This window comes from Alosa alosa, chromosome 18 (assembly GCF_017589495.1).
Source record: "Alosa alosa isolate M-15738 ecotype Scorff River chromosome 18, AALO_Geno_1.1, whole genome shotgun sequence".
Lineage (NCBI taxonomy): Eukaryota > Metazoa > Chordata > Actinopteri > Clupeiformes > Clupeidae > Alosa > Alosa alosa.
The window spans coordinates 26097304-26241482 of record NC_063206.1 but is presented as its reverse complement, the minus strand read 5'-3'; the positions used below and the strand labels follow the sequence as shown (position 1 = coordinate 26241482).

The 144179-nt window shown below is 41.0% G+C and overlaps 3 protein-coding genes and 1 long non-coding RNA gene across 27 annotated transcripts in view; 2 read left to right on the top strand and 2 right to left on the bottom strand.

Annotated features, from left to right (window-relative positions):
* Positions 1 to 9872, bottom strand: part of phf3 (PHD finger protein 3) — a 24086-nt gene extending 14214 nt beyond the window's left edge. The window contains exons 1-7 of one of the 4 annotated variants that reach the window (XM_048269102.1): positions 9727 to 9872; positions 7559 to 7752; positions 7068 to 7217; positions 3939 to 5313; positions 2921 to 3185; positions 1916 to 1976; positions 1649 to 1769 (exon numbers count right to left, since the gene is read on the bottom strand). In XM_048269102.1, coding sequence (XP_048125059.1) covers positions 1649 to 1769; positions 1916 to 1976; positions 2921 to 3185; positions 3939 to 5313; positions 7068 to 7217; positions 7559 to 7649 — 2063 coding nt within the window. In that variant the 5' untranslated portion in view covers positions 7650 to 7752; positions 9727 to 9872. Of the gene's footprint in view, positions 1 to 1648; positions 1770 to 1915; positions 1977 to 2920; positions 3186 to 3938; positions 5314 to 7067; positions 7218 to 7558; positions 7816 to 8217; positions 9684 to 9726 lie in introns of those variants that run through there. The other 3 variants (XM_048269100.1, XM_048269101.1, XM_048269103.1) reach the window with 3 other exon arrangements.
* A 3086-nt stretch (positions 9873 to 12958) lies between these two features.
* Positions 12959 to 41140, bottom strand: si:dkey-103j14.5 (isoaspartyl peptidase/L-asparaginase). 2 transcript variants are annotated; one of them, XM_048269896.1, is made up of 7 exons: positions 41058 to 41140; positions 35641 to 35844; positions 33011 to 33153; positions 24487 to 24650; positions 18000 to 18118; positions 17650 to 17760; positions 12959 to 14974 (listed from the first exon to the last, which is right to left on the bottom strand). In XM_048269896.1, exons 2-7 carry the CDS (start codon positions 35825 to 35827, stop codon positions 14772 to 14774), a joined length of 927 nt encoding a protein of 308 aa, XP_048125853.1. In that variant the 5' UTR covers positions 35828 to 35844; positions 41058 to 41140; the 3' UTR covers positions 12959 to 14771. The 2 variants fall into 2 exon arrangements, with proteins under 2 accessions (XP_048125853.1, XP_048125852.1); XM_048269895.1 differs by having other exon boundaries at positions 35641 to 35838; positions 41058 to 41112.
* Positions 33090 to 34906, top strand: LOC125311641. The gene is made up of 3 exons (XR_007196498.1): positions 33090 to 33175; positions 33271 to 33419; positions 34768 to 34906. It is a non-coding gene; the product is annotated as an uncharacterized LOC125311641 (long non-coding RNA).
* A 10362-nt stretch (positions 41141 to 51502) lies between the features above and the next one.
* khdrbs2 (KH domain containing, RNA binding, signal transduction associated 2) lies at positions 51503 to 140050 on the top strand. Of its 20 annotated transcripts, none has more exons than XM_048269865.1 (19): positions 51503 to 51861; positions 68929 to 69056; positions 88776 to 88892; positions 98728 to 98874; positions 106453 to 106580; positions 108904 to 109105; positions 120605 to 120687; positions 122140 to 122198; positions 124286 to 124375; positions 124506 to 125623; positions 125734 to 125790; positions 126282 to 126315; positions 128867 to 129045; positions 129221 to 129616; positions 129924 to 130022; positions 131413 to 131460; positions 135584 to 135746; positions 138345 to 138414; positions 139750 to 140050. In XM_048269865.1, exons 1-10 carry the CDS (start codon positions 51771 to 51773, stop codon positions 124538 to 124540), a joined length of 1080 nt encoding a protein of 359 aa, XP_048125822.1. In that variant the 5' UTR covers positions 51503 to 51770; the 3' UTR covers positions 124541 to 125623; positions 125734 to 125790; positions 126282 to 126315; positions 128867 to 129045; positions 129221 to 129616; positions 129924 to 130022; positions 131413 to 131460; positions 135584 to 135746; positions 138345 to 138414; positions 139750 to 140050. The 20 variants fall into 20 exon arrangements, with proteins under 20 accessions (XP_048125822.1, XP_048125829.1, XP_048125824.1 ...); XM_048269872.1 differs by having other exon boundaries at positions 124506 to 125790; positions 129221 to 129380; positions 129510 to 129616; XM_048269867.1 differs by having other exon boundaries at positions 124506 to 125790; positions 129221 to 129380; positions 129473 to 129616.
* Positions 140051 to 144179: the final 4129 nt, after the last annotated feature.

Below are 144179 nucleotides of genomic sequence, written 5' to 3'. Positions count from 1 at the left end.
TCAACAACTTTCAGGCTATTGCACAATAGCCCAGCTCATTTATACACACACGCATGCTACTGTACTAGTGTTAATTTTGTCACCTATTTTTAATTTAGTCTTAGTCTTAGTCTTGTAACGAAATGTCCTTTTTAGTCTTTGTCATATTTAGTCATTCAAATATAATTTTTGTTAGTCAAGTTTTAGTTGACTAAAAGTCTCGTCATTTTAGTCTAGTTTTAGTCAAAAGAAAACTAAAGGTATCTTAGTCTTAGTCAGTTTTAGTCAACACATTTTAGTCTTTTTTTTTATAACAAATTATTTCTGATTACCATTTGAGTCAAATAGTGTTTCACACATCTCAATTTTCCAAGAATATTGTGTGTCCACAGGGCTACTCGTCTGTTATAATTACTCATTCTGATTTTTTGTCAGTCAGTATGTTTACATGCACAGGTAAGTCGAGCTACAGTTATAGCTCGGCTGGGATTTGACCATAGACAGTAAAGATTTGACTGGACCACTGTCATATTCGTAGACCAGTGTTTCTCAAAGTGTGGTCCGGGGATCACTGGTGGTCCGCAAGGTATCCCAAGTAGTCCGCGAGCAGACATGGTAAAATATAATATAGATGAGTTGTTTGCAATATTGAACCAACTTGTATGTAAAAACAGTTCTGCAACTAAGATATGCCAGTTTAAATCATACAGTATGAATCCACACAATAAGCAAAGTGCAAAGACAATAAGCAAGGTGGTTCAGTAGGCCTATTGTGTAGACTAATTATAGGCTACTGTTGAAGTAGGTCTAATCTTTTTTTTTTTTTTTAGATAGGGTTAGTTAAGTGGTCCTGAAACTGAAAAGGTTTGAGAAACACTGTCATAGGCCAAAGTATTAATGTTTTACTCCGCCTCGCTAGATGGCGATATGCGCCCAAACACAACACATTCCCCAAACAGACTCTCCATCTTAGCCATAGCTAACTTGCTAGCGAACTTTCCATATTAGCTTACTTGCTAGCAAACTTTGCATCATCAGTCTAACTAGTAAAATAGTTGACATTACATGATGAACATTTTCGTATGGACATTCTGGGGGATGTTAATTTGTATGAGAGAAGCTTCAACTTCTGGGTATGTAGCATTGTGGCATAAAGCTTAGGTAGTTAGCTTGCTAACTCTGGCAGAAATCTCCAGTGTTCTTGTTCCATGTAGTTTCGTGTTGCAGCCACAGGGTTGCAGCAACAGCACGTAGACTAGCCTACAGGAAAACTGTTGCATATGAACTCATTTGCAATATTTTGAAAACGTAACAGCTAGATATTCTGTCTTCTCATTTTGTAGATGAAAATGAAGAGAGATTTTATCTTAGTTTTTATTTCATGCAAAACATTTTAGTCTCGTCTTTTTTTTTTTTTTTCGTCAAAAATAATGCATCTTAAGATAGTCTTAGTCAGTGTTTCAGGACATTACTGCCGTCTCGTCATCGTCTCGTCTTAGTCATGAAAAAAAAGGTTGTTGACGAACATATTTCCTCTCGTCTCCTCTGACGAAATTAACACTATACTGTACATCCATATACAGAATAGTTCCATACAAACACATACTCAGATATATTTGTAATTGATAAACAGCTTTGTCAGGGCATAGACAAATGACTCATGAGGTACCTGCTCAAAAGGATATCCTTCAGAGTGTGCCGGACATTCCGTCGGATTTGGTCTGTGGATGGTTGCTTCATGCTTACAGATGAAATTTTAGCTTTATGTTTCTCTGTCTTTACAGTTGATCCTGATGGGACAAAAATGAGATGTGATTTCTGTAAGTACAGCCTTTCTTAGGTATTCCTTGAACAGATTAAATATATTCTTTACTATGCTTTAAGACTGAAAAAGCTATTCTTAAATTCTGAAAATTATCAAAAAAGCAAGTTTTACCACTTTTGTGTGTATAATCTTTTGATTCTGATGACTGCCTCCTTTCTGAATGAGTGGAATCCTGAAGAAAAACACAAAGCATGTTTCGAAAAAAAGCTTTAAGAAAAGTGTTGTGCGAGAAACCCCCTGTGCACCAATCTCCACAAATAAAACTGGTGTGTCCTTTGAAAAGAGTGTACTGCAGCTTTGCAGTGCAGTGAGATTGAGTACAATGTCATTCACCAATATGCAAGTGACACTGTAACATGCAATAAACATTTGGAAAGACATCTTTTTAAAAGACTATAGAACAAACAGCCAACTATAAAAGATGTCTGTTACTCATAAAGTGTATGTATTAAGGCAGAACACCAGTCACCCAGGACCCCAAAAACGATATGGTTTCCTATTCTAAATGAAAACTAAAAGGAAAACGAACCCTTTAACAGACTGCTGACCATGTGTACACTCTTAAATGGTGCATAGCTAAAAGAAATACAACAGCAGTTTGATTGATGATCATGAAAAATAACAAATATTATAACAAAAATAACATGTTAGACATTTATATGTCACTTTACACACACTATGTTACTTACAGATAATGTTAAGGTTGTTAAACAAATAAAAGGACAGCTACTCGTGGCTTAGTTTACCATCACCATTAACATCAACATAAACTGTGATTGGAGATGCTGTGCTCCAAAGGCAGTACTACAGTCAGGCGGGGATCACATTAGCCAGCGGCAAGCGGCCTATTGTTCTCTATGGTTCGGCAGCGGAACCGTGGCGTAACACTAGCGTTGAACAAGCTGAGCGTTGAACTTGGTTCAACTTTCAAAGCGCGACGCGAGCGTTTTCAATTGTCAGTTAAGGCAAACTGTTTGTGTTACCATAGGAACGAGATAGAACATATTATGGTCTGTGCGTTGCGTTACACTTGCCGCTGCCGCTTGCCGCTGGCTAATGTGATCCCCGCCTTAGTGTCCCTGCTCTGTTTACTGGGGAGGTTTGTGATGGGCTTACCTTTCTGAATGGTCTGACTCCCCCCGTGGTGACCCCTTGGCCCTGCTTGTGTTTGGAGGGCTGCTGGGCGTCGTTCTTGGGCGCGTGGTCTTTGGCGACGGAGTCCGAGGCACTGGGCTCGGCGCGGGTGGCATCCTCATCTTCACAGCAACGCAGGCATACATACTCTTGGTCCTCCTGCTCCATCTGCTGGACTTTGTCCAGGTCCAGGCCCACGCAGTCGCCATGGAACCAGTCGTCACAGCGCCCACAACCGACCATGAACCTGAAATGAAAAACAAGAGTTTGCTATAATTAAGTATGAATGGGTGGAGCCGTTGCCAAGGCGAAGCCGAAGCGGGGTTTGAAATTAACTTTGGTTCAGCTACCTTGTTGCCATAGTCACCCAATAACAACACTGGTGGAACAGATGTACCAGAGGGCAGGCATCTGTGATCTGATGCCACCCACTAAGAATACAGATTCTATTTAATGAAATGATCCCATATCCCATAGCCTAACCTGAAAATGAACACAAACAAACAATGCATTCTCCATATATCTGTGGACAACAGCAAAGCCTTTGTGCCATTTTTAGTTGACATTGCAGACTTCTGTTTTTTACACAGCCACGGGCACAGCACTAGGAATGCAGGCGTAGGAGTGCAGGGATATAAATTAACTGAGAAATATGAAGCTGCACAGCTAGGTGAAGACAGGCCCGAATTAACATGGTCGCTTGCATTACTCTGGAGGAAAACATCTGGAAATATTGTGCTTGCCAAGTCCTTGGCTTGCTGGCTCAATCTACAGACTGCTGTTACATGAAGTGTAATCCCAGAGATCCATCTACCAATTGAAAACTGAAATGTCATCCCTACTACCAAACGCACACACACACACACACACTTTACATATGAGTGTAAAATTATATATGAGTGTATCAGATTAATGAAAGTCTTGACAGTATCTTAAACTATAATGTGGGCAGCTCAATCTCAACCTGCTGAGGCGTTATGAATGGCGAGTAGGCTCCTACCTGTTGCTGTGGGCTTTCTTGCAGAGGCCGCAGTGCTTGCTGGGATCCCACTGGGCCTCGTCAGCGGGCTCTTCCTCCACGGTTTCCTTCTTGGCGGAGGGCGGGGCATTGTCGGGGATGAAGAGCTCGGGCTCCTCCACGGAGACGCTGCGCGCGCTGCGACTGCGCTGCTTCTGCAGGACCTTCTCCTTGCGTAGCCGGTGGCGCTCCTGCTCCTCGTTCTCAGCCAGCTCCTTCAGGGCTCCCTGCTCCAGCTTTTTGACCAGCGAGGGGCTCTGTGGAGGCTTCCTCTGGGGGAGGCCGGCCTGCTTGTGGGGGCTCTGCTGGGCGCTGGGGTGAGGAGGAAGAGAGGGAGGATGAGGCGGAGGGGGCTGCGGCCTTGGTCCCTGTGGCCTTGGCGCCTGCTGCAGCTTGTTGATTTCAGGCCTGGGTGCACCTGGCTTGACCGGTTGCTTGGTGGAAGTTTCCTGCCTGATCTTCTGCACTTTAGGCACAGATCCAGCCTTAATCGGCTCTCCAGGCCGTTTCAATGCTACATTGTTCTGCAACTTTCTTTTCAAGTCCGCAGGGTTCTTCAGCATGCCTCGGGGTGGTACCTTCTTCAGGTGGGGATGGTTTAGGCTCTTTCTGGCAGTACCGGGTTTCTCAGGTACTGTCGGCTTGGGTTTGGGGGAGGACAAGGCCTCCTTTGATTTGAAATGCTTGGTGGGCGAGTCCGGCAGCGCCATGTTGTTCTTCCCCTGCATCTTGCTGGCCTTGGGCTTTGGAGGGTCATTTTGGTCACTGGCTGCTTTAGGGACCAACGAAGCAGAAACCTTGGCAGCAGGTTTCGGCAATAGAGCACCATTGGTGTTTTGGACTTCATTAGGGTTCACATACGGTCCGAGGTCCATTGCTGCATCACCAGCGGAGACCACCGTCACCTTCTTCTGCTGGGCAGCTGTGCGTGGGTCCCGGGCGGCTTCCACTACTGCTGAGCTGTCCGCAGTCATGATGTCCTCTGCGTTCACACTGACGCCCATGCCGTCCACACACACTAGTCCCTCGTGTGTGCCCTGATCCACGGTGAGGCTCGCTACGCCAGCCAGGTGGGACGGTCCCGGGAGCAGCTCAATGCGGAAGCCGCCGACGGTAACGGTCAGGCGCCTCAGCACCACAACAGGGTTCATGGAGGGGGGGACGTCGTTTGCGCTGTACCGTCTGCTCAGAAGCAGCTCGCGCTTCCGCCGCCGGGGGGAATCGTCGGAGGAGCTGGAACCTGGCGGGCTGCTGTCCGCTGCTCTGCGGCCTCTTCCTGCCCTCCTGATGCTAACCCCTCTCCTGCCCGGGCCCGTGCGTCTTCCCCGCACGCCTCTCCCTGAACCTCTGCCGCCACCTGAGAGTGAAACAAACAAAAAAGCAACAACAAAAAAACAGTCATCAAAAAGTGAATGATATAATTATTTTATCAGTTTTGCAGTTTTATGTGTCAATCAAATGGCTTCACTGTGAAGTCAATCGGGAGTACAACACAGAACACCAGAAGAGAACTGCTTCATCAGGGAAGGGAAGTGTGCAGACCTCATGCCCTTGCTTTCAGGAACCACATCTTCCTACAAAGTTACTTTTTTTTCTCCATTCACTTTTGTGTTTAGACATATTGTTGGAAAAAGACAAATGATCTTTGCAACCATGCTGGATGAGACCTTTCCAACTCATTACTTTAAAGGTGTCATGTGTAATGTCCGCCAAAAAGTCAATTCATACTCCACATTCCATAAAAGATGGGGGCAGTATACCTCCAGAAAGTGAGTTGGTAACAACCGAGAAACGTGTATTGCAGTTTGGCTGGCGGTTATGTTGCCCGCATACCGCCTCCCATGGCCGAAACTGGTATTATGACACCTGTCAGGCTGTGGCTAGTAATTTAGCATGCTAATTCAGGTTGATATCTTCGCAGCACGATACCTTGTAATTTTTTACATCATCGCCCTTATTTCTTCTCATTCTTTTGATGCGTGTAGCTAATTTTTTGGATATTTTTACCTCAATTCTTACACATGGCACCTTTAACATATACTAGTGCAGTGCCCATTCAAACATGCTATTCCTGTAGCCCAATGCCTGCAGGTAGGCCTGCTTTAAAAATAGGATGATGGGGAAAAACATAATTCCAGGTAAGCATTCAATAATGAATACAGATAATATAATAATATAATAAATGTGAAGTGAGCAGAATTTAAGCATGGCTGCATGTGACATTTTTTACAAATCAAAATGACATAATCCTAACACCTGTTTTGAGTCAAGGCTATATATGCTTAGCCTATTGAATAACTTGATGATAGAGAAAACAAACCATTTTGTGGATCATCATATGAAATTTGCAACGGTGTGACTCAAAAACAGTGTCTGGTGGCCTATAAGAGACATCACACTCTGTCTGCCACTCGTTGCTTGTCGCTGGTTATGCTTTGCATGTGTGGCATTCTGAGACGTTCTTTAATTCGTAACATTATCGCTCGTTTTAATTTAGGACCTTGCAGTTGGAATTGTCGTTTGCTTATTCAAAGTCTAAAGACAGTCCAAAGTCTATTCGAAGTGTCTGTTTATTGCACATCATTATTTACGTCATTTTGAAAAGCCACTGCATACCTGTGTGTGATGGCGTGTTGTTGCAAAATCCGGAGTTGTTTTATGCAAGCAAACCGCATACAGGGGGTCTTTATTGTTGAGGTCAGACATGTTAACACTCGCTTAACTTTTTACCCGTGTAACCTACACTGATCCAGTTCTGCCAAAGCCCTGCTTCTATCCTCACTTGTAGCTTACAGTACAGTGATGTGTGGGAGGGGGAGTGGCTAGCGGCAAAAGCCAATGTGTGCTTCTTTTACCGATATATTTAACGATATCTTTTGCATTTCTTATTCAAACAACGTCAAATTTGGCACTGCACTTACTCATGCCCGTAGCAAGACACCTGCCAAGTTTGAAATCAGTCTGACAAACGGTCAGCGAGATATGCATGCCACAGACATTAGGACACACAGACATTAGGACACACAGACACAGACGCTTCTTGCTTTATAGATCGATAAATGAATATTACCATCAGCAAAGCACAAATGGAAGAATTGTGTATGTTTCTACCTTGCTCTGCTGGGCTCGAAGCATTCCTGGGTGCACCACTCGCTCCCCTCCCACCCCTTGAGCCTCTCCTGCCACCCCTTAGCATCCTGCCGCCAGCCGACTGACCCCTGGAGACACCACGGCCGCGTCCTGATGCACTCATGCTGTGACCTGTAGAGCACAAAGATGTATACGGTCACGCTCAATACGCCCCGGGCCATGCACATTCATCATATGAGCAACATCACACAGCAAGCAAGACAATCACACTCTCTATTTTCCTGTAGAGAAGGGGGCCATGGCACTAGCAATAATGCCAAGGTCCGAATCTGGTGAGCTGATAAAAAAAAGTCCAAGAAAATAATAGGCTAGTTTGGGGTGGAAAGTGGAGAGGTAAGTGACTTAATGGCCAACAGCCTTTTGTTCACATCAATATTTAAAGTTGGCTATTTACAACTTGTAAGGACATAAGGATGCATTGCTCAAAAGGGCAATATCCTTCATCAACACACCTGTTATGTTGGCAAAGTTAGACTCATCATTGTCCAGCAGATGGAACTGTGTGCTGGCAGACCCGAACATAGGATCTTTGTCACTGAGCATGTTCTTTAACGAGTCGTCTGGTCTTTTGTGACCTGATCCAAACTCATCACTTGCTTCACATTCCAAGTTCTGGCCAAGCAACAAGGAGTCATCCAACTGATCACTGGGAATTAAACGGGTAAAGGAGTCAACTACATCCATGAATGCCTCTGCCTGTCTGAAAGCTCTGCAGGAATAAGAAAATAGCCATTAATATAAATTATGACCAGGAGAGCATACTCCTCCTCAGTTAGTGAGTCACCACGTAGGGGCTGAGAAGTTACTGCTTACTGAATTTAATCTTAAAAACACATTAAAGTTAACAGTGTGTTACAATTTAACACTTCAGTGTTGTCAGAAACTGTCAGTGCAGCACGACATAAATGGACAAAGTAGTACTTAAAGTCTGGCTAAGCCTACATTTTACTGACAGGACCTTATGTAGCTGCGTTCTTGAACACAAATCTTTACGTCCATTGACACTGATAAAGGAAGACATTTTGAAACATGTCTGCATGTGGAACTGGTGATAGGTTTGCAGTGCAAACGTCCAGGTTTTACTAACGTTATATAGACAAATGTTACGTACATTGTGGCGGTCACCGTAGAACTATCTTGGCGCATCAGGGATTACTATCAATCTTAAGAATGTCCTCACGTCATGAAGTGTTGCACAGAATTAATAACTTGGCTTCAGACATGTTATGAAAACATTCATTCAACAATGAAGCCATCTGATGTGGGTGAACCTAATGTTAACACGTCGTTGGCTGCAATAAGTTAGCCTAACGTTATTGACAGCGCACACACCTGCGGATGAGGGAAAACCCAAAAGCGTTTTGCATATTTAGAGGAATTAGTCCAACACGCATTCCATTCTTAAACAGCAAGCCGTTATGCACACAGCATCCAAAGTTAGTCTCTCACACGTGCAATCTCATTTGCCATTCATTAAAAAAAAAAAACATTCAGATTAAAACACTTTGCTAAAGTAAACGTTGCCATCTCAGCAGGACTTGTAACTTGGCTAACTTTAGTTAGCCAACTAAAGATAACGTTATCTTAGACTGATTTCTCCGAAAGTTCGAAAGACCCGAGTTAACATGCTGACATATTCGACAAGCATGAATTTCCGTCAACATAACGCAATTGTCGCTAATGTATACACAACCAGTCGCTCACATGCAAACGGCACCCTGTCACTAGAAATTCTCTGTAGTACATGCATGGCGGCGTTGGCTAGCTCGCTAATGTTATGTTGGACACATTATGCTGTGCTACACGGTCAACATGTCGAGAGCTAGTCACTTGTTAGCCAGCATAGCTATCCACGAAGGCCTTGGAAGGCAAACTTCAGTGGAAAAGTAATGACTACTTGGTTAGGTAGGAATCAAGAGTGTTAATTGTGCACGGTACCGCAACGTTGCAACCAATGACTGAACAATGCACCTGCAAGGTAGCTAGCTGGCCAACTGTTGTAATGTCAGTGTACAAACTCAGTTGACATCAATGGCAAAACAAGAGGACTAACTGCTGAGCTAGCCAGCTAGCGTAGAACCTCAGCTCGTCCTCGGGGCAAAGTTCTGGCTGGCGCGTCGTTCAGACAGTAAATATATATGATTGCCAAACAGACTAATGCATAGTTAATATTGTATCGTGAAAAGCTCGATATCGTTAGTTGCCATTTGTGTTGAATTTGCTCCAAATCTATTAACGTAAATTGGCAGACTTAAGGTTAGCCTGTGCATACCTAACTAAAATGTTGACGTGCAGCTTTAACGTTGATATTGACTTTATCTAAGCTAGCGGTCTCTCTAACGTTACAAAAAAGGGGTCACATCAAAGAACCAAAGTGACACTACAGACTAAATAAACATGGCGTATACACTGCAAGCCCCGAGAGACATGTCAACGAATGGTTAGAGGCCAGTGAGCTAATGTTGGCTAGCTTCTAGCTAGCAAGGCCTCAGAATCGCAAAACATAGGCTAACGTTAGGCTTGCTAGCTACGTATGTTCACGCCCCCTTAACGGCTAGCTGGTAGAAAGACTAACCACTACAGTCAAATTTACACACGGAAAGAAAATAATTCAACTCACCTCGCAACTCTTATCTATAGACTTGACCATTACTTCCAGATTAAAGTTGCAGTGAATCTTGTAGGCTAGTTCAGGCTACCGGTTCTCCCTTAGCTACGCCGCCATTACTGCCTTCTGCAAAATCCCCACACACACACTTCGAGCGCACTGTATCACGTGGTACGTGTTTACAGTGGTGTTGTTCGTAGTGTAGATAACTTGCCAATTGTATTTAAATGCACTGGAATATCTTCTTACATGAACAGTTAGGCTACTGTATTTTGTTGATGCATTGTATATTATGAACAAATTTAGGACATAAAATGGATTATGACTGACACTGATTACCTTTATACAGTCCCTAATCTAATGACAGAAATGCTTTGTAAAACGATTGTAATTAACTGGATTGTGATTTAAGCAAAAAGGCTAACATGGGTAAACTCAGTCATTTGTAAGATACATATTTCCCTTAAGTGATGTACAGTTTAATATTGCGAAAAATGTAATGCCCAAAAGTAGCCACCGGGAGGCAATATAAACAAGGAAATGGGCCTAAACGTGTAGAAAGAACCAGAGAAGCTAGATTAATGAGTTCTGCTGGGGGTATTCCATGTACATGGTTTAGTGGGACATTCCAGAATTAAGAGGACATTTGGTGTCCCCCCATTATTTTAAATACTCAAGTCTAAAATAACAAAAATGTAAACATAACCTGCAAGTGAAACAGTCATAAAGCAAAACATAATAATCTGCTGGGGAAAAGTGGTTCCTTACATGATTAAAAATACCGATTAGTTCTGGAACACCACTTAAAATGGGGTTTTTATCCTGTTCCCGGCTCCTGATGGCCAACTTTTAAACCAAATTGAACAGCTAAAATAAGTCTTTAATTGCAGTATTTTGTGGATACGCATCTATTGTATCTGTAAAAAAGAATTTCTTTGATTATATTATAACATAATTTGAATACTATTTATTGTGCCATGAAGTTGTGTCCCCGAATGTGCACGCAACCCTGTTACCAATACCATTTTTGCCTGGCTGATAAAGGGTTAAAATATTATGTCATATTACAAACAAGAAATTACATCATCCAATCATTTTCAAAAAACATGGGTAGACCAAAGGTGTCCTTTTCCAATTTTAATATATTTTCAAACTTTTCTGGGATAATTGAGTACGTAAAGCTTAACCACGCAACCCTGTTACTCATGTTTTAAGATTAATGTTGAATAATTTCAATTTTTATTTTCTGTATTTGTATAACCACATTGGTCCTTGATCTCGGTAAAATAGCTCAATTTCACAGCTAGCTTCTGTTCATAAGGTAGATGCTATATTAGCATTAATTCGCAACCCTGTTACTCACAACCCTGTTACTCTAATTAAAGTAACATGGTTATTATTATAGTTTAGCCTGGGTGCCATTCCGAACTTAGTCCCACCCCACGGGAAGTTCGGTCTGGCATTGCTCCATTGTGGGGCAAGTATGCTCGCCCTAAATCAGGCGGACCAATCAAATCAGGCTTTACGATGATGGACAGGTGAGCAACAGCGCTTGGTCTATCACGTCATCTGAGCACGCTTAGATTAGGCTTATGTTTGAAACAAAAACGCTGTGGCTAGGATACATGGCTTTTAAGACCCCATATGGAAAATTCATATTATTTAATGAGTTTGTATCACTGAAAACGATTATTTCTGAAAACTTTGGCCAAAGTTGAGATGTGGGAAAACTGGTGGTTTCACTTTCATCAAGGGAAAACAGCGCTGTTGTATTGCGACATGTTCCCTCGTTCATTTGAAATCTCTGATTGACCACCTGTTCGAGGGATTTGCGACAGCTTTTCCCTGCTGTTTAACATGTTTGTAGCATATCACTGTTCAACAGAATTATTTTAAAAACGGAGGGGATATAGGAGCAGAAGGATGGTTCGTGTGTTTTCTTCCCTCACGGTAAGCTATTTTGTTGCTCTGATTGGTTAGGTCTATCCAATTGAGTGCAGAGGCATTCCCCCCCTGTATCGGTTGAAGCACGCCCCATAATTACGTCCCAATGGAGCAGTATCAGACTCATATTCTGACTAGAATTTGAGTATGACAACATCAGGCTAATTATAGTTATCAGGGTATTTTTTGTTAACTATGATATATTTATGATTAAATATGCTGAGTTAAATGCTAAAAATGAATTTATTTGTATAATTAAACATTATTTACATATTTTAAATAAATTGCCAGATTTTCTTCTGTTAGTACAGCGTCATTGCAGCATAGTGTACTACAATACATGTTGAGATTCAAATACAGCTGAAAATAAACACATTTTGGTTAGATATTTGTGAATATTTGCAATAGATAGGCCTAATATCAGAATTTCTAATGGATTTCTACAGATTTATGATGTTATGACTCAATTTGCAACCCTGTTACAAAAACATTTAGGATAAAATAAGGATAAGTAATGGTAAGTAATTTCGCTATCACACAAAAAATTACATCTATAGTCCTTAGAACAGCTTATATGATTATATGCACAATGTATCTGAGCATATTTGAGAATAGATACTGGAATTATAAAAAAAAAAAAAAACTGTATGTCACTGTTCAAATGGAAGATAATTAAGCCTTTGATAGTTAGTCTAATTAACATATATAATATATTTAACAATCTTACCTGAAATCATATGACTATATCATCATCATATGACTTCCTTTATTGAATGAAAAAGGATTTACTGAAAAATATTTCAAATATATACTTTTTTCATGCTATTTTGTATTTATAACAGGGTTGCGTAACTACATGTACACAGCAAATAAAACATATGAGGTAGAAAAAGTACCGTTGATGCCTGAGCTTGACAAATCATATAATTTAGTAGTTTATGACCTATATTTCTTGAATATTCAACATAAAATGTTAAAATAGAAAATAATTATTTAAGAAGTGTAAATGCCAAAATGTCCTCTAATTCTGGAATGTCCCTAGTGACAAACTTGGGTAAGTTAACTCAGAGTAAGTGGTAAACCTCCTACAACAAGAACACTATGGCATTGTTTTGTTAGGAGAATAAAGTCATACAGCTCTTAAGAGACTGACCACTTACTCTGAGTTAACTCAGGTTTGTCACTAAACCACATAGCCTACTTGGAATACCCCCGATCTCTCCTATGAAACACAACGCCAAGTTAATATTGACATTAAGATACACCTCCAGTTTGAATATGCATTGTACAAACAGCTTAGTAGATGTATCATATTCAATTATATTTGCATGTCAACATTATTATGCAAAACAACAAGCTCTATGACAAACTCAATACAGCAAATCATTCAGGAGCTAACTTTTGTTGATGATCAATGCTCATTCCATTATTTGACTTCAATACAGTGCATTCTTTCATGTAAAATTAGGTCATACAATTGTTTTGTGAGAGCGGTTTTACTTTGATTTTCAACAGAACCTTCTCATCAGATTTGCAATGGATTCTGTTTATTATAGGCTAGCTGTTTGATCCAAAAGATTTAAAAAATGTATCTGACTGTATCTGAAGTTTATATAATAATTGAAGGTTTGAATTAAAAGAAGACAAAATGTTGTTGTAAGACCAGTTACGTTCCCTAATGCAAGCAACAAAAGCCACTTATCCTGGCACTTTAACAAACTGTACCATTTGATCTGCTGGCCTTCAGATGCGAGAACACCATATATTGTGTAATCTGAAATGAAATAAAACAAATAAAGCTTTTGGTGGGCTCTGTAATATGAGCATTAAATCTGTTTTCCTTTAAGGTGCAGTCACTGATTGCCTAGGAAGTCACATTTGTTTATGTTTATATTTAATTTTACAGATGCTTTTTTTCCAACAACGTACATTATATTTTAACCAAGGACCACACAAAATACACCAGGGAGGTAGCACCCCTCCCTTCTGTATTTCCAGAGAAACTCCACACAGGGTTTTGTTTTTGTTTGGGGGACAGGCTGCACCCACTTTGTTTCCAGTTTTCAGAGCCTGGGTTGCCTACAGAGACCTTTGTTTTTACAGTGTATTCACGGAATGGGCAGCTAGTGGGTCGTGAGGAGATAATTGCTGAATGTGAGAAAAAAAAGTTATGGGGTTGAAATTGCGTACAATTGCCGCCTGCACCTTTAACTATTATTATCTGTCCAGCAGGAATGTAAGTGAACATCATCTGAACATATGATCTACTACTGTATAGGAGCCTTTAACCTTTGACCCTGATGAAACCTCTTGTTTTTTATCTTGAAAAAAAAAATCTATCTAAATCCTATTTTGATAAGGTGGAGAGTGAATCGTTAATTCGTTTAATGGTTAATTCAAAGCTGGCAATTTGTGAATGCTTAGTCGCTTTGGACAAAAGCATCTGCTAAATACCATAAACTTAAACATAACCTTAGAAGTCATCATTTAAGAAACCCTTTTTCTTTTTATCAAAGAGCAACTAACTATAAAAAACAATGAGTAGGCTATGCACTATACAAACATACAATAGTTATTTTTGCTCTGTTTTGGATAACTTCACAAATACTTTGTTCAGAAAAGCAGCTCAATAAGTTGTTTTCAGTTTTACCCACATTCTCAGCTTTGCTTTATCACTGACAGAAGTAAAATACATTTTCCACAGAAACACTTGCTCAGTAATATGCTGATAATATGTCCAGTTACAGTGATGCTTGAAAAATATTATATTTCATTGGAACAGAGAAGCCAAATTCATGATCAATTCACCATCAATTCATTTAAGTGCATTTGGATAACTTTGTTATCAAAAGAAATCTATTCATGTTAGGCTACATACCTCATACGCGATCAGTTAATCAGAAATGTAAATAAAATGAAATAATGAAAAAAATACATGCAAATCATCCAGCAGGGGTCCCTTATACCTTTGTTTTGCAAAGTCAATGCAAAACTCACAATCACAAAACACAATGCAGTATAGTATCTCCACAATCTCTTAACATTCCAAGAGGCAGTTTAGTAGCTTTAGGTCCAGCGGTGTTAGGATGACCAGGGGCCTCCACTGATGTCCTTCAGACGGTCTCCTTGAACTCCTCCCGTGGATTCAGGCCGTAGTGCAAAGCCTCCGCGTCCACACACGCCCAGGCCATCCGCTCTGTGGTGAACTTCGCTGCCCATTTCCCAGAGGGACACAAAGCGATGGCACCCCCTCCACCTTGGACTCGCTCGCCCATGTACTGAAGAGCCTTCTCCACTGCCTCAGACACCGCCTTGCCTGTGTCAATCAAAATACAAAAGCACAGCGGCATCATTGGCATGAATCAGATATTTGATGAAATCTGACACCTTTGAAATATTGGACCCACAATGCGTCATTCATTCAACAGTGTGCTTTGTATAGCAACATGAGAAGTTTTCCAGTAAATGTGTTATAACCTCACACCCTCTCCCTCCAGCTAAATTCCGCCTGTTTTTGCTTTCCTTGTGAAAACCACACTTCTTAAGGTGAACTCTTAGCACTCTTCTGACAGACTCTGACTTTCAATTTCAAGACGGGTAACTAGCCTGCTTTGTCAAAGCCCGTTTTGTGAAGGCCTGTTTGGTGAAAACCTGTTTGTTTCTTGTTTTTTGTTTCTTGTTTCTCCACATTTGCCTCCAGCTTTTTGTCAACTTTCTGACAAAATGGCACCACTCACTGACAAATGACTGGCCAATGTAGTGCGTCATGTGGACCAATTAAACAGTCCCATTCAGTACAAGCCAAACATCTACTTCTCTCAGTTCTGTGTGCAGAGTATCAGCACTTATTCAGTCAGGACATCTCTCAGACTGTTTTCAAATTACATGGAAATATTTATGGTGATGTAGTTTGTTTGGACAGTTTGAGGTAAACATTTCCTGAACTAACATGACAGTGGTGCATGGTGCTGCCTTAAATGCACAGCAGATCTAGTGAGGTGGAGTTGGAGCAGTAAGAGCGAGCAAACTGATTAACACAGTGCAATAAACCATAACATCTAAGCATGGTTTTGCTATACAATTCATGGACTTTTAATTTCCTGTCTTTTTTGAGTTGATAAAACATTCATTCATTCATTCATTCTTTCATTCATTTACTCATGAAAAATATTTTGTTTGTGCAGATAAAAGTATGCCAAACACTGTCGCAAAAAAATGCATGGCAACAGCACCGTGTGGAACAAAACATCCAATTACACAACGACGACTAAATAAATTCTGACATTGTCCGTAATGGGAGTCATACTGTTGGGTGCAGACGTCTAGCTATTAAAACAAGTCTGGAGTCCTACTGGGCCCTGGTGTGTCCATACTGTGTCCACATTAACAAGATGATAAAGGTGACCTTGTGTGTGAAAACAGACTATTCGCTTGTGTCATTTCCTCCCCCAATAGCACCAGAGAGGATCTCTCGGCAAACAATGGCCTGTGCTGACCTTCCTCGACTCGGAGCCTCATTATCAGTCGGATACAGGGGCCGCTTGCACAAACACCTCCCCCTCGCGCACCCCAATTAAAATGATTGGCAACAGCCATGTCAGCGTTTCAGTGCCTTTGCATGAAGGCGAATCTCAGACACCCACAGAATGATGCTTGTCAGCGTGCGTGTGTGTGTGTGTGTGTGTGTGTGTGTGTGTGTGTGTGTGTGTGTGTGCTGCTGACATCATGAAATTAATGATGAACTGCCAAAGTTTTGAAAAATAAATAAATCGGTAAACAACAATGTTTTGCACTTCACAGCAAGAACAGCAGGTCCATTGGAAATGGCCGATCAAGGACAGGGCGCAGGGCAGACTTGAGTAAAGAAACACAGAGATACCTTGGTTGACTAATTTGTTGTTCATCCATCTGATCTTAAAGGAGTTTCCCTCACTAACAAGGCTTTAGTACTGCTACCATACAGTTCAAACCGAAGTGGGTCAGAAAGTAGACTTATGCATCTGTGGAGTCTGAAGAAGGCAAATGATGTATGAAGGGTTTTCAGGCCAGTCTGATTATGCATGAGAAACACCCTGTGGTATATTTAAATGTGTCCTTAGTTGAAGAATTTCCATTCAATTTTCCCTCTGGAAAACCGCAAGAACAGCTAGCATTTTATCAAAATAAAGACAACCTTGTTTACTGTTAAAAGCACAGGAAACACATTATTATGGATGAAATAATTGCACTGTGCTCAAAGTATCAGCGTTCATTAATAAGGCTCCCGCTTGCTCTGATTTGAACAAAGATCTAAGGGCAAAAATAAAATCAGTGGTTAAAGGAACAGGTGTGTAGTTTTAAACACTTTGGCATCTGTTTATTTGTGCTATTGTTTGCCTCTGTTTCAGGAACAAAGAAAAAATTAAATTATTTGATGTTTGAACGTTCAATTTGCTTCTGTTGGATGTGTATGTTGAGCTTTAAAGGAGTTTGGTAACACTAACATCTTCCAATGCTAATCTTTTAATTGTGCCCAAAGTGTTCCACAAGCAAAGCAGAGAAGCTGCATTGTATCCATTATGCACCGAATTTATGGAACACCCTGCTCTGTACATCAAACAGAAATACAGAATTACAAATTATTATAAATTCTGTAAACATCTTTTAAAAAGATCTGAAACCAACTTTTTTTACATTCTACTTCTGCTATTTACAGGTCTTCCTATTTTCACTGTATTAATTGTATTTTATATGTTATTGTATCTATCTCCTTAACATCTTGTGAAATCTCAATTTTACTTCATTCTAAATCTCTGATGTTTTATTTATTGTTTTGTTTTTTGTTTGTTTGTATTATTAAATTTTTTCTTTCTATTATTGTGTAAAATGTGTATTACCAAATGGATGTGACTTGCTATAGGACAATCACCTGATTTCACTGATGAAACAATGAAGGCACTGTAGTTTTGTATAGCCTAGTTCCATACAGGAACACATTAAGATGAACAGTACCTTGTTCAATGTGGAAGAGAACGAGTCTGGCCAACGTGACTTTCAAAATGGACTCTCCATGGCCAGTGCACGATACTGCACCACTCTGGTTGTCAGCGTAGGCCCCTGACCCTTGGATGGAAATAGTCACATTAGAGCAGCCTAGTTTTAACAAAATACTTGTGATAATATGTTTAAATTAATTTGTCTTTGCTGCTTATTAAAGTCAAACTAGATAAAACTGTAATAGAAGAAAAAAATATGCCACACTTTTCCACTGACTGATTAGTCAAAAATTAATCATGAAGCCTAAGCTTTAAAGATATTTAATGTTATGAAACTTTATTAATCTTTTAATAAGTGATACACACCTATAATGGGAGAATCTCCAACTCTGCCCACCATTTTGTGTCTAATTCCACCAGTTGATGTCGCACAGGCAACATTACCATTGGAATCCAAAGCCACTGCACCAACCGTATCATGGGCCCTGAAAGGAAGAGCAGACAGGGGAAGGTGAGGAGCTCAAATAAAAGAAATGTTTTAATAATAGGACTGACATAGAACTGGCAGCATGATGTAACTAGACCTGTTCTCATACGTTCTAGTGATTCCAATATATTGTATGGTCATGAGAGTCTGTTTAGCTCTGATACAGGCTTGTAGCTGCCAACCTTGAAACGCAGCGTTTCCTAAGCTGATTACAAAGCTAAAGGCGTAGTAAATAAACAACATGTTCAGAAATCTTTATGCTAATTGTTTGTGTGTGTGTATGTGTGTGTGTGTGCGTGTGTGTGTTTTCAACTATAATTCCTCATCATAATTACCTCTTATCTTCAATCTCAAATTGCTCTTGCAATTAGGTTTAAAAGATACAGCAATTAGGGTACACAAGAATCAGAATAATCATACAGATCATATTGAAAAATATAACCTAATAACAAATTAAAAGCTGATGGTGCCAAAATATATCTTGCAAAACAGGAATGTGGAAGGCTCACACAATTCACATACTACTTAAGTGGCATCTCTTTGGTCCTTTACAATTTTACCTTAAATGCAAATAAGGTGAATGTATGTATTGGTAAATTATATGTTGGTAAAAGTGAATAGGAAATAGGCTATGTGGTCCTATACTGAGGTCTATTTCCAAACACAGAGCAGTTCTCTCAATTCCAACTGAGAAAGTAAGAATTGGAGGCACAAAGAAATGCTCAAGAAACTGTTTTCTAACCCAAGGTAGCCCCTGGGAGCCTTCTGACATGTGAACGACTTTCTTCTGGGCAGCGAATGGACGAGGAGAGAGATATATGCAGCAGCAACACCAATAAGATACTCTAACCCATAGAGACACCGCCAAGCAAGCTCCAAGCACAACAGCTTGCTCTCTGGAGTCTGGAAAAATCTACCAAATCTATCAGAGGCCGGGGAGCACGGTAAATGGGTGAAAGAGTGATTCAAGGTTAACTGTGAAACACTGTTGAAGGTGATATATCAGGGAGCAGCAGCAGCAGACTCGGCCAAACAGACTTCTCATGGCGAGTATTTGTCTGCTGCGGTTGGTAGGACAATCACACGCCGAGCTGGCGAAGGAGGCCATCAATCAGTTTTGACAAGGCGTTGATTGCTCTATTAAATCACCGCGATGGCTGGATTTGGTGTATCGGCTTAGCCTAGGACACAATGCGAGGGGTGGACTGTATTTCACACCCGTAATTGAAGTTTGGGGCGATGCCGTAAATCTTTAAATATCAATAAACTCCTTAATGAAGCGTGTAAACACCAGAATAGAGATCATTCTCTCCTTTATCATTGCTATGTCAGAGGCATTATTATACATTAATAATTCAATATAAAGTGTGTCACACATCAGGAGAAATTGTAAACACTGAGTGAGAGTCGGAGCATTTGCAGTCAGAAGGTCAGTTACCATTTCCCTCCAAGCTCATCTCCTCCTCTAAGAAGCTCCTGAGAAGCTGTGACACAGCCAAAGCTCAGAGTGACCTTCATTGTTCGAAAAAAGAAAAGACAAAGCAGAGGAAATGACAGCCAGCTAGTCTAATTAAAAACAGTAAAGCGATTGGCTCGAGTCCGGATGTCCGGGAGGCCTAATTGAGGAGGATTCTGGATATGGTGCATTTCAGAGCTGCCTCCTCGCTCAGCCTGGGCCACATCCAGCAGCCCACCATCTCCTCCCTGCGATAGCTTAATGGACCGTAAGGCCCAGGGCTAATTACTTGTGGTAGTTTGATACGACTCGAGTGTCTTTTAATGGGCCCCCTGTCCTCTGTGAGGGAATCATACTGAGTTGTGTCACACACACACACATCCCAACACACACACACACACATGCACACACACACACACACACACACACACACACACACACACACACACACACACACACACACACACACACACACACAAACACACACAGTCCAATAGTTATGTATGGTCAGGGTCAGCCTCAGTGAGCAAAAGGGTGGCCTCGTAATCATCCCGAATGAAGGGAAGGGGTAATTAAGTTCTGAGGAATTTGCTTAGAAGAAAAAAAGGAAAGAAGAAAAAACTCCTTCTCTCTCAGACACACACACACACACACACACACACACACACACACACACACACACACACACACACACACGGTGTGACGGACCAAGCGGTAGGGGCACCATCGATAATGAACCTGAGACACTACTGGGAGGAGAAGAGACTGCGGCTCAGCCAATTGTCACTTAGCACCTCCAGTAAAGGGCCTATTTTCACAGCCTCCCACTGGGCAGGCTGAGGTTACCCCCTGCCCCCCACACACACACACACACCACAACCACCAGCACACCCTCACAACACCCCCCCCCCACACACACACACACACACCACAACCACCAGCACACCACTCACAACCCCACCCTGATCTCTCTCACTCTTTGGCTTTTTTATCACCTGAAACTGAAGGTGGCTAGCACGTTTACTCCACCCAGCCACCCTGAGGGCTATAGTTCTGGGCCCCCTCCCACACACTTCCCTGTAATAACACAGAGGTGGGCAGAGGAGCTTTTCTAATGACTGTCAGAGCAGTGGGGTCCCGGAGGACTCGCCCACTGAGCACCAGGTCATAAGTGTCTGACAAAGGCACCTTCCCCATTGTCAGCATCACAAGCAGCATGAACACTACTAACCTATAGCTGAGAAGAAAATGCACCGTTGATTGAAAAGGACCAACGGCAAAAACTGCATAAAATGTCAAAATGAAATGAAACCATTTATTGCATTTACATTTGGACATTACATCGCATGCAGTGCTCAAATTGTAGCACTGTAAAGTAAATGGTTCACAGCGTGTAGGTGTCTTTTTTATAACCCATATTCAGAAATGACTGGCTCAGTTGTCTTTCCTATAATTATTTTTATTTCTTGGACTCTAACACCAGACTGAGAGGCTGCTCCAAAATTAACAGGTATGAAAATAACTCCTCTGAATGAACGTCCACTGAAAATGTGATCTTCTGAATGAGCTTTTTTGATGTGTGCTTTAGCATACACTCACTGCTTTGAACTCTTGTGCTTCTTTTCATTAAAGCTTGGTCTATTGGGCATAAATTCACTTCATATTTCCCTAGTTATAGACCCTTTTCAATCTGTTTCTAGATGGTTTCCGGTTGAAACGTTCAAATCCAATGCCAATACTTTGAAATGAAAAATGAACCAGAATTTGCGTAATGCTCTACAAAATGTAGACTTTAAAACTTGTTATTTAAATTATCATTTAAGTCACCATTAACACATTTTCTGTGCCACCGGAAATGTACATGTTTATTTATGCAGTAAAAAAGTTTCTATACTTCATAAATACACCTCGTACGTCACTAAGTATACTTCATAAATACACTTCACTATGTTTAGTTTGCCTCATGCAGCATGATGTGAGATGTAACAATACTTGCAGAACAAAAAGCACTATCATTACAAATTACCTCCACCTTGTCCTTAACCAAAACACTATAGGAATTGAGTTGACACCAACCAAACACCAAATCAGCCTTGTTGAGTTTCATAAGGTATAATCTTATGGGACTTGTTCACCATACGGAAATTATGTGTATAGGCTACATAACACACGTTTCATCTCCCCAGTTAATGCTACATTCAGCACATACTATTAGCCGCATTGTGTATAAGCCGCAGGACAGTGTTTTATGCAAGTTAAAAGAAACATATTAATACCATATTAACTGCCCCCATGTATTAACCTCATAGCTGAAGAAATTTTGCAAAATCAATGTATAAGCCGCGGCTAATAGTTGGAAAGGGAAATGACGGTACCTTTTAAGCTGATTTGAACCACACATACAGTACATGCACAAATATCTAATGATACCTAATGGTGCATATTCCATATGCCAAACTGATTCCACTGCAGGTGCATGACAGGTTCAGCTTTAATGACCAAAGGGAATATTGTTATGGTAATAATCTATTTCTGGAGCGAGCGTCTCTCCTCCAGTAATATGTTGTTTTACTTGCCCAGTCTGTGGAGACGACTCATGTGCAATACCATGTCTATAACAATCATGTCATTTATCAACAATTATTACAGTACTTCTCAACAATATGGACAACACTAAAGTGTATGGTTTTTTAACACCACAATATTCAGGACAAGATGGCATAAACAAAACTAGGCTTAAACAGCATTGAGACTAAAATGTATACTTCTCTGCAGTCTTTGGGGGGGAAAATGCATTCTTGGTCTGATAAAATAAAAAGAACCGTTTTGAAATTATTTATCCTCTTTCCACCTGACTTTAATCAATGTCAGTGACTAGGCAATATCTGTCTAATCAAATGATAATTTGGCCAAACGTAGAGGTGAAAATGTGAGGTTTATAAACCTGATTGCCTTCCCATTATTGTGTGTCAGCAATCAGGATTTCCTGATTAGCGCAATTCTTTAATCAGGTGACACAATAGGTATCAGGACCAGTGACATTTGCTCGATATACTGAGCACCATTTCAGCATCATTTTTCAAATGTGCAGGGCAGTGTGATAGTCTTTTGTGGAACCCTGCACAAGCACAATGCACATTACAAGATAATGCTACAGGGCCACGTGAAAAGAGCCACGTTTCATGCACAGTGCACCAAACTGTCATGGTACAATACCAGGAGTCCCAGGTGCACAGTGGAAATAACAGAGACCATTCAACCTGTTATGAGTCAGTGTACCATCAAAATGAGTCTGAAGCCATTATTGTTAGGTAAAAAACTACACACAGCACCCTCCACATTTATTGGCTCCCTACACAGGTAGACAAAGGCACAATAATAGATAGTCAGCTCTCATGGGCAGAACACATCGATACCACAGTGAAGAAGATGTCCCTACACACATCGTGGGACAGGTGGCTAAATCTTTCATTTTATGTCACCTGGATTATTGTGCACCTGTATGGTCATCTGCATCTAAAGGTCAACTAAAGAAATTACAAACTCTACAGAACAGAGCGGCCAGGTTAGTATTACATTGTCCCATAAGAATAAACACTATTAGTATGCACCGTCGACTCTCATGGTTAATGGTTACGACTGCCCTATCATCGCCTATTACTGTCCCCCCTACCTGGATTCCTGGCCCGTGCAGCCTAGCGACCCACCACTTGCCCTATGACAACTCTGCCCGGATTCCTGGCCTGTACTGCCTAGCGACCAACCACTTGCCCAATGACAACTCCTAATCTCCCTGGACAATTCCATTTCCTACACTGGACTATTTGAACTTTCTGACACTAAATAGGATCAATGCATTATCATACCAGATATGTAACCATCCCATCTCTTGTAACATACACCTCAGGTGGCTTTAAACACCATGTTCTATTCTCTACATCTGACTAACTTATGCATTTATCATGTATACAGACCTGACTATTCTGTAACTGACCCAGATGGGTCAGGCCTTTGAGTCGTGGATCTGCTCGAAGTTTCTTCCTATATGTATCTCCGATTCTAGGGAGTTTTTCCTTGCCCCTGTTACCCATGGGCCTTCTTTTCTTTTCTCTGATTGTCTAACACTCTGTAAAGCGCCATGAGACCTGTGTAATGTTTTGGCGCTCTATAAGTAAAATTAAATTGAAATTTAAATGAATGGTAGAGAATAGGCTGGTTTTCAATACAATTACATTTTTCAGAAACACTGTCTTTTCTTCTCAACCTGTTTTCTTATATAACCAAATTGTTAGGTGTGATCAGGCTCATTCTCATTTGACTAAGTCCGCTGATGATGGCTAGTTGATGTTACCACACCCAAAATCAAATGCTTTAAAGAGAACAGTTATTTGTCGTGATTCATGCCATCAATCATTGGAATAACTGCCCACTGAATATACGTAAAATGAATAGCAAAGTATCTTTTAAGTACCATCTGAGAATACATTATCTAAATTTGTGAGTAGGGAATGGACATATTTACTGTATGAATGTAATAAAGAATGGAATACTGTAATTTATTTTGAAAAATTTGTAATGATGTTTATAATGATGTCTACATTGTTTTACTGCTTTTAAATTATCATTGTTACATTAAGTGATCTTTGCTTGCTGTGGACCCCAGGAAGACTAGCTCGTCCCATTTTGGTGACAGCTAATGGGGATCCTTTTCACAATAAACCCACTGGTGAAAAGAGGTACACAAAATCACTTTTTGGCCATTCATCTTTTTTCACTCAACTTCATGAGGGGTGCCAGTAAATTTGGAAGGCCCAGTAGTAGTTATTTAGTATCTTGCTAAATATCTGATGTTATTGTTGTGAACTTCTGAATATAGTCTCTAGGGAAAAGAATTTCCGCTAATTCCTTACCATTGCTTGTTGAAAAGTTCCTTCACTCCAACAGCATAGTTCTTTTGCCTCTCCCACTCTCTTCTCTCTGTCTCGGTCACCAAAGTGTCGGTGGGGACGGTCAGGAGGCCTATCCTCTCAGCAAACAGGTTAGCACCCCGGTCCGTCAGCATGGCATGGTCTGTCTGGGTCATGCCCATGGGATGACGTGTCCACCAGTGGAAAAACAAAAACAGAACAACAAAATGGACATTAGTCGATATGCAAAATACACCAAAATATTTGGTTTTAAAGTGCTCCTGGTGGTTAACTGTCCCAGCAACTAGTAGAGAAAGGTGACAGTAATGAGAAAGTTCTGGTTTGTTACCCAGAACACACATATAAACATGAATATCTGTTCTATAAATTGCTTGGGATGAAAACATCTGTTTAATGAATAATTGTAGTGACTACATTTCATGTACCACCAATAGAGGTATTTTGATGTATTTTTCTCCTTTATTCTAAGTGGCTTAGGATGCTATGTTTAATCATTAATTCACAATACTGTCCATAAGTATGGGCAGCCGTGGCTTACTGGTTAGCGCTTCGGACTTGTAACCGGAGGGTTGCCAGTTCGTACCCCGACCAGTAGGCACAGCTGAAGTGCCCTTGAGCAAGGCACCTAACCCCTCACTGCTCCCCGAGCGCCGCTGTTGTTGCAGGCAGCAACAACAGCTTCACCTCACTGTGTGCTGAGTGTGTTTCACTATATCACGGATTGAGATAAATGCAGAGACTAAATTTCCCTCACGGGATCAAAAGAGTATACTGTATACTTATACTTATACAGTGCAGTGCAGGCCATTACATGATATGAGGGGAAGCACATTGTAGATTTTGTAGAGACAAACTTTATAGATTGACATATTAATTACACATCTAAAGGCCTTTGATAGCTCTGAGATGGAAAACAGTTCACCTTGAGCATGGGTTCTCAACCTTTTGCAAGCTGTGCAATGTCAATGTCTGATAAACATAGCCTCAAATCATCCTCGATTTGTGCACGATTGCGGTATTTCGTTTTGAGTGCACTCATATTTTTGAGAATCCTGCCTCACACAAATACAGTAGGTTGACGCGAAGGACGAGGAGAAATAGGTAAAGAATTCCTTTTGTCACTTATCAGCTCAATAAACTGTTCCTGCATATCAATTGACAGTTTGTTTGCTGTGCACAAAAATGGATCTCGAACTCACGCAAAAGAGCGATAATCCTCTTTGAAGTAGCCTACATCGCAAATTGTTTTCTCATTGCTGACAGGTGCTCAGACTCTGATTGAAATAGAGAGGAGAAACCGTGTGACGTGCCTGCATCAGTGATAGGGCCTAATGTCAGAGACTTTCTAATGAGGAGACACAGCACTCAAAAAATCCTCCATAGAAATGCATGGGGTTAGTTTGTAATGGCAATATGGCCGTTGTCTACACATATCCCACCCCTTCTGCGGCAAAACGTCGACATGTGAATACATTGAGCCAATCATGTAGTGTGTTGTGAAGACATTGTGCCAATCATGTGTTGTGATCTCGCCGCTGGAGCAAGGTTGGTGTTGTGAAGCCTTGCGCACGCGCATTTCTGCCAAAATAAAATAGATGCCCAATAAATGCCCAGAAAAGTGTTGCAATATGGCGGCCGAGTGGAAGGACTTGCCTAAAAGGACTTTGCTAAACTGATGCTAGACTTTGCCTCGACTGATGCGGCCATGCCATAGGTCAAGTTTTTGTGTGAAGGCGTCCACTCTGTCTGCAAGGAACAAAATATGAGTTTTGCAGCCTGGCAGACAGGTTTAGGCCATTCAAGCGGTCAAATATATCGACCAAACGGGACAGAGACGAGACAAACTTTCATCCAGGTCAGGATCACTAATAGGCCCTACATGACAATAAATTATACATACTCAAAATAAAGAGTACACTACACAAAGACCACTTGATCTATGTTGCACAAGTTGACTTTTGTCAAGGGTAATTGCAGCTGATAAACTGATAAAAAAAAACAGGACAAGAACCTGCACAAGGAATCTCTGTCAAGGGTCCTTTAAAGAAAGTGTGTTGCATAAACAGCCTTTATGGCTATGATAAAGACCATTCTGCAATAACGCATGTGTGGACATAACTGTGGTCACAGCAATGGGCAGGGCTAGAGAATGTTTTTGGGGTCAAGCTACAGTGTTCACTTAACATGTACCATGGTTAGGGTTATATGATTTAGCAGACGCTTTTGTCCAAAGCGACTTAAAAATGAACAGTGAACAGTTTTAAAATGTTGGTAAGACTACATTAAGGAAAACAGCGATAATAAACAATAATGTCAATGCAATATCAATGATAAAGCCTAATGAAAATAAACAAATTCCATACCATAATCCAAATTCCAAACCATAACTCATAAGAACCACTTAATTAATGAAGTGTATGCTAAACAGATATATCTTTTAGACCCCTCTTGAAAGACCGAATACTATCACAAGAACGTATAGCACTTGACAACTCATTCCACCAACGAGGAACCACAGAGGAAAAGAGTGACCTAGCTAGTTTATGGCTGGTCGACACAACAGACACTCATCAGAAGACCGCAGTGGGCGGTTGGGGAGGTAAAGCTGGATCATAGAATTGAAATAACAGGAAGCAGATCCAGTAAGTGTCCTATAGGCCAAGGTGAGAGATTTTAATGTTATTCTGGCCACTATAGGGAGCCAATGGAGAGTAACTAGGAGAGGAGTTACATGTGTCCTCTTTGGCTGATTGAAGACCAGGCGTGCTGCAGCATTATGAATCAGTTGTAACGATTTTACTACACAAGCAGGAAGGCCATAGCCTAGAAATCTAGATGCAAATGTAATTTGTTACAATTGTAAAATGTAGTCTACAGTAGCAACACTCCATTGGCTTGCAAGCTGGAAAAATTAAACTTCGATAAGGCCAATCACGTCGTGTATAGAGTCGGTAGACGGTGATGAGACTCATGAGTTGTAGCGCTATCCTATTGCGTGCAGAGGGAATTTGAAAGACAACCGATTATCCCGCCCCTCGGACTGAGCTCTGTGAATGGTAAGTCCCCAGACCCTACATCTTGATGTGTGTCTGGCTCGTCAGGCTAGGCAGGCCAGTGAATTACAGTAAAATTATTGTCTTTTTGTTTACCGGTATGTGTCAGGCAGTCAGGTGATGGTTAACCTGAGCAAGGGTGTCAACTCCAGATTGTGGTCAGTTATCAATATGTAACCAATATGTAATCAATATGGAACACTGAGGTCCAGGCCTGGTTATCCTGGCCTGAAACTGATTATCATTTACAGCCTCATGGCATGTGGCGTCACTACAACAACTAGATGACCGTGATATGTTATGCATCCAAACTTCCCAAGCCTCTTACAAATATGAGTCAGTAAAAAATACTGCCCCCCCCAAAAAAAAAAACAACAACAAACAAAACAATGATTATTCCATTTCTGCCACATGCGGCACCAATCATATCATCAGAATGAAAAGGCAATTTTCTTGTTATCTCTGATTATTTCTCTCTCTCTCTCTCTCTCTCTCTCTCTCTCTCTCTCTATTTCTCTCACTTCCTTTGTCTTAAAATAAGCCTTTCCTGTTTGTCAATATACTGTTTCAGGCAATAGCAGATGAAAAATGTACATCACTGCAGCAACTTTGCAGAGCTTTAAATATTAAAGTGGTTAATCATGTCATTTTTCTCTGTCAAACATACAGAGGAGCATGAGATCAGTGGGGCTGGGTGGCTGCATTGATCTTAGCCTAATGAATTTTTAATACCAAGCTGTTACACAGATCTGCCAGTCTGAAGAAAGACCCAAGGTCTTTTGGGGCAGTCAAGACAGGTGCTCAAGGTAATCAATTTTCGGACATTTGGCCTTTTTGTCATTGTGTACAGTATGAAATATTAATATTAATATCCCCTATGACCAGTTAAATTCAGTGTGTGTGTAGCTTTGAAAATGTACATTTAAGATGTTTACACTGTACTGCATGACATGTATAAACAAACGGGAAATGGCAGGGATGTTGCTGACATCTGAATAAACTGGATAAAATTGTAAAGCCATTATGCCAGAAAGCAATCACTGTCAGCTTTAGCAGTGAAAATTGGAAGGCCTACTACACTTTTGTGTATGTGTATTGTGTACTCATGCAAAAGCAATTTTGCCACTGAATGTTATGGAAAATGATCAAACACCACCAATGCACACTATCAATCCACAAACAGAACTTATGCTGATAACTTGGAATTCATGGTTATTTCCCCATGTGTGCTGTTTAAAAATGCATGAGATGTTAAAAAAGCAAACGCACTGGGAATTAAATTTCCCTGAACTCTTATTAATCTCACCTACAACTGTGACAAACAATTCAATTGAATACAAAGAAAAAAATTAACACTAACCTCAACAAACATAACGCTACCGGATCATTTAAATGCCTTTAATAAGGACTCTAACTAAATTAGTTAGAAATGACCGACAGTTCAGATGCATGTTCAAAATTCCATCAAAACTCCAGTTTCTCCACCCTCTATAATAGGCAGCTAAGAAGTCAACAATAACATGATAAAATGTAAACAAATGAAATATTGTCAGCCATGCTAAGCCCAGTCTTTATGGTTATTTATGGCAGCAAAGACTATAGGGGCTCTCTTATCTTCTATAATAGGCCCAGAAAAAAAGACAAAGTTGTAGAAATCACAGCAGGCAACTGACTGATTATGCTGGTGCACAATGCTTTTGCAGAGTAGCCTACTACAGGAAGACCATGCTGTTTTTCACTGTGGCCAACTTAATAGCCTGCCTGTCTATAGTGGATGAAACAAACAAATGTCAGGAAATGTCTTTTTAAAGTTTAGAGTTATTAAGTAATCCAATGTAATTCAAACATTACAGCCAGATAACTTTTCATCCAGTTTAACTCATAAAATGTAGATAAAGTGTTTATGAATGGAGTACTTTTCATCTCAATGGGGACTGGGAACAGAGCTACAGCACATCAATTCATAGAGCTGTTTTAACCACTAGCTGTTATTGGGTACCAAGGAATACTTTCCTTTGCTCATAAACATTACAGGCATCTTGTTATGACAGTTCTGCAACATTGCCAGCACACGTCCTATGAAACAACTCAGCCTTTGTCAGGTACTACGTCAGTCTCATCGGAATCCATGGCATCATCTCTTCTTGTCAGCAATAAAAAGTGACGGCGTAACTTGCTAATGTCTGTTCTGAGACCACAGAATGTCTGTCTGTATTGCTAGCAACTCTCAGGAAATTCATTACCCAAGAGAGGCTGCACTGGTGAGAGGGAAGGCTATCTATTAATACAGAGCTAAGTCATCATACACTCTTTATGAGAGACAAGAGGAAGTACAGCTCCAACTACGGTAAGTGTGACTGAATTGAAAAGGTGTTTCTACATCATTTGCTAAAAGTATCATACCTCAGGGTAAAACATAATGTACAGTACACATTCTGGGCCTAACATAACTTTATGAAATGTCTGAAATTTAATTCATTTTTTAATATACTGCACTTTAAAAGCTACCTTAATACTCCTTAATATAGGGCCTACCTTAATCAACACTGTGGTAGGTTTATAGTTGCACACTTAAAACTAGAGGGAAACTACATAATAATGTATTAATAATGTAGTATTACCCTCTGGCCTAAATGGAACTTACTGTATGGTTATCTTCCAATGTGTGCTGTTTAAGAATGCATGAAATGTTAAAATGTTAAATGTTAAACAATGTGATTATGAGACTGTAGGCCTTTTCACACAGAGATCACGCTAAATTTGCGGGAAGAGGGGACGTCTTTTTGCCGTCTTTTTGTGTCTGAAAGCGAGGTAAAAATTTGCCGGCCTGCTGATCTGTTCACATGATGCAGCATTTTGGGGAGCCAGGATCAGCTAGTAAATTAAATTGTGACGCAACAGGGGGCGTGTAGAGTGATAGTCGTAGGCCTTATGTACATGGGCCTTTAGATACAGCAGGTGTGTGATTTCAAAAACCATGGCGGGAGAACCGACTGCACTTTGGTTAGCTTGCATTTGCTTTGCTGTTGCTGTTGATGTTAAATTCTTGCGATAGATGTCTTCAGACAATAAAACGTAATTTGGAAGGGAAATTGAAGAGAAGAGTTGCCCCTTGCCTTGGCCGTACAATGTACTGTGCGTACAATTTATTAATGAAATCGTTCAATATTACAACAATAAACATAGCTTGTGTACTGTCTTAATTGAAACATGCTTCGCGCACAAATGATAGCCTAGGGCAAAGAGAATGGACATCTCAACATAAGGATACATTAGAAGATGATGATTAGTGTAAACTTTGTCACACGATGTGAAGCAGTTTCATTCAAACGCAACGTTTCATTCAGTCATAAATCATTTAAGCGTAGGCCTAGTGCTCATCATGAAAAGAAAACAGCAGCTTAATATTTTTCAGGTGTTTAACAGTAGGCCTAGGCGCACTGTTAGCAGTTATGCCGAAGGCAGTGAGATTATTAGGCATTACATCCTATCACTCAACATCGCAGTTCGGGTTGATAAGATTCAGTTAATGCGAGTATGGATCGTCTCAAAGTTTGGGACAACCAAACAGCAGTGTAGGCAAAGCAAATCCTAATTGTTAGGTTACCATAGCTGTCTTTTCTCTAGGCCTGGGCCTATCGGAAATCGCGACATAAGCACATTGGTTTCTTTTTTTCTTTTCTTTCTTGTTCGCGTGTTGGGTAGTGAAGCGATAATGCATTTAAAGCAGTAATGTGAGCCAGAGCCGATATGGCCAGAACTGCTGCTCTGTAAAGGTATTTCTGTCCCACCCAAATTTGCTCAACTAGGCCTACTTGCGAAGTAGCCTATTTATCACAGACATCACATGTATCACACGAAAGAGCTTTTTCCTCAGCCTTTAAACGATGTTAGTGGTTAGTTGTTGTGGTAAACGCGAGAATAGTAACTTTAATTTAATCATATTTTTTTGCGCCGTCTCCCTACCCATTCATCTTGGTGGAATACTTCGCGAACTTTCCCTCAACACATGACAAACCATATATCAGAATAAACATCAGACCTTACCGAACATAAAGGTGTAAAGCATTCCCCTGCACAGTTAACCATATAATCCGGTTTTAAATTTGCAGCAATGTCTTTATGCATGTCTCCAACTTTGGTTCCTAATGTGTTTCAATTGTTCATTAAGTCTACATGATTTTATAACAGGCCAAATACAAAATAAATGTTACAAATATCGCCTAGATAAGCATTACAATCAGAGGATATACATATAGGGCAGACAGACGCTCATGAGTTCATGCTTTGTTTTATCGCTGGATTTTAAAGGAATTATCCGGAGTAAAATGCACTTTAGATCAATTTATGGATGATTGGGAGTACATACGTTGAGTTGACATCAAAATCATGTCATTCGGATGTGTTTTGAGAAAGTTCGATTTTACCGTTTTTAGTCAAAACTCGTTAGCCTGTTAGTGACCAGGGCATGTCATTTAGCCGCTACAAAACGCTATTTTTGAAGTATCCCGAGGTCTTTATGTGGTCGTATAGACTTTCGCCCAAAGATGCTAGCTGCAGCAGCAACATTTCCGGAAAGGTACTGGCTTGATGAAATTCATTCTGGACTCTCTATCCGACCACATAAAGACCTCGGGATACTTCAGTTTGGCTTTAGGGACCCTCTACTCACTACCACGTAAGTTTAATGTTGTTTGGAACTGTAGAAGAGGTATAAAAATAGTGTTTTGTAGCGGCGAAATGACATGCCCTGGTCACTAACAGGCTAACGAGTTTTGACTAAAAACGGTAAACTCGAACTTTATCAAAACACATCCGAATGACATGATTTTGATGTCAACTCAACGTATGTACTCCCAATCATCCGTAAATTGATCTAAAGTGCATTTTACTCCGGATAATTCCTTTAAGATAGCCTATTATGGCAACATATTGCATTCCAAGCTACAGTCAACTAGCAGAAATTGAATGACTGGAGACTTTGTGAATTTATAGATTGACATAATGTGCTGTCTCTGCGATTGCTGCTTTTGATCAGTTAGATTTATTTGCAATGTCCTGTGGTGGGCTGGACATAGCATTGAAATGCCCGCCCAGATTCCCCTTTCCGCCTTGACCCATTCACACTGGTGGCGGAACGAAAAAACTCTGCAAAATGTCTAGGGGGCTTGGTAGTAAATTTGGCGAGACACTTTGTCCCGCCGTTCCGCCTCGGTCTATGTGAAAGGGACAGTCGTTCCGCGATTCTGGTACATAAAATCGTGGCGATTTTGCCAGTGTGAAAGGGCCTTGTGTGTGTGTGTGTGTGTGTGTGTGTACACAATACAATATGTAGGCCTATGCACTGTGTGTGCTTTTAACACCAAGAAGAATATGTTAAATAAAATACTGTAATACCAATGAAGCACTGAATCAATACGACAGTGTTCACGGCGGTTAAGAGAAGAAGAGACCTGTTCCATCACGGCGCGGGCCAGCGTGACGGGGTTGGCGATGTTTCTCACAGAGGACACGGCGCCAGAGGCCAGGGTGCTTCCGTCCATTATTATGGCGTCCAGCTCCACCTCTCCCGCTGTATTCTGCACGGCTCCGTGACCTGGTGAAGACATTGCATTCAGGTAACAGATGTTCACACGTCATCCATTCATTCTCGGGCTATTTTGTTCCACAACCTCACACTGCCCTTAACCTCTCTGTCTCTCTCTCCCTCTAGTTATGCCAGCTCCATCAAAGGATGATGTCTCCTTCAGAAATAGAAAGATCCCGAAACATCAGACATCCAGACCTCTTTCCTTATTCAAACAGAGGGTCATCGACCCAGGACTTGAACTACTTTTTCCAGACTTCACTTTGTGCAACCAGGTAGCAAAAATGAATACCTGCAATGTCAACCCTATACCTTGCCAACATCTCCTTTGAGGCACTCCAGGCAGGCCAGGAAAATACTGATACATTCTGGGACCTTGGATATCCTTGTGTAAACCATACTGTGTTCAATATCGTCCTTTTAGAATTATAAGGTTCTATCTTACATTTTTGTCAAAATTGAGTTATTGACATATTCTTATTCTGTGACACCTTAAGAAGGTGAGGTGATGTGATTCTTGTAGTTGTATGCATTTTTGGACATTATATCTTAAGAGATTTATTCCGCTTAGTATAACTCTATGGAATTCTAAAACTTTGAAGCTCAGTATCTCAGAACGTAGATAGAACCCTATAATTCCAAGAGAACGAATGTGTTTAATGAGTGAAGCATTAAACACATGTGTGACTGCCGGTAGAACAGCAGGTGCGATAGACTGTAGAAGAGTGGACGGGACAGGATCCAAAGGGCAAGTTGTTGGATGAAGCATTGAGAGACTGCCTCCACATCAAGAGGAGAGAAAGAGTCCAATGATGCTGTCATGCTAACACAAGGCAAAGCCCTCCTTATAGGTTCAACAAATTGAACACTTATTTTACTATTACAACTATTTCAGTGAAAAATGTTTCAAAGTCGTCTGCTGACAGTGAAGTAGCTGATGGCGGTGGTGGAGGTTTGAGAAGAGACTTGAAGGTGGAAAATTAATCTAAACTAAAAACTAAACTAAACTAAAATCGTAAAGGACTCCACCCATCCCAGTAACTGTCTGTTCAGTTTGTTGAAGTCAGGCAAGAGCTTCTGCAGTTTGAAGGCCAAAACTGAGAGACTAAGGAAAAGCTATTTCCCTCAGGCCATTAGACTCCTCAACATGGACATGCCAACTCTTATGAACACCATGGACTCCATCCCATTTTAATAACATTATTATAATTATAATTATTATTATTATTATTCATGCCACTTTATTATTCTATTATTTTGAATCATAAATTGACACAAACAATACATTTTGACATTACACCAATACACTTTTAAAACCACACCGATATTCACAATCACGCAGTGGCTCCAAAGTCATCGAAACTCCACTCCTACCTCTTACTTTGTCCCTAAACAGAATTGCATTAGTTGCATATTGATCAGTCTCAGCCCCTAGCTAGCCCCACACACACACACACACACCTCCACCATCACCACTTTGCCCCCCTTGATGAAGTGCTGATTCCACCCCTCAACATTAAAGAGGATATGCTGTTTCAACTATTGTGGCAGTTGGCCATCACAAATGAGATGGAGCTTGACAGTCGACTCCGGCTAATGAAGTGTCTTGTTTTGTCCTTGCAGCTTTGATGCAATCTGATGATTACCTGGAGACCTCTCACCTCTATTTGGGCCCGATCGTTAAAGCAGAGTGTCAAGGGTGTCAAATAAGATACAGTCCTTTCCCAGACAAAACACGCTGTCAAGGAAAACCTGCCAGTTTTTGAATGTACTGCTATTAGTATGAAGACTTTTTTTTATTGTCTTTTTTAACAATAAAATGACTGTACTGTCACTTTCATTAAACAGCAAGATTTGACTACATGATTCTGTCAATGTTTATATTTCACAGCTAGTTTCAGCATTTGGATGGAGCTTGAGACATTCCAATTGTGGTTATACTTGACATACAAGCACTGCAGTGGTTTACCACTTTTAAGCTAAATGTACTTTTTTTCAAACCTTCTGTCAATGCCTGTCTGCTTGACTGGGGACAGTTTTGTTGTAATCGTGTGGAAAAAAAAAACAGCAAAAGAGATCACTGTCTCAAATCACTGTTTTAAGAAATAACACCTTTTTTCTGAACTGGTACTCTATAACCCATTCAAGGTCATGCTACTCTGACAAACATCAGCAGTGTTTCTCACTATGCTGTGTTGTTAATTATTTACTACAACCCCACCAACAAAGTGAAAAGAGGCTAGGGTCCCCTTATTGTGTATCCAGACACTGATAACACTCTTCTTCCTGTTCAAGTCCATTATAGTTAATTATTCATAACAGGTCTCCAATAGAAACAACCAACTGGCACTTAATCGGCCTTTACAATATTCACTAGGACCATGGTTATATTATTATGCAGGTGTGTGTGTGTGTGTGTGTGTGTGTGTGTGTGTGTGTGTGTGTGTGTATGTGTATGTGTGTGTGCACAGGTGTGCACTCTCACGTAACTCTCACCTGCATCAAACACTGGGTTATCCTCTAAAGCCCTCACTGCTGTCTCCACTGCGTCCAGGGCCGAGGCCCCCGTCTGCAGGAGCACAAAGCCAGCCCTAGCTGCGCTCTTCACCCCATCCACGCTTCCTTTGGACAGCTCATCTGGAATAGCCCAGGCGCCACCGTGCACTACAATGACTGGCTTCATTTCCAAGTATTCTGGTCCTTCACAGACAACAACAACAACAGAAAGGAAAGAGAAGTAAACAAAAGACACTCTGGCAAATGAAGACTTCAATTCTTCAAAGACCAGTAAGCCCTCAGTAAATTAAATCTGGGAATGCAAATATAACACAAACAAACAAAATACAAACACACACACAACACACATAAAGTAACACACACACACACACACACACACACACAACACACACACACACACACACACACACACACACACACACACACACACACACACACACACACACACACACACACACACACACACACACACACACACACACACACACACACACATACAGTACACAGTGGGCAGCCTCCTCTGCTCATCTCCACTGCCAGGATGAAAGGCTCTGTTTACAAGAGGTGTGTTGACAGGTTGATGTGATATTCTCTACTGCTCCATCAAGGTGAAAGGAACAAGACAGGAAAATATACACACACACACACAAGTCTCCCCCTCCTACAAGTCTTCACTAGGCTTTCCTTGATCTGAACGCACACTCACCAGCCTACATTTGTACTGGAGCTAAGCTGTAAAAATCATCCATACGACTCCAAAATATTACAATACAATCATGGACCAGCTGGCTGTGGTGCTAGCTAGTACTTACTTTCCTTCTGCCCACGGCTGTTCCTACACAGAGAATTTTAAACGTGGCTCCAGCACTCAAATTATGCACCGTCTCTCAGTGTTTAGAGTGTAGGAATGTACGTGCACACCTATACAAAATTCAAAAAGTACTAGCCAATATGAAGGAAAAAGAAAAGATTTCTCTTCCCAGTTTAATAGTACAACGTTTCGACCACTCAGGTCTTCGTCAGGTACACAACAGGTCGTTGACTATGACACCACGGTGAAGTTAGTTTCACTTTGCCTATGAGTTCAAACAATAGATGAGTGCAGATGCGTGTAGCATATACTCTGCTAGTCACAAACAGGTTTTAGTTAAACATGGTTTAGTGGAATACCTGTTCCATACGGTCTGAAGTTAAAGTTTGAAGTTGCGCTACTTGCTGTTAAAGGGAATGACAGATGTAATTTTAATTGGTTTAAAGGATGTTACGCCCAAAACACACCCATGATTCATTAAGAAACATATGAACCGTCTTTTTGCGCCAAGCGCCCGACATTTGATAACAAAACCACCCCGAATGTGGACTGGACAAACCCCTAAATGTACAACTCTATTTAAACTATTCGCCAGTGACCATGCTTTTTAGATTGCCAAGATAAGGCCCCATGCCACACATCCACTGCATAGAGTAAATGACAATAAAAAGGTTTTGATATCAAACTCCTCATTGATCAACGCCACTCAGTGTTACCAATATGATCTGAGTCCACAGACAGCACAAAATTGACATCTGTTCCATTTGATTGAATTGTACACTTAATAACTTCAGAACCAATTCCATATCATGGGTGAGCTGTGTGCCTTATTCAAACACAGGCCTGTAGGCTCTAAAAGTAAGCCAAGTCATCTAAGAGGCGTAAAAACAGGAGACCAAACCAGTATTCGCATTCTCACTTTAAATCTCATAATTTTGACTTTATCTCATAATTATGACTTAGTATCTCATAATTTTGATTTAGTATCTCATAATTATGATTTTATATCTCATAATTTTAGTAATGTGAGGAGAAAATTACAAAGATGGACTTCTTCAACCTTGTGTTGTTTTTGCTTTGATGGGTATAAATGTGTGTGTGAGAAACAACTGATTGTCTTTTTGGTGCACAGATGCATATGTGACCTCTCTGCAGAGATTAATAAACTACTAACGAAAAAGACAAAACTTTATCTCAGACTCTCAGTATTTATAAATCTTTAAAGCTGCAGTTGACACGTCTGACAGATTCAGGGGACTTAGCCAAAATTCTGAATGTTTACAACTCTCATGCCCCTCCCTCACTACCACCGAGCACCCTTTCATCGAGTTTGTGCTCCTCAGTGCGCACCAGACTGTGATTGACAGTCAGATCTCACACAGCCCTGCTCTGATTGGACCAGAAGAACCAGGAGCTGTGGATTTTTGCAAAACAAATAACAGGCTCTAGGTGGACGTAGAAGTGCGGATTTTTTTTCTAAAACCGGCTGATTTATGTTGTTCTGTCGGAGCATAGTGTCGGTTTCTGTGAATATGATCAAAAAAATCTTGCCAACTGCAGCTTTAAGCTAAATGTCTTCTGCACTTTGTATCTCATAATTATGACTTATCTATCAATTTGTTTTCCAAGTGGCGGAACGGGCATCCATAAAACGGTGTCCTCCAGGCCAATTTAAAAGGAAAATAACTTGTTACAACTGTTGTGAACTCAGACTAGTGTAAAGCTCTACTTCAAGTTATCAAATAAAGTCTATGCACATTTTCATGCCTGCCTTATCATGTCTTAACCTGGAAGTTGCCTTTGATTTTATTTTTTCATGAAGTGGCTAGATCTTGGCAGCTGTCTGATTGCAGGTGTCTTTCATTGATTTATGTCACTCTGACGGTGAGGAACAGTAAATAAACAGTCTCACATAATATTTGCGTTTTACACACTTTGCCAGCTTCAGCCTTATTTAGGTAGCTTATCTGTATGTGCACTCTGAAATCAAATAGACTATATGAAAACACCTCAAACAATGCAAATAAACAGTGGAACAAATGCCAGCTAGTGTCATTGAGATATGGGTCATTCTACGAAAACGTGCCATTTTATGTCCCTCAAACAAAAGTGTCTTGCAAAGCTGAATTGACAATATTTTTTTGATAATTATTTTATATTTTAGTAAATATAATAATGGTAAAAATAAATTATTTACTTTTTAAGAATTCATCATTTTTTTTAAAGGATTTTAAGCACTTTTCGTATTAGGAATATTGCAAAAGCTGTAAAAATTGCTTGTCCCTCGGTATGACTTGTCTAGTATCACTGGCTATTTAGGATAAAAAAAGTCAAATTATCATAAAAATAAATACATGTACAAAAAGCCTCAAGTGTTTGTTCATGGATCATTAAACAATTTTATTTGGAATGTTTTTAAAATTATGAAAAAATCAACATTTTACATATGTCCCCATGTTGTCGTCAACCCTGTTACTTTTGGATAAAACCCCACTTGGAGAAAATGAACTGTGCCAAAAGTTACATCATTTTCAGGAAGTGATATCCCCTGCCTTCCAGGAAGTTAATAGAGTGGTGAAGTCCCGCCCCTTCTACATCCGGTCCATGGGACCTATCTTTCAAAAAATTATGAACGGGAATGAGTTAATGGAGAGATAACAATTATTTTTTGGTCCAGTTTGAATTGTGCCACGAATTTCACATATGATGTGTGTGAATTTAAAAGATAATTTTTCACGTCAAGAAAGTACTGTTGTTTGATAGACTTCAAAAGTTATGTTGGTTTTGTGCGAATCCACTCAGTGGACTACATCTCTCGTCTCGAACGATGTACGTCACCAACGTAATGAAACGATAAGAGCTGTTATGCTAGTTAATGGTTGCATCTTGCTGCCTGCTATGTCACTTAACAGTATGTAATGTACAGTCTATGGACTAATACAACTTACCTGATGTGTTTAATCCTCTGACTCATGGTATTTTCTTCGGCAAGGAAAGCCCAATTAAGACCTGTTGCTGGTATGCTTGTACAATCTAGTGTGGCTGTGAATGAGCTAACGTCACTAGCGCGACTGATGGGTTTGTAATCATTGGAATTACGATCTTTCACAATGTTGTAATTCAATAGTTACGAAACAAACTGCAAATGTCTTTACATGAAAAATCTTTACATTTTTAAAAAAAATTTTTTTTAAATTGACAAACATCATATGGGTAATTCAAGGCACAAGTCAACCGGGACCAGAAAATAATTTCTTTTTCGCCATAGACTGCCGTTCAATTTTAGGATAGGTCCCATGGAGGCAAACGGAAGGGGCGGGACTTCGCCACTCTATGGTGAAAACACCAGAAAAGTGTTGTTCTCTTTTAATGTCTTTTATTACGGTTTTGCTCTGTCTGACAGTAGGGGACAAGCTAGTTTGGTCAACCCTGTTACCACAAAATCATGCATTAAAAATTATTTGATTAAAAAAAATAAATGTAAATATTTAACAGCATTTTAACCTCTCTTGAATGCACACCATGTGGTGTCATGGTGTCCACCACATGGCTAGTAATGGTTGTCAATAACAATATTTCATCAACTCTGTTACTGTCAACTCTGTTACTGTCAATCCTAAAATCGAATAATTCATGTGTTCAACACCAGAATTATTTATGTAACACATAATTATTTGTATAATATTCACGAATAGTTACAAGAGCACTCATATTATCTTATAATAATATATGATTTTTTTTGGTAACAGGGTTGACATAGCACACATACCTCCATTGACTATTTGTTAAAGTAAATAAATAAATAAATAAATAAATAAGATAGCCTGAGATGGCACCGCATGTTTTTTTGAGAGGTAAGAATCTACTTCATCCAAATAGGTGCTTCAAGATTTTAAAAACAGTACTTTGAAAATTAGAATAGAATGACCCATATTTGTCAAAATTGTGGGTCTAAAAGCATTTCAGTTTTCACAGCAAAAAACACTGACGGCGCCTTTAAGATGTAGCCTAATAGTTAAGAATAGCCTGGTGCAATAAACGCGATCAAGGAAATGTTAGTAGAAGGCAAAGAAACTGGGAGAACGCATTTGGGGGGAAAAAAACATTTCGAACTAAAATACAAATTAAAAAAAAAATCTAACCATTTTTCAGTTTGGGAATCACTTATTCCAGCCCCAGATCAGATGAAATATTAAAATAAGGCTGCCTAACATCATCAGACAGACCGGCAGCTATCAGCACATCTTGAATGGCAACTCTCAAACTAAGAGGAAGGTATGCTTCAAAACTGAATTTCCTTAATTAAGTGAAGAAGTAGTCTACGCGTGGTCTTCTAATTAAACTAAAAAAATAAAGATGTCTATTAAGTTTAGACATGTTGAACGTGCCGTTTCCGCGGATGCATCCCATTCGTGTCTTCCACATGAGTTAAGTTAGGTTACGACAACCAGAGCCTACGACACCTAAAATGTCAGTAGGCTAAGCTTGTGCAGCGAAGACAAATATCTCGTAGGCAACTCAAATGCAGCATATTTAAGGTTGAGAACTGCAGCCGTGAATAAAGTGAAGACAATGGGTCACTTACCGTACACTTTTTAATCGTGTTACACCAAGTTCTTATGAGACAGTGTCAGCTCGACTATGCTGTACTAAGAAACACAATCTTACGTCAGCCACTGGAACTAGAAACGTGCCTTGGCCTATATGCCTTCTACGTGACATGATGCAACTCCCATTGTCACCAAAAATAGTTTACAGTGGTACCCAGACCTTTTGACAAGGTTGCTAAATATGATGTGGCCGATTTGAACACATTTCATTGTAGTATGACCGTAGCCTGCCCTTGGCAAAACGAGAGAATTTAGCTGGTGTGTGTTGGGGAGTAAATTATGAACTTATTATAAAAACATACTTTGCTTGCAGTAAATTGCAGGTTCAGCCATATGTTATTTACAGTAATGATTCAAATAGGCTATGCTAGCTACATTTCTTAGGCCTGTTTTTGAAAATGCACACAAGTTTGCACCTCTCAAGGAAAATATGATTAAAGATTTTATTTTTTAATAAGTCGGATATGAATGGTGTAGGCTAACACAGAGGATTTGTAGGGGGTCAATTAGTCATGTTTTGATTCATTTATTATTGTTAGTTATTAACACATTTTAGAGACTGTTTCATGTTGTTACCTGGCTAGTCCTGCTTGGTGTAAAACCCCCATGATGAACTCTGGTTTTCTGTAAGGCAGGTGTCTGATACCCTGAAAATCCAGAGTTCTCGGGAGAGCACAATGATGCACGTTACTTTCATCCGAAATCATTCAGAGGAAACATGGTCTAGTGTTATCCAATTGCGTGCAGTGAGATTTTTTAAATGCATGCTTGTTGCCGCCCCTCGAGTTGGGCCATTAGGCCTACATTGTTCGTGGCCAGACCCTTAATCTTTCTAGATGGGTCTGGATTTTCCAGGCTAGGTGTCTGATGGACACTGTAGCCTATAGAAAACCAAAACTGACATTCTTTCCACTTTCTCATTCAATTCACTTCAAATCAGTTTTATTTACACAGTTAATTATCCGCCACAATGTGACGTTATCTCGAGGGAGTTTGCAGGGCCAAGCTTGAATGTGAACCTTGTTCAAACTAGATGTACCGCATAGCGGTACAAAATATGACCGCCGCTCAGTCCTGTACATCCATTCCGCGAAAATAAATCATATTAATGTTTTATTTGTCTCCATCTTCTACTCCATCCCCCACTCTTGAAACTTTTGTGTATGCTTGTTTGGAATGTGTGTTTGCACACATTCCGCACACAAAGTTGCCAACTGGCGCTGCAAAGGTGAATAGATTTGTAGCACTTGCCAAAAAAATGTGTAGCATTGTTATAAAACCTTTAAAATCTCTAAACAATCACAAGTAGGGCAGTTCATCACAGTCCATCCATTGCAACTGGAGTGATGAAAGGTACACATTGTATTTGGGAAAAGCAGAAGGTAGCAGCATAATGTATTTATTTATTTATTATTAAACAAAACAATCCCTGTCAGTTCCATGCAGTTTTCAACAGCTATCAAGAAGAGAGGTCATGTCATGGATTTTTGTGAATGTTTCTTCTTCTATATATTCATAAGTTTAATTATCTAGTTCATATGACATTCAGCTTTATTGTCAATGCACAAATTAAATACCAGTAGTCTAAAACAAAATGCCGTTTTACCCAGTAGTGCAAATAACTGACATGTCCAAAAGGGCCTTCATGAAATGCGTTGTGAGACTGTTCATACACATTTTAACGGGCCAAGTTGAAGAGCTACTGTCCGTTATTGTTTGTGCAAATAATATGCTGATTTATGTTCCCTTGCATTTTGCAACTATTTGGTCCATGGTCCAAGCTCAATCTTTTGATGCAATCGTTTGATTTTCACCCAGCCTAGTCCATGGTAGGCGCCCGATAGAAATACTGTATTGTTTAATTTAGCGATTGAGATATCCACGCACTGGCGCCCCCCCTGCGACGTGTTCGCCCCCCGGTTTCAGAGCTATTCTAAATGCAAAAATGCATAGAGGGACAAAACCGTGGCTGTTAACAAACTATAAGCTATATAAGGTAGGCCCTATGCTAGGCCTATTAGGCCTACACAACACAAATTGTCACTAGGCTATGCTGGCGACCCAAATAAAATCTCCTTTGGGAACCAATGGCTTACAGTATCAAGCGGACTTAAGCTGCATATCAGTAGTAGGCTAGGCTAATACATTCACGTAGCTGTGTGAATCACGGAAAGGGTGAATGAAGTGGACACTTCTACATGGAACCCAACCCACTGTAGAGTAGCTCAAGGTCTGTGGCTAAAGCAGCCATAATTAAAGCGTTATCATTGTTTAGATTAGACTTCACACACACGTGTTTTTAATCGCATAGACTACAACTACCAAGCTGGAATCAAAGCACATCGACTCCCCTCTCATACCCTAAACACCACTTCGAACAAACAAAAAACGCCTCAGTCTCACGGTATAGCCATAGGCAAAACTGTATCTGACCGTAACGTTGGTTCTAAATCATCCATCGCAAAAAATGATTTTTGTAGCACGTGCAACAAATATGTGTAGGTACAGCCCTGGGCCCACTTCCCCGATAACGACGGAGACACGCTCTTAAGAGGGTTTTCTACGATTCATCTTACGATCGTTCGTTTGGTTTTTCCGACTGTTTCCCGAACATGCTTTCGTGGCGTGAGCCAAGATGCACTGCTCTTAAGATGCTCTTAAGGGGAGCTGTCCACGTTAATAGTTCTGAAATATCCTCTGATTTGACGGTGATGTCAGGTGACTGCACGTCACAGCTATAGGCCTACCATTTAAACTTCGGATCTACACATTAATTCACATCAATACGAAAATAGAAACACTTTGACATCTGCATGTAAGCATCCCAAGTAGGTTATATACCACACAGAGACATAAATAATTGTAATTATTTTAAGATTAGATTGTTGCACCATGCAATAATTTTTCAGCGGTGTCACTTAAGAACACGTTTGAAGATAAGAAAAAGAAAAGGCTTAGATTTTTATGAATACACTCTCATGTTTCGTTCTCGCTTTTTTACCTCATAGGCCTAAAAAATATGGTTTAAATGTACATTACATTAGGCTGTTTTCATACTTGATTGCATTTTTTTGAGATGTAGATGTAGGCTATTTTAATAAAAATCTACATTAGGCTAAAACAGTTGACATAAATTATTAACTTTGGTGACCTCAATTTATGTAGTTTCAGTTACTTTTACTTTGAGCCATGCTCTTTACTTAAGGCGTTAAGTAAGAGGGACTTTGAATCACCTTTGAAAATGTATTTTGGCTTCAAGAGGAAATGGGAATTACATGTCATGCAGAAAGCATCCTGAATCCCTTATTAGTCATGCGCATACTCTTATTAGACGTTCTCTGCGGTAAACTACTAGCCTGATGAGCCAGGGCCCACTTCCCCGAAAGCATCTTAAGCCTAAGAGCGTCGTAAAGTCCCTCTTACGAACGTCTTAAGATTTGCCGACTGTTTCCCGAAACCATCGTGAGCTTAAGAGCATCATTGAAAACACTCGTAGATCTACGAGTGCTCCAGAGTACTCGTTACCGGCTAAGAGCGTCTTAACAGTACTTCTCACTGAGGTCACCAACAGGACATACAGAGGAATTACAACTTAGAATACATAATCCAATTTACGTTCCCATTCTTTTTTGTGTTTACCTCTGATGAATCAGATTTTAGCGTGCAAAATAGCCTACATTTAATGGTCATAATAATGTGATGAAAAGCGGACAAAAATGCAATCAAGTTATGAAACGAGACGTTGCCAGAATAGTTTGACATTATCTTTGCTAAGTGAATATTTTATTAGGCCTATGAGGTAAAAAGCAGAGAAAGCAACATGTGGTTTAGTCTGTAGCCTACTGCATCAAAATCTAAGCCTATCATTTCCTCTCTTTCTTACTCGACTTCTTTCTTATCTTCAAACGTGTTCTTAAGTGGCACCGCGAAAAATTATTGCATGGTGCAACAATCTAATCTTAAAATAGCCTAATTAGAATTATTTATGTCTCTGTGTGGTATATAACCTACTTGGGATGCTTACATGCAGATGTCAAAGTGTTTCTATTTTCGTATTGATGTGAATTAATGTGTAGATCCGAAGTTTAAATGGTAGGCCTATAGCTGTGATGTGCAGTCACCTGACATCACCGTCAAATCAGAGGATATTTCAGAACTATTAACGTGGACAGCTCCCCTTAAGAGCATCTTAAGAGCAGTGCATGCGCGTTCACGCTACGAGCATGTTCGGGAAACAGTCGGAAAAACCAAACGAACGATCGTAAGATGAATCGTAGAAAATCCTCTTAAGAGCGTGTCTCCGTCGTTATCGGGGAAGTGGGCCCAGTCGTAAAGTCCCTCTTACGAACGTCTTAAGATTTGCCGGAGATCGTACCTTAAGAGCATCGTGAAAACACTCGTAGATCTACGAGTGCTCCAGAGTACTCGTTACCGGCTAAGAGCGTCTTAACAGTACTTCTCACTGAGGTCACCAACAGGACATACAGAGGAATTACAACTTAGAATACATAATCCAATTTACGTTCCCATTCTTTATTGTGTTTACCTGTGATGAATCAGATTTTAGAAAAAATATACATATAACCAATATGACCGCCACTCCGCTGCGCAGCAGTCATAAATAATGAAACGCTACCGTGCTGTATAGCCTACATGTAAGCCAGTGTGTTCTTCCAGGGAAACTGAGTTTTTCCCCTCTGTCCCTGTGTGTGAGACAAACAGAGTGAGAGAAGAGTACATTTTTTAAGAGCCAATTGTCCTGAGGCTTCACAGCACACCCTCCCAGTGGCATAATGATGTATTAAGGCCTCATATTTCTCCTGGTAGGCTGTCCGTATCGATCGGGCCCTTCTTATGTGTTTAAGCAGATGGGTGGAGGTCAGAGACTTAAGATAGTGATTCTTTATTTAGATGTGGTCTTGACTAATGGCTTAAGTCACAAGAACCCCAGTGTGTGAGCAAGACTGATGTATGTTCATGGTAAAGTTTGTAGCCGTCCCATGGCAATGTGTTTTAACACATTGTGATGTATGTGTAGTTCGGGCTGATGTATTTTTTTCAGTCCCCGCCAGCTTGTTTAGACCTCTCGGCCATTTACTGTGGCGGATGGTACACAATGTCAACGAGCAATTTCAGTGTTCTGAGAGTTTTTAGGAAGTAATTCATCTTATTAGATTTTTTCTTCTTTATTTTGTAGTACTGAGAACAAAAGAAGCACCATAACAGAGAAGCTGTTGTTGCTTGGGTCATTGATCTCTCCATAGTGTTGACCGTCACACAGCAAAGTTTTTTATCTTTTTATCGGATTTTATTTTTTTGCTTCAGTAATTTTGTGTCAATGATTCCCAGGACACTGAAAGACCGGGATGCACGGAACTTGGTGGGCATGTAGCCCCACAAGGATGACACCGAACCATTGTTTTTCCATTGTTTATCATCCGTCAACCATAAAAATATAAAAGCAATATAAAAACAAACGCACACATGCACACATTCAATTACATGCACAAAAGTTGCAAGAGTAGGAGATGGAGACAAATTGACAAGCGTGATTTATTTTTGTGGAGAGAATGTGTGGGACTTAGCGGCGGTTGAGTGAGAGTAATTCTCACTCTCGGTTCGCAAACGTTCTAATCACATATTTCTGACCGTAGGCTACTCCTCAACGGGTTAAGGACAGATGTAAATCACGCTACTTGGCATGTTGTGTTCTCCATCTCTGTAATGGGTCTATACTGTATTTGCCTCAGCTTGAAATATTGTGTGCAGCATAATGGTTATGTTTTAACTTTACTATTATGATTATAACATCAACAATAATTCGGAAAAAATATATGTTTCATGGAACTTATTAAAACTAGCAACTTATTTGCTTGTATGAAAATACTGTGTTGTTATATAGAGTTTCTCCTTAACCAAGGACTTGTTTTTCCCCTCACAGTGTAGATGTCTGTGGGGTGAAAGAATGACATTTATTATATGGTTTGTACTCGTGGTGGTTTGATACATTTCCAGCTTTCATTCAGCAGACACCATGCACACCAAGAGAGAAAAAAAGACTGTGATTATGATGACAAGTGATGAATGCTCTGAGACAGAGAGTCTGAAGACAGTTGTGCTGTGAAAGCAACAAAAGAAATTAGAACCCAAGTGAGTGGGTGAGCGAGAGAGAGAGAGAGTGGGAGGGGCAGTTTCACCAATAGAATCCAAGCCTCATTGTAATCAAAATAAGCACTTAAAGTGACGTACAGTATAATTAATTATGCATAACATGCATGGTTTACTTCATCTGTCATCTAAATGCAAGTTTAGATACATTTTCATCTTTGGGAATGAAAACTAGCCCACTACCCCTTTAATATATATATGGTGAGATTAATCTTTGATTGTCTGTCTATAGACTAAAAGAGAGACTATGAAATGCCCTCTGAAATATTTCTCAGAAATACTAAAGGGGATATACATGGGGCAATTTTTTGAGCAATGTTGCTGTGCAACCACACCAGTTCCATTTATTCTGATTGAATGATCATGATGATTTGCCAACTGATGATTAAAGTTCTCCAAAAAAGAAATTGTTGCCCAGTATCAATGGGAACATGCCAGAACCACAATAATGAGGAACATTGCCCAGCAACATTGCTCAAAAAGTTGCCCCGTGTATCATCAGCTTTAGATTTAGCATGGGCAATTCTTATGTGCACACAAAAAAGCTTCTGGAAAGAAAATTTCCTGGTGCAAACGTCACAAGAAACTATCTGTGGTACATTCTTTCTAGTGGGATATCTATTGGCTTTTGAGTTCAAATATCAAAAATATTTTGCTAGAATAAGGGCCTGCACCTTTATGGCATGAATGTTGCCTTGGATAAAGGCAAAGAAAGTAAGGAGACGGATTCTTTTCCATTTTGTTTTTGCATGGGCAATTGAATTTTGAGAGCTAATGTTGGGTAATTATATGCATTGTGTGTAATTAATAGAGAGGCAGTAAATTGATTAAGTGTGATTGACTGATGTTGTTGAGTAATCTGCAGCACCGAAGGGCCATTGAGAGAATCCAGTATGAAAATAATTGGAAATGAATGTTGTTTCTCTGAAGTGCCTGATTAATTCATTCTGTGGGCCCATCACCATCTCTGCACATCACAATGCCATCCAGATTTTAGCCAGAAGGAAATGAGCTTTTCATGAAACACTGTTGTTTTTTGTTGTTTTGTTTTTTTTGTATTTATTTATTTTAAAGAGATTTCCCAATCTCACTGTTATTGTAATGAATGTTCTGCGGCACCACAGCAGTCATTTACAGGCAGAAACATAGACCCGTAATGAGCGTTAGCCCCTTGTTGAAAAAGGCCCAGATTTCAGTCATTTACACACACACACACACACACACACACACACCCACGTGTGGCCCGTCTCCACTGTGTGTGGCATCCACACCACCTGGCTCCAGAGGACCAAGGGTATTGTTTCGCCACTTAAAAAAGAAAGAAAAAAACAATGAGGTAAAGGAAAAGGATTTTCCAAAGCACGCCAGAAGGTTAAACAGACTCAGACCCTTTGAGGAGGACGGATATGGAAAGTAATGAAAGCCATTTGCTGCTCCCTGAATCACCAAAGTCTTACTATTCCCTTTCTGTCCCTAAACAAGCCTGCTTAATAATTGATGCAGTGGGGCTTGTTGCCATTTTGCACAGCAGGTCTATGCTGAAATAACAAGCTCTAAAGACTATAGGGAGGTGTGCTTTCAGTACAGCAGCGCTGCTGGCACTTTGAGAGAGAATATCTGACAAGTTCAATGACAAGTTCATCAACTTGGCTTATGAAATACCAGTCTGACCCAATATCTCTGCATCTCACCTGCCTTGTATATCTGTCTCTTTTGTTTGCAAATGACCTTTTACTGACTACTATTACTTCACATCAATTAGCATTGATTGATTGTAATTTGTGGAAGGAAAAAGTAACTGTGATGCATAATGAATTGGAAGGAAGAGATCAAGATCAAGTTTAAGATCAAGACTATAGGCCTATTTGTAACCTGACAGGCTTCAGAAATGTAATTCTTGATGGCCCAATTGCATCTTGACTGCAAAAAGTAATACTACCAGAGACAAATTGAATGGGTATTTAACTTAATATATAATTAGCAGACAGATAGTATTTTGTTTGTTTTAATTTCCTTTAATTATACATGTATTGCAAAAAGCAATTATTATTATTATTATATTTAAATTCCATACAATTTAAACTAGCTGTATGAAACAAAGTAATATGTGATTACTACTAGTATAAACTATAAACCCTAGCCTAATACCAATTGTGCTTCTCAGGTAGAATAGCCCATCAAATAGAAGGCAACTACAGACTGAGGCAGGGCAGGCCTTCAACATCAAAATTGGCGAACACAGCATAATTTATAGCCTACAACACGTAAAAGGTAGGGAACTTTTACAAACTTTACTTAGCATCTTACATTGTAGATCCCAAAAGATATCTGCTCAATGTATATCAAGGGTAGCCTGTGCAGTCTATTTCGAGAAGCAGTGCAGTTGCCATGGCCATGAGGACAAGTGCATGAGTGTGTGGACAAGCATCACTTGCAGTTTTAATGTTGACCACTAGAGTGCTGTAAAAATCCATTACATTTTCCACCAGGCTTTATAGCAAAGTTATGACATGTTGCACAAATCATTTTGATGTAATGTTTTCCAACAACTGACAACTACTCAGCAGCTCTTTCTTAAAATAAACAAATCTCTATTGTCACTTAACCTGTCAGATGACCAGACTTAAAACTTTATTAACATGGTGAACATGTAAATAGGTGGAATATTTACCTTGAGCTTTGAAATGAATATAGTAGCATATAAAATACTTATAATAAGAATATAGCCTATTAATTGCAGTTCAATCATTCAACCCCCCTGTAAGCTATTACTGGAATTCACAGGTATTTTTTTGGTTGATGCGAAGTTTGGTCATAATTGGCGAATGTTATATTATTTTGATGGGTTGTTGCAGTTGTAAACAGTTATGTAGTACAGAGACTGTGTATCAAACTATTACAGAGACTATGCATCAAGCACTACTAGATAGGTGGTACATTGTCACAGTCAATATTTTTTAGCTATAACATAACAAGTAGCCCCATGGTCATGTTAGAATGAATAACACTGAATGAATGAATGACGAATTAATTAATTAATCTATGAATGAGTCTAATGAAACTTATTGTGACATTTCCTGTGCCTAAAAAACAATGATTTTAAAACTGATTATACCGGTACAAGACATGTGCAAGGATGATGCCAGTTGAAACATTTTGTTCTCTGTAAAGATGTTTTGGACCAAGAGACTAAATGTAAATTGCCTTTGATTTGTATGCTTTTCAATTAAGTCAGAAAAATCTATGTGGTCCTTGTGCAGAAACTTTATTTCTCGGGAGAAAAGTCATTGAGGAAATCACCTTGCCCACTTAAAATAAATAGGCTATTTTCAAGCCTTTCCAGAAGTGACTAGTGTCTGGCCCTTGAATGGAAGCCACTCATCCGTTGTGTGTAGGGAAAAGCTTTTGAAGGTGCATGCGTTCCATGCTGTGTGTGACTGTGAGTGACTATGCTATGTGCTTGCTTTTAAAGCACCAAATGCACTAAATGACGTATGTGATGCAGTTCCAAAGCCAAATAGCATATGATTACATTCCAGTCATGAGGAGTCATGTAATGTTGACATCCCCATGCAGATGTTTGCCCACAATTCCCTAATCCATTCAAGTCATTAATTAGACAGGCCTGTTGTCTCTCTCTCTCTCCTCTCTCTCTCTCTCTCTCTCTCTCTCTGTGTGCTTTAGCATGTATTCCTTGTAAGTGCGTTCTATCACACCAGTCTAATGCATCCTGACAAATCGAAGCTTGAAACAAATCCATTCATTGGTATTCCTCACCACACCAAACAGAGTTGTGACTCTTTTTGCAAAGAAAGAAAGACATGACAATTGCTTTGCCTTTTGACTGGTGCATTATAACTGTACACTAATACTGTACCCTTACAGGTTGTAAGTATGTTTGGTGTGCTGTAGTGTAGTGAAGTGTTGTGAAATGTTAAGCATTGTTTTATGTAAATAAAAAATATTATAGTCTTCTCAGTGTTGAAATTCCTTCAGCTACACCCCAGGCATATGCTGGCACTGAATCTGAAAAAAAAATGTTCAGTTAGCTCGCAAAGCCAATTTGACAAAATGACAGTGAATGACAACAGCTGATCCACTGTAAAAGAAGAGGTTCTCATAGCCATGTTAATTTCATGGCGGATACAATTAACAGGCACCATGAACAGCGGTGATCATCTGCGAGGGGAACCCGGTGTAAAGCGTTATATTGAGCATATGTCGTGAACAGCTTGTTCTATGATAGGACCAGTGGAGGTACGGAGGGGCGGGCTGCAGACTTGCATTCTGTAGCTAAGGTCGGGGAGAGTTACGATAGAGTCCTTCCAGGGGAGATGGGTACACAGCTCTGAATTCTTCTGCGTTCTGATTTTCCTATCTGGTGTTATCTATCATAGGTTTTTTTCTTTCACCTTTTTTCTGCGTACGTATTTACAAAGCGGGACCCACAAACACATCTCGACCACAAGCACTTTTGTCTTCTCACCTGCACTTGCGGTGGTCAGGAGAGGTACCGTAAAATGGATCAGGACAAATACTTACCAGAGCTGATGGCCGAAAAAGATACCTTGGACCCATCGTTTGTTCATGCAATTCGCCTTCTGGCAGAGGGTAAGATACAACACTTTTGGTTTATAGATAACATCCATTCACCGAGTGGTGCTTGTCTATGTTAGGCACCTTGTGTGCCTTTACTGGTAGGCTATTCACCGATTCGAATTTAGAATTAGATACTGTATTAATAACTATTTTCATGTTTTTTGACCTTTTATTTGCGTAATTTGACGGATTAGAGCACTACTTTCTAGTAACGAAAACATTAAATCTGTATGATACAGAAATAATTCGCTAACGCACGATTATCTTTCATATCTGTGCCATGAATGTGGCTGACCAAAGCTTTATTAGTGTGTTGTGGATCCATGCGGTGTTCCATGCGCTTCCGAAGTTCCTCCACAATACAGACTTATTCATGTTATGCAAACAATTTGAAACTTAATCAGTATTTTCAGAATGCCACAAGGAAGACCATGCATTTACCACATAATTAAAAAAATGTTTTTGTAATATCAATTCCATTCACTCAATATAATATGGCTACACCCGCTTGAATGGTAATTTGCATGAACGGACTCTTTCTTACGATACCACGGAGTCATACTAGGTTATGACTTGAGTTGAGGTAATAAACTCGAAGTTGAGGTAATGTGCAGCAGCGTGCAAGCTGCCTGTCCTATCACATTTCGCGTAGCCTAGCCTATACACTATATTTTCCAAACGTCTTCTAATCAAGACACCGATTCACAGTTAAGGTAAATCCACAAATCGCTATGCAGGGCCTTTTCCATCGCTGCACCACCTAAAGGGCATTGTAACATTTACCTTTTCCCTCTGCGTCCAATATCACTCCGAGACAGCACTTTGTAGCATACTCTGGTACATGGGTAAGTCCCTGCATTTGTTAACACTTACATATATTAACATTAGCAAAACTATTTCTCATGTGTTTATCCGACTGTAGCTCAACTAAGCAAGGTGTCTTTTGTCTTCTTGCTAAACAAACGCGGTAGTCATGCAGGTGCACAATGCATTGATCACAGGTCCTGCGTTGGTCATAGACATCACTTCAGTTAAGCTATTTATGACTAGTAGTCATGACTGTTTTAGTGAAATAAAGCATGGCAACTTTACTCGTGTGCTATTTGTGCACAGATAACAGTTTTCATAGCCTAGGCTACTTGTGCATGGAAGGCACATGGCAAAGGTATTTATGTTGCTCATGCTCTTGTAGACTGGGTAGCTTCTCAACCAGATGTAAGTGATGTGGTTTCTAGCTAAACACCTGGATGAACCTCCTTTGCATATAAACAAAACAAATAAAAAAGACAAACATGAGGTCTATGAGCAAACTACAGCCTAATAAATAAATGTGTAGATTGCTAATTAAACAATCCATGGAAATAATTTTGCAAACTGCAGTCACAAGAGTGCTCCATGATTGTATCTTATACCCTTCAGAAAAGGTAATTAGTCATTCTCTGGTGATAACATTTATATCCGTGACATTTGCTATGAACTGGTTAGGCATACTGTGTCAGACTAAGCCCTAGAAAGAAGAAATTGACTCAAAACACACAGTCATGTGTGGCACAGAGCAAAGAGGGTACCAAGAGGAATATAGATAATGTGTTATTCCATTTGCAATATTTTTGATAATTTCCATGATGTTATTGGCACAGATTTCCCAGTTTGATTCATTGACTCCCTAATTTAATAGGAACGAGATATTAAATACTACAAAGCAGCTTTTCATATATTGGGAGTTGTTTAAAAAACTCTACATGTTGGCAATGGGTTTTATTATCTGGCTAACCATTGTGGAAACGAACCTAGAAAACAAGCGGGAAATGCATAGCCTTAAAGATTGGTAGTTTTTACAGATCAATATTGAATTGGACAAAAACAAAGATTAATCTATTAATCCACTCCTCTCCCCTCTTCTCAAGATATCTATAGTAGGCTACTATACATTCAATCTACCAAATAAACCAAATAACCAATTAAAATCATTGTTAATGCCGTATAAGGTATCTGTCATTCAGATGTATTGTACATTTGTGTCTGACCCACTGTTTTTAGTCACAACAGCATACTGAATAGCCTTCTCTCTCTTCTTCACACTGTGAATGAGTCATATCCTTCACAGCTAACTGGCTTATGTTTTTAGGCTGTCCATCTTTGGATTGTTAGAATTCATAGAAGGTTGAGTTGGAAAACAGGTGTGTCAGCCACTGTGTGTGTGTGTGTGTGTTTGTGTGCATGTGTTTGCATAGTCTATGCTTAAACATACAGTTTAGTTTAGTGGATATAATTTTTAGAATTCAATTTGTGGCTTGACATATGCAAAGCAGTACAACAATAGAACTGTCAGGATGTAACTAAGCAATAGTATGTGTTAAGTACCTCAGTGAATCTGTACATTTGTGTTTTCTATGCAGTAATCTAAACTTACACACTACACTTAGTGACAATTGCAGCAAATTGCTAAAAGTGCGCTCGAAAGGAAACCCAGGTGTACATATACAGCCCGGATGCTGTAAACAGGGCACAGACATAGTGGTTTGGCCCAAGCCACCAATTTCATTTGCTGTTGAACTCGGCCTTTCACAAGAAGTTAATAGAATTATTAACACCATATCCTTTATATTGAAACTTTATGAGGAGAAATGTGCTGCCAAAACTTTGTTACATTACAGCATGTATTGGGCTTTGAACCACCAGGTAGTTCAGTTACAGTAATGGGCTGTTTGAAAGCATTTTACTGTATGTTTTTTTTCCCTGACCTCGTGGAGACTACTTACAATTTACAATTCACACCATATTCCTACAAAACACCATCTTTCCAGCTGCAGCTATATCTGAGGTAATATCTCAGTATAAGCTTCTGAATCTTAAAGGCTTTATTCTATAACTCCATTTTATTTCCCCAGGCATTGCCTTCTTTGTTGTGAAAGCATTAACCCAGGAAGTTATTTCTCCTCGGTTCTGTCTGTGGGTTCAAGTCAGTGTTTACATCTAGCCATACATGGAAACTCTCTCTCAACTCAATGTGTAGCTGTATTTGCTCTGTTCAATTGCATGAATTTGTCTATAAAATGTGCTGTTGAGATTCCTTGTACGGCATACTAGAATCCTCCGAGAGAGTGATTTACCTTATCAGCTTATTTACGTGACAATTTACCTACCAATTTCATCCTCTGGGAGAGAGATTTACCTTATTTAGCATTTACAATTTGTTACTGCAGGTATATGGTGTAGAGTCCCAAACCATTGGTACTGTGTGTAGCTGTGCCATTTATGTGGGCTACAAAAGTTCTTGTTCATCATTCTGTAGTACCGAGCCCAGGGGAAGGCTGCATGCACAAGTACTTTTTTAACTCTGTCCCCGGTTGCAGGTAGATCAACCCTGTGAAATGGTGAATTCAGGCATATAGGATCCTCTTGAGTTCTGAGTTGATGTGGCTGTTTCGTGGAGTTTAATTGCACTGAGGAGAATACCCACTGCAGTAGGTTGTCAATTTACAGAGACAGGGGTAGTGGAAGCACTGCTGAACGAGCCAGTCAGTGAGTGCTCGAAAAAGAAGTGTGAATAAAAATATGTTCCTCCCCAGGGGCAGCTGAAATAGAATAAGGCCCAGAAAATGACAAAAAATTCACAGGAACCGGATGACTGCTGGTAAAACTGCAAAAATCTAAAATTGTTGCTCAGGATCCATGTCAGTAATGTCACAGAACTCTGCTGGCAGATGTCATGAAGTGTGGGGGAGTGACACATTCTCTCCAGTTTCTGCCTGATTTTCACCTGTTAGCACAACTCTCCACTCTTCTCAGGGAAACTTGGCCTTCATAAGTATTTCACACCGAAGAGCCTCAAGAGGCAATAGTCCAGTGCTACCCTAGTGATGATTACAGTCTAGGCCCACTTAACAATTATATGCATTTACCATTTCAACAGCTTTCCACTGTATAAATATAGAAAACAACAGCCCTGGGCAATATGGTAGCCACACATTTTTGTCCCTACTGTATGTTGCCTCATCTTCAGTTTAGCTACTGATTTAGATCAGCAATATCCAGCTTTAGGAAATGTGATCACCATTGTTAAGAGTTTCCCCTGTAATCTCATTGGATCAAATTCATTGGGACAGTACAAGTAAATGTGACAGTATTCTTGTTGACTCAGTATACCAGAACAAATTTCCATCACCATTTATTGTCTACGAATTAGAGATGCACCAATTGCAATTTTCTGGGCCGATACCGATTTCCGATTTTTCATAGAGTTTGACCTGCCGATACCGATTTTAGCCGATTCCGATTTCATTTCTTCTAACCAATTTACAGCACACACACAAATAGTTATTTTCTATCTTTTTTTTTGTTTTCTATCTTTTTATCTTTTTTATAGAACATGTTAATATAGACATGTAATCAACTTATCAATAATGAAATGGCTGTTAAAAAAAATGGAACCGGTGAGCAGACAGATTCTTCTTCAAGTCTAACTTCAGCTGCAGTATCAAATTATGGATTAAGTTAAGTTATGGAACACCCATTTTATTCTTCTCACATCCAATATCCAACTAAAGATATAAGAACAATTTTCATGATACATTTGAACATGCTACCATGATACATTTGAACATGCTACCATGTAACATTTTCATATGCATTGATGAATTTATGTAGCCTGGCTAGCGCCACCACTTCTCAATGAGACGTGGTCTGGGAACCAAACGTTTATTTTCTCGTATTTGAAAAAAATGCCCAGATCCGTTTATTGGGTGCCACGGATGTCTATCAAATGCGTCTGTGCATAGCTCATCATCGTCTTGCTTTCCCCCCTTTTCTGTGATTGGTTCCCTATCTCAGGCGAAAATTTGCTCCATGGTCTCCAGGCTGCCCTAGCAGCGTGAATCAAATCGCGCGCAAGGCAGCATGGGAACACCCAGGCTAGAATTTATGGGAGGGCGAGGGAAAAGTGGTAGTGGCCTAGGCTATCACGCAAACACAGGGGAGAAGTGCTAATAGCGATTAGGTGCTCCACCATATATGAAAACAGTGCACGTCTGTTTTGGCGGTGAAAAAAAATTAAATCCAAATTCGGTTAAATGCATCAATTAGGCTATAGAAACTTTCAGAGACGGCTGATTCAGTATTCAGAGCATCAGTTTTCTTCATTGTAGGCTACTATGTCAAAAGCAACTTTAACGTTTGTTTGCCTTTGTAATAGGCTATCGTTTGTTCACTTTCACAACATCCACTTCTCAATCTGCTAGACTATACTAGGGTATTTTAAGGCATAGCCCTAGTCTACGTGCAGTAAATAGTTCAGCAGCGCTTGTGGTTCAGCTGCGGGCACGCAATTAGCGGCAGTGACGGGCGGTGATGAGCGATGTTTACGTAGCCTAATGAAGTGACAGCGTAGTAAATTCCACGCAGTAGGCCAATTGCTGCATAGAAAAACTCAGTAGCCTATTAGCGCTTTGTTTGTAGCCCTACATCCAGCCCTGAGTGTTGGCCTGGTTGCTAGCTTCTTCAAACTTTGCAAACTCAGCTAGGTGTTGTTACAATTGCGGCGCACAAGTGCATTTGACCGGCATAAAATCGGCATGTCTCAGACTGACCGGCCGGTCGCCGGTCATGGCCGATCACGTGAAAATCCGGCGATTCCGGTCACCAGCCGATCTATCGGTGCATCTCTACTACGAATGAATAGCCAAGGCATTTCCTGAACAGCAATGAGTTTTCTAATGTCATGAAACACATCTGTTATGTTCATCTATGCATTCAATACCTCATGATTATCCTCCTTATGCATTATGTTGGCTTCTTAACAGGTACACATTTGCCAACTGTTTTTTGATCTGGAGGTATTTTCATAGATTGGTGATGCTTGCTTGACATAAGACTTGCATTTTTCCAACATTCAAATGAGATTATGTGTCACTTAAGAAAATATGTCCTTTTCAATGCTCAAGAGATTCTGAGACATTGAGACAGTTGGCTTCTCGTCTCTCCTTTCACTAAAGGACATGGACACAGTTGTGTAATTTGATAATGACTGTAGCTTTCCAAATGAAATAATGCCCTCTCTGCATGACCTGGTAATAGGTTTTGGAAAACAAACTGTGATTACTTTCAAAGTGCTACTAGAAGTTTTATTAGGATTGCAATATATGCCAGCCTTCAAACAGCACAGCTCCTGTCCTCTTTGACCTTTCACCTGTTTTTGAAATAGTCTGACAGTGTCAGAATCCAAAAAGATCAAAGGTTGTTGCGTGGATTTTATGAATAAGGCCCGGGCCTGCAACTGAAGTGCTCCGATTGTAAAAATGTGTGTAAAAATATGTCTGAGTGTAAAAATATTTTTAGAAGACTGGTCTAATTTTTTTCAAGTGTACGCATATCACGTCTGGTGAAGCCAGTTACGTAGATTGATTATAGTGGAAGCTGATTGGTGCAGCAGACACCACGGGAATGAAACGCTTCAGTTAAGTTCAGTTATGGTGTAGCCTCCGTAAGTCTTATGCATATCTCACAGTTGTGGTGAGGTGGAAGAAGGGTTCACATTGGCCAAAAATAGGATGGACAAAATGGTGCTTATACAGTAGCTGGGATTATTCAGAGGGCGTAGAGAAGTCCAAGGCACCAAAACTAATGGTAACACAGAAACATGTCTTACAAAAAGCAGAAAAAGACTGAATATAGAGAGATGTGGATCTATACCCAATGTAATCTACCAGCACAGGATCAACTGGTATTATACATTATACAAAAGGAGGCAAAGCTCTAGAACAAGTTCCTCTATCCTAACCCTGGATCTCTCACAAACTTGAAGGCATCTCACTCTGAGTAGGCGAACCTGCATCACCTAGAGCTACTGTAGTATTCACTCCCTTAATCTGTCTCAGCCTCTCATGGGAAGATCCCATCAATTTACCCATCATTTTATGCAGACTGACCTTTTGCTTTAAACAGTGCCTCACCCCAAGTCATCCCAACATCATTCAACAGAGGGGAGGCAGATCAGGCAAGACCATACAAACATCAGAGCTGTGTTCATCTCACAGATATGGTCAAATTTTACAGTTGCATTGCATGCAGCCATTAATACCATTAACCTGACTCTGCCAGATGGATTGCTTCGCATTTGCTCAGCATATCCATCTGGGAACTTCCTGTTGGAGAAGGGGCGAAAATACTGGTTAGCTGATTGGATAAACCATCTGTCTATCACCATCTATGTTGGTGATAGACGGGCCAAATCAACCAATCAGATCAACGAAGCGTATGACGTCCTAACAGAGCGTCCACGAGGATGGTCTCACGAGGCTATAATACCATATCCACAGTGGTGAAATGGAATTGAAATGGAGAATTTGGCTTCCCTTGTGCATGACCAAGGCAGAAGAGAAATGCTCATGCGCTGATAGATCTCTTCCCAGTCCCCGCACTTGAATGATTGAGCACTTGGTGTGTGTATTTGTGTGCTTTGCTTAAGTATCCATGTGTGCCTTGTTTCTCAAATAGGTCCAGAGTGCAGGCTGCACTTCGGGCATTTTTTCTCTCTCTGCGCTCACCTCCAAACCCCCAGGGTGCGGCCTTTGGCTAAGTACGCTGACCCACAAAGCACTGCATTAAGTATGCCACCCAGGTGTGAAAGGACCTCAGTGCCCTTACCCAAAGAGTGGATAATGGCACAGACCCTCAATATGCTCTTTCCTTTTGGAGTGCTGGCATGTGTCTTTTTTCCTTCCTCCCAGCCATTTTAACAAAATCTTGCATCTATTTGTAAGGGTGTATGCAAGTGTCTTCCATTTGAACATCTGAAAGATTTCCTGTTTTTCAAGCATTAAAACATCTGATGGTTCACAATGTTAGCAATCTTGTTCACAAAATGTTCCTTCTTCCTTATGGTTGATTATTTTGAAAGGCTAAAAGAACTCAAAAGCTTTAGTTTCAAAAGCTATATGGGAAAGTACTATAAACAGAACCTTCCGGAAATATCAATAACTTATCTTAAGAAGACAACCCAGGTGTTGCTTTTTATACAGTCATAACCAGTGCAGAATTGTTGACTAGCACAGCCACAGCAACGACAAAAGAAATGCTAAGTTGACTGTCTTACATTAGTTTTGTGAAGACGTGACTAGGCATGTGCTCCAGAAGTGTAGGAATGCTAGGGGAGCTTGCACGCACCGTCTCACTCATCCCCTCTCTCTCTCTCTCTCTTTTGGCTTTTGCTCTTCCATCTGGTTTGTCTCACCTCCAACACACCTGAAAAAAGTCCAGGGAACACAGCCAGCCTACAAAAATAGATAACAAGATGCTTTGCCAGAATCCTATCAAGCCGTTTGCTGTTCCCCCCCCCTCCACTGAATAATTAGAAACTGACTATTGTCTGTGTATCAATTTACTGTTTTTCCCCCTGCATGCTTTCCCGTTTTTATGAAACAACAGAGAATTTAAGATACCCAGATGGCCTTTGCTGTGGAGGGAGCATTCTCTCAGCTGCTTAGTGTGTGTAGGGACTGGAAGCATCACTGAGAACACCCTGTCTTCAGTCTTTAAAACTCTTCCTTACTCTCTGTATCTTTGTTGTACACTTTTATTGGCTGTTTTCCTTACACTCACATATACAGTACTATTCCCCCTGATTCTCTCTCACACACACACACACACACACACACACACACACACACACACACACACACACATACACATACAGTATACACACACGTGCATACACACTACACACTAACACAAACATTACAGGTAGTCACTATGTGATTACATCATTTGCCCGTGCACAGCAGGAGTAAATAAATGTGTGTGTGTGTGTGTCCATGTGTTTGTGTGTGTGTGTCCGTGTGTGTACCTGAGGTGTATTTAATGGCCTCTTTCGCTGCAGAGACAATATGCCAAGACGGATCACATCCTTAACTTGACTTTGACTCAATCTCCACCCAATTTGTTACTGTTTATTACCGTGATGGAATGTGCCCATAAAGTCTACATATAGGCTGAGTCTACATGGTGTCGCTATGCCATATATTTCTCAACTCATATGCAGTGAGCAAATGTACAGTCAGATTAATCCAAAGCCTTGAACGTTGCTTTTCCCTCAATCTGTTTCCTGAATTTATGCAGCCATACAAACATGTGTGTGCAAGCACAGTATGTAAGTGTGTTGTGTATGTTTGAGATAGCCGTACTTACCTAACACGTCAACTCGCCCATATAATAAGCACAGATATGTGTATGAAAGCACGGTATGTGTAAGTGGTTTGGGAATGCTATTTGTAAGGCATTTCTCTGTATGTTGGAGATAGCCATACCTCCTTAACACCTCAAGTCTTCCACCCTCTTGCAACTGAGTTTATTGCCATGGGTGCCCTCTGGTAATGCCGAGTCATGAGAGAGTCCGGCTACCTTCATTCCAATAAAATGACTCGGTGTCTTTCACAGGCTCCCTGAATTGCACTTGATCAGCCCTCAATGTGGGACCTTGCCTTGGCAGTGCAATACCCATAGTTCATCTCTAGGGCCCTTCCATTTCATTCCACTGCAAACAGCAGGGCTTCCCCACACACACACACACACACACACATACGCACATACACACTGTGACGCTCCGGCAAATGGAGATGTGCGACTTGCGACTTTGCCAAACGTCCCTTGTTTAAGACACACCTCCCTTAATTAGGCCTATAAGTTTCCGCGTCTCATAAAGCGTGAGTGCAGGAAAGGAGTAAGACGTGACCAAAACAGTGCTGCAGACAGGTCGTTTAATCCCTGGATTACAGTCCTAGTTAGTTAAAAACGTTAGCTTTTTAGCTGCCAATAAGCCTTCCCCTCAGGAATCCCTGCCCTGACTGACTGAACTGGAGAGACGTAGGCCACGGGTTGAATTCCTTGTTTGCTGTTGTGGGGTATCCGCTGAGAGCCCACACGTAAACTGACTGTTTAAGAGTTTCCATACTGGTGTTTGACGCTAAACTGTCGAAGAGTTTCCACACTGGTGTTCGATACTAAATTGTCTGTTTAATAGTTTCCATACTGGTGTTTGACGTTAAACTGTTTAATAGTTTCCATACTGGAGTGTGACGAACATCGTCTACACTAAATTACATTAACGTGTCTGTTTAAGAGTTTCCATACTGGTGTTTGACGCTAAACTGTTGAAGAGTTTCCATACTGGTGTTCGATACTAAATTGTCTGTTTAATAGTTTCCATACTGGTGTTTCGACGTTAAACTGTTTAAGAGTTTCCACACTGGAGTGTGACGAACATCGTTTACACTAAATTACGTTAACGTGTCTGTTTAAGAGTTTTCATACTGGAGTGTTTAATACACTAAATTGTCGGCTTCACTGCTTTATGGAGAACGTGTCTATCTGGACCGTGGACTGTCGTTACACACACCGCACATTTACACACCCCGCACATTTCCATACTGGCCATATACATCCGATCTGCACCCTGGAGATTTTGTGAACAATGTATGTTTGTTTGTGAACCAATGTGAAACGAACCCTTGTAATTTCACTGATTATGCTCATTAATGAAATGTCACCTTACTAATTCAAAGGGTTTAGTAAATGAGCATTTATGCATTTCTAAGTCCTGTATGCCTGACTTTACCTACTTTCCTCTTTCCCTTATAATTTGAGCACAAGACGGACCAGATACATCGATCTGCAAATGGATATTTTGTGAACAACTTTTATGTTTGTTTGTGAACCATTGACAATGAAGTGACAAAATGACATACTGATTATGACGTTAACGTGTTCGTTTAAGAGTTTTCATACTGGAGTGTTTAACACTAAATTGTCGCTTCACTGCTTTATGGAGAACGGGACTATCTGGACTGTCGTTACACAATACCCCATTACTTACACCACCCCCGCGACATTTCCATACTGGCCATATACATCCGGATCTGCACCCCTGGAGAAACCTTGTAATTTCACTGATTATGCTCATTAATGAAATGTCACCTTACTAATTCAAAGGGTTTAGTAAATGAGCATTTATGCATTTCTAAGTCCTGTGTAATGTGCCTGACTTTACCTACTTTCCTTTCCCTTATAATTTGAGCTAAGAAAGACAGACCGTTACGTAAAAATGGCGACCACGAAGGGACTTTAAGGTGAACATTGACAATGAGTGACAAAATGACATAAACTTATCAACACCATACCTCTCCCTTGTTAAATGAGACAGCATTGACTCAGACTGAGACAAGTATGGACCCACAACATATCCCAAATGCCCCTCAATCTATTTTCACAGTTTTTGCCTAGTTTCAAGCCTACCCTACACACACTCACACATGCACATACACACACACACACACACACACACACACCTAACCCCAGGCCCCCTTCATTCAAACCCAGTGTTCATTTCATTCTGTTGTCTCACAGGCAGTGTTTAAGCTCAAATGAGACTCTGTACCACAAACACATGCGCATGTGCACACACACACACAGACACACACACGCAGAGGTGTCTGCAGTGAGGCACAGCAGGGCATGAGCTCAGATGCAGTTTGCCCCTGCCGTATTAGTGCCTGCGCTTGGCAGAGGCACATTTTACTCATTTCCCCCACGCTGGGCTATGCTAGCCAAAGGCAAAGGTTCAATTAAGCGACCTCACTGCAATTAACGGCACTTTTACTCCTTTGTTGAAGACAGAGATAGAGAGAGAGAGAGAGAGGCGATTATGTGTATGTTTGAAAGCAGCTTGTATCCTCTACCAGCATGTACTGTATCCTCCACCTGGTTTAGAAACATAGACATCCAGGTTTAGAATAACATGTTGTTATTCTAAACCTGCATGTCTATGTTTTCTTTTGTGTGAAATCTGTGTATGTTGCTTTCTGTGAAAGAGCAGCTCACCACTACTGTAAAGGAGATACAGGAGCATATACATCAAACAATGTAGTAAACAAATGAAAACCTGACGATGTACCCTATCAATATGAGCAAAACAAACCATCTGGCTTACTGCATGGTGTACATGCTATGTGTGGCCAAAGCTCTGGAAACAGCCAACGTGTTTGCCCTTAGTTTCCCGAGTTAATTAGTGTGAGTCTTTTTCCCGATGTATTTTCGGGAACCCCCTGATAACTCCGGGTACCCGCTGTGCTGACATCTGTCGACCAGCACACTTGAAGAATCCGTGCCACCCTCTCCTGGTTTTCATGTCAAAGTGGCGAGAGAGAGAGAGAGAGAGAGAGAGAGAGAGAGAGAAACAGCAGGAGTCAAGTGGGAGGCGTGATCAGTCGGATAGTCAGAGTTGTCCTTCACAAAACTCTAAGGTGATTTGAGAAAAATGATATCACTTACACAGCCTCTGGACATGTCCGTCTACATCTGTATATGAAATAACTCAACAAATTCACAGGCTCTGCACATACCCTCAAACAACCATGCATGGAAACAAGCATACAGAAGTGCTGAAACTGAAAATGGTGATGCACACAAATATTTAAGGTCATCTAGTACAACAGAAGCAACTTATTGTAATGTGCATCACATAAATCATCGGTCCCATCTGGTAACCTTGAGATTCTCCGGAGAAGGTCATCTCATCTTTTAAGCACCAAGCAGGTCGGATTCTCTGATAAGATCTGAGGTTGTAAATTTGGCGAAGCAGCATGACTGTTTCTCGCTGTAGGTGATATATTGAGGCTCGTATAACACTAAGCCCCACGAATCGATTACATTGATTCAGTAATGTGCCTCAAAAATGATACGCTGTAATAAAAAGAATACCTTGAATAGGTGTCTGAGATTCAGAGAAGATAGAGCAGTTTAATATCCAGGACCAGGGATGGGTGCTCACAAACACCATGCAAGATATCAGGAATACATATTTATAACTGTGGAACAGAAAGTTCTGAGTCAAGCACTCCAACAATGATTTCTTATTGTTTTGTTTTTGCTTCTGAGAACATCCACCATCTTCAGTGCAGTAGCTGTAAGAAGTGTCGCTGGTTTTACCTATGCTTAGGTGTCCATATGGCAAGGCAGGCAACACTGGGGCCTTTGATGCTTTGAGGGAGTGTGTGTGTGTGTGTGTGTGTGTGTGTCTGTGTGTGTGTGTGTGTTTTCTCCTCATCCAGACATTAGCTGTGTACTCGAGGCTCAGAAAGTAAATCTCCTCCCCAGTATTTTGCCTTCACCACCTGGCTGTGCTAATTGCAGTGATTGTTAAAGCAGGAGGAGGCACTGCGCCGATAAAGCTGGAGTCGGTTAGAGTCGGAAGACGGAGGAGCTCACTGATCACTGGCATTCTGCCGAAGGGGTGTGAAGGAATGGTCCGAGCTCAAAATGCACTCTACAGGATGTCCTGTCATTCATTGGTCTAGCGCTAGGAAAAGTACTATTGCATGACACACAACCATTGTATGAATATATCAGAAGACAGCCCAAATTGCTTGTTTCAGTGGGGTTTTTTTTTACTCTTTAATGCTGCAAACACGGTCTCGATCAGGAGGTCTTACTTCTTGTGCTGTTTGCTGTTTGGTTTAGTCTCTCTAGTGGGCCTCCAGTTGCCACGCCTTGAAGCACCGCTGCTCAATAATAAAAAAGCATGATGTGCCTTTCGGGCTGCATTTGTGTTGCAACTCGCCGCCAGCTGGCCACATTTGTTTACTGGGCAGAGAACGAGTCAGTGGCCCCGACTCATCAGGGCTCCCTGCCAGTCAATTGTAACAGCAGGCCAAACCGCTGCTGAAACAGAGCAAATAAATAGTTTCCTTGGAAATGTTCTCTTTTGTGGCTGGACATGGGAGTGGGAGTGTGCTCTGGCAAACACTTTTTTAATGGGACCATCTGGCACCTTTCTCTCTATCTTTCGCTCTCTGTCCTTTCTCTCTCTCTGTTTCTCTTTCTCTCTCTGTGTCACACTCTCAGTCTCTATCTCTCTCTCTCGGCCCTCTCTTCTCTTTCCCTCTCTCTCTCTCTCTTTCTCTCTCTGTCTCACTCTCTCGGTCTCTATCTCTCTCTCATTCGGTCCTCTATCAGGAGGAGGAGGGGGAGGAGAAAGCTGTGTCCACATCCAGTTGTGTGCCGGAAACAATCAGCCCAATAAATCACACGCTGTTCATTCCTCACTGCTGAGACCTGCGTGTGGAGTGTCTCTCACTTTAGGTTGAGTTTGTCCCCTTCTGTGAGATGCAGTTGAAGTGAATTAAGCAGAGACCGGGAGAGTGCAAAAAGGAGAGAGAGTTACAGAGAGAAAGAGAGAAGTGACAATTGTGTAGCACTTCAAAGGTCTTTGCAGCCCAAGTGAGAGAAAGTGCATGTCAGTAAGGACAGTGATGATACTCAGAACACAGTCTCAAATGGAAACTATGAATATTATGAACTTTATAAATTCAAACAATAAATACACTGAAAATACATGCTTTACTATGTACATAACATTAGCAGTGCAATGAAAGGCAAACAGAAGGGCAAACAGAATAAATAAATGTTTTTGTGTTGTTGTTTTTTGCAGGATATTGGAATAAACATATTACTATTTCAGTGTGGTCTTTCATCTATTTTTAGGCCAGTGTCTCAGTTACTATAAGTCACATACAGTATGCTGATGGATGCCAAGAAAACATTGCCGTGCTTCACTAAGCTAAATTGTAGCCACTAAGTGAAACCCAAACACACTGCTCACTCACACGGAGGCGAGGCTGTAAAGAGGCCTTGCATGGTTGCACTTCTTGCTCTTCTCTCCTACTCAGCTCGCAGCTGGAAGATAGCCCATACAGCTTGTTTATGTCTTCTGTAGCTAAAAAACAACAACAAATGTTTTTTTATGAAAATTGGTGCTCTGGTGCTCTACGCATGCTTTTAACTTGGCATGGCATTCCAATATTTCTTTTCTATCTCTACAACAGTTGAGATGTTAAGAAGTCAGTGATGGGAACCATTTATATTCATCGATGCAACTGTTACTGTGGCAGGTTTCATTCACTGACATCATCATCATTAATCTTTGTAGCTGTGCAAGTAACAGGTACTGCATTTTCACTTTTTGGGCACTCATTTAAATCCGCAATGCGCACCACATACAGTTACTGTGCTGCGGAAACCATGAGCTGAGCGATGAGAACAAGCGGTTATACCAATAAGTAGTTTTATTTAACATCCAGAGAAACACGATAGAGGTCGACTTTAAATGACAGTTTTGTCATCTATGGCTTTTAGAACTTTCATGGAAACGAAAGGAATTCATGAAGTGAAAGCTTCATCCTCTGTGTGCTGACCTACTGGTGCTTGCGTGTAGGGAGGTTTATGTCAGTATTAATGCATTGCATTGTTATAACAAATTGCATTATTTGAGTTGAGACAGCCATTTCCACATTGAGACACTGACCACATGCATTATGTGGTTAGTGTCTACTCTGACATTACTATGCAAATACTTTCAAGTTTCGGCCCACGGCTTTGCAGTCAAGAAGACTTTTGCGGTCAGCTTTTTTCTGTCTGATTTGGGGGGAAAATATAATTATAGTTGTTCTAGCCCCTTAGAGACCAAACTGTCCCTCCCAGATATGGTTAGTCTACGAGAGGCAACATTATTCCAGTTGGAGTCCCAGAGTGCAAGGAGAGGACACCGAACCACTCCTCTGATAACTGAGGCGTGCACGGCACAGTGGCTGCACACGGGGCGCTCTCGCGCTCGCCCGGCTGCCAAAACTTTCCAGCTGCATGGAGCATGGAGATGGCCCCACAGGCTGCACCCCCACCCACCCTCCCTCTCCGCTGCCCCTGAAGACCGGATCCTGTCGCGTGCATGTAAAAATAGACCTGGCTGATTTGCCACAGATAGGGGTGACGTTTAGAACAATTGACTCCAGTGGGAAGATAATCTAGCAGCTTCTCTCTCTCTCTCTCTCTCTCTCTCTCTCTCTCTCTCCTCTCTCCATTTTGTTCCGCTGTCATCCTCCTCTCTCTCCTTTCTTCCCCCACTTCTAACAGTGTAGCATAGAGTGTTCCCCTATTGCTTAACTGTGAGTGGTGCTGGACCAGGGTTTAACTCAGCAGAGCTTGAACCCGCTTCTGATAGAGGGCCAGATATGGGTTGATGTGGGATTGGGTGAAGGCTTCCCTCGTTGTGCCCTTGAACAAGGCGCTTAACAAATTGATCCAGGGACAATGGCCTTTGTAATGTAATTGACATGTTTAAGTTGCTTCAGATAGATGTGTCTGCTAAATGAATAAAATGTAAATATATGTTAAGGTTAGGGTTACAGTGGCAAATTGATTTTTTTATTTTTCTTGGGGGTCAAACATCTACCTCATCCAGCTAACATCCATCTTACAGCTGATTGTTTTGACTGCTAGACTTCAATTGAATTTCCTTGTGTTGTAAAAATGTATCAAGCAAGAAGTAATGGGCCAATCTCATTTCTCTGTCTCTTTTTCCAGGTCATGTTTGGCATAAATGACTCACTGTCATAAGGTTATAATATCAACACTATCCTGAATAGTCAGCACAGTTCATCAGTGTTTGAGCATAATATCAGTTAATGTCGGTGTGAGCACTTTCACTCAGTTGTGAAATGCTGACAACAAGTCAAGTCAAGTCATGTTTATTTATAAAGCACTTTAAACACAACACCAGTTGACCAAAGTGCTGTACAATAAGAAAAAGTTGATAGACAGATAGACAGATAATGAATGATCAATACACAAGAGCAGGGGGAGTGGTACAAACAAACATATCAGTAAGTCATGTAAAAGACAAACAGTACAAAATCTAAAATAAAATCGATTGAGTAAGCACTTATACGGAGTTAAAAACCAGGGAGTAAAAGTAAGTTTTAAGATGTGATTTAAAAACAGGCAAAGAAGGAGCCAATCCTATATGTAGTGGGAGCTCATTCCATAGTTTAGGACCAATTACTGCAAAAGCCCGATCTCCCCTGCTCTTTAACCTTGATGGTGGGACTACAAGGCGGCCTTGGTCAGCAGACCTAAGTGCCCTTGATGGAGCATGTGGTTATAAAAGTTCTGACAGATAAGAAGGTGCAAGCCCATTTAGAGACTTACACAACCAGGCACAGTTCTTTTGTCACATGCACTGCTTTTTTCTTACAGAAATTGAGAAGTTTGAAGGGGATGAACTACGGAAAGATGGTGAAGTTAAGAAGTACCTGGATGTCATCAGCAACAAAAACATTAAACTTTCTGAAAGAGTGCTCATCCCAGTTCAGCAGTACCCAAAGGTAAGATATTGCAGTGAGTTCTCACACTTGAATAAGCATAATAGACCTTAACACCGACAATAGCCAAATTATTGTATATAGCTATGTATTCACTTTGACACTATTCAACAAAATTTGTTCTTGAAATGGATCTCCATTTTGATGGACTATCACAAAACTAACTTCTTCACTGTAACAGCATCATACCCATGGGCCAAGATAAACCATCAAAAAAGCAGATACAATATTTTCCTTCACTTCCAATACCATCTTTGCGGTCATTTTGCTGATATGCAAACAGATTGTTTTGACAGGGTTATTTTGCCCCAAGTGATATCAGAAGCAGTTTTGAGCCTGACAGCAGCTATGATAGAGTCCGTCTCCTGATTGAAACAGATGGACCACGATGGACCACGTTTAAATTTGCCATTCTCTATGGTTTTAGAAAAGGCAACAGTGCTCTTTGAGACATTTAGAAACAGCCAGCCTTTTTTCCCATTCACTTCCACAGCTCCAATGTGTGTGACATTTCATTATTGGCTTTTTTGGACAAATATTCTCAGTTGTGTACAAGAACATTTCTTCCTCACCATCCAAGGCATGCAACACCACCGTAAACATACATCAAAATACTTGCAAAAGAAACAGCAGAATATTATTAAATCCCCCACATATTTTTGTATTCCATTTATGTAGCCCATTACAGCCAGTGTTCCCCATGTGCCTGGAGAATTTGCCTGTTCCTATTCATGGTTGTCTTGAGAGGGGCAGTTCAATTCATCTCCTGCACCTGCTATCAGCAAAATATTCATGGCAAAGGAGAACATACTGGCTTTAAAATGACTGGAGGAAACACTCCTGCGTTGGATGGTGCCAACAGATGGGGTTTGTCATCAGAATATTCATATCCTGACCAAAATGGACTCAGAACTCCGCTGGGTCGGCTTACAGTGGGATTGTGATCTCAGGATGGGATAATTGGAGCTGCGAGACTTAGACAGGTGGCCAGGGGAAGCTGGTGAGGTCAGGCGCGAAGAGGGGGGGGGCTGTGGATCCTCCGTGCATGGCATGGCTGCCGCTACACTGAGCTGAGGCCGTTTCGTTTTGGTGGCGTACAGCAAATCCAGATGCTGACAGCTGTGGCGCACTCTACTATGCTTCCTCCTTCCTCTCCATTCTCCTCCTTGTGCTCCTTTTGTTTGTCTTCATTTTCTGGCTGGTTTGAAAGATTAAAGACTCGTTCTGGATGTGAGAGGGGAAGCGCTACAGACAGCATGCAAACATTGTCAGTGTTTTCAGGCACTATAAAACATTTACACACAATTACACAAGCAGCTCGTAGTAGATCAAGCAGAAGCTCACTGTGTTGTGGTTAACTGAACAATCTAAGTCAGATACATCCCGACTAGGTTTTTTACTGATCTGGAGTTGCATGCCTTCACAATTCCTAAAATGCCCATTGAGCGGTTTAGGTGTAATAATAGCTGTTAGCAAACAACATTAACACACTAAACAGCTGCTCTACTGTTGTAGGAGAGCCCTGAGCCCTCTCAGTAGGGTTCTTAGAGAGATACCCCCTTGTGACTGTTTAATGCAGTAAATGTAAAGAAACCGTATAATTGTAGTGTTTGTGCAGGAAGTCACATACCTTTGTCTTCTTCGGTCTCTTCCAATAAAGTCGGGTGAAGTTGTTGAACTCATTCCTTTCTCCTATTTACATGGAGAACAATACATGAAGTCTATTTCCAAAAAACGATCATTGAGCGTTTAAATGTTTATGTAACAACATGAAAACGATTCTTACAGAGATAGATCTGTGCCGGTATAACGTGTTTGCATGTATTTCATAAGCGACTAGTCTGGACTTTACCGGAAGCGACCAAAGAAGACAGAAGCCAGCGGCCAAAAACCCACACACAAAACAGTGCTCTCACCACTGTGTTTGCCGCGCCATCTGATTTAAACAAAGAGCCTGCTGCACGGTAGCTATCTATGTGACTGCCTGAAATGATACTGTTTACATTTACTGAATTAAAAAGACATAGGGGTATCTAGGGGTATCCCCCATCCTTCCAATGGCAGTACTCAAAGATCTGACAACAGGGCCCAGGTTGACAAGTGCCAGAATTCTCATTTAATTCCCTGTGTAAACTTTCACCTCTTCTCAATGTAAATACATGATAATTAATGTTTTTTTCCACCAATCTCAACAATTGCACCAGGACTTTTGTGTTGTAGGGTCTGCCCATGCTATCATGTAGGGCACATTTCTTCCTGAATTATCGTAGGTTCTGCATTACTCTTGCATAGGGAACTGGGGGCTGTATCAGTCATCTCAGTGAATGTTCAAAATGCCTTTGCTGTTGCTCTCCTCCGACACTGGGTTTTGAATATCTTTACTGTATCAGGTTCTGTGTTTGTTTGCAACAAATACATTCCTGCAGCCTGTTTACAAAGACACCAAGAGGCAAAGCAGAAAATTCACAAAAAAGAGAGAATATGAGAGAGAGAGAGAGAGATATAATAGAATACCCCTTTTCACTTGGGACCACATCACGGTTTGCATTTAATTATTTTGCTGGGGCAGCTCTGTGAGTAAATCTTGTCACATGGAAAGCCAAGCAGGCAAATCTCTCAGCAAGATTCTGTCTGCTGTGACTTGGGAAGATCCTCAGTTAAACAAAGATTCTTTGATGTTCTCATTAAAGCTGGCTGGTATTAATTTATGCAATTAAGCTCAAAGTAATGCAGACTGCTCCCTATCTTCGTCCTTCAACTGCTATAACTGCAAAACCTATAGTAAACAGTGGTCTGCTCTCTGCTGACAAAAAAATATGTAAGTAGTATCTAAATGCTGTAGAAATTTCAAAGTCACATGTTTCAGTGATTGATGTATTGTTTTGGCATTATATAGTCTTATGCAATGTATTCTGTTTTCTGGGGATTTTCTGGTTTGACATCTTTTCCCTCATTATTCCTATCCACAAATTGCCTTGCCATTTAAAAAAAAAAAAAAAAATATTCAAAAATATTTATAATAGCTGGACACTTTTCGGCTTTGTGGAGTATCAGTCCTACTTTCAGGCTGAAGTAATCACACCACCAACTTCATGTTGATTTACAGTATTATTGAATTCTGGGGAGAGGGGATCAATGGTTCTGCTTAGTTACTTGTTTGAACGGCTTGCGATGTGAACTGGTATTGTGTATGGAACGTCCGTATGAAGAGGATAGTTTATTACTGGTAGCATCATCACCTGGTATGGGAACTCCACAGTTAGAGATTGTAGTACTCTGCAGAGAGTAGTGCGTTCAGCTGAACGTACTATAAGAGCTCAACTCCCTGCTCTACAAGATATCTATTCCAGAAGAGTACTTCTAAGAGCCCAAAAGATTCTGAAGGACTTTTCTCATCCTAACAATGGATTATTCCTACCGCTGAAATCAAGAAGACGCCTATGTAGTCACAAAGCCAGAACTGAGAGACTCAGGAGAAGTTTTTATCCCCAGGCCATCTGAACTCTGAACTCACACTATACTGACTTTGCACACATTCACTCCTCAGCACTCTCAAACATTTCCCAACTCTGAATTCACACTATACTGAATTTGCACTCATTCACTCATGACCCCCACACACCACACACACACACACACACCTACATGACTTTTAGCACTTTTACATCCCTCTCCCTATGCTACAGACCTTTTATTTATTTTCTTATTTCATCACACGTCAAAACACACACACACACACACACACACACACACACACGACTTTCTCCAACTTTTGCACATCTCCATAGAACTTTTTATTTATTATTTTTGATTTCTCCTCCATTTATCTACCCATGTCCTTGATTGCCTAGTCTTTCTGCCCCCCCTACCCCCATCCCCATCCCCAACACACACACACACAAAACACACACACACTTACATCATCACTGTCATCACCTCACATACATACAGCACACTGCTTGCTACAGTAAGCTTCCTCTACATACTAGCTGCACACTGCCCCCCCCTCCCTACATACACAGCACATTGTCTTCAGGATCTTCTCCAACACACATCCTCTACATACTTACAGCACACTGCCCCCACCTACCCACACACACACTACACACACACACACACACACACACACAGTCACTGCTCCACTCCCCTCCCACCCACACACACATCTTCACTGTCATCACTCACATACATCATACATACAGTACTCTGCTTGCAATAGTAAGTCCCTTCATCATACTTGCAGTACACTGCCCCCAATACACAGCACATTGTCTCATGAGGAAGCTTCTCCAACACACATATTGCACACTGCCCTCTCCCCACCATACACAGCACACTATCCTATCTCCCCTGTCATCCCCCCAACACACACCAAGACCCCTGGCAGTTGGGTTAGCCCCTTGAGCCGTGGATCTGCCCAAGGTTTCTTCCTTGGTAAGGGAGTTTTTCCTTGCCCCTGTTGCTCTTGGGTGCTCCTTGTTGGTGCCCCCCCCCCCCAATCTCAATCCTCCCCACCTTTCTTATGCAGCCCTTGCCACTTAATCTACTAAACCCCTCTTCTACTGCACTTTTTACCCCCCCCCCCCATAAATGCACAAATAGGCTGACACCAGACATAATTTCACTGCATTTCTTACTTCCAGTAACTATATGCATGTGACAATAAACGTCCTTGTATCCTTGTATCCTTGTATTGACTCAGGTGCTCAGAGAATCTTGTGGAAAAATAGAAGTCCAGTGGTTTAACTTGTGGGGGAGCTCCCATTGTTGCCAGTCAAAATCCTCACTCTCTCTACAGATGGATTTGTTGGTGAAGCAGCTTAACTGCACATAGTAGATAGAGTACTGGACTCATTCCAGGGTGTTAGTGTGTACTTTGAGTTTGGATGCCTGGTATGTCTTTGATTGCCAGATTTCATAAGGTTACAGCTAAATCCTTGAGCCTTGTAAGGACATCCGGTCGATGGATTTGCACTGGAGCAACTGCTCCAGATTCATAGCAGCACAGAGAGCAGGACAAGGCTGTGCCCAGTTGTAGTCTCTTAAACGGCACCACATTTAAAAATAAACATCTTTTTAATTGGTGCACTGTTGTGGGCCTAATAGGTCTATGTTATTAAGAATTACCACAGGGATTATTTTTTGTCCAGCCACTAGACCAGAGCCAATGTAGCTGTCAGGTGCATATTGATTTTGCTCTTGGCCCATTATAAACAGGGCAAAGTCGCAGTAGGAGAGCTATTCATTTCTGTCGACCTGCAACTGGAAGCCATTGGAGTCGTATTTTGAGAGTTTTGTTGCTAATTTCCTCACTCCAGTTTTGAACTAGGAGTCACTGAACATCAAAATCCCACACAAATAACCGTAGTCATTTAACCAAAATTGAAATGGAAGTCAATCCACCCCCTCAGTGAATATTTTTTTTTTCGATTAAGTGTTTCCACTCAGGATTCCCTATTTGAATGTTCCAAATTTGCACTAAAATGTATAGAAACCCAGTTAGTGACATTACATTACATTACATTTCATTACATTACATTTGGCTGACGATTTTTTAGCCAAAGCGACTAACAACATGGTAAACAGTTTAAGTTTTAAAGCAATTCTCAACAATTTTAGGACAATTTAAAAAACGGTAGAGTACAGTAAGAATAAGTGCATCAGTGAGTGCTGTTTTTAACAGTTACGTGTCAGTTCAAGACGGCTGGTAAGTGCTAGGATCAGCAAGACTTGTTGTAAGTGGTGCTATGAGAGGAGATGTTCTCTAAAGAGCTGGGTCTTCAGGAGTTTATGTATAGACACTCTTTGGAAAGAACAAAGATCACTCATTGGCTTCATAATGACCGATAAACAAATCATTAGGCTTAACAGAACACCCTCATTTATCAATCAAACATAGAAACCAGAGAAGATCTGAGAGCAGAAATAATTTTATGATGGGGCTCACATATGATTCATGACACTTTCGTAATACACCCATCCCTGTGTAAGAATGAATGAATGTGATGGCTGTAAACAATTGCAATTTAAAGATCATGCCTCATTATATATTATATTCTCATTATACATTATATAGAATATTCTTGTTATAGAGAATATAGAAATACTGTATTCTCCTAGCCTAGAAATCTAGACGCGCCCCTAGCGACAGCAAATTACATTTGCTGCCAGGGCTAGTCTAGTAACTCTCCGTTGGCTTGTGAGCTCCAGAAATCGAAACTCAATCAGGCCAATGAAATCGTGTATAAAGTCGTTAGGTGGGCTTAACATAATGATTGATGGCAGAGTAGCAATGGTTTGGCTTGAATTCCCTGCTACTTGAAAAGATGGATGTTGCTGTTGGCGAACAGTGTGACACGAGTTAAGCTTTTATTAAGTTGGCAAACGTTTGAACTAGCCAACTAGCTCCGCTGGTGGGAAACGCATGGTACTCATAGCGCTGCCGCTGTCCTATTGCGTGCAGAGGGAATTTGAAAGACAACTTATTATCCCGCCCCTCGGACTGAGCACTGCGAATGGTGAGTGCCCAGACCCTACATTTTAATGTGGGTCTGGCTCGTCAGGCTAGTATTCTCCTCTAGAATGTAGGCTACTACATATGTGCATAATATGCCCAAGAAGAGACCTCTCTGACATCACAAGGCCAGTTGAACCAGTTTTGACAGCCAGGAAAGTGCAATTAATGTTAAGTGCCATTCAAATATGGGGCTTTAAGTGTAACATTACATTAGTTTGCCTACAGAATGGATCATGTGCTACAAATGCATTTCAAAACCATGTAACATTGTAATGCCTTTTGTCCGTGAAAAATAGACTGGGTGAACCCAGCCTGATCTGCTGGCGATTTCTTTTTCGCCCTGCAGCTCAGGTTTTTAAGGCAGTAAATGCTCCCATTAAGAACCAAACTAAATTTTGTTCATGGTTACTGACAAATGTAAGGTTAATTTATGTTATTTTGTAGTATTAAAAATCGTCTTTTGGACCTCCTGGAGAATTCTATAAATGCTTCATAAATGACTTAGCACCTGTACTAACTAAGGTATTTAGATACTCCCTATTCCAGAACAATCCTCCGGAGACATGGTCACAGGCCATTATATCCGTGATTCATAAAGAAGGGAAAGACCCAACACTCTGTGAGGGATACAGACCCATTAGATTGATATGCAATGATCAAAAATTACTGACAAGTATTTTAGCACATAGATTTCAGAGACATATTACTACTTTGATTAATCCAGATCAAACAGGGTTCATTCCTAACAGGCAAGGTGCTAACAATATAAGGAGAACTCTGAACATCATTACTTGCGCTAAAAGAAACAAGCAAACATCAATGTTAATAAGCTTTGACGCACAAAAAGCATTTGACACTGTAAAGTGGGACTTTTTGTACAGAACGCTACTTGTCATGGGTTTCCACCCAAAATTTGTAAATTGGGTCAGGGTTATCTACAGAAATCCAAAATCACGTGTCAGAGTAAATGGATGCTGTTCTGAATTCTTTGACCTACAGAGAGGGGTGAGGCAAGGGGACTGCCTTAGCCCCCTGCTCTTTGCCATAAATATTGAACCTCTGGCAGCGTATATAAGACAAAACGAGGGAATAAAAGGCATTAATGACATGGGTAATAAGGAGCACAAGATATCTCTTTATGCGGACAATATCCTCACTTATATAAGTGATCTAGTCCATTCTGTTCCTGCACTGATAGACACCTTAAAGAAATATGGAGAACTCTCTGGTTATCAAATTAACCAATCAAAATCAGAGCCAATGATGTTAGTTGGACATTGGCCAATTCAACTGTCAGGAAGGCTTGATTTCCGCTGGTCGCAAGAGTTTAGATATTTGGGAATTATTATAACAGCGGACCTATCAAAATTATTTAAAGCCAACTATGGGAAATTGATGGGCCACATAAAAGCGGACCTTACAAGATGGGAAATCTTACCACTATCCCTGATATGCAGAATAGAAACTATAAGAATGAACATTTTACCTAGGTTGCTTTTTCTCTTTCAATCATTACCTATCTATGTTCCTGCATCCACCTTTACTATATTAGATAAATGGCTGTCTCAGTTTATTTGGCAAGGCAAGCGACCCAGAATTAAATTTAAAAGACTACTCTGTCCAAAAGACAATGGAGGCCTAGACTTGACTAATCTGAAAAAATATTATTGGGCAGCTCAACTCAGATCAATGGTTGCTTGGATATCCCAAGACACTGACACTGTTTGGGTTAGAATGGAGCAGAGTGAATGTCCAAATTTGCCATTAAATTCAATTCCATTCTTAAACCAAGATATATGGGGGGAAAAGAAGATAGTTAATGTATGGAGTAAAAATACCTTGAAAATATGGTCAATTGTGAGGAAAAAACTACAACTTCCCATGACCATTTCTAGAGCTATCATGATGGCAAACAACTGTGAGTTCTCCCCAGCTAGGCTGGACAAAGGATTCCTGAAATGGAAGGAAAGGGGTTTAGTGGTTTTGGATCAGCTGTTTGACGGTCCAGTCCTAAAATCATTCTAACAGCTTAAAGAAGAATATGATTTACCTGGCCAGGACTTTTTTAGGTATTTGCAAATTAGGCACTATTTCAAAAGCATCAGGAATGGGAAAAGCTCTGCTCCTTGCCAACAAAAATAGAACACTTCTTTATATCAATAACTAAAGGAATAGTAAAGACGAAGTTCATATCACATATTTACAAGATAATGCAGGAAGAACTTAAAGAAAATAACTTGGATATTAAACAAAAATGGGAACTAGAAATGAACACAATAATCCCAGATGAGCAGTGGGAGACGTCATGTAGTCAAGGACATAGGGCAACCAGCAGTCCGAACTGGAAGGAATTTGGATGGAAAATTAAAATGAGATACTTTAGAACTCCATCTATAACATCAAAATGGAGCAACACCTCAGATTGTTGCTGGAGAGGTTGTGGCTTGGTGGGAGACCACACGCATATATTTTGGGACTGCCCAAAGGTATCAGCCTACTGGCAAAATGTACAAGAAGAAATAAGAACATGTCTCTGGATAGATTTACCTCTTGAACCATCACATTTTGTGCTGGGGGTACTGCCTGCTGATCTTGAAGAGCATAGCCAAGCATATTTGCTGAGAGTCTAGTGAATAAAGTAATCACAGCCTCTTGGCTGAAGCCACACCCTCCAACAGTTACACAATGGAGGGATAGAATCCAGGACGTTAACAATATGGAGTATACAACAGCATTGTTACAACTGAAAGCAGATGTATTCCTAAATAAATGGTCACCCATTGCCTTACACTTTCACTTGATATGAATGATGTGCAGAATACTATAATTTAATTATTTCTCCCTATCTTGGTTTATGCACACCTTTTTTTTAAATAATTTTTTTATTAATTTGTTTATTCTTTATAGACAATTGACATCTGCAATGTGAAACTAAATGTAATATGTAAGAATGTGATGCTGCTAAGATAAAGATCCTACCTCACATTATGATTAGGATGAAAGTCATCTATGGACTGTTAACCTTCCTGTAGGCTTACCTGTGGCATCTTACTGTAACATATTGTACATACTGTATGACTGCACTTGATAAATGGAAATAATAAAAAACAAGTTCAAAAAAAAAAAAAAAAATCGTCTTTGCTTTAAAATTTTTGAATGAAAGGGGTGGAAATTGGTGCAGTTTCCAGCAAGTTTCCTGCCTGGAGTTTTTGCGTCGCTCTGCAAACGTCGTGCAGAGTCATTTGAACTATGCCCACTGATCATGGAAATACGGTTACACTTTACTTGACAGTGTCGACATAAGAGTGGCATGACAATACATAGCAGACTCCCCAGACCAATGTTCAATCTGAAAAGATCGAGCTTAGTCTGGTAATAGCGAGACTACGTAAAAAATATAAATGCTTTAGTATTATGCAAGCAACACTGGAGACAGGTTGGACTGTATATCCTTTTGTGCTCAAGGAATAAAAACAGATGATTCAAGCTGTCCACTAGATGAAATGGTTTCATTTTACTTTAATTTTCACAGTTTACTGTATACTTATCTGTTAAACCACGCAAATACAGTATGTCCAAATGATAGTGTAGATATCCTATATCGACAACACAAGAGGCTACCTTATGAAAAGTAAGCAATAGATGTACAGGAAAAATCTTTGGTCCTGTTTTATGTGATACGATGTTGCACCATAACTCCATGCTTGAAAACTTGTGTCTCATAATTGCTAGATCCACATTGATAAATGCCAAGGTTTCGCGTGGGGGCGCCTTTTATGTGATACTCGTCTCATAATTGAGGGCCGCTATATTTTCCCACATGTTCAGTTATTAAATATGATTTTTACTTCTATTTTGTTCCATATAGCCTGTTCATATGGTTGTCTGACCATGGATGGTAATCAATGTATTCCTGTTCAAATACACAAGCTGTTCAGCATCTCTCCAATACCCACACAAACAAACAGAACGGTCCTGCTCAAACTGGCCACCAGATAACACAAACTGAAGTCCAGCTGGAGTTTTTTACATGAGATGAAAGCGCTCCAAGAAATGGATGGAAGAGCCACCATGGCTATCGGGGTAACATCAAAGATGTGGTTGTCATGGCAACCCCCTGTGTAACTTGGGAGATTTCGGGGGGGGGTTGGCTCTATCAATCACACAGAGGTTTTACACATCTCAGTGTTTTAGCAAAATTATTTCATGAGTCCTGGTGGTCCCTCTTCCTCAGAGATAAAGCTCCTTTGATCATCAGCATCAGCAGTGGAAAAAAAGGGCGAGACGAGGACCATATCAAATTGAATGTAGAAACCTCAGTCTGTTTTTTTCCCTTTTTCTTCCTGCATTGGATTCCTGCATTTTTTGAAATCGGGGGCATGCTATATACAGCGATTCAGAGAAAATATAGCCAGTGGTCCCAGTAGTATGGCTCTGTTAATCAATCACTACTTCCACCCTTCTCGTCAGGGAATAGCAGAGAGATCACAGCTTTCTTGCCTCGCTCATTCACTTGTTGTGTCAGTCACACATTGGCTTTATTTACACAGGGGGTAGTATGATTGATTGGCATCAAATTCCCTTGTCAGACACCTGTGCACGAAATGAATGCTTCTGGGTGAGATTTGAACTAGTTACAGATTCTAGCATGGAGAGAGAGCATTCCATATGCAAACTAGTCTGCCTCCCATTGCCCCTCCCAATAGAGGAGGAGAGGAAAATATGCTTTTCTCAAGCTGTGCTAACCCACACATAAGACTGAGCATTAAACTGATGTGCAGGTGTCTTTAAATAATCATGTCATGTAACCATGAAAGGGCAACACCTGGAGTTATTCCAGGCAGTACAATAACTTGCTCAATCCACCCAAGCACAACACAACCTGTAAACCTCTGAACAAAGGACCATCATGTGCAATAATCATGAATAATTAATCATGCCTACACAATGTAAAATAGTCTGGCACGACTGTAATCTTCCAAAAGGAAATTAGGGATCCGTTTGAGCATTGGAATGGGAAGTGGACTGAGCTTTTCAAGACGGATTCCTCTGGCTAGAGATAAGACATCCTTAGCCTACAGTGTAGGAGTTCAGATACAATTATTTTGATTTGCTACATTTATACCCGAGGTCCACAAATGAATTGTCCAGTTTGTGATAAGTTCTTAAGGATCACTAGCTCAAGCCATGAAATTAACGATGCGCTCATTTTCTTCCATTCCAAAAGCAATCGTTCATCTTTTAAAGCCCCCCACCCCTACAGACCAGCCTGTGGATGTGTGTTTTCATCACCAGCCTCCTACCTCTGTTTTATGCCTCCCCCCCTGGCAGGTGCACGGTGCTGGGTTGGGCTGCGTGACAGCCTACCCAGATGTGAGGTCGTCTTAATGCTGAGAGAGACGCAGCCATCTGCATAAAGATGCTCTGAGCCAACAGCCCCTGGTACACGCCATTACACAGGGACCTCATGCAGGCTTGAGCTGGGTGGGATAATGAATGTGTTAATCTCTCTCTCTCTCTCTCTCTCACTCACTCTTTCTCTCGCTCACTCTCTCGATCTCACTCTCTCTCTTCGAGGGATTAGATATACCCTGTGGTACGGGAACATGGTTTAATTTATCATAATGTCATAAAGCATCGACAAAACATTAATGATTTGCTCCCTTGGAAATATGTGATTGGGCAGGGAAAACATTCAGATAAATTAGACTCAAAATTGAAAAAGCAAAACAGGCTCATTTAGGTGTAATGGAAATGTCACTTTAGATGTTTCAGTAGAGATTTTATTTTAATTTTAATAATTCATATTACAGCTATTAATGTGAAAATCATCAGTTAATTTTACTTACGAAAGAAATTAATTACATGTTAATTTAGACAAATAAAAAAATATATAAATCTGTCATACAGTACTACTGTATACTCTTCACAATTTACAAAGTCTCAGAAAATACGTTCCCCTTGTCGACATATCTCTGAAACCACGAGGCGGAGTGAACTCTTATGCTCTTGACAAAGTCTTATTTATCAGCTTCCTACCGCCATGAACTTTACATGAAGGGTTAGGCAATCCCAATGGACAAAATAATCCTATTGTTTCCTTGACAAGTAAATCCTCAGTCCCCAAAGAGCACTAACCTTGTTAAAGGTGTTGCTCACTGATAAGATTCCAAACAGAATCCTATTGCATACCGATGGAAAAAAGGGAGAGTTGTAAGTGTTAAGCAGTTGTACAACACTATCTTTCCAGATACCTGACTCCCTATTTGTGTGTTAACGTCTTATATTTTCAACAAGGTTATTTATGTCTGTCCAAACAAAGTGGAGATAATGAGCTTTTCTCGTGCTGTGTGCAAGATTAACTAAATAAAGCTTAGTGAAGCTAACTGTTCAGCTGAAGCGGTTTGAGAATGGTCACAGGGATATGAACCCCATAGTACCCATTCAGAAGTAGGAAAGCTGATCGTCTGTCCATGACAAATAAACTCCAAATTTTCCAGCCCAATCATTGGAAAACACTCAGCTGTGTAGAGCTACGGTGCAGTGGCTTTGGGTGGCAAGGTTATGTCCCAGCCAGGCTTCCATACAATTGAAAATTGAAATGTACTACGTTGTGTTAATATGAAAAGGATTGCTTTGACTGATCAGATTACAGTGGCCCTTTTTTGCCTCCATAGACTCAGCCCTGAATGAATACAGTGCTAGGTGGAGCAAGCCATTAAATACAGTATGTCAGGCTTCAGCAGGGGCTGGGTTAGGGTGTGTGTGTGTGGGGGGGGTGATTATATTTGCGTAATAACTCCGCTAACCTGCTTGCTTTGCAGCCCCAGGTAGTCTTAATGTCCTGTTTGTTTACCCAACATCTGTGCAGTCCCACCCTCTCCCGAGCCCTGGCTTAATGTGGCTTTATTAATGCAGGGGATTCATCATAAGCTCACGCTCCCACTTGGCACCCTTCATTCTGCTCCGCCAGCGCTAGCTGCTGCTTGCGCTCCGTCAGACAGGGACACATGCATGCGTTTACATGTCCGTGGGTTTCCACACTACTGGGGGTACGCCCCACACACACAAGACTGTTTGACCGCTGAGAAAATAAATTGCCGGGTTGTTTGTTGAAGACACATTAGGCTCGTGACAGTGGCCATTCACAGGTTGTGAAGGCAATTTGATTTTGAGATCCACATTCATGAGGATGTGCAATTCATAAATTGCTATCTTTATCCGTCTCAGTGTGTCTTTTCTGCTTGAGATTTAGATAATGCACTATGGATATCTCCGATGCAAGTGAAGCCCCTCATACATTTTGACATATGTCTTGAAGCAATTTTCTAGACAACTATTGGAAAGGATTCCTAAACAAATGCAAATGTTATAGTAGCCTCTTCACTCTTATGGTTTTCAGACATATGTGTAAGACCAGAGGTTCTGCGGATGTTAAACAGTTGGGCCGTATATCTGAACAACATAAACTGTCATATGGAGGTCCGAACATAGACGGCTGTTCTACTGCTCCCCTCCGAGTATTTCCTCCGGACATTATGTAAATGAGCTGTGTCTGAACGAAGTGAAGTGTTGAGGAACATATTGTTGATGTGTATGGGCCCCCCAGAATGCATCACCTGGAGCTGTCCCATGAAGAAGGGCTAGTTAGGGGCTGTTCTAAGCATCTCTTGCTCATCCTCTGTACCTGAGCCAACCCAAGTCTCTCTGAACACAAATGCTTCTGTCCTCTGACACTCTTCAGCAAGGCTGCCTCCCTTGGCCATTAGATGGAGAAAGACCATTGCCACCACACATAATCCCCATATCAGGCTGGAGCTGGGTGTAGGTAGCCAGCACAGCTCAGTGAACTGGCAGCGGTAGCCTAGCCTGGCACTCCATCTGTAGATGTCATCTCAGACCTCAGTTCAGAACTAATGCAGAAAAGCACTGGGTTTTGGTGAGGGTTTTATGTCCACCATTTTTGACTTAAGGCAAAATCCCCTAGAAGAACTCTGCAGGTGAGATATTTAGTGAGACTAATAATGTTATTCTGGGTGAGTTGCTGGAAAGGTTAACTGCGGCTTTGGCACGTCGAACACTTAAACCCATCAGATCATTTCACATTTATTAGTGACTGGTGTTTGTGATGGTTGGGGTAACATTCATGCCCTTTTCCAAATGCCATCCTCTCAGAAACGGAACTGAACACTAAATTAAGCTGCAATACTTGCCTGTCATTTGAAACTCCAGTTGATTTCAGCAATGCGATTTATTCACACCCTTAATCGAAATACAAAGAAGTTGGTTTAACTTAATTCCAGCAATTAACAACCAAGTTGAATGAGATTAGTGTCAGTCCGTCACAGAACGTGTTCTTATTCAGCTGATGGGAGCATGGTCCTCTGTGGATGTTTTTCTTTGTCACATTTGAAACCACGACAAACTGCTTTAAACTGCGCCTAAACTGCACATGCAGTGAACACTCTCCTGATTCTCATGATAAAGTATTGAAGCTGCACACAGGCTCCTCTTTCATCAAGCCTGCCTCACCTCGGCCCCAGCCCCATACGTCTCCGTATTTACCGAGCGGCAAGATGAATTGTAATGCGCTAAGGAAGCGCTTCAAATTGAGAGCATTCATGTATTACACTCAAAAGAGGTCACATTCGGGTGTAATGCTCTCGATTGTGTTGAACAGTGCTACAGCGTGCAGGAGCACAAATGGAGGGGTATCATTTGTATCTATGCCCCTGGGAGAGAGAGACAGCAGGTGAGGGACGCAGCCTGAGCAGCAACCTCTGTCGTGCACCTCTTTGTACCTGAAGTGCCGCATTAAAATGTAGATTGCAGGTATAGGCAATTTGAAAGGAGTGCCGTTCAATAAAAAAATGTGCTGAATGCTGAGCTCTTGTGACAGGAACATCATTTGTCTGTGACTGGTAGATCATTTAGAGGAGATTCTTTGATGTGGCTTTCTGGGGAAGACAAAATATCAGGTGAGCTATTTGTGGGTCAGAAGGGAATAGGACTCAGCCATGCGGTTTCTTTTGTCCTGGATATTCGCTCCAAAAGTACAACTCTGCAATTTAGTGACTATAATGAGGCAAAACAAGTTATTTCCAATTCCAGGCATAACACATATTATGTTTTATTTATTCTATAGTTACATGAAAACATTATGTTCCATTTATTCTAAAGTTACACTATCTATTTTATGTTATGTCAGGAAATGTTTTCATACAGTCATCACATAATGGCATGCATAATAGTAAACAATAAATATATTACATGTACATGCATGAATAGATGCTTTGCAATCCAGTGCTTGTCTTTAATAGTCTTAGTACCAGGGTAGGAATTTCACGGCGGCCACGACGGCCATGGCCGTCGTAGCCCCTTGCTTTGGCCGTGATGCCCCTTTGAAAATCAGAGGTTTACAGGCCACGGTGGCCTTGGTGCCCCTTCTTTCAATATTCTGCTTTGCGTCCTACTAATAGCGATTTTTATTTGGCCTGTGGCCTGTCAAAATAATCTTAGCATTCACAGCGCAAATTAATTTAGTCTTTTACGCAGTGGAGAAAGTGACAGTGCAAGAAAGAAAGTGCGTCAAAATTCACCCATTCTTCTCAGTTTAACTACTCGCGAAGTAGCCTACTCATCATCACACAGACATCACAAGTATCACATAAAAGAGCTTTTTCTCAGCTTTTAAACGATGTTAGCCGATAATTGCTGTGTTGAACGGTTCGCGATAAAAGTAAACAATATAATTCAATTTAATCATACATTCTACTGAAGGTTTTGCGTCCATGATCTCCCTACCCATTCATATCGGTGGAATACTTCACGAACCCTTCTTTTAACACATGACAAACCATATATAAGAATAAACAGCAGACCTTACCGAACACAAAGGTGTAAAACAGTCCCCTGTACAGTTAGCTGTTCCAGAGTAATCCAGTTTCGAATTTGCAGTAAATTTCGACATGCATGGATGTCTCCAAATTTGGGCTTTAAGTTTTACAATGTGTTTAAATTGTTCCACATGATTTCATAATGGGCCAAATACAAAATAAATGTTACAAATATCGCCTAGATATTGGTAAATCAGAGGACAGCTGACTAACAGTTTGTGAAAGTAGCCTTAATGATCACAAAATGCTAAGCATGCATCTAGGCTATTTGAGTTTCTTAAAGCTGAGCTGTGCTTAAATTGTTCAATACATGATTTCATAGCAGGCCAAATATAAAATAACTGTTATATGTAGCCTAGATATCTGTAATTATTAGATGATCAGAAGATTTACAGTTCTATGTAAAATGTCATTTTTCATGTTTTTGTAATGTTTCATACAGTGATGCAGGTCTACTGCAGTGAATAGGCTAAATACAACTTTGATCATTTTTATATGCTATAGTTAACATTGGCCTTGGTGCCCTGACATGTGGCCTTTGTGCCCCCCACCAAATATGCCCAACTGAAGGCCAAGTGGCCTTGCCCCCAGAATGGTGAAATTCCAAGCCTGCTTAGTACAGATGTTGGGCATTATTAGATTGTCAGATTGTGTGGAGATTACAAGATTTACATGCATTGGGGTCTGTCGACGAAGCCCATCTGTCAGAAGTACGTGGATATTAGAGACCCAGAAATGACCTGAATCAAATTAATCCCGTCAATGAGCAAATGGTTTCTAATGGATTCCTACATGAGTGTGTCTGCCACAGTGCCTGAGCGGGGCTCAAATGGAGTGTTTAGTGGCCAGAGTGGCCCCACAGACGTCGAAATGTCGACGGTGAAATGCATTGAAGGACAAATCAATGTGATTGGGATTGCCGGCCAGCTCACAGGGGAGTTAAGTCGCTCAAATGGTCAGTTGTGCGTGAAAAAGTCATTTGTTCGACCAGTTGCTGGTTCTCCAGGTAATCCACAGCCCAAGTGGAGACCTCACTGGATTAAATCACTAGTCCCCCTACCGATCCATTCATCTTACACTGATTGTGAGTTCTGTGCTCCACATTCTCTTTAATGTTGGTATTTTGCCGAATATACTAATTAGAACAAAGATAAAACACATTACATGACAAGATGTCAGCATCATGACAAGATGTCATGTAACAGCTCACCACTAAGTATATACACTGAAAAGAAATATTGGCACACTCAACATAAATCAGTCTTATTACACATGAACTTGATACGTTCACATAACCTGACAGCTTGTCCTAACATCATGCGAGCCTCTCACTGTCGCATAGAATTGATTGTTCACACTGAATTTGTTGAATATGCCGTTCTGTTGTGTCATAATTTGAAATCAAAATAGCAAAGCAACGTGAACGAGCGACAGAAAAAAAAATAGAAATAGAGTGTCCGACAAAAGATATGATCAAAACGTTGCGCCGCATCACACTGCACAGCGCTGTGTTGTGTTGATTCCAGGTAGGACATTCCATTTGCAAACAGATGAATCAAACTGATTTTGTCGCTAATGCTTGCAGTGCATGCAGTTAGGACACAATGTAACTTAATCCAAGCAGCAAGATGATGTAACTGAGTTATGTATTATAGGGTGCTAATCTTTTTTTTTTTACATATTACATGTTCAGGTTGTTCACCTGAACAATCCACCTTAAGGCTGTGACTTTGTGCTGAACGGGTCTTTCCCAGTGCATTTGACGCAAACACATCCATGCTAGATTCAAGTCTGAGGTGTGTCCACCACTGTAGGGGTTGGCTTGCATCATTTCAACGCTCATTTAACACTGAACTGTGGCCCCTAATAAAGGCTGAATTGGCCACCGCAGAGGTGCCGAGAGGCTCCAGACATTCATTAGCTTAATGAAAACGGGCCTCTCCTGCCGCCGCCCGGTGAGCATTCGCTCTGCCGCCGAGGCCATCTGCTCAAGGGCTCGCCGCCAGCTGCAGGATATTCCTGTCAAATGGAGCCGGCAGGAGGAAGGCAAACACCGCTGGGCTCAGAAACCTGAGGCAGCACCTCCGTAGGAAAAGGGGAAAGAGAAAGGGAGAAGAGAGAGAGAGCGAGAGAGAGAGAAAGAGAGAGATGATCAGGTTGATCGTGGCTGGTTCAGTGCGACATCTGGCCTTTTAAATGTGGTTTGCTGTGCTGCTTTTAATTTAGTTTACTTTTCAATGAGGAACATCTTTTGATGCATCCTGAGGCAGGCGTAACACATGGCATCATTGGAGCCATGTATCAGGGGCATGCTATCACAACTTATTGATTTTTGGAGGCTGAGCACCACATTTGAACACGTTACCATTTGCAGGACTGTGCTTACTGTCCAGTTCTGCTTAAAGAGATTGAAAGAAATTGTAAACATGGAGAAGTCAAGTCATCACAAGGTGGAACAAATCAGGAAGCCAAGCACTAGCTGGTTATAGCTTTGCTTTGTTTATCTCATATCCCTGCAGTGACATTTGTCTATTGTGGGTGTTGAGAAAACTTTGAAAGCAATCACTGAAGGTTTTCTTTCAGGGGGTTAAAGATGACGAGCAACTAAGATGAGCATTGACTCTCTTAACAGTGCACTCACTAAGACAGATGAGGCACAAAGCAATAGTGAGGCTCACAACACACAAGACCTGATAAATAAGATGTCAAGCCACCTCTAATCTTAACAGCCACGCATCCACAACGAGCCTGCAAATGTCAATGGAAGCCCTTGGGCAAGCACTTGATTGCTCATCATCTGGACAGTATTACTTGGGCTCCCACGGGAGGCAGAGTCATTATTCTACACTTCATCCAGACGCTGACCTCTGGATGGTTCCCAAGAACTTGTCTGGCTTCGGAAACGCCGCTGTATCATAAGAGAGAAGGGAGGGGATGACATTCCCGACTGATTTCAGCACCCGCTCGGAATTACAACAGTATATATAGATGAGCGATTCCAGGTTGTGCCATTTCAGGCAGACAGTGAAAACTGTTTCAAGGCAGAGAAACTGAGGGAAGAAGGAACAGAAAGGGTCATGGAAGGGAGGCGTAAGAACTGAGCTTAATATCGCACTGCTGTGGAGAAAATGATAGGGTTGATATTTGCTGGTCATTGACCCTGTATCTCATTCGCAAACCCGTTTTTTTGTTTACCAAGACATGAAGCTGTTTTTTGTTGTTGTTATTTGAAAGTAAATAATAATGAATGGTCAGGGGGTGAGCAGGCTGGCAAACCAACCACATTACTTTTTCTCTTTTCTCCTTCAGTTTAATTTTGTTGGGAAGCTACTGGGGCCCAGAGGCAATTCCATGAAACGATTACAAGAAGAAACAGGAGCAAAGATGTCTATTCTGGGCAAGGGCTCGATGCGGGACAAAGGCAAGGTAAGATGGCGTCCCTTTCATCTCTCAATATCTCCTCAGTGGTTTGATTGCACAAGTTAAAAATGTGAAATTCCCTCTAAACAATTGTCAAGAGGATTATCACAGTGTCTTTCTTAATGTTGCGTTCACTCTTAATCCCACTATTAGTTACCGCAGTAACGTAGCAGTCAGACAGTGAGAAGGGGAAGCAAAACTATTTTTACATGTTTAGTCTAACACGTTAATTAACATAAAAACATGTACAGTCAAGTTGTGTATTGTTGCTTCAAAAGATTTGAATGCTTCAACACATAACACTGGATCCATATTTATGTTGAGATCACATCAGTTGAAATACATGTTGACATTCTAATAAGGCCAGCAAGGCAGGCACATCTTGGATCAATTCACATTAGAGAGAGACTGATCAGGTCACGACCTGACATTCACTACAAGAATTCCTTCATTACCTTCATCCGCATCGTTTTGGTGCGTGTCTTCTTCATCTTCTTCACACTGTGGAATTTTTGGATCACTTGGAAGGATGTGGTGCAAGGCAAGGGGTGTCATAGGAAAAAGTGTGTGGGCCCAAGGCTGCCTTGAGATATGTTCTGGATATGTTCAGTGTTGATTATCTTGGATGACATTTCAGAGTGAAGCAGTATGAATGTATATGTTATCACACCATGAGTATTATGCAAAATGTTCCCCTGAATGGACCACAGTTGAGAATGAGAATCGGGCAAACATTTTCCAGAGAAACACACACACACACACACACACACAGACACAGGCAAGGCTTATTACTCAGTCAACCTATTCATCCTCTTGACTGGTGGTCCCTAAGTAGCAAATGCAGGAAGTGTCTAAAAACTAAATCAACAATGGGCTAAGACAAAAGAACAAGGCCCCAAGGAAACTGTGGTCATTAAAAACAGCTGTGATCTAACACAACTATTGGTAGCTCATGCTGTTGTATAGACTCCAGTTGGCTTATCTGGGGGGAGTATAGGCTACTTCTGTGAACATGGCTTGGCAAAATGTAGACATGGGTTGTCTGAAACGGAAAAAAAAATGTTTTGCATTCTGAGACAGCATTGCATGGCAGCAAGGCATCAAGGAATATCTGAATCAAATATCTGTTTAAAATTCTGCCCTCTATACCTTCATTTTGCAGAATTTTGAAGGCAGCATACATGTATCCTTCATGCTATCTTCAACCATAGATTCTTTATAACATCTCTGCTTCAATTTTCACTGGTTAAGTCAGATGTCAGTATCCTGGCAGCGGTGTTCTGTGTTGCTATCTTGCTAGGTCCTCTGAAACAAAGTTCATAGCTGCTACCTTGATGCCTGCTACGGCAAGTGACTCGTTAGACAGTTGAAGACAGTGAGGCAGCTGGCAGCTACCTTCCATTTTGGACAGACCCTAAGTCAGCTGTTGGAAGCTGGCAACAGTGTTCTATGTTGTTATCTTGCTAGGCCACCCAAAACAACAATTCATAGCTGGTACCTTGAAGCCTGGCACTGCTACGGCAAGTCCATGAAGGCAAGCTAGTATTAGTCCATGAGTGCTGTGCTGATGAACAAATTTTCATCATGCATGTGCACCATGCTCAAACCATGGGCATGGACCGTGTGCAAAGGCGACTTTTAGTAGACAGATGATGGTCAGTCAGCAGTGGAAATCAGTGAGGAGTCTTATGCTTTTGTCCACTGATAGCATTGTGAAAATACGCCCTTATTTTAGCCATGTTTTCTTCCGAGTAGATTTGTTTTTAAGAATGTAAAAGCCAACTTAACCTCTATTGGTGTATGATTAGCACAAGAGGCCCTCATCCACAGAGCAAATGCAGTCTATTCACCTCCCATTGCAGGGAAATAGTTTATAACAACCAGGCTACACTTGAGAACCATCAACTCCAAGATCTCTGTCTTTGAAAGAGTAATTTTGTGAGACAGCAAGAGAATATCTCAGACAGCATGGGATTTCCTATTGAACACAATCCCAGTGGGGTGGCAGTGGGAAGGGTAAGGAACTAGGTGAAGACCATTTCTATGCACAGCTTGCCTTCCACAGGGGGAGCTTCATGAAAGTGACAGAATATGTTTGTTTGTGTTTGTGTGTCTTCACTTTTAGATATCTTTCTTAGTTTTTGCTGTGTCAGACATATTGCTTGTCTGACAAAATACTAGAATATACTAGTGTCCTTGAATGAATTGTACTTGGTGAACAGGTATAGGGATGGCTTGTATTATGTAGTAGTATGTATTCATATTCCGTCAACTGAGAATTAACAAGGTGTATCTGTGTTTTTGCACTAGATAATATACAATAAAATGATTTGGTGAAAAATAATATATATGTATATATTTCAAATATATAAAATAGGATAGTAAGGATACTTACTTACTTCAGTAAAGAACTCTGCCAGGCTGCCAGGCATTTTGTTTGTTATGCCAAATGGCCTCAACAGTCACTTTCCACTGATTTCCATTTGGGGCCTCTCTCTATCTGAGAACTGGGTTCCTACTTGAAACCTAGTAGTAAACTTTTGATTGTGTTGTGTGTGGTTTGCTTTTTTTCCCAAAAAATAAGATGCATTTTCATAAGCAAGGGCATTGCATTTTCCTTCACTGGAATGCCATTATGCTAAAATGAGTTGAACATATAAAATTATTTTCATTTAGACTTGTCATTTTTGGAGTTGCTATACCTGCCAAAAATCTCACATACTAATGGAACTTGGCAGAATATACCGAAACCAAGGGCTCTTTAATAGGTATTTGCATGAATAATTTGCATCCTTTCTCAGCCAACAAAATGCTTGCCACAGGCTGTTGGTGACAGAGTTGACTTGTCACTTGTTAGCTCTCTCTCTCAAGCATCTTCACTTGGATTGCGTGTTGAAGGCCCATTGTGCTGCTGCATTGATTATATAGGCGTTGATTATGGAAGTGGAGTATAATCTGACACTATTGAATTGGACTGAAAAACCTTAACATTTGCTTGTTTACTGCGACTCGCTTGACTGTGCCAGTTCATTGTGAATTGTAAATGTGCATATATTTGCATGCGCAATAAGCTCTGGGGTTTCGGGAGACGAGAAACAGCCGAATCTCACAGAGTTTGGCTCCTATTACATTTCTCAGCCTGAGCGGCGTGTGTCTGTAGTGGTGAACATTGGATGTTGACAGGTGCAGTTGGGATTGGTGAGCGAGTGTCATGTTTCATTGAGGGCCTGGTTCAGATACGGTATGTAACACCTAAGTGACCTTTAAAAAAAAAAGTTGTCCCAAGGAAAGAATCACGAGAAACCAAGGCACAGCACACCTGTGTCAGAGAGGCTGTCTGTCCTGAAAAAATATGTGTCATGAGTGATTATGGTCCCCATGTTTCTCTCTAAGCACTGCATACATCATCTATACTATCTGTACATTTTTGCCAGCAGCTACTGTAGGACTGTTAGCCTGCAGTGTTGAGGTTAATTTCTTCCACCAGTGACAGCTGTGGGTTTAGAGCCCATTTTTAGTCAGTCAAGGCACACCTGAGTCATAATATACCATGACAGGACAGTTCCTTAGTCTGTTCCTTGTGTAATATTCCGAAATAAACAGAGAGGATAGGGAGATCTGGTAGAATTGAAGTAATGCACTCCAAAGTTCTCTGCAGTTTGCTGTAAATTAACATAGGTTTTCCATAGAGAGGATCTGTGAACACTGTAGATTTTCTGTATAGAGGATCCAGCTAACTTCTGATGAAAGTGCACCATATTCAATATGGCAAGTGTTACTCTTAGAGAAATAGTGAAATAGTTGCAGTATGATGATCAGTATGACATATTGGTACAAATAGCAACTTCATGGCAGTTCATCATCAGTTGTGAGCCGTAGACCTTGGCTGAAATGGAAGGTTTGAGAAACACTGGTGTTCCATTTGTATATATTCTTTCTGCTGTCCCTTTTGTAAGAGCATCTGTGGTTTTGTGCAAGTGAAAACGGGCTCGGCGGGAGAATGACTTGTTTCTGGGCATTCCTCACAATCATTCTTTTGAAGCTCATGTGTCAACAACTGTTCTTGAGACATTTTCATAGTCTCCTCTGCACTTGAACTGAACTGCTTCGACTCTGTTAGAAGTCATTTGGAAAGTCAGTCTGTGGATGTGTATAGACAATAGTCAACAAAGAGAGTTATGCTATCAGACTGGCATCAAGCAGAATTCAAAGCTTTCATGTAAGGTGCAGATAAAAGTGTTACACAGTTAAAAGTCTGCCCTAGTTTTGGATAACACAGCTTCAACCTTTCAGGTTTCTTTTTGTGTAGGTTTTTATCACTGCAGGAATATGTTGCAAGGTTTGTTTATATGTCAGACGTGATAATATTGTTAGACTTGATTGTACACAAAAACATATGTTTTTCTGGAGCACATACATTATTCAGATACACATATTTTGTTTAATCTGAAGTCATAGTTCAGATAAATATTTTGTTTTGTGGACACAACCATATGGTATCCGTGAAATACAGTGCTAGTTTCAGTGATGCCTGCACCTGTTACCTGTCACACTTACACTTTCCCAGATGTGAAGAGGTGGGAGGGCTACAGTATATGCAGAGGTGGATGAAAGTACACAATTCCTTTACTTAGGTGAATGTATAGATACATCAAATATGTATAGATGTGTCAAATATTACTCCAATACAAGTGAAAGTTGCTAAGTCAGACTTTTACTTAAGTTGAAGTACAGAAGTAAATGCTTAAGTATTTAAAAGTACAAGTATTTATTTATTTTTAATTAATTGTGATGTAATGTTTATTTGTTCATTAATAAGGTATACATCCTTTGGTTGGTCATAGGACTTGAACAGACCTTTAGTTCCTTACATTCAACAAAAACATTTCACCTATTTTCATAACTGTAACTGTTCAAATGGATGCAATAATATAATTTAAATTATTCATTCTCTGTTCACAAACCTAAAACATTTTCACCGCCGAATTCAAAACCAGATAACTCAATTATGAGTAGCTTATTTATCGTTTAACAATGTCGGCTAAAGAGCTAGCTATGTGGTGAATGTCAGGTGATTGTCTAATTTCATTCTAACTTCACAATGATCATAGAGGACAGCCTGGTTAACACTAGGCCACTTCTCAAATCTCAATTGCTAACCCCTGGCTGTATGTGAAATATGTGTCTATTATGCATTATAAGTGCATTTATATCCGATTATTACATATTTATAATGCCCTTTTGCACTTTACTAACACAGTGACTAATGCAATAATAATTGTGGATGTCCATAAAATTGTTATGATAAACATTCAGTTCCATAGCCTAAGATAGTACTGGTGAACCATGTTACATTGCAGAACACAAGGTCTACAATTAATGTCATGTCTTGATGCTTTCATGCATACAATTAATGTCATGTGTTACAAACAAGCCAAGTCCACCCCAACAAAGACACGAAAACTGCCAAGACGCTATCTCTGACAAACCAATACAAACAAAAGGGTTACAAAACTAGCTCACTTACCTGCTACGTTGTCTAGGGATTCTAAAATAACTACACGCTAGCTAGGACCTAGGTTGTAACGTTAACCTTGCCCTGCCGTGTATGTGTGAACGTGAAATTTGAAAACTAGGTCAGTATGGATGAACTGTGGGTGCGACTAATGAGAAGGCCAGGAGCGTAGCTTATCATCCGCCGAAGAACGCACAGGGATAACCCAATCCTTACTCCCAGCGAGTGGCCAGCCCAAGCTCCAAGTCCTTCAGGTCAAAGTTTTATCTTACGACGACGGTAGTCCACAAAAAGGAGAATGTCCAAACAAGAATCCTAAAAAGGTCTGAGAGGTCATGGCACGCTGCGTTGCCGACACAGAAACTCACATCATGGGAAAACGCGCCACCTCAATCAGTCACCTGTTTCCCATTTTCAAACCTTGGTGCGTCTACGCCCACTAATCAGCTGACGCTTCCACGGCCTTCTCATATCAGTGTGTAGTTTCCCTGACTGTCCACTACGTAACACATGTCTTGATGATGCTTTTTTTTTACAGTGTGTGGTATTGCTGTTAAATGCAAGGGGGGAGATAATGAGATGTTACAAATGAAGTGTTTCATACTTTAGGCCAGTACCAGAAAGGAGTGCAATAATAGATAGCAGATAATGTTAGCGGGAGGATAGCATTAGAGAATTTGAGTCTGGTATCACATCATTTGGATTTGATTATGGGGCATGTTTTAGCCTAGCATGGAAGCCAGCCTAAATTTACCCCGCCCAACAAAATTTGAGGATGTGAAATGCCTTAATTGCTGTTTTCAGTTCATCTTTTAAAATGATTGAGCTGTCAATATCTTGTATGATAGACGAGGTAGCGGAATCTAAACATCTCCCTTCTCCAGTGGCAGCCATCAAGTCAAGAGCGATCAGGCGACGCGGATGACTACTTCACTGTTGCTCATCTGTTCATCATCACATAAAGCCCGCCCAAACGAGTTGTTTGGCCCGAACACATCTTAACCAGACATATAGACTTCTCAGTGGAGAGACTACAGATGAATATCTCGCCCTCAAATTTTGTGGGTAAATTTGACCATCTGCACTCAAAACATATTGACAAGATGTCTGGATAGTCAGATAAAATAAAGAGCCAAACACATAGGTTCCCCACTGTCTTCAGTTTCTGCTAGCAAACCTCACTCTTGGTGGACAAAAGTAGTCAAGTCAAGTCACATTTATTTATATAGCACACTTAAGTGCAATACAATTGACCCAAGGTGCTAGACATGCTAGACGACTCACACTCTCAATGTGCTATATGTGTGAAAATGCAGTTTAATATCTATATTCACATACATTCACATTTGATTACAGGGTAGACGTCACTTGAAAGGTTTCATAATGTTTGTTATGAAGTCTGCATCACAGGAAGTGGCCGTTGTATAGAGTGCTCTGACTTGAAGTCCAAGTGCATCTACTTCATGTCAAAGACATGTCTCTCAAAGCTGAGTATATTTTCCAGCATTCAAGGCCCTAAAAACAACTCTGACCTATCCTCTACAGTCAGTCTATTAACTAAAGTGAGCCTTTGGTCAGTGTAGTATAGGTTTAGAGAGTCAGGAACAGGTCCCTTTGAGAGACATTAAGCTGTAGTTGTCTGTGCACCGGTGTGTGAGACGAGAGATGAAGAACTGATGGGCCGTAACAGAGTTATTGGCCCTAATAACATACTTGATTGGATTTGTCCATTGTAATGCATTACGTTTAGCAATGTTGTAGTTCCCATAAACTCAGTTTGTGCATGCAATTGCTATTGTATGGATTATATCACTTTTCAAAGTGACATCCTTACTTCTGTATCTGTGTCCTACCTGGAACAGATAGCCAGGTTTTGAATATACTCTAACTGTGGGTACATTTTGTTGATTGCTGGTGCCTGTGTTTTGCAGTAAATGTATAATTTAATTGAATGTAGATCTACCAAAAATGTGGAGTGGTTCTTTTACTGAACTGGTTTTGTTGTTCATTGAACTTGATGCAGATGTTGAAGTATGCACTTTGTTTGTCAGTATCCCAGTAACACCTGAAGCCATTACACATTTACAATATATCCCAGTCTCTAGTGCTTTCCATCTTCCTCATTATTCATCAGGCCTTTCAGAAATGAGCACAGATGTTCGAGTCAGAAAAACATACACACCACTTTGCATCTGAGTGAAGAGACGTTAAAGGGGTGATATACGACCTCAGATAACAATGCAGCTATCGTTAATGTTGTCTACTGTATGTGTGTGTAAGCAACCTACTCTTTTTTACCTGCAACCAAATCTACCCTTGGGTACAAATAAAGTGACCTTACCTTACCTTAGCTTCTTTTGGAAGATATGTACACATATACCATCCATTTCTGGTTTGATATTTTACCATTCTGTATTTCAAATGACCTCTCAGGTAGTAATATGTCATTTGAGAAAGACGAAGCACACAGAAATAGTTGGATTTAAGGACATAAATACGTCCTTAAGTAATGGCTTAGAGTCTGAAGTGAACACACAAAATACAAGCCCATCCATCTATAATAATCCATAATTATCCATAATAAACCTGTCTATGTCAAATTCCAAAATATCCAAATAATATGCTGACATGATTCAAAATGCAGATCCCAATTGATTAACAGACCTACCATCATTGTCCATGAAAGTTTAATGCGCTGATTTCTTGATGATTTACCATTATGGAACATTTATGAGAAAAATTTGAGTTTTGAGGAGTATTATTATGTAAGTGTGATTGTATTGAAAAATGACAGTACATTTAAATAAACTGTCTACATAGAGATAAGGTCTGGGATGTTCTTAATGGCAGTGGTGGCTGATGTTATAGTCTGTCCTGGGTATCTGTCATAGTGACAGATGTGTCCTCAGAAGTCTGCTTCTAGTGTCTGTTTACTCAGGAGGAGAGAGAGAGCGAGAGAGCGAGCGAGAGATGGATAGAGACATGACATTTGTGGAGAGTCTTGATCCTCTCATCACAGTGGATCATGTTGACAGTAAAACTCTAATCAATAAAAAAAAGAACTAAGGCTAAGTAGGCCAGCGAATCCACATGTCCTCCCAGGAAATAGAGGCGGTGAGCACCACGGTCTCACTCGACCCTGCAGGCCAGCGACTCCACATGTCCTCACAGGAAGTAGAGGAGGTGAGCACCAAGGTCTCACTCTACCCAACACGGGAAGCCCAGTGGTGGTGGGTGTCCCCACACATGTCGATACTCCTGAAGTCGCTGTGATTTGTCAAGCGATGAGGGGCATGTTGTCCTGGACTGCATTGTCTTTGGCAGTAGACTTTCTTTGACAGAAGAATGTGAAATATTTGTTTGATTAAGGCTATTAACAGACTAATATTAGTATGATTAACACAGAAAGAGAGAAAAGGAGAGTGAGAAAATGAATGTATACACAATATCATTAATTTCTTACATACACTGATAGTGGCAGTGCCTAAGTCCCTTTTTGAAGGGACCTTGTGACTGACATGGCTGATTATGCTGTGATTGCCCTCTGTGTTAGCTACATGCTGAAACCTAATACAAAAGAAGACATTTAGCCCACATGTCAAGTTTATTAGGCGCTCAAGTCACAACGCCTTAGGAATCACGCCTGTTCGACCCCAGTCTTGGATCTCTGTGCCGGCGTGTGATTAAATTGCCAGAGGTGATATTTGGGAAATGGTAGCCCACGCAGCGAACACAATTTCTCTGCCATTAGTCATTGTTTCTGGACTCTCTTGTGGCAACTCTGGGTAGAGAGGAGGCGAGGAGAAGACTCCTGGCCCCAAACTCTATTAAGTCATTCTCCTCAGAACATGTCCTTTTTGTTTAACTCCTGTCAAGCTGTTTCTTTTTGTTTCTCTGCGACTGTTGACTAAGACAGGTTTCCTGGTGATACATTGTAAAGTTGTTAAGCACACAGGACAGTGTCTTTTATAATATTTGGGTCGCCCATGCTGTTTGGCTCAATATCATACAATAAATGATTATTTTACTCAACCAAATATTCAGGAAAAACTGTTGTTCGGTTCATCATTTATCTCTGCAGGCATTGGTAGAAGAAATAGACGTGAAAGCATTTTCCTTTTATTGCACTGATAATGGATTACAATGAAGATGCCACTTGGTATTTTTAAATAAGGTTGTCATTTTTTAATTCTACTTGACTACTGTGTTGTAAATGCAAAACCAATGACTACCAAGCTGTTATTGTAGCACATTGCATTTATATTTACGATGCTGAGTGACTGCGTGACTGGTTTTGCTCATGCGTAATCTGTTTCTTGTTCACAGGAGGAAGAGCTGAGGAAAAGCGGCGAGGCCAAGTACGCCCATTTGAGTAATGATCTCCATGTTTTAATTGAAGTCTTCGCTCCTCCCGGAGAAGCCTATTCCCGGATGAGCCATGCCTTGGAGGAGATTAAGAAATTTCTGGTCCCGGTAAGTTCGTCCAATTCATTTACAGCCATTCCTAGAGGGTAATTGGCGGTCGCACATGTTGATGGATTTTACACCCCTCCACTGATTAACCACTCTATCCAGGACCAATTTGTACATGCAAAATGAAAAGTAGAAGATAGTTTGGAAGGTTAAGAGTAGGATGAAATCTTTCTTTAAAGGACTGATGACCTCTTGAAGAGTGAGTATTATGCTTTCACCATTGTCTCCAGTGTCTTATGCAAGACTATCTATCTTCATACGACATAAAACCTGTCATTTGTAGTTATTGATGAAAAATACATCATTAAAGAACATAGAACAGTATTTTAATGTGTGGTGTTTTGGATTCTTTCATCATAAGCTCTTATTTTAAAACGCCTCATTATATACTGATTTGTAATGTTTCTCTGTAACCGTAGGTGACCAGGGGTCTGGAATATGTATAAACTTGAAAAATGTGCTTTGCTCTGCAATTGCTCTACCCTCCTTGCTAACAAGGAGGCATAATGTATTCCAAACCTAATAAGGGCCAACATAAATAAATAAATAAATTGAGCACTCGCAGGCCAAAGTGCCTCTAAGCCTAGAGCGTTTAGCAGTAATTAATGTGCATACTGTATCCCTGCTAAGCCGTCTACTGCTGTAAATATTAATAGCTCTTTTCAACAAGTCTGCCTGCCCCTCCGGTGAAACCATTCAGAGAAGTTACCATGTTACTTTCCTTGCAGCAAGAGTTTCACCCCACACACACACACACACACACACACAGTTCTACCCTGAGGGTGAACATCACAGGCCTTCAGCTTGAGGGATTCCACTGGTGGAGTGCACCATCAGCAGATATGGCAGTGGGGTCCCAGGCTGTCCTCTTAGGGCACTGTGTAATGTGCCTGTTTTGTTTGGGCTGATGATCCACAAATCATACAAATGGGCGTGAAGCATGGCAGGGTGTTTCTGCTGCGGATTAAGGGCGTCGCTAAAAACATGACATATCCTGTTGGTCAACATCAAAGCATGATGCAATGCAAAGTATACGAAAGCTCAGAAAATGGTTTCTGCTTTTATGTGGTGCAGTATGGCTGCTGTCCTCATGCAAAACACTCATTCTGCGTCTTCCCCTGTCTATCCAACTGTATTATCTAGCCACAGTCAAGACTCTCATCATCAAAACATCACTGTAACAGTGGATAGCTGTGGCTAAAATATTATTATTATTATTATTATTATTGTTGTTATTGTTGTAGTGTTGTTGTTGTTATACACACAGGCTTTGGTGGCTGGTTCAAACCAGCTCCTTGGTAAACACTGTTCTAAGTTGGTGGTTGATATCTCCAAGCCTGTGGCTAACTTTCAGCATAAAGTTTGGACTCTAGCCAAACCATGTTTGATAGGGACATTGTTTGTTTACTTGTTATAAAATCAGTTAGCCTCTATCACTGAGACACAGAGTCAGGAAAAAGACAGAATAATGTTGCATCATAGCATGTTGTTTGTGTGGCATAGAGTTGCCTTGTTTAATACACTAGAAAACTTGGGTTCTGCCCCTGAATCACCCAGCCTATTGTTAGCCAACATCTGCAGAGCTAGGAAGAATAGTCTTATCCGACACCATTTAAATTATAACAACATTGCGAGAAGTTTGAAGAGGATAATACACAAAGGTTTTAGAGAGCAATTAAGGCAACATGTGGCTGTGTGTTTCTGGGATGCTGTCACATTGTATACAGCACACTGGATTAATTAAACTATTCTGTGCTGAAGTGCTAGTCTTAATTATGTACTCTATACACAGGAGAGGAGTACAGGGAGATATGTCTATATGTTTGTGGTGTCCTGAGACTTTAGTTGCCTTGCTCATTTAAGCATTTAGTTTAGGAAAATGATTTGTCCTTGTTGTTCAAACTCTGTTCATAGTCAGAGTGTAAGTCAGTTTTGAATGTGACGGCACATAAGTGTAAATATCACTAGTTAATCAATCAACGTCAACCACACCACATATTATAACAAAAACGTCATGAAGAACGGTATCATTTGGGGGACACTTTCAGAGTGATTTTAAACCTGACAGCCAATCAGAACTAAATCATGTTTTAGAAATCACATAAATAAACAACACGAGGGAGACTTTCAGTGTTTTGTTATAGTTGTTGGTTATAGTTGCAGTAGTTTTTATAGTTACAATTCTTGATGTGGATCAACCTTAACCCATTATGACACTGGATCTGGCTTTAAGCCCTTCAATCTAATTAAGTGCAGTGTTTTCTTATAAAGGTGGACATAAGTTTTTTTCACTGGGAATTGACACCGCAAGCAAGATATAAGCAAGAATGAAACGCAATTAATCAGATTTAACGTGCCTCCGTCTTTAACGTGACACAACATTGAGTTTATTCATCTATTTGTCTATGTGCACACTTCACATATGTGTAAAATAAAGTGAAAAAATATACTTTTCTCTGCTTTTAACATCCGTAATACACACATTAAAGCGCTTCAGATGCAAATTGATACACTGATTCTAATGGAATTCTATCGCAATAGACGAACATCAGGCAGGCAACTGAAAAACTCTTTAAAAACGGCTCTTGTGTAAATTCCCAGTCAGGGTTGAGTGGTTCTTAGTCATGAGCTGTATTCATTTTTCTTCTGTTACTACAAGGAGAGTGTTAGGCCAGTGTGTGTTGACACCAAAGACTCAAAGCCTGAAATGTTCCTCATTGTTATATTCTTCTCATTCTTAGAGAGTGAATGCACTTTGCATAACACTAACTTGTGTATTTTTTATTTATTTAAAGACACTACACAAAAATAGAGCATGTGAAATTCCTTACTTTACCTGACTTATCCAGAAATGAACCCAATAAACGTGTGTTCTTAGCTAAATGTCCATTTATTTTACTTATCACAAAATTGTGGGTATTATTAATACTTATAATTATACTGTAATTGGAGCTTATGACGCTACCCACAGCAGTATGTCACAATAGCGCCAACCTGGGAGTTTGCCTATCAATCAATAAACAATTGTAAGCCAAAACACAACATATCATTTACAAGCTAATTTTCATTGACAACCTCTCATGTAGCATCAGGGGTGAGGAACAGTTTGCACGGTGGCTTAATTGCTTGATTAGCTTCAAAATAATTAACCTCATTGGCAATTAACCACAACCAGACATTTTCTCTCTAATTGTCTGCAGTATAGATGCTGATGCAGCAGGATACTGCTGGGTTCATGAGTCACTGCCCACATGAAAGGTGCTCAGGATAGAGAAAGAGAGTGAAGAAACTGACACAAGCTGATGAATGACTGTGATTGTAAACCCGCACATACAGTAGGCCTAAGCATCTAAGCATCAGATTGCGGAAACATGAAATAAAAGTAAATGAATGGAATAGCAACCCAGTATGACATAATGTATGCATGACAGCACATTTTGGCATTCTGTAGAACAAGAATGCCAAAAAAAAACAATAACAACCTATAACTTAACCACTTACAATTTCAACATACATAAATTCAGGCACAATACATATTATGCATGACTTCTACCAAAAGCCTTTCCTGTGCCAAAGGGGTCTTTTGATTATAGCAGCCTGAATTGAGGCTAATTCAGAATGACGGAATGCACAGTTAATCTAAGCCATGGTCGAACAGCATGCTAAATGAGTGGCCTGCGGCATCAGTCATAAACATGTACTTGACTTGCTTTACTGTAAACCACGCCAGAGGTCTCACGCAGCCTGTGAGCAATTTGCTGATTGGAAATGCCCAGGGCACTTCTGTGGCATGGCCACCGACTGGCTACAGTATACACTGTGACTGCAGCAGAGATATCCATGGGGACGTGTGTGTGTGTGTGTGTGTGTGTGTGTGTGTGTGTGTGTGTGTGTGTGTGTGTGTGTGTGTGTGTGTGTGTGTGTGTGTGTGTGTGTGTGTGTGTGTGTGTGTGTGTGTGTGTGTGTGTGTGTGTTGTGTGTGTGTGTATGTGTGAGCTCTGCTGCACCAGTGCATATGGCCTCAGAGTTTACAGCATACAGCATGGGCCTCGTTTAAGTGATGTGGAGAACCATTTCAAACTATCTATGATCCTTCTTTTTCTTCTCTCTCCATCACTCTCTTTCTCTGTGAAATGACAGCTTTTGCCTATTGCTTACACTTTGCAAAATTTGGCTCCTTATGCCAAAACTCTACACACAGCCAAATAAGACATAGTTATTGGAGATAAACAACTCACCAAAATGAAACACTGCAATCAAAACTCAATGATCCTTTCTAAAAATGTAATTATTGCAACAAAGCCATACACACATGCACAATTTGAATGACTCTTTCAAATCAACAGCAACACACGGATGTGTTTAATATAGGGCTGTCAATCGATTAAAAAAAATAATCTAATTAATTACATACTCTGTGATTAATTAATCTAAATTAATCGTATATATGATTTTTGCTGTGAAAGTATTTTAAATATTTAAATTCAAATGAATCATTGAATAATCAGCATTAGTGACATTAAAGTTCAAAAACTCCATTTCTAGAAACACCAAATCCAAGAACGATGGAGCGAACTACCAAGGTTGCTACCAAGGTTACTACGCAAGTTAGCAAACAACGCTTTCTAGAAACGAGCCCCAGATCTGGTCTTCGTTGACATCGCAGGTGATGTCCTCTCGGGCTAGGCAACGGGGAAAATATCACCTTGTGGGCCATATGCACCCTTGAACTGACCCCACCTCACTGTCTCTGCATGCCCCTTCCATTGCTTGCAAAAGAGGCATGCAGGTATGTGGTTGGTGGTCATATACTTTTCATTGGCACACAGAAAATAATTCTTCGATATGGTTTTAGAAATGGGGAGTAAAGGGGCAAAGGCAGAACTGTACACAGGTACTCAATATAAAAGTGCACACTTCAACAGGTACACAATAACTTACCTGAAGTCTATTTGTAGTGCTAAGCCTCACACTGATTGGTGTTTAGTTTTCTCTGTAAGTGTTTTCAGGTATATGGGTTTTACCAATTACCAGATGTGCTTCCACTTTGAAAAGAAGTGTTATTTCAATGATAACGGGATATTTCACTTTTGGGTAACACTTTACACTAAGGGTACATGAATTATCATGAATTCATGCATGAATTAATTCATGATTTATGCATTACTTCATTCCTTAATATCTTTATGCATGAACAACTCATCAATTAAAGCATTAGGTACGGTGGGTACATCATTATGATTTTTTAAGCATGATCATCATAATTACATGGATTTAAGGTTAATTACTCATGAGTTCATCATGTTTGTGGCCCCTCAACAAGTGTGAACAATGGCATGTGTTTAGAGAACTGCACAAGTTGAGTTCAAATAAGAATTTGAGGTGTGATGACCACATTCTTGGCAGAAAAAGAAATCATCATAATCATTCTTGATGATGATCAATAAATCATAAATCATAATGATGTGCCCACCATACGTAATGCTTTAGTTGATGTGTTGTTCATGTATGAGGTCACAAATGGCAGACTATGAACTCATGTAAATTTCTGATGATTAATGAGATATTATGTAAGGAATGAAGTTATACATAAATCATTAATTATTTCATGCATAAATTCATGATAATTCATGTACCCACTTTTGAACAAGGTGCCTAATGTAAGAAATTGTGTGTAGTGTTTCACAACAAGTGTGTTGTAGAATTGCAAACAATGTGCAAAGTAGAAAAATGGTTTAAGCTATGGTTACACAGTGTTTAAAGCATGCTACAAGAAGTTTATGCATTGAGACTTTGGTCTGAGCTTTTGATTTTAGTGTGTAGGCTAAGCAATGGAAAAGAACTGTAAACAACCACAGACATTCAACTTCAACCTGCGTATAAAAAATGCACAGTATATCTTGTATTCATAACTCTTTGTGTGGTTTCTGAACATTATTTCTGGACTCAGTATAAAGTAATTTCAGTCCAGACAATTTCCTACCCTAATAAACCTGACTGCATTCCATCTTCAATGATGTATCCATCAGGGTCTATTCAGCATGAAATAGCCAATCAAAACCAATCATCTCACGACTGAAGTCAAGGTCAGACAGCACTGTCATATTATGCCACTCCAAGTAATTTACAGAGCTATTGTGTCTAAATAAGATCATACTTGTATGAGTTCAAACATCTCCACCAAAGTAACATTGATTTAAAACATTAAAGTATGATTTCCTTTCATTCAGCTTCACTGACAAGTCTGACTGAATGCTTCACTTCTAATAATAAACAACTTCTGCATGTTATGTGGACATTTGTAGATAAGTTTTAAATGGGGAGCTGTTTAGCATTTTGAGTGTTTGCAAGTTTTGCCACCTGCAGTGGAAGAAATGATTAAGACGGAATGTCTTCTTCTTCGGAATGCCTCTTTCTGATCGCCAGAGTCATCCTCGACCCAGTAAGGATATCTCTCCAGCCCCTAACACACACACACACACACACACACACACACACACACACACACACACACACACACACACACACACACACAAATCCATATATGTATATATATACTGTATATTTATATTACCCTACTCTACAGCACAGGAGGGGAGTGCACGACAGGTGAAAATGAGAGCGATTTATCAGTCCTCGCTTCAGACACGATAATAAAATAAAAGCAATCCACTTTGTAAATGCCCCTGTGATTTGCGGCCCTGTCATGTTCAATCAGAGTGCCCAAGAAATGGTACCAACACAGGAATACACTATGTCTTAACAAAGCAGCAATCAAACATGCTGTTAGGGGACTGATACTGGTGATGTTCGGTGTGCTTACTATAATGGACCCTTATTCAGCTTATGGTGCGTACTTCTATTGCTTCAATGAGGACTGACCGTTTCATGTGAAAAATGCAACTAAATCACATTTTGTTAACTTTTTGTAACACAATTTGTTACTTTGATGTATGTGAATGATACTCTACCACAGTGTTTGTGTGTGTGTGTGTGTGTGTGTGTGTGTGTGTGTGTGTGTGTGTGTGTGTGTGTGTGTGTGTGTGTGTGTGTCACCATTGAGTACCCTTCTGCCTCTCTCTCCGGCAGCTGTGCAGCAGAGTGTGTGCACAGGCGTCCTGTCCAACTTGGCCTTTGATGGCCGCTGTGAGGGAAATGAAGCCGGACATTTACAGTGTGCCCGTGCAGCTGTGTCTGTGTGTGTGTGTGTGTGTGTGTGTGTGTGTGTGTGTGTGTGTGTGTGTGTGTGTGTGTGTGTGTGTGTGTGTGTGTGCTCGACATTAACAGTGTGCCCGTGCAGCTGTGTCTGTGTGTGTGTGTGTGTGTGCTCGACATTAACAGTGTGCCCGTGCAGCTGTCCCCACAGTGGTTCATTTTCTCTCTCACACACACACACACACACACACACACCTTTCTTCCATTGGAGTGGGTTTGATTGGAACACTTCAGCGTTTGTGTCCAAGTAGCCACAGTGAACATCTGGCGCAGGAGGAAGATAAATCTTGCCTTTCATTTAATGTTCTGTGTGTGTGTGTGTGTGTGTGTGCGTGCGTGCGTGTGTGCGTGTGTCACCCACAGGACTACAATGATGAGATCCGACAGGAGCAGCTTCGTGAGCTCTCCTACTTGAACGGATCAGAAGACTCCGGAAGAGGGAGGGCAGCACGAGGGCGTGGCCTGCGGTTGGCGTCAACGGCAACCACAAGGTGGATGTTTGTGGCATCATAATATGTTTTTTGTGTGACTGTTGCTATAGACCCTTTCAAGAGAGTTCCATTATCAGCATCATAGTTGGCCCCACAAGACTTCCTTTTTAACATTCCATATGTTATCTTAATTCAGAGGAAGTAGATTGGGGCCCAAATAGAACGTTCAAGCATTGTTTTTGTTTTTATTGTTGAAAGGGTCAATACATGTTTCACTTCGATCAAGGATTTTGGAGTATGGACTTCTGGACTGTAGACTTGTCAAATGTGACTCACAGGTTCAGGAGTTTCTCCCCCAAGACGTAGCGGCTCAGAATAGAATTACCAAATGCAATTTTGACTCAAATAACTGATTCAATTGGGCATGAAACGCACCCTGAATAAAGTTAAGCCTGAGCTGTAATTTACATAAGGTTTTAATGCAATGTCTGTAGGTTCAACATATTCCAAAGGCCCAAACACGAACTGGGGAATTAGATCGGGCAGTTTTACCACCAAAAGCCTTTCAGTGAAAGTGCCTGAGTCAGCCGTCCTTTTAAGAGTAGCCCAGCAGTAGCTGCAGCAAATCTTCCTTTCATGTTAATGGTATATCTAAAACCTCGAGATCCTCCCGATCATTATCCTTCTATTCCTAGAAGTCATTTCATGGGTAAAAGCATCATGTATGCACAGATGTAGTAACTTAAGATATTTTTACATCAATCCCTTGTGTCTCCGCTGGGCTCTGTGTTTTTTGTACCCACTTATTCTCTGAATCTTTTTCATAATACATATAGTGCACATTGCATGTATAATTGATGCCCTTTTTCATATCTTGAACAGGCCGATGTTCTATAATTTATATTTCATACACTTTGCTCCCGCCATGTCGGTGGTGTCTCAGATGATAGTCTCTCCAGGCTTGCTCACGCTAAGTGACAGCTTGCTGTACCTCAGGAGGCAAGGGAGCACTCGAGAGCTTCTTCTTCCTCCTCCTCTCCTCTTCCTCCGCCTCGGTGAGGCTGCCAATTTTCCAAACCTGAGCTTCAGCACCCCCCTCCCTTCCCCTAAACTTCCTCCTTATGTTGCAAAGAGAAGTGATTACTGTAAATGACCCTGAGAAATATGCACGCTTAATGCGGCCATAACTCCCGCGCCGAGCATCTATTTATTTTCGGGAATATAATCGACTTCAATAGACTCGAGCATCTGCTAGATGACAATGTACCATCATTTTTTTAGTCTGTCTTTTCTCATATTGTCTTGCTTTAAAAAAAAAAACTGGAGTCCTTCCAGATTTGGGCTGTTACAGCCAGGGAGAGGAGCCACAGAGATCCCTAGCCTTTGCAATAGCCCTGGCTCCAGTTATTAAAGCGGAGGAACCATCCCCAAAGGAAGTGAACACATTTCAAATGACTGTACTGAACTTTCAGCATCCCCTGTGTACTCAGTGCTCTCACAACATCTATCAGAAAAGTATAGCAGCGTCCACATGAGAATATGTGTGCATTTTATAGAAGCGTTAATCATCGGAACCATTCATTTATGCATTTATGCCCTTGAATCCTTTCATTTACTCCCCTATGTGAGTCTATGTATGTCAGAAATATTAGCTTTTTTCAGAAGGTCTTGAGTGGATAGAGCCTTACACAAGCATAAAGCAAGTCTTTAGTGCTGTGGGAGACATCTATTTGAAATGGATGCTGCATTTACTGTGTAATGAGCTTCTTTGGGTGAAACAAAAAGACCAAGAACCCTACTTTAAATGAGGGGCAAACTACAAAATTACTCAGTGAGAAAAATAACAACAGTTAAACAACAAACAACAGTTAGTGCATTGCCTGCAAAAGCGTGTGTCTTGCTCAAAATGCTTTGTCTCAAAAGCAAATATTTATACCAATAAACTGTCAATGCAATCAAAATGACAAGTCCTGATACCATTGTTTATGTCAAGATAGTACATTTTTGTTGTCAATTTGACAGTTTACTCTGTAACTATTTTCAAAACTAGTCCTTCAAAAGTAGGACTATTCAGCAGGTCACCAGTATAGTGCATTTTGACCAACATGACAACATTAGCAATTAAACATTTAGAAAACAGCAGACATTTGTACAAAATCAGTTGAATGGATGTACTAAAGCATTGCTGTGATAAGTGATAAGATGATAGTGCTGATTATAGCAGTAATATTAAACTTTATCTAAGAATAATTAAGAATACCGGTAATCATTTCCTATGTAAGTTTAGATGTAATCTAGATGTAGATGAACAGTAAACAGTAGGTGACACTAAAACATGACGGGGATGGTAAATGTTGTTCCTGCTCTCTGCGTCCTTCCTCAGGGGTCGAGGAGGAGCAGTGCCCCCTCCGCCTCCAGGCCGAGGAGCAGCCGCTCCAAGAGGCGCAGTGACCACACGCACCTCCCTCCCGGCGGCTACGCTAGCCCGAGGGGCCCCCACACCGAGAGCCAGGGGGGGCGGCACGTCCACGCCAGGGTACAGGGCCCCTCTCCTCCAAACCACACAGGAGTCCTACGACGACTATGTAAGTCCTCCCCCCCCACACACACACACACTCACACACATACACACAAACCACCACCACCACGCTAAGCTACAGGGCCCCTCTCCTGCAAACCACGCAGGAGTCCCACAACGACTATGTAAGTCAGAATCCCTCCAACACCCACACACCACCACCACAAACACACACACACACACACACACACACACACACCACCTCCACCACCACCACCACCACAACCACCACCACCACAACCACACACACTCACACACACACACACACACTCACACACACACACATACACACACACACACACACACACACACTCCGCACACACACTCACGCACACACACCCACACACCACCACCCTGTCATACTCACTGTTCAGTCACTTTTGCCTCCTACGCCATGCCATCTCGAGTTTGGAAACAGAGTTCAGACTTGACATTGGGTGCTCACTGTGTTTATTTTTTGTATTCGAGATTTTTCGCAGTTAGCGTGATGTTTTTTTGTGTGCTTGCTGGTCTTCAGATGTGCATGTTTTTTGTCACTTCCCTTATCCAGCCTGACTTCTGTGAGAGGAGTTGGATGAAAACACGTCAGAGCAATGCAAGGGAAAATATCACTGGGTGTTCTTTTTACTGACAAAGTAGAGGCATGCTTCTTTGATGTTCCTCACCGGAGGTTTCAGTCTGGTTGGGGTTTCTGACAGGAAAATCTGCTGAAGCTGAGCTGAGATCTGCTGAGGGCCGTTGTAAAAACCCCCTGCAACGCAATGCAATGCAGCAGCTGCTTTATTTGCCAGAAGTTAATGGAATGAAACAGTTCTGATGTAGCTGTGTCCTCCATGTCACTGAAGTTTTCTGAGTTAAAATAGGTGGATAGGTCTGTGAGTTTGTGTGTGTGTGTGTGTGTGTGTGTGTGTGTGTGTGTGTGTGTGTGTGTCCCCAGGCCAATCATCTGGTAAAAAGTTTGGATTTATGCGACTGGAGTTCATGAACATTTAAAACAGTGGAGTTGTCCAACATAAATTGACCACACAAAACATGATACCCACTTATTTGACTATTCTTCTACAAATAGTGTCTGTCAGGGAACGAGCGAGCAAGAGAGAGAGAGAGAGAGAGAGAGAGAGAGAGAGAGAGAGAGAGAGAGATGGCAAGAGAGACGGCAAGAGAGACGAGTGACATATCGGGCTTCTCTCCGGGGAGCGCAAGGTCGTTTTCCACAACAGCTGAGCAAGTGAACATAAAATTCCAACCTAATGAAAAAAAGCAACACTGCCAGAGAGCTTTAAGGGCTATGCAAAAAAGCTCCAGTGTGTATGTGTGTGAAAATGAGAGAGAGAGAGAGAGAGAGAGAGAGAGTGTGTGTTTGAGAGAGAATGAGAGGGAAAGTGTGTGTGTGTGTATGTGTGTGTGTGTGTGTGTAACTGCAGATCTGAAATGCAGTTTCATTACCAAACCAGAATTGGGTTTTGATGGAGAACCTTTGTGTATGTCTGGAGTGGCCAAAAAAGCCGGACATTTTTCTCCTCCGTAATTGCGGCTCAGGAAGGTAGGTGGGAACCAGGAGACAGAGACCGCAGGGATGAAGGGACCCAGAGTTTGCCCAGAACACTCACTCTTTCTCCACCCTCGTCCCTTTCCCTTTTTGTGTCATCACAAATCTCACTCTGCCACGTCCTCCTGCGCAAGACACACACACACACACACGCCTACGCACACACACACGCACATACGCACGAGCACACGCACACACACACACGCACAGACACAGACACACACACACGCACACGCACAGACACACACACACACGCACAGACAGACAGACACACGCACACGCACGCACACACACACACACACACACACACAGACACACAGACACACACACACACACACACACACACACACACACACACACGCACAGACACACAGACACACACACACACGCACACACAGACACACACACAGACACGCACGCACACACGCACAGACACACAGACACACACACACACACACGCACACACGCACAGACACACACGCACGCACAACACACACACCGCCCCTCTCCGCTCACCTTATTATCCCAGCTTCCTGTTTGAACGTTCACAGTGTGTTTCATGCAACTCTGGAGAGACCCACAGTTTCACGCAGACCTCAGCAACAATGAGCCACTTCAAGATCTCTTTAATATCATTCACTCTGCGTTCATACCTCAACATTCCTGCCTTTCTCTCCAGTTCTCTCATTCATTTTTGAACCAGCTAGCACGGTGTAACCATAATTCAATACATTCTATCCAACGTAGCGAAAATCAGCAGGGGACCTTTGATATCTGCGAGCTTTCAAATGAATTAGTTTGTGTACAATGAATACTGGTGAGCCAATAAGCACTCTAATCTTGTATCAGGAGGGTCCTTTGGGGGCTTGTTTTGATTGATAGACTCTGTCAAATTGCCAGTCCACCCGTATAGAATTGATACGAAGGCAATGGTCGTAATCGCACCTGTTTGGGCATTGTATTGATTCATAATGTCAGGGCCTAATGGACTGGGTAAAGAAGAGAGAGAGAGGAGAAAAAAGAAAATAAGCTGTATGTATGTGTAGCATACAGTAGAGAAGAATGATTAAGCAGGAATAAGGAGAGTGAAAGACATTGACGGAGAGTCACTTTACAAGGCTAAAGACGGGGACCTTCTTTCATTTCGACGCCTCTCCCAGTCATGCTCCATGACCATCATTACCCTTACAGAGGCTTCCCCTCAGTCTTGTTCAACAAATTCTTTTGGCTTTTGCTTTTGCCATCACACTGTGTCCTACATCTGTTAAAATCACTACCCAGCATAAGACGTCAGCATGACCTCAGTGCCAACAATTCAACTGAGGTTTTCATTTTTTTACAAATCAACTGAGGTTTTTGCATTTTTTACATGTGTGTAATTTGTCCAGAGCTCCAGTTTCTCTCTCTCCAGACACTTGCATTGTTATCTCATATGTGTAATTGCCCTCATTATATATGCATATAATCTCTCCTATATCTCCATCCTACTCTCCATCCCTCTCTTTCCTCTCTCCATATATCTCTCTATATATATATATCCTCTCTATCATATAAATCCTCCATTTCTCAGATGAGATTTTCTCAGTGCCTCTGATGTTTTTCTCACGGCCCGCCCCAACACATATGAATAAACATATGGGTTTGATGGCATTGTTCTCTTTCTTTTGTTTTGGCTGAAGTGACACACTGGAATCCAGTTAATTACAGCTCTTATGCAGATCACAGAGGCTGAGCCAGGCTTGCTTTCCTTGTCTACTTTTTGCATATTATTTCTCTCTCTCTCTCTCTCTCTCTCTCTCTCTTTCTCTCTCTCTCCCCACAACAATCCTTTCTTTTCCGCCAAGCCCTCTTCACTTCTTCGCTGCACTCCTGTCTTATCTGTAGGTTTTTTTAAGAGTTCGGACTAATTAGAGAGACTGCTCTTGTTTCTTGCTGCCAACAGACGGCGCCGCTTTTTCGCAGGAATTAGGTTCCGATAGCTGTGACTCACAGGGATTTGTTTCTGATATGCACTCTGATGTGTGCATTAAAATGCTCTGAGAGAAAACAATAGGCCAATGCTGGCTCAGCAACTTAACCAACTGGCCTTGCACATTATTTACACAAGGGCATCGCTTTGTCCTTGATCCTGAATCCTTATTTGGGTTCTGTATGTTTTTTGGCACATAGGCTAGTTTCTTATTAAAGCCATGGGCCATACTGTATATTACAGTAATTAGATTCCTCTATTTAGAAATGCTGTGGCCAAGAAACATTGAAATCCCTATTCAGTGAGTTTGAAGGATTAATGAGATGCCTGGACAAATGTGAATAAGTGAACCGTGAATGTGCATGCTACTCTAAGCTTAATGCAGCATATGGTAATCTATGTGAGAGTTGCATACACCAGGATCTCCATCCATATGAAGAACCAATATTACAGAAGAGCACCATAAAAACCCATGCCACTGTTGCAGCATGTGCTCCCTGATGCCGTTTTACAAGAGAGTACTATGGACCCTTTCAAGAGAGTTCCATTATCAGCATCATAGTTGGCCCCACAAGACTTCCTTTTTAACATTCCATATGTTATCTTAATGCAGAGGAAGTAGATTGGGGCCCAAATAGAACGTTCAAGCATTGTTTTTGTTTTTATTGATGAAAGGGTCTATAAAAATGCATGGCGCTGTGGCTGTGGCTCCCTGGTCTAGCCATATGTGTCTGTGCAAACAGAGAGTGTTGTGCCTACAGAGCTATGCTTATGACGACTCGATGTATTAACGAGGAGAAGCAGAATCTGCGCCATACTGTAAGTGCATCGTGCGAAAGGTTGTACGTTTAGTTAATTTAGCTCATTTCTCCTTGTCACTCTCAAACGCCTCCGGAGGAGTCAAGTGGTGCGCTGCTCAAAAAATCATTACGCAACAAAAAAATCTCTCATCAGCCATCGATATGACACTGAGCCATGCCGCCCACCTCTGTGCACTCTTCACACGAAGCCTGATCCCATTGAAGACAGCCGTGGTTTTAAGTTGTGCTGCAGGTTCACCTGAACCATTCGCATGAGCACAGTAATTGCTTTTTAACAATAGGCTTGGTTACATCGCTGAGTTGACATTTCTGAGTCAAACTAATTATGGAAATGGAATTCTCCATGCAGAACTGCACTCTTTAATAAAACAGATGTAGGACACACACCTAAAGTAGATTGTTTAATAATTTCATACACACAGAGAACGATTGAATACCCAAGGGCCAAAGCTTCATGTCTTGGTTTCAAGGATTTGTGAACTGTAGTCATTTTTTCCCTGAGCTGTGAGAGAATGAAAAACGTAGGCAATTTCCCATCTTCCATTACACCAGTGTGACAGTGTACTGAATATTATTATTAAATTGGCTCTGGAGATGCAAGGGCTGACTTTGGTTTATTTTATATTTATTTCATTTTTAGAGATTCAAGTTGTATGACATATATGCAGATAAATGAAACTTAATGGAGTTTTTTTTTTTTGCTTCCTTTGTTTGGATATCAAATTTCTTGCTGGGAACGAAGGAGGTTTTTTAATCAGGCAATATAGAGGCTAAATTCCATTGCGGACATGTTTGTGTCAAAGCTGAACCAAGTAAAGCAAATTAAGTCTCTGTGGAAAATATGTTCCCTCCATTTTAACAGCAACCACTTCACATCTCATACATATGAAAAATGGAAGTCATGCCACAATAGCTTACTGCCAGACTGCATGAATTAAGGCATTGGTTTATTTCACATTGACATGTTAAGAAGACTCAGTTAGGTAGTAACCTTTTTTGTTTTGTTAATATTTTAGTGCTCATTAGATGAAGAAGTTCTTACAGTGAGTAACCAACATTTAAAGACATTGTAGTCCTTGGTGCAAGAGAGTTATGTGTTAATTACAGTAAACACCCTTAGAAATGTGTAAGATTGAGAGTTCATCACCAAGTGGTATTTATTTGTTTATTTATTTTTTTCAAGCCTGTTGGCTTGATTCACCTTGGCGCAGAGGCAGCCACTGCATATTAACTGGGCGAGTGAGAGGTGCCATCAACACCTGTCACTCGGCAGACTCCAGACACCTGAGGGAAAAAGTAACACCTCACCTTGTTTGCTCTTTAAGGTTACCGAAGCAACAGTAACACAGGAAGGGCAGCAAATCTCATATTTACACAACATTTTAAATTTAACCATGAGGTGTGTCTGTTTTTCATAGCACTTCGACTGCTGTTTATGAAGCATTCTGTGTTTTATATTATATATAGGACGCAGATGGAGGAAATGTCATACTTCATAAATGCCAGCGTATCAGACACAGTGTGCAGATATCTCTCTGCTTTTTTTATTATATATATTTTTGGGGGGCTTTTATGCCTTTAATGCGACAGGATAGTGGAGAATGACAGGAAGTGAGTGGGAGAGAGAGTCGGGGTGCGATCCGGAAAGGACCACGGGGCGGGAATCCGCGGGTACCCGGGATGTACACACACCTGTCTAAGTATTAGTATTAAGTATATATACTCTTTTGATCCCGTGAGGGAAATTTGGTCTCTGCATTTATCCCAATCCGTGAATTAGTGAACACACTCAGCACACAGTGAACACACAGTGAGGTGAAGCACACACTAATCCCGGTGCAGTGAGCTGCCTGCTACAACAGCGGCGCTCAGGGAGCAGTGAGGGGTTAGGTGCCTTGCTCAAGGGCATTTCAGCCGTTCCCACTTGTTCGGGGCTCGAACCGGCAACCCTCCGTTTACAGGTCCGGAGTGCTAACCAGTGGGCCATGGCTGCCCCCATATATGTCTATACTGTACATGTACACACACCTGTCTATACTGTACATGTACACACACCTGTCTATACATGTTTCTAGTACTCTAGAATGAGGTCCATATTGCCAAATGCTACATAAGCCAGTCGGATGAACAATTGACCATCAAGCCTTTTGATTCAGCTCACACAGCAGAGGGTTTCGTATTAGCCGCTAACACATGGGGCTAGACTGACTCATTCTGTGGGGTGTAGGGGAAGGACGACTCCGATAACACAAAGCTAAGAGCCTCGTCTCCCCAGTCGCCTCGCTGAATACAGGCCCAGACAATAGGTGCCTGGGACTCCCATTTCTCCTCCCCTCTGCCTCCTGTCTGTGGGGAGCAGTGCATGTAGTCCACTGCCTGTCATGGGAGTCTGTGGCTGTCAATTGATAATGAAGCACTGTATTGAGGGCTTTCGGATGCCTACCGTCCTAATTACACCAAGCCGCAGCTTTCCACCCGTGTGTTAACACTTGATTTATTTCCTCTTTGCCCCGCTCAATAGGAGTGGAGTTAATTGGTTTTCCAAATGACTGTTGAAATGTAAGAATCAGGCATCACTAACTCAGAGCCACACTTGTTATGCGTGGTGGCTGGTCAAGTCCATGTTTAGGTCACCAAGGTGAGAGGTAAAGGTTGACGTGAATAACACAGCATGTCTGAGATATTGACAGCATTTGCATGGAACTGGACTTTGACTTTCAGTGGGGGAAACACAGTTTGAAATAGATTCCGTCTCTGGAAGAGAATGCAAAATTGCTGTGTTGTGAAGCCCAAATAATTACAGCTACTGCTACTGCATGACATGGATAATGCATTTGTATGAAAAGAATCCAGCGTTCTCCATTCACTCTTTTATCACTTTTTTCTCTTTCTCTCCCTCTCCTTCTCTTTGTCAGTTTATCTCTCTTTCTCTCTTCCTCATACAGACCAATGGCCAGGGTGCGATTTGTCAAAAAACCAGAGTGTTTTTTTGATGTTGATGTTGATGTTTTTTTTAACATTAAAAAACAAGCAAACTACAGGCCTTGGCCTAATTCTTTTTTAAGTTAATGGTAGGCTCTATTACATTTCAAACAGTTGAACATTCATCTTTAATGTAAACTAAAGAAATGAAACATTACATTTTCTGCGACGGCCACACCTGCAATGTGGGAGATGGCCTAATTAAGCATATGGGCCAATCACGGGAACATGCAGAGGATTTAAGGTGAATGGGCAACTTAATCAGACTGTAAAACGTAAGATAAAACCTAATCGATTAAGATTTCACATCATGTCAAAATAATTCAGCTAATAAGACTAAGTAAACAGTTTACTCTGATGTCGGACTTCATGTGGTCTTTTTGGCTTTCCTGTTAAAAACAGCACTCACCGACGCACTTATTCTTACTGTACTCTAATGTTTTTTTGTTTTTTTAAACTGTCCTAAAATTGTGAGAATTGTTCTAAAAACGTACTGTTTACCATGTTGTTAGTCGCTTTGGTTAAAAAGCGTCAGCCAAATGTAATGTAATGTAATGTAATGTAATGTTGGCGTCATATGCAGCGTTTTGCCCATGCAGCGTTTCTTTTATCCACATCTCTTCTAAACTTCTGAGCAGGGAACGAACGCACGTTTGGCCCATTAACAGCGATGAAGAAAAGACTGTTCAGTGTGGACACGTTCATTCTGTTGCGGTCATCAGTGAGGATGTGATTCACGACACAAAATCCACGTATACAATGTATTTATCTGCATGGGGACGTTCGCGAATTCCGAGACTGCCGACAGTTCAGGTCAGGTGAAAGTTAGTGCTAGCAATGTAGGCTTTACGTGTAAGAAAACTCTGTCACAACCCCCCACGAGGATGAAATTCATTCAGCGATTTGTTGGGGGGGATCAACCCCTCCTCTGTTTTTTTTACATCCCTACCATCCCCCCAACAAATCGCACCCTGCCAATGCACTTATACACACACATCCACACAACTCTCCACACTCTGGTAACACCAGAGACAGGTTAAGGCACAGTAGGGCAAGGGAGCAGGACACATGTTGACTACTTCCACACACATCAAGGATGTAGGGTTTCCGCCACAATCTCAAAACAAGCTAACAAAAGCAGCTCCAAAGTAGTCTGATGACAGCAATTGAAGCTGTCCAAATAACAGGTTCTTCATAAAAGAAAAGGCCGCCCACAGAGCTGACTGAGCAACAGAACAGGCCATCAGGTCTGGAGAGTCTCTGTTTAGTTTGCCACCTTTCCCAGAAAACAGGTCTCCTTTTGGATGGAATAGAACAGTCAATACATGTAGTCACTTGAAGGTTTAACAATGCTTTTCTCATATTTTATAATGTTTTTTTTCGGGGAAGAATGGCTGAAAGGCATCCCAATTTGGCATGAAACCATCAATCAGGGCAACGCTGAGCAAACTGCCACTAAATGTGGGGTTTAGCTCTGTTTTTCAACTTACTTGTTTGGTCCACTGTACAGTTGGATGCCAGTTAGGTGCTATGAGTGATAATACTAACAATCTTAAAGGAACAAGAAGATACACTCTTGAATGGGCGTCATCCATGTAAAAGCTTTCCTAAAGACAGATATTTTTTTGCTGCTTTAAAGTTGAAAATTGCTTTAGAAGTAGTGGCCTAAGAACCATCAGAATGGAACTATAGAGAGTTCCTCTTCAGAGAGTTTTTAAGTCGAACTCTGAAGACTTTTGCAGTCTCAAAAATTCTGTTAATGGCTCTAAAATGGCTCTAAATCAGTGTTTCTCAAAGTGTGTTCCGGGGACCACTGGTGGTCCAAAAGCGATCCCAAGCGATCCGCGAGCAGAAAAAAAAAAGTGGTAAAATATAATATGTGTTTGTAATATTGAACCAACTTGTATGTAAATCCAAACAGTTCTGCAACACTGTCTATGTAAGCTATGCCAGTTTGAATCATACGAATCCTCTGACACAATAAGCAAGGTGCAAAGGCAATAAGCAAGGTGGTTCAGTGAGTAGACCTATTGTGTAGGCTAATATACTGTTGAAGTAGGTCTAATTAGGTCTAGGTTTTTTTTAGCTAGATGGTCCGTGAGTTTCTTTTTTATTGGTCTCAATTTTCTTGAGAGTGTGTTTAAAGCAGAATGTGTGTTTAGTTTATTGTAAAAACCTCAAATAACATATATTACCTTATATTGTTGAACGAGGCAAGTCACTCTGTAAGTAAAGTCCATGAAAGCAAGTGAGTGACCCAACTTTAAATACATTTCAGATATATTCAGATTCCTTTAAATGCCTTGGGAATCTGCCATAGGGATTTGTGCTTGCAGGATATGTAGATATCTTCCTTTTTTCCCCTGCATGCCCACATTAACAAAATGGTCAGTTAGAGAAATGGGATGGTGTCTTGACCCTTTCATTATGAACGAAGACTAATAGAAGAAGCTGGAGGTGTTAGATCCCCCGGAACAACTTAATCCCTGACATAATCCCCCAACTTTAATTTAGTGTAATCCATGTTCATACTTACAGAACCACTGCAAACCTTGTGCAGAATGGGAATGTCGTTGGGGGGCGCGGGTGATGAAGAAAGAGCTTTAATACCAAAATGAGTGGGCCTTTCTCTGATAAGTCACTGACAGTAAAAGACTAGCACCATGTATTTAATTCAGCCTAATCAGCATGGAGCTATTACACTATTGTACTGAAATTGGTATTTGCTATCAGGATTGTGACGGTTCCACTTACTCGAGAGACAGTTAAGGACAGCAGTGGGGATTTTTGGGGGGTAGGCGTTGGTCATGACAGTCTTGTAAAATTGCCCACAATTTGAGGCACTAGTGGCTTAGACAGCTAAACCATTATTATGTTGTTACTATTGTTTTGGATGAACAATACTTGGTTGATTGTTTTTCAATGTAATTTTTGATTTGTCATTTTGCTTTTCATCCTTCACCACTGAGTGCAGCTGTCATGGGAGCTTTGACATAAACATGCCCATAGATGTATGTATGTGTTCCTAGAACTGTGTTTAAAAATATATTTCAAGAATGAGATGTGGGCTGGTGTTACTATAAGCTGTTACGAAAGCTTTGAAATTCTTCTCTTTTTTTGTCAAAAGTTTTATTGCTTGACAGTGGCAGACATACTGACAGAACGGAGGATCAAAACCCGAGAGATTACGATGGAGATAATGGTGATGGGCTCACAGACACACTGTGAACACCACCAAAATGATTTAAACTAGATCCAGTCAGTGATAAGCAAGTGGCTTCACCTTCCCAAATGTTTGATGAAGGCGATAACTGGGCGGAGGATAAACATGGAGACGGTGACAGCAAAAGGATTAACAGCATATGCAAAACAGCAGTGCAGCGTGACTGGAAGCTTAAGCTTGATATAACCTTTGAATTGTAATCAGGTTTCCTCTCGCCTTCTCTGTGCCGTTTCACATAATTGATTACTTAAGGATTTGTACCTAGGCATAATTACCTTAGCAGACGTACAGTAAGACATTTTTGATCTTTAGAGTCTCTCTCTCTCTCTCTCTCTCTCTCTCTCTCTCTCTCTCTCTCTCTCGTAGGGTTTGACTCGTTTGATGTAATAGATGTTCTAGATCTCATTATCTCGATGTGCAATGCTGAGAATGATTGGCTGGTTAGTTGGTATTCAAGCACAGAAAAGCACCTTTTGTTTTGTAAAAGGGGAATTAAAAAGAACAGAAAATGGCTGCCGAAACTGTCCCAAAGGTTAGCCACTTTATTTTGGGACATGACCAATAGAACCACTGCTCCTCAGAGCATGAATCAATACCTGCTGTTGGACAGCATTCAGCGCCCATGTCACTCAGCTCACTTAGGGAGTATATTTATGAGGGAAATTCCCTTCTCGACGTAATTAATCATTGATTTTTGAGGCTGAAGTGATTAGTGGATCCTCAATGTGAAAATCAAATTGAGTTGGGCTTAAGTTGACTGGCTGTCTTGGGCCCTTGTTCCCACCAATACAAGAGCAGAAACAGTGAGTGAAAGTGCGAGAGGATTTGGTGAAAACTTTGAATTGATCTGAGGCAGCCCAGTCCACTGACTGACTGAGCTTGGTGATGAAAGATCAAACAGACACAATAAACAATGGCTTCCAACTTATTAGTTGTTGTTTTTCCTCTCTCTCTTCTTTCAGAGTTATGATGATGGCTACGACGGAGAATATGATGACCAGAGTTATGATGCCTATGATGATACTTATAGTAATCAGTCAAAAAGGTATGTCCATTTCTACTGAGCTATTAGACAAGTTCACTGAATATATCTAGGGCCCCCTTTTGATTGTGAGTGTATAAATTACATTAAGCTAATGCTAAATCTCTATCCAAAGTAACAACAAATGAACTCATTGAAGGGGCTTTATGTGTAGTACAGAGCTTCTGGAGATAAGTGGTATCATGAGAGAGTAGCCCACGGTCCAAAATAGCTGATTAGCATGCTAATTTCAGTGGATATTTCAGCAACAGAAAGCATAGGCATTTTTACCTCAAACGGTTATTTCTTCACAATCTGGTGATATTTCCAGGTTACCTTTGAACAAAAATCCTTCCCAAAGCCCCTTTACCCCCTCTGCTGTTGTTAGTACCTTCATTTATTTAATTAAAGTTGGTTTCTGGAAAGTCAATCAATCATCCTTTCATGATCCTAGAAGATCAAGCCACCTTTCATCTTCTTCTCTTATCAGGCTACTAAATTTAGAGGGTAGCCATTTTAAATGGCCATTGTATTGCTTTTTGTGTAATTATTTTTACATGTTTGTATTTTATATAACTTACATAGACATTTCTTATTCTTTATGTTGCTTACTGACCTGTCTCTGACATACATGCCTGTGAGTTTGAAATGTGGGTATGGACTTGGTTAGCTGCAAATTAATTCACCCTTCGCTAAGTCCCGCCCTCCTTAGTTACTGTTGCTATGTCTGACAAGCTTTAGCACCCTGCATGTCTATTACATAGGGGGAGAACCGGGACTTTTCAATGAAATGTAATTTACAAAGACATCGTACCACACTGAAAGCTAATATTTTGTCACTAGCAACCTACATCTGTCCTCTGTCAAATACAGTTGGAATTTCATCTCTGAACAAAACCGTTCATGAGTTATTTAAGCAAAAGTCGAATGTGCGTTTTGTTTCATTCGACTCTCCTGGCCAGAATGAATGGAACAGGCATGGGGGACGAAAGAAACATACCATTTAAGCTATGTACTTCCTGACAACATATCATGAATGGTACTTCAAATAGGTGTTATTTTAAATAGATTGCTGATGGGCTATACATCTTGGCGAACGTCTGTTAACAACTTCTTGCCGTTATCGTGAAGTTATGGAAATATCATGCAATATGCCATTTTTTACAGTTAGAACAATATCCCAACTATATCATGTTTCTATTGTGTAACATGTTATTTCACTGTGTCTTTACGTGGGTTAGGGCACCACACATCCAAATAAGTGCCCTTCATGACCCACATGCTTTCAGTCTCCACAGGTTAACATGGCAAAACTCGAAAAGCTTGTCAGACCTCCCGTGCCTAGTGACGGGTTGCTAAGCCACAATTGGCCTGTGGCGGTTTTCGGGTGTGGCTTAGCGAAGGATGAATTGCCCCCATATGATCAGTGAAATTGTCTGAACTGAATTGTACTGAGCCGAACCTTTTCCATTTTAGCATTTCTGAATATTATGAATATGGCCATGGGACCTCTGAAGAATCCTACAACAACTATGGTAAGAGCCTGGCTTGCCGTTTTTATATACTTAACAGCGTCACACCATATGACACCATATGATTTCTAGTGTTTAACAGTGATTTAAGTTGGCTTTGGTCTGTGCATTGTCAATCAGAATGGCAGTGGTCCTTTCAAATAAAGCTGAACAAGAGTAGACCTTATATTCTCAGCACTTTTCTTCAGCTGTTTTTGCAGAATGCCCAGTTTTAGCCTTCTTTGAGACACGGTTAAAGATTACTGAAGACATGTTGTCAGAAGGAAATAAATCCATCCAGTTCTTGAGATTTGGATGTTTGCCACACTTTATCACTCTCTAACTTTGTATTTTTTTGCTAAAAAAAAGAAAATAGACATATACTGTGTATACTGTAGAAGCTGCATTATTGTTTCTTGGAATTGTCTATATGTGAACTACCCCAGTCAAGGCACTGTGTCCTCCACAGAAGGTGACGGCGCCTCTTTATCTGACTCAGCCGTAGCGTTAACCAGACAATCCTGGCTCAGCTCCCATCGCCTCCCAGAGCGACACTAATGTTTCACAGCCCAGAGATAAAGTGAAAAGCCTCGTTGTGTCGGCTGGTGCCAGACCACAAGAACCCCTTGGGAAGGAGGAGGCTGCCACGAGCAATGCCCTTCCCTACCTGGCAAAGGTAGTCTCCTGGCTAGGCTGCGGTAGCTACCAGGCCCTGGGCCAGCGGGGACCTGGAGGCTTTGGGCTGATGCCTATTGTGAGGGTGTTTTGGAGGCTGGCTGCTGGGCTCGCGTTTTTGCTTTTTGAAAGTGTGCCCCTCATAGGATTATGTTTGATACCCACCATCCCACTGCACTTGGCAAGGCTCCTGTTGTTTTTTTGGGGGGGGGTTGTTTTTTCTTCTGCAGAGGCCACTCGGCATTGTGGACCGGAAACCCGGTCATTCATTTCCCGGTGCGGTAAAAATTGAGGGCTGGCACACTGAAGGCCTGGGCGAAAAGGAGAGCAATGATTTGATTTCATGCTCCATAAACACTTTGTAGCATGGAACCCCAAACCTCTGTGTGGAGCCGATGGAGGAGTGGCTGTTTCATGTCATTTCAAGCGCTAACAAGGTGCCATGTCCTGCCAGCTTTCACTGGGACACTGTCTTATTACGCTGGGTTTGTCTAATTAATTTTCAGCAGCAGGGCTAGATTACACTGGTGCGACAACCTGGGCAACCTTAATTACGCTCCCATTTATCGAGTAAAGTTAACTGTGAACAAGAGAAATTGAGTATGTGTGTGCGTGTCACTTGCATGTGCAGTTTCAATCCAATCCATCTTTGTCATAAACCTCTGTACAATTCAAAGGCACAAGAGCTTATTATGGAGTCAGTAATCCAATTCATGTCACAATCCCTCAGCCGCCAGTTGCCAAAGTCTCTCACATATCCATTCCCAAAAAGAGTGATGTGATTTAGTGTCCCCAGCCAGCGGCCTGGCCAGCTCTCGCTTTGAAGGTTAAGGCCTATTTGCCCCGACGGTCGGCTGTTTGTTTTGTTGACGGCCAGGCTGGGCATGTTCTGAAAGCCTAATAGTGAATGGATTCCGAGCAAATTCTCTGCTTATGACAGCACAGGTCCTGGGCACAGCCTACCTGGATGACTTTCTTGTCCCCATACTGTTCATTTATATGTAGATATATGAGGTAGGGCATGATGCTCGTGTGTGCAGCATGCATGGATAAATGTTTGTCACAAACTATGGTAGTATACATGTACTGAATTTAATGATGTGTACTTTGTGCGAATGGGTTTGACTGATCAAAGTCAAACTGTGTGTTCGGTGCATTCAGATGGCCGAGGGTGAAAATGCAATATCATTAACATCGAAAATAGGGTAGCCCATTCATTATTGAAAGTGTAGGTATAGTCATTTTGACACGTTTGAGTGAGTGTATACTATAGTCATATTATGTGGCAATTTGTACTTTCACTCTTCATTTTCTTAAGTGAAGTGTCAGGCAATGCCGCTTACCTTGTTCCTGTGCTTGTGTGATGTGTCAGCTTGCCCTCTACTTGTTCCTGTGCTTGTGTGATGTGGCAGCTTGTACTTGTCCTCTACTTGTAGCAGAAGAGGACTGGACTACAACACGCCCCGCACCTCTAAAAGCCCCAGCAGCAAGGCCCGCAAGACGGGGGTACAGAGAACATCCATATGGTAGATATTGAAGGTGCTCCGAAACATTGTGTTATCCAACATGATCACATTAATTACTCTGACTCTTCAAAACGTGTTCATTGCTCTCTTCCTCCCTCGGCCGCCCCCCCTCCCTCCCACCTTGATATAGGACCCAGGAACCGTCCATTTAAACCTAGGCCTTGATCCAACCCACTGATTTTTGATAAGATGGACTCATTAGTTGAACTATGAGAGGGGAAAGCAAACAGTGAGATCTAAATGTGAAAAGGCGGGGTCCAAGCGCCAGACCCTGCCGTGAAATGCTGTCATTTTGGTTGTACATATCTGTGTGTTATTCGTAAACAAAAGCATGAAGTTGCCACATAACTTACGCTTACTGATCCTTTTCGTGATCCTGTTTTCATCAAGGCCAGATTGATTTATTATTATTAAGTGAAGATAACCATCTTGTATATAACTTCTTTTTTAATACTTGTTAATTTAATTATTTTAACTATTGCGTTTGTAAATTTAATTTCAATTTCGTTATTGGGGTAGAAAGCAGTCAGCTATGTATGTAGCTACCGACAAGTGCTCTGTTCTGTGTTAAGATGTATTTGTACATAAAACATGTAATAAAAGAACATAAAGCACAATGTGTAAGCTTCTCTAAATAGGTGGCCATTTAATTGTCAAATTGTTTGCCATAATTTGTCAATAATGTTGAAATCTTTCTCTTTTTTGTAAAATTAGATGCATTCCAAGTACTTGTTTATAGTAATAAATGCCTGCTTGGGTTCAGGAAATGGCTAAAATGTTTTCTTTTTTTAAATACGGAAATAAATTTTCAAAACTTTTGAAGTCATTTTGTGTAAGTCCAGACCAGCTACATTAATCCACTCAAGAGGCACCATTTTAATGCTAGAGCTAAATTGTTCATTGACTATTGATTAGTTCATTAAATGTATAACATGTTAATGGAAATCAATTGTTTAGAACAATAAATTCATTTTTAACATATTCTTTAAGCTTGGCCTCATTAAACGCCAATTTTGATTGACCAGCCTGCACTAGAATGTCTCTGAGAATGTTATGGCGATAAAGAGGTAAGGAAAAAACCATACTACAATAAGACTGTCTAAATGCCTTCTTACCTTTAGTGTTGGCCAGTATGCCCACGTTATATGTGCATACTGTCGCTATTCACAATCTGTTTCTAGACGGGGAGTGGGGTGCACTAAGATATCCATCTTTGTTCTCTGCTATCTCTGTCTTCTCTCCATCACTGTGAGTCCAGCTCAGTCTTTGTACTGTAATATCAGTGCTTTATAAACAATACCTCTGCTACTGCACCTGAAGGCCGGTAGAAACGTGACCTCTCTTTTGTGACTTATTAGACTTGAAGGCTGACGCACTAATTAAGAGACTGAAAGGATCACTAAACACTTAAGCAGGTAACCCCCCAATAATAACTCGATTGTTGCGTATGCCAATCATAAACATAAAGTTACTGACACTTAAAAAAGTAAACCTGTCCTGTCTAACCTCGAATAAGTTCCTTGGCCCTCTAAAACCGCTAATTAATGTTAACTAGAAAACTCCAAAACTGACTCAGTAACATACCATTTATATAAGAGACGAAGAATCGTGCCAATGCGATCAATAAAACAAGCTAAAACAAATGTTAAAGGCTGATATGCTAAACAAAAGCATTTAACCTGAAATCAAAAAAGATGAAATGGTTGTTTTCAAGTTCATGACAGCTTTTGTCCCTCCCGAAATTTGGTTTACTTTTTTGATAGTAACAATTTGTGGGATCCCATTGCATGGTAGTGTATTAGAGTTATGCATTTACATATGTCATGTTCCTTGTTCAGATTTCAATTTGGAGCAAGTCTAAGGAACATCAGAGACTTTCTGACATTTGTACTGTTTTTCTTAACAGGTGAACTATAATGCTTAGGAACACATCTAAGCAGGTAAGATTCTGTCACTTTCTTTCTCTCTTTTTCTTTTGTTTTATAACCCTAGAATATTACCGTAAAGGCAAACTACACTGACTTTAGGACCTCTCAGAAAGTGGCCAACCATATGAAAAAACCATAAACCATGTTAAAAAAATAACTTCTTCTAATTTCTAGAGTTTCTGAAAGCCTCTACAAGCACTGGTATATTAGTTTATTGCATAACATGAAACATGATCTGATGACAGACTGTTCCAAAAATAATAGTATGGCCTAAAACCTCGTTTTCCTTACCTAAAGATATTTTTTGTCTTCAACAACAAAATGAATGTAGAGTACAATAACACAGTCAATAAGATGTCACAGTTGTTACCACTTTAATTAGAAACTGCATTGAGACCATTTTAGAGCCTAAGAAACTATGCAGGTATTAAACTAACCACCGTTAGTTTATACCAGCACAGGGCTATGGACACAAAACCTCCTTTTGAATGTTCTAGTTCATAGAAAAATGTTTTCCCCCTTCTCTGGATATGCTATAGTCATGTGTTTTTATAGGCAGTAAGTCACTGACTGCCTTGACAGACTCTACCCATGTCGAAATACTCATTCACATTTCACAAATTGAGCTTGTGCCTTTAGCGGTGTAACCAGAATGGTCCATCCATACATGCTTTCACTAGTGGCCTTGTGTGTCTTAGACTGAATCCACACAGGTCCCACTGTCACCCAGTAACCAACAGCAATCTTCCAGCATTTCAGCTGGCCATTAATCCTGCTCAAGTGCAGTTGCTAACACCTTGGAAAACAGTGCAGTCTGTGGGCCGCCAAAGGCACCTCACTCCATCCGTATACAGATGGTTGGTAGAGTGCACAGTTGGCACACAGCACATTGAAAACTACACCCTCAGACTGTGTGTAACAAGTGGTTGAACTGATTTGAAATACAGATCTACAGATTTTATGAGTGTGTCTTGTTGATGTTAATATTTATTTATTTATTAATGTTTTTTGTTATCAAAGACTGGAACAATCAGGAAAACAAACAGGAAATGTCTTTCAAATCATGCCTGAGACTTTTCTTTTAGAGGGATTACACTGTACAGCTACACAGCTTTGTTACATTCCACGCCTTAGTTCAAGTTCCACCACTGGTTTCTTGAGTCCCACTCTTGCCACAATTTGAACAGAGACTGCCTGCCACATTAGCTTGCCATGTCTGTGCTTAATAACAGAAATGTGAAATCTGCAATCTGGCTAGTTTACATATCATCCACAGACGTGTAGGTGCAACACAGCCGCCACATTCGTCTCAGTCAGGCACAAATAATCAGATCACACTTGTTTGCAAACTCTGAAAAGGTCATCCATGAAACACACTCAGAGGGAAACAAACAACAGTTGTGAGTCATTTGGTCTTGAGGCCATTGTGTGCATGTGTAGGTGTGTGTGTGTGTGTGTGTGTGTGTGTGTGTGTGTGTGTGTGTGTGTGTGTGTGTACGGTGTATGTGTGTTTGCGTGTGTGTGTGTGTGTGTGTGTGTGAGTGATGAGAAGATACAAATTTGGACTCAATCCCTGCTTCAGTGTGATTCTGGTCCTATCTCAAGTTACTGTATAGCAGCAGCATTACCAAAGACGTGTGTACACTAATCTCACATTTTGTCCTAGACACCTGCAGTCTTTTTCACACTAAAGGCTTTGTGTGAGAAATTGTTAGCAACTCCAGGCTCAAAGAAGACTTTACAGATATAATTGATTGAAGTTCGAGCACAGTATGATGTATTTTTATATGGTAGTGTTCTTAACGTCTGCATCAATGAGTTATTGATTATTTAGGCAATATTTTTTTTATTACTGCTTTTTTGTGTCTTATTCATGGAGTGAAAGGTTCAAAATGGAACTGTAAGGAAATCAAGACAGATAAAAGCTTCTACAATGACTCCTAGAAGTCTGAAAGGGATTAATTTCATTTAATGGTGATATGGGATGGGGAAGTTGTACTCCTGACAGTACAATTCAGCAGTTTGTGTATCTGCATGTTTGGGTATGGGCATGCTATATCAGTTCATTACTCGTAACAAAAGACGAATCATGAATATTTCCATTTTCAATTTGCAGTACTGTCAGCAGTACACTATTCACTTGTTGTAACACTTTTGTGTCTTTAAAGTAAACTGCCCCATCTTGTGTGAATGGATAATGAAATAGTTTGAATAAGATGAGTGTGTGTGTGTGTGTGTGTGTGTGTGTGTGTGTGTGTGTGTGTGTGTGTGTGTGTGTGTGTGTGTGTCTGCACAATTCCTACAAGTGACACATTTACATATATTGGATACAAAGCCATGTTAAATTTTGCTTTTCAAAAGACATTGTATTAGTAGTAGTATTAGTGTATTAGTCAGTGGTCTTATTTGAGTGATATTGTTCAGTATTAGTCAGTGGTCTTACTGTATGTGAGGGATATTGTTCAGTATTAGTCAGTGGTCTTATTTGAGTGATATTATTCAGTATTTGTCAGTGGTCTTATATGAGTGATATTATTCAGTCATATTATTCATCCATTTATAGGAGCATCAGAGTATAGAGTAGATGAGGGGAGGCGATGCAGGACCTCGGAAGTCTGCTTGGAATAATGCGAAGCAGTCAGATTGGGTATACAGATTAATTATACACATGACTGATGGTCTTGGGGGACTGCCTGCTCGAGTGGAACTGCGCCCCTGTATGACAACGCTTTGAACATTTGGGTAATTAACATTCTTTTAATTAAGCTGCACGAGACACACAGAGAATCACCAAGGCCAGGGGACAGAAAATGTAATACAAATGAATTCATATCATTAAAAGACGTTTGTCTGTGACTAATCTATTTTTTGTTTACTTGTTTGTTTGTTTGTTTGTTTCGTTGGAATGTCATTACAGCGCTACACAGAGTAGAGAACTTGAGGGGGGGAATATCAGAAAAGTGCAGAAGAAGTCTCCTCTTCATCTGATGATTGACTGTGAACCACTACACAGTCACTGTTGTTGTCTGAAACCAGAAGACAAGATGAAGCAGGATTGTTTATCTTAGAGGGAGGAGGTAATTATCACTACTGACATTCACTTCCTAATTAATTCAATTAATTCCATGCAGTCAACCTGTGCTGTTTTTATGTGGGGGATCGGAGACAGCTGGCCTGGTATCCATCCTGTCTGCTGTCTGCTTTAGAGGCTGCCAGTAAAACTAAAGACTGGAAGCATGCACCGCACAATACCACCACCATCAGCACCTCCATCACGACCCCTCCTTGTCATTGTGAGAAGGATGAAGAGAAGGTGAAGTTCTTTCAAGAGATGGAAATCATACAAGACCCACTCTGTGCCCCCCCCCCCCCACCACATTTTTGAGTTCTGCTGTTCCTGTGCCTTGACTAGCAAGCACAACCAACCCTCTTTATCTAAGGGAATCCAGATATTTACATATATTTGGATTTGCCTTCCAAAACTTCAAGTCTGTAAGAAAGCCTATAATGTGTGGCCAACGTCTGGTCATTATGACCAATTTGCTAAACTACGATGAGTTGATAACAGTCAGATCGTATCGCTCACAAGTGTGTGTTATTTTTCCCACTGTGTTAAACAGCGCCTGGATTACCCAGGATCAGATAAGATAGCGGCTCGTCTTGATGAGAAAACCTTAATAAATTCCTGTTCCACGAGAGCCCCTGAACCACACACAGAGGTCAGTAAACCCTGCTTGGGGGATATTGATTTTAAAAGCACTCCCAATCAATTCACATGACGAGTACACCACAGCAGAGGCTGACCTCCTGTGCATCCCCCATAAGTCTTTAAGTCACATTATCACAGAGACTCACTGTGTTACAGAGATGCTAAAGTCAGGTCATCCTTTGTCCAGGATAGACGTTCACATGGGCTCTTTGTTACTGTAGTCGTAAGGCAATTGTATTCGGAAATATCATTTTCATAATTTTTGCAAAAGCCCCCATGTTATGTAGCCTGGGTGCCATTCCGAACTTAGTCCCGCCCCACGGGAAGTTCGGTCTGGCATTGCTCCATTGTGGGGCAAGTATGCTCGCCCTAAATCAGGCGGACCAATCAAATCAGGCTTTACGATGATGGACAGGTGAGCAACAGCGCCTGGTCTATCACGTCATTTGAGCACGCTTAGATTAGGCTTATGTTTGAAACAAAAACGCTGTGGCTAGAAGGATACATGGCTTTTAAGACCCCATATGGAAAATTCATTATACTGTATCTAATGAGTTTGTATCACTGAAAACGATTATTTCTGAAAACTTTGGCCAAAGTTGAGATGTGGGAAAACTGGTGGTTTCACTTTCATCAAGGGAAAACAGCGCTGTTGCATTGCAACATGTTCCCTCGTTCGTTTGAAATCTCTGATTGACCACCTGTTCGAGGGATTTGCGACAGCCTTTCCCAGCTGTTTAACATGTTTGTAGCATATCACTGTTCAACAGAATTATTTTTTTAAAAACGGAGGGGATATAGGAGAAGAAGGATGGTTCGTGTGTTTTCTTCCTACACCTCACGGTAAGCTATTTTGTTGCTCTGATTGGTTAGGTCTATCCAATTGAGTGCAGAGGCATTCCCCCCCTGTATCGGTTGAAACACGCCCCATAATTACGTCCCAATGGAGCAGTATCAGACTCATATTCTGACTAGAATTTGAGTATGACAACGTCAGGCTACATGTTATGCACTATACACATACTATAGCTTATGTGACAACATATGTTTCTTTTGATGGAAACATGATTTATTTTACATGGAGATCATCTTGCCTCCAGCAGGGGGTTGTTTATGTCGAGTGTGCAGATTGGATGTGTTTTATGGTCTCTTCTGTAAGTCCAGTCATTTCTTCACTGATTTCTCACTTGTGTCGTCACATTTTTCTTTACGGCGCTCCCCCTACAGCTTTGGGGTGCATATTTCACAAACGTCTTTTTGGTCTTTTCGCTGGCTCTGCCATGATGAACTTCTTATATCTTATAGCTAGCTGGCATGGCTAACCGGTGCTTGAGGGGATCATGTGTATGTCCAGAGAATTTTAAGCATTTGTTTTTCTCGCTCGTTCTCGCTTCTTACAGGACTTCCTGATTCAGACACTGCCGGGACGCTAGTGCAGATCTTGCAAGGTGGGTTTTCCGCTGGGAAACAATAGAGGGAGCAGGGAACGCCGCCATTCTCGTCACAACATGTCATTTAACCATCACAATGATTTCTAATGATTTCTGTTGAAAATGTTGCATAGGGGGCCTTTAAAGTTAGCACAGTTTAGCTGTGAGACATTAATCATTTGTTTGAATTTTAAAGATAACTAATCATTATGGAACGTCATACACAAACACATGTGTATTGTGTGGCGAATATAGCAAACAACACAATGAAAGTCAATTAGACTGCAACAACTAAAGCCTGAAACCGTCTTGGATGTAGGTTATTTTAGGTGTGATTAGATTATTTCTGTTATATGATAGCTAGATGGCAAATTCAGCATTGCTTTCAGTATCTCCATTCCTCGCACACCTGCATGCCTCAAATGTGAATCGCACTACCAATTAAAATCATCATGAGATCAGACTAATTAGTACTTTCACTCTCCTAGTAGTACACAATGCAATGCATGTGTATTAAAAGCACAAGCACACAATGAAATGGGTGTCCTAGACTATTCTCTCTCTCTCTCTCTCTCTCTCTCTCTCTCTCTCTCTCTCTCTCTCTCTCTCTCTCTCTAGACCCGTTCACACTTGTGCTGGTAGCTTATTAGTGTTTGGAGCTGGTGAGCTACTGAACTCTTGGAGGGCTCTCTTTCTGTGGCCAGACAGCTCTGACATCTGAATGGCTCCGGGCCCGCTAATTAAAACCGGCTCATTCCTCTAATCAGTGCCACCCACAACTTTTGTCATCTCCCAGTCGTGCACAGTGTCGAGCCTTGTGTCACCGGCAAAACTTTGATGCCTGTATACTTAGCATCTCATTTGTCTTCGACTGTGAAGAATCCCCCCTGCTTATCGGCAGGCAGGGGGGTGCGGAGGGGGGGGCAGGGGGTGGGGAGCTTTGTGGCGAAATGCTAAATTGTCCTCTGGGTTTGAAGATGGAGTACTTGGCTGGCTTCAAGATGACATAAATGGGTCATGGACAAACATAACATGAGATAGGTTTGGGACCCTCACCTGCTTCAGGTTTCTGTTAGAGGTCTTTTAAACTTTGCTGTGACTTAAGTGGTGTTTTTGAAGTATATTTGTGGGGCTTTTGCCTTTAAGATAGAAATGGGGTTGGATTGGGTAATGACCGCGGGTGGGAATCGAATCCAGATCCCCCATAGGCAATTGGACCCGTATCTGCTCCCTAGAAATGCAGTGTTTTAATGGGCATGGCATGCACATGAGAGGAAATCATTCACAGCCTTAAAAAATCTTTTTTTTTATCCTACAAAAATGCGCGCCCTGGCCCTTACCAATAACCTAACATCAATTACACTGGATATACAAAGCTCAGCCTTTTTCTATAAACTCATATTTGAGCCATGTATTTAAAAAATAAATAGTATGGTTGGACACATTGTTTAATGTGACAGCCAGCACAGTAAATGCATTTATCAAGCTTTTGGTTTGATAAAGTGCCTCTTTCATAGAATAGAAAAAAAGTCAGTCAATGCATGCATTTCAAATGCCGAGGTTTTCCATGTTTTCAGGCTTCATGTCATGTTGTCATGTTTTTCAGTCTGTATTTTTTACAATACATTAACCTTGGGGTGCGTTGATTATATGCTCCTTATTTGCATAGATTCAGTGTTGATAGTTGTGACAGGTGTGATTCTATGAAGATGGATTGTAATTTTATTTTATAAAGCAGATGACAGTTAAAGATTCAACTTAAATGTGCAATATGTGCATCTGTTCAATCACAAACAAATATTTTGACTGATTCAGTCAACTTGTTGCCGATGGGAATGACTTCAAAATACAATGGTATATATATCAGTAGAGCAGTGGTGGAACAGAGTCTAAGACTAGGCAGACACAGCCCAAATTCTTAAATCAATTTCACAATTTCATACCACCTACAGAGCTTAAATCTGTTTTTACCACATGAGTTTCAGTTGAACATATTCACACCAGTAAATTGGTTTTACACCATCACAGATATGTAAATTCAGCCATTCTTGTGTATTCCATAGCATGGATTACTTCATAGCAAACAGACTGAATGACAAACCAGTGCACCTCAGCTTGGAAAATTGATGTGTTGTTTCAGCATGCTTGATATCTGCATATCAGGTTTTCAAGATACACTTTCCTTGACGAGGTTAAGGCTAAACAAGGACACACATACACACATAATGGGGCAGCCGTGGCTGGTTAGCGATTTGGACTTGGAACTGGAGGGTTGCCGGTTCGAACCCCAACCAGTAGGCACAGCTAAAGTGCCCTTGAGCAAGGCACCTAACCCCTCACCGCTCCCGGAGCACCGCTGTTGTTGCAGGCAGCTCACTGCGCCGGGATTAGTGTGTGCTTCACTTCACTGTGTGCTGAGTGTGTTTTACCAATTCACGGATTGGGATAAATGCACCAAATTTCCCTCACGGGATCAAAAGAGTATACTTACTTAATCCAAAAAAAAACCCTCTTCTACTAAACATGGATGGCACACTGAAAGACATGGGAAAAGTATGTACCGGTAATGGGAGACATACACATGCACAACAATAACAATTTTTCTGTAATAGAGTAGCTCATTTAGAAAGGTAGAGTCAAAAATTGCAAGAGAGAGCCAAAAATTGCAGCCTTCAGTACAACCTTAGAGGTAGTTAGATGAGGGTTTGATAGTAAAGGTAGATAGTAGATCATTCAGTACACCGCCAGCGTCAACGCACTCACGTGCCTGCAGTCATGTAAAATCAAAGTAATTGTCATTGGACCACACACTGTGCACAGTCTATTCTATAGTAGCCAAGGTATTTTGTCACAGCTTGTAATGCCAATTAAAAGACACAGGCGTTGTGCATTGGAAATGGCCTGCACCAGCATTAAAATGATTTAGCCCAACAGCATGCATCCACCAATGCCACTTGCTGCTCTTGTAATTGAATTCAAATGGATCTTCTCTCTGCAGGGTAACAAACACACTATTACAGTGAAAGGAGTAGCAGAAAAATCTTAATCTTTTCAAATCTTTTAATCCCTCTATACTAAAGTATAGTCAATTAAGTCAGAACTATCTGTAGCTGGGAGCCCAACGGTCAGCTGCAAGTGCTGGATTTGACTGAACAATTTATACTTCAGTTGATTACTTCAAAATTTCACGTGGGCATGTGATTTCATTTGGCACGTGGCAGTGCAGTCCTTAATCAAGCCTCTTTGCCACTTGTGGAAAAATGGTGCAGCTTTAGAATGGTCATTCACCTTTTTATGTCCTCACTTTCTTGACCAACTATTACCCGACGCGTCTGTGTATCCACCCCCTGGTCGATGGTCGTATAGAGCGCAGTCGAGTAAATCCTCTCCCCCCTCGGTCACTCACTTATCGCAGATTAGTCGTGCTGATGTAGAGACGCGGAACAATGCAGCGTCGTCACCAACAGTCACCTTTCAATCTACGGAGTCATCCTGGCCGAATGAGAAGGAAAATAGATGATTTCATTACGGTGTCGACTGAAGGATGATGGATGGGAGGAGGCTGACCTAGTAGGCGAAGTCTGAAAGGCTATAACTGCAGATGAGTGATATGCGCAGGTTTATAATTGGATTCTTTGTTACTTTTACGGGGGCAAAGAAACATCGTTGAAAACAATCGGCAGCGCAATATGGTAATACAAGCATGCAGGTTAAGCATGTCACTTACATCAGCCATTACACAGGAGCCATTCAGTTTGTTCCATGATGAACTCCAGGTGTGTCAAGGCCATCAGAAATTAATGAAATATCGACAAAGCTCAGATTAAAGGTCTGATGTGAATGCAGAACCAGAATGTTGCATCATCTAGTGGCACCAACTCTAACAGCAAGTCTTTCAAGCCCCTAGCCCCCAACCTACTGTCTCATTCAGTGGGTGATGAAGGGAAATAGTTACATTCAATCCTCATTCGCTATAGAGCAGACAAGGAGCCAGTGGGAGATGGGGAGTGGGCTCAGGAAATGACCTCAGGCCAGACTCGAATCTGAGTCCCCAAGGCCACTACTAGACACATACTATGTCTGGTGTAGGATGCTGACACAGTGTTCTGGCCTCTAACCCACAGTTATTTTCATGTTCCAGGTGCTGATAACCTCAAGTTGAACTGATGTGGGAAAGAAACAGAGAGAGAGAGATGGTGTGATGGGCTGCCTTCGTATACTAAGGAAGAGAGAGCCACTGGGAGACAGTCCCTTTCCTTGGCAAGAGTGTCGCCAAGTCACCAAATATCCAGTATAGACGAGTTGTACGTGTTTTCACCATGAGTTTTCACCTGTACGTTTTCATTACTATCATTAGTCTATTTAATTGCCATGCCTTGTACCTTGGCCTGTCACAGTAATCATGTTATAGACTTGATAGATCAAACAATATATAAAAAAAAACGACAAAGACTTTTTTGCAGACCTCCATATTGCCCGATAATATTTTATATCGCCCAACAGTTATCATAGAAAATAGTTTCCGTGACAGGCCTACTTTTATACACACTGAATCAACAAGTCATAATCATAATATGAGTTGTGTTTAGTAGATATATTCCATATCATGCTATTAACAATTGAAGCTGGGAAGGGAAAATTGCTGGCCTTTTCTCTGTAAGAGCCTCTCACCGTTTTTTTCACCATTGAATGGCAGCTCCGACATGTTGTTATAATTGGATTCAGCTGTGGCTTGATACAAAGCGGGAAAGTGTGTGCTGGCAGATAGAGATCAGTGTCTGTCAAAAGCAGATGTGCCTGACAGTACGCATATAGCTGCACCTTGATAAAACAATCACATGCATCTAAAATTAAATTCCCTCTTTATTAATCATGCATAGAGGAACCTACCCCCCTACATACACACACACACACACACACACACACACACACACACACACACTCAGTCATGTTATGATATGGAGATGACAGATTGGTAATAAACACTGTTCTGCATGTACAGTATACATCAAGTGCAGACATGAGCAGACAGATATCCCCCGTGACATTTTATGACATGCCAATAGCATACTCTCAGTTCGGCCCACCTGGTCCCTGAGCAGATTTAACCACCATCACCCCCACAGCTTACACCCAAACAGTGTATCTCTCCAGCATGTGTTTAATCAGGCGTGTGTATGTCAATGTCAGTGTAATCAGTGTCTTCTGTCACTCATGTGGCCATGGTGGCACTTGCCAAAACCTCTCACAGATCCATTTTGTTGGGAACACTGTGTGCCCAGGCTTGGGCAAGGGCCAGAGTCTTAACAGAGCAAGGGCCAGAGTCTTAACAGAGCTAAGCACATGTTTGTTGTCTACTTCTATAGCTGTCCAGTATTGATCCCCAACCCCCCCCCACCCCCCACCTGCATTCAGGGATTACGAGCAACTCAAATGACCATAGTAGGGGACGTAAGTCTTGCCATGGTCAAATTCAGTCCAGAGGAGGCTGACAAACGAGAATTCGGTATCACACTGTATCTGTACGGTTCCTATCATGCAACAGTCAGGTCCGGACAAAAAATTTTTTTTTTTATTTCTGATTGGACCAGAGGCATTCCATGAGAGATGATCTCAGGACATCTAAACTTAGGAAGGAACAGTTAGACTCAAGTGGCTGGACACTCTTTAGATAGCCACTCAGTCCAGTTTGCCTTCCTATGGCGTACTGATGCTGTATAGTCTGTATATCTTCATGAAATAACACTGCACACAGTTCAGCAGATATTTTGGAATGGCCACAAATTACAACAAAAAGGGATTATTCATGTCCATCATTCACATATATGAGAATTGTGGCTTTTTAATTCCACAGAAATGAAAAAGGCTTGCTGTCAGTCCGTGTTTAATGCCTAACTTATCCCATTAGACCGATGGAAAGAGGAGCATGGTATGATGGAGAGCTTAATTAATGAAAGCTGACTCGACATCATAACATTTGACAATTACACCATCTGCCTGCGAGCTTTTGTTGCCAATAGCCTCTTCCCTATAACAAAGGCAACACAATGCTCTTGGCAAAGTCAAGGAAGGGATTTGTTCCGAACACAAGTGTAATGACTGGGCTCTGTACACACATCTGACAGGATGATTTCCACAGCTTCTGTGCCAGGTTTTGAAAGCTCTTAGATTTAATCTGGTCCTCGAGCACTTTGAAGAAGCACGTCGTGGAGAGCAGTGTTGAGTCGAGGAACGAGGAAGACTATTAACTTGAAGCGAGAAAATTAATTCCATTTTATCCAAAGCATAGCCCCCAACTCTTGACGATCTCCGCTCGCCTGACGCTTACTCTTTGATTAGCTCACAATGAACTCAGTCCTGGATGGCTAGAGCCTAGAGGAGGATGACTGTGGACTCAACAGTGGGAGAAACGTCTTGGTTCTTGGGCCAGTCATAGCACGGAACCAACTCCCATTGTTAAACAACGGGATCCAACAATGCTTAGAGCATGTAAATAGCTGCATCTGCCATCTTATTTGTATTCATGCCCTTAATATTTAACTGCATTACAAGCTGAAAACACTCCATAAACAAAAATCAGACATTTTCCACACACAATAGAGGATTATAAAGCAATACAAACCTAATATACATTGTCATTTTCAGCAGAAGTGTTTGTTTGCTGTGCCCATAGAGAGATCTGCGGGCAAGGTTGGGAACAATCTGAGACTCTGTTTATTGTGATTTTAATAATTAATGACAGGCATTTTAAAAAAAATGGTTATTTTGTTAGATGCTATCCATTATTGATAGCCACAAAATGAAAATGTCTGCATGATCCAGTCAACATTCAAAATGTGATGAAAACATGAATCAGATTACTGTAGGTGTGCAGATGCAATTAATATTCTTCTTCTTCACAGATGGCCCCAGGAAGCAACCATCCCTGTCTGTTATTGGCCGACCAATCTCACATACAGTACACCTCAGAGGGTAAGAATTCTTAACAGAATTCATTTATGCAGTATTAAGCAGTCTAGCATTGTCTCTCATTGTCGTTGTCATTTGTTTTCACTTGGTTCTTATTCTTCCTTTGGACATAAATGCTCCGTTGAATTGGCCTGCACTTAATCAATATAGGCCTGTGGCAATACATGCTGTCACATAATGACAAATGTACTCAATTACCATTAACTGGGCTGTAATTTCATGCCAAGTGGAATTATTTTCCTCTTTACTTTTCTCTTTTATGAAGGCTTGTGTGGTGTGGGTGGCTGGGTGTCTTATTTTTGTCAGCTGTTGAAAATGTCAGGTGTGTTCAGGCAAGTGTATTATTTAAAAAGCATGCCATCTTTGGCAAGTCCGTTTTTAAAGGTACTTTTGCCAATCGGGAAAATCAATTGAATATTATGTCCTGAGAGCTGGAACTCAATATTGCCCTCATTTGGTCACTCTTCTCTCACATAAGGGCTATGCCAATTCACTCTGCCAAAAAAAAAGCAATGCAGAAAATTAACATAGAAATTTAAAGACATCAATCAAATGTGAACCGTTTCACTCAGCTCATCCAAGGACCTGGTCATTACCGGCAGGGTCCCGCTGATCACCCAAGAGAAGGTTTAAGCACAACCAGCAGGCTGGCACACTTCACAGCTGATGTCAAAGTCACACTGATCAAACGTTCGCCTGGGATGGGGAACGGGCTCAACCAGAACAAGGGCGAAGACACTCACTCAATACACACCGAACCTCAGAGGGGAAGGGAGTCAGAAGAGGCTGTTCTTCAGTCAGCATGCCTCGAGTAGTTGGCAGAGTATTAAATATGTCATTGAAGAAGCAGAGGCATAGCCCTCCTACTGAATGTGCTGATACAACTTAGGCCTATGTGATTTTTGAAAGATAATGAGATCATGCCCGTTTGTGGTAACGTACGCAGACTGATAACAAGGGAATGAGATTGTTGTCAAATATCTGAAAAGGCACAATGCTGAAACTGAATACAGGGCAATCTGTTTACCAAGCCACATCAAATGAGCCAGATAACCATATCAACACCAAGTTCTGGGGGAAAAACAATTTCACTTTTACTGAGTGAATTGAATTAGCACCGACAGCACTTTGTCTCAACTTTGCATTTAATTTGTCCACTCATTCTGTGTCCATAGTTCTGCATTTTTTGTTGACAAAAGATGACCCATCGTTCCACAGAGAGTTTTCATGTTGCCGCCACAGTAATGGAAAACGTCACCCATTCAACACTTTCTTTTTTGAGACAGTATTTATTGACTGAAAAGTTGTTATGGATCGTTTTTCATCTCTGTATTGCAGACTGTCAGATGTGAATGCAGCCGCTCAAGGATTTTTCAATACTCACAGAAATGCAACGTATCCATCTGTAACAGTCTGTAAGTGGCACCAGTGGAAACGTCTGCCAATGAGACTTGTACCCAAAAGGTCAAATGGACTCAATTCATGAAAAGACAGGCATGAGGATAAAGCTGGGCCTCCAGGATTGAAGAACAGTTTGCAGTTTGGTCAAGGCGGAATGCTGAATGATGATGCTGTCTTTCTATTGAAGTATGTTGCTGAATATTCTGTGATTCAATAAAAAGGGTTTTTATTTAGCTTGGTTTGGTTGTGTGACTGACTGTTTTTATGATTCTTATACAGGGCTTCTATTCAGCCATTTTGCAAAAAAAATCTCCTCTAGTTTGCTGTGAATAAAAGCATGTTTCACATAGATAACAACAATACAAATATCACATCATTGATCCACATAAGGTGTAAAGGTTTCAGTCACTGAAATTCCATCACAGTATAAGGCGGGGATCACATTAGCCAGCGGCAAGCGGCAGGTTTCCTATTGTTCTCTAGGGTTCGGCAGCGGAACGGTGGCAACGCTGGCGTAACGTTAGTGTTGAAAAAGCTGAGCGTTAAACTTGGTTCAACTTTCAAAGCGCAACGCGAGCGTATTCAATTGACAAACCGCTTGTGTTGCTTAGGAACGAGATAAAACTTATTATGGTCTGAGCGTTGCGTTACGTTTGCCGCTGGCGCTGGCTGATGTGATCCTTGCCTAACCCCATTTAGGACGTCAATAGAAGTGTCCACACTACACAGTGATATGCACCTCTGTTTAACCATTGGTCAGCATTTCTCACTCAATAGTGGACAGTGAAGTCTGTTCAGTTTAAAGCTCAGAAGTCATTGGAAGGGATTCTTTCACAAAATGCCGCCTCTTCCAAGCGCTGGACTGAAGATCAAACTGACACGTCACATTATCAGCAGGAGCATGTCATCTCTGAAGGATGGGGAGGACTTAATGTGTGTGTGTGTGTGTGTCAGAACCGCTGCACTAATGAATGGCGTGTTCAGCAGTGCCAAGGCGGAACATGTTAGTTCATTAGGCAGTCGAGCCTACTGCTGGCAGCCCTGGCCAGATGTCACACTCCTTTTATAGCCACGCTCTGTCACCGGACACTGAATAAATGACTGCCAGACAAAGCCTGTAACTCAATCTGCTTCAGGGGGGGGTGGAGGTGGATGGAGGGGGTGGGAGGGGGGGCTGGTAGATCTGGGCGCTGTGACAGTGAGGGAAGATGTCTAGAGCCGTGCATCTGGTAAGCATTAATTAGCACGGCAGGTAGTCACAAGGGTTATTGGGAAAGGTGAGCTGACATCCAGAGTCTTTTGGGGATTCACCTGCGTTTTGATGGATGAACTGGAGAGGCAGAGTCTAGCCGACACCTGTGAACATCTGACTAGGCTGGCAGAGGATAGCATGATGCTCTGTAATGGCACGTTCAATATTTCACTGTTATACTGGCCTTGTACTCTTTCAAAGATAATTTAAAAAACCATGCAGTATATAATAATGACTAAAAATAATCATTTTTTGATAATAATAAAAAGATAATAATCACAAAAAAATCTCATAAAAATATTTGGGACAATCTGAAATTCAGTGTAACTCACATTTTCTGAGCACCCTACAGTACCTCTACGCATTGCATCAGGAAGCCATGTCAAGGTCAAGACCAAAATCAGCTCGTGCGTAGCTCCGGCTCCAGACACAAGAATCGGAACACGCTGGTTCTGAAGGAGGTGAAGGAGGATCTGTTTGTTTGCCCTCCCCTACAACGTGTCTTATCACTTTTTAATCCCGCTCATGAAAATGGGAAAATAATTGGAAACCCATCCACCTTAACAAAGCTGGAATGAAACACAGGGGAAGAGTGGTGGGGGGGGGGGGATTAGACAGAGGGCTCTATCTTTCGTTAGGTGGCTGTTCTGCGATGCAAAACAGGTGCCGGGTGACAGTTCAAACACAGTCGTTCCCTTCCACCTGAGACAGGTAGCAGAGCAAAGTCGTCTCTGTTTAAACAGTTAGCTGTGTGTGATGAGGCAGATACGGAAGAGGGAACTGTTATCACCGCTGAACTCCAAAAGGCCCCCCCTCAACCCCACAGAGAATTTATGATGAAATGCGGCACGCCGCCAGTCCTTGACAGGTTCTGATGATTTCTTTCTCCTTGTTTCTTCCTCCCTCTTTGCCTTTGCTCTGTCTTCTTGAAGGCATTGGGTGAGAGCCAAGAGCAGGTCTGTCACTGTGTGATGGTGTCCTGACAGCTCCAGGAAGTCATACTGTACCCTCCACATGCTTTCTCAGGATCACATTTAAATGCCCATCGTCGTGTCTGCTCCTCGACTCCCACCCCCACCCCGTCCACACACAAGGTCCACTGTTCATCAGTGCTATCACACTCAGGCTTATAAAGAACAGAAAAAGGCTGTTATCACTTTAATATTCACAATGTATGTAAGCTGTTTCTGTAAATTGAGGTATAATTAATTAAACGTATACATTTAAAATCATCTATCTTACAACATAACGTATCTGGTTTACTGTGGATTTCACTATTAAGACTAGTAAGGTAAGTGTGTATTGACTAATCTTAAGGGTTACATAACAGTAAGTCTAGACTTAAAGAAGTTAAGGACTGCAGTGTGTGCAGTTGTATTCAAACCCCCCCCCAACACACCTAAGTCCATAAATACTTCAGGTGAGACTTGTGGACATGTTGGCCATCAAAATGGTTTATTACATGAAGCGTTATCAGCCAATCCATCCAGGCATCACTGGCTGATGAATTTCTGTGATAGATCCTCGCCATCCCCACCTCCGCCTCCCAGACCTCTCCACTACCAACCTCAGTGATTGCATTGTAAATATACAGGGTCATGTTGATCCGTGGGGCATGGACTGGCCTAGCCACAAGCAGCACAGCAGACGCGGACTTCAAACTATCTCTCGCAGAAAAACGTCAGGGAACAAAGGAGAGTTTACAACCCACTAGCGCCTCAGTCAATATGAATGCACAGATGTGGCGGCGTCTAGTTGATAGACACAGGAGGAGCTGACATACATTTACATTTGATAAATAATTCAGCGAGTTTCAGAATTAGAACAGCGATTCAGTCCTGGAGAAAGTGTGGCATTAATGTTCCACATGCTGAATAAGTTATCACTCATAAAATCACTGCACAGTTTTGGGCTCACAGCAGCTTGCTGATCACAGAGGAGGGAGTGTTTTTTTTGTGGGGGTTAGGATGCTTAAATTTACTCAGTTTCGGCAATGCTCACTTAATTTTTCCAATCCCAGTGGGATGGAGGATTTCAAAGATCTGTGAGACTATTTATAGCTCTGATGGAGCCAACTGATCTCAGTGCAGTGCTGAAGTCCTGATGGGTCCCTTTGAATTTTGAACGAGCTTTGAATTTCTTGCCTACACAGAAATAATTAAAATATGCAAGCATTCCATTCCCCCTATTCATCAGCAAGGTCAGAGCCATTCCGCAGACCGCTCCATTATTTCCAAGCATTTTTGAAAAACTTCAAGAATATGGCTGAAATCGTCAATCCGTGAAGAATTCCTATCTCCTTTACAGAAAATCTGCAGAAGCACACATTCCACCTTCTACGCGTTTAGAGTCTGCACCTCTTACAGTAAAAGGCAAGAGGTAAAAGTTTTACAACACACACACACACACACACACACACACACACACATACAAGTTTCATTATGCCTTTGATTTTAATTTTCACCGCACCATGCTCCATATAACACTTAAGCTATGATTGAAGCTATATAAATTTGGTTTCCATTTGTCATTTATGTGACCATGAATCCAAAACCTGCCTTTGTGTGAGATGGAGCAAAAATGTATAATTCTGCCGTGTAAGTGAATGCGCGTGCGTGCATGCGTGCGTGTGTGCGTGCGTGCGTGCATGCGTGTGTGTGTGTGAACACAATCCCTGTCAGAGGTGAATAGAACCGTAGCGCTTTAATGGAATTGCTCGTGCCTCCCCTCATCCCTAGCTGCTCAGCTTGGCTCATCATTATGGAGTCTCTCTCATATTGGCTGTTTACACCCACACGCACCAGTACTCCGCAGAGCCTCGCCAGGGCCCAGCATTGTTCTTCAACATCCCACCACATGTCTATCAATTACTGGAGTGCCCCACCACCTTGTTCTCAGCACCTAGTCAAAATAAATAAATAAATACAACATGGGTTCCACTGGAACACATTAGACAAGGCCAGTAATTGCACATGGGGGGGGGGTCTCTGTACATGTGAATTTATTCAGATGGTCCTGTCACCAAGTCTGTTTGGTTTGACACACAGGACCAAGGTGTATGTCATGGATGGATGACTGGAAGTTTCAGCAGATGGGTCTGGGCTTTGCCGAGACA

Excerpts from the sequence above, each read along its gene's own strand:
- khdrbs2 (XM_048269865.1), top strand. The coding sequence starts at position 51,771 with ATGGATCAGGACAAATACTTACCAGAGCTGATGGCCGAAAAAGATACC. Across the intron at positions 88,893-98,727 it reads CGATGCGGGACAAAGGCAAG|GAGGAAGAGCTGAGGAAAAG; the intron begins GTAAGATGGCGT and ends TCTTGTTCACAG. Across the intron at positions 109,106-120,604 it reads AGGAGTCCTACGACGACTAT|AGTTATGATGATGGCTACGA; the intron begins GTAAGTCCTCCC and ends CTCTTCTTTCAG.
- si:dkey-103j14.5 (XM_048269896.1), bottom strand. The coding sequence starts at position 35,827 with ATGAAGCCAGTCATTGTAGTGCACGGTGGCGCCTGGGCTATTCCAGAT. Across the intron at positions 24,651-33,010 it reads CCCGCGCCGTGATGGAACAG|ACAGACCATGCCATGCTGAC; the intron begins GTCTCTTCTTCT and ends GGCATGACCCAG. Across the intron at positions 14,975-17,649 it reads TCTCTTCCACATTGAACAAG|GCAAGGCGGTGTCTGAGGCA; the intron begins GTACTGTTCATC and ends TGATTGACACAG.